Source organism: Macaca mulatta, chromosome 6 (assembly GCF_049350105.2).
Source record: "Macaca mulatta isolate MMU2019108-1 chromosome 6, T2T-MMU8v2.0, whole genome shotgun sequence".
Lineage (NCBI taxonomy): Eukaryota > Metazoa > Chordata > Mammalia > Primates > Cercopithecidae > Macaca > Macaca mulatta.
The window spans coordinates 188,655,766-188,777,661 of record NC_133411.1 but is presented as its reverse complement, the minus strand read 5'-3'; the positions used below and the strand labels follow the sequence as shown (position 1 = coordinate 188,777,661).

At 47.3% G+C, this 121,896-nt stretch overlaps 3 protein-coding genes, 3 long non-coding RNA genes and 2 pseudogenes across 9 annotated transcripts; 2 read left to right on the top strand and 6 right to left on the bottom strand.

Moving 5' to 3' along the window:
• Positions 1-514: 514 nt before the first annotated feature.
• Positions 515-53,903, bottom strand: MAML1 (mastermind like transcriptional coactivator 1). The gene is made up of 5 exons (XM_001105097.5): positions 53,274-53,903; positions 11,399-12,814; positions 9,029-9,268; positions 6,535-6,631; positions 515-3,890 (listed from the first exon to the last, which is right to left on the bottom strand). The coding sequence occupies exons 1-5, from the start codon at positions 53,610-53,612 to the stop codon at positions 2,908-2,910; spliced, it is 3,075 nt and encodes a 1,024-aa protein (XP_001105097.4). The 5' UTR covers positions 53,613-53,903; the 3' UTR covers positions 515-2,907.
• A 1,884-nt stretch (positions 53,904-55,787) lies between these two features.
• On the bottom strand, positions 55,788-89,579 carry CANX (calnexin). Of its 2 annotated transcripts, XM_015141631.3 has the most exons (16): positions 89,444-89,579; positions 86,265-86,339; positions 82,371-82,544; positions 81,887-81,960; positions 81,026-81,084; positions 79,534-79,675; positions 79,008-79,089; positions 78,018-78,210; positions 71,566-71,755; positions 67,902-68,015; positions 66,474-66,630; positions 63,399-63,614; positions 62,639-62,758; positions 61,664-61,790; positions 60,280-60,359; positions 55,788-58,115 (listed from the first exon to the last, which is right to left on the bottom strand). In XM_015141631.3, exons 3-16 carry the CDS (start codon positions 82,539-82,541, stop codon positions 58,062-58,064), a joined length of 1,779 nt encoding a protein of 592 aa, XP_014997117.1. In that variant the 5' UTR covers positions 82,542-82,544; positions 86,265-86,339; positions 89,444-89,579; the 3' UTR covers positions 55,788-58,061. The 2 variants fall into 2 exon arrangements, with proteins under 2 accessions (XP_014997117.1, XP_001101429.2); XM_001101429.5 differs by lacking the exon at positions 86,265-86,339.
• Positions 89,580-94,116: 4,537 nt separating this feature from the next.
• LOC144329616 (high mobility group protein B3 pseudogene) lies at positions 94,117-96,209 on the bottom strand (annotated as a pseudogene). The gene has a single exon (XR_013395046.1). The product of XR_013395046.1 is annotated as a high mobility group protein B3 pseudogene (transcript).
• Positions 96,210-100,050: 3,841 nt separating this feature from the next.
• Positions 100,051-110,841, bottom strand: LOC106999062 (uncharacterized). Its single transcript, XR_013395044.1, has 2 exons — positions 110,753-110,841; positions 100,051-100,345 (listed from the first exon to the last, which is right to left on the bottom strand). It is a non-coding gene; the product is annotated as an uncharacterized LOC106999062 (long non-coding RNA).
• LOC707369 (small ribosomal subunit protein uS13 pseudogene) lies at positions 100,441-100,997 on the top strand (annotated as a pseudogene). The gene has a single exon (XR_012637.5). The product of XR_012637.5 is annotated as a small ribosomal subunit protein uS13 pseudogene (transcript).
• Positions 101,218-110,455, bottom strand: LOC144329614 (uncharacterized). The gene is made up of 2 exons (XR_013395043.1): positions 108,861-110,455; positions 101,218-102,662 (listed from the first exon to the last, which is right to left on the bottom strand). It is a non-coding gene; the product is annotated as an uncharacterized LOC144329614 (long non-coding RNA).
• Positions 108,416-110,947, top strand: CBY3 (chibby family member 3). The gene is given in 2 exon segments (NM_001194744.3): positions 108,416-108,511; positions 110,265-110,947. Coding segments are annotated over 2 exon segments (729 nt in total). The 5' UTR covers positions 108,416-108,465.
• A 4,069-nt stretch (positions 110,948-115,016) lies between these two features.
• LOC144329615 (uncharacterized) lies at positions 115,017-116,481 on the bottom strand. The gene is made up of 2 exons (XR_013395045.1): positions 115,141-116,481; positions 115,017-115,092 (listed from the first exon to the last, which is right to left on the bottom strand). It is a non-coding gene; the product is annotated as an uncharacterized LOC144329615 (long non-coding RNA).
• Positions 116,482-121,896: the final 5,415 nt, after the last annotated feature.

Sequence of the window (121,896 nt, the reverse complement as noted above, 5' to 3'; positions counted from 1 at the left end):
TTTCAGTCCAGGCTGCATCATCTGGTCCCCTTTCACAGTGTGCCATGCCACAGCGCACCATTCTTACAATTAAAAAAGGCGAAAACCAAGCCCTATGCTGAAGAGAAACCAAATAGGGCATGCAGCAAACAGACTCAGGGGCAAACCTAACGGTTCTACATGAAGCACGAGAAGCACCCAGCAGCTAAGACAGCAGAGCCATCCGGTCCAGCTCCCCTCCGTCAGCTGCATGGACGCCCGTTGAGTCCCAGGGCACAGGCTGCTTTCTCAGGGTGATGCTAGCTCCAATTTAGTATCTATCAGCAGATAACAGAAGCTCCTCTGAGGCTTCAATCAAACCAACTCCCACCCAACAATGTGCAATAAGAAAGCAGCTAAATCTATGACTCAATGGGCAGTTCTTTAAAAATAAAAATAATAAAAAAACAAGAAAAGCAAGCGGCTAAATTACAAAAGAAAACCAATCCCCAAACTTCTGCCAGCAGACCCCAGGTGACGTCAAATACAAAGGTGGTTTCCATACTAGCAAAATACTTTATTTTTATAATGATAAAACAAGGAAAGTAAAGATTTCTTTTTGGTGTATACCAGAGTTAAGGGCAGTAGAACAATATGGGGATTAATAGGACTTTTATGCACTTTTGATGACAATAAAAAGTTAACAATGCCAACCGTTTGCCATGAAACTCATCGTAGCCCCCAACACACACATATAAAGGACCACAGTTTTAAAATCTATAAAAGTAAAAAATATACAGTTGGAAGCTCTAGCGCTTATTCCATCTTTCATATAAAATTGTAAACATTTATTTACACAAAGCAAATGTGTATAACAAAAGTCTGAGCACCCTTTTCTTCTGAGTCGTGGCTCCTGGAAGACGGGGCTGTGCACAGAAGCAAAGTCATCTCCTCCCCTGACTCCCGAAAACCAGATTCATAAATAAAGCCATGGGCAGCTCCCTGGGGGGACCCCAAGAATCACATTTTATTGCTATGACACTGCAGCAAGTGAGGAGCCCACTGTGTCGCCGGCCCCAGGACTAAGGCAGAGTGCAGGGCCAGTAAGCCCTGGGGACAGGGGTGGGAGACGGGGCAGCAGCCAGATGGGGTCAAGAGAGGAACAAGGATCCACAACCAGCCTTCAGCCGATTTTTGGGAGAAAAGCCGCTGAGGTCACCCTCTTCCCCTTCAGATTGGGGAACTCGCTCAGAGGGTGGAATTTTCGCTGGCTTTATGATTTACCCCTTCTTTGAGAGCTAAACTGAGTAAATGGAAAAGGTAGGGAAGGTGTTTTAAGGAGAAATGGCCGACATACCACCTGGGGTGGCAAATGGCTATTAGAAAAAAAGATCTGAGGGTCCAAGTACCCCCAGTGAGAAAGGCACTGCTGGTGCAAAATAACTACCAATGTGTGTACAACCTCTAGTTCCCTCACCGCGACTCAGGCTGGTTGCATGAATATTTTCCTTGGCTCAATTCTTCACATAGTACTCCTGAATGATCCATTTGGAGACTCCAGGGAAATAAAAACGGGGTTGCAGTTTCTCCATAGAACACTCTGTATCTAAGCCACTTCTCAGCATTCTCTTTTCTCTCCACCATTCTGTGTAAAAGGGTCTCACCCTGTGCTTACCACTTTCGTTACGGGGAAGTGCTCTCTCCATCTTCGTTTTCCAAAAACAGCTCACATGTCATATTCTATTTTGTGAACCCTCAGCTTAGTCAAGTCCACTTGAATCTTTAGAAAGGATGTCTTAGTGTTATAAAGCAATCTCTTTAAAAAGTGCAAGTCATCTGACATGGGAGTGGCAGTTGTTGTCAAACAAAGTGGAATTGCTTCCTCTGGGCCGGCCTGCGGCCTCCTTCCCCAAAACCTTTATGCCAGGGTTCCCTTAGGAATTCTAAGACTCTTGCTTTCCCCCCTCCAATGGAGTAAATTATTGTTTTCCATTTGGACTACAGAGAGGAAGGAGAGGCAGACAAAAAGGCAACGGGTAAAGGAAAGACATCTGTGCACAACTGCACAGTGACCACGCTCCCACCATGGGCAACATACACGTTCAGAGAAACTGCAGAAGGTGGGGAGACGTAATACTCCAGGACACAGGACCCCCACATCTCTCCCTTGCATATGTAGCCTGGGTCCTGCTGCCAGGACGTGGGAGGAAGGCATTCCAGGGGGCCTTGGGAGGGAGGAGGAGCTGCTAGGAAGACCCTAGCTGTGTCACCCGACCTGCTATTCCATGCCTCCTGTCCCTTTTTGGCATACGCAGTCAACAGCCTGCACTTAGGGAAATAATCTTCCAGTGGCCTCCTTCTCCCCTGAAAGCTGACAAAGAGCAGAAACAAAAAAGGCTCTTAATCAAAAGGAAACCCTAGGTTTCCAATGCCACTTAATTGATTTAAACCATCACCTATCCTAATCTGTTTAAAAACCTTTTGTAAAAAAATTTAAAAATCTTTTCTATGCTACAAATTGCAAATAATTCTGCTATATAAAGTTTCAACAAAAACTTGTCCCTAACACTGGGGTAAGTGGAGAAATCTTGGATAAAATCACCATGATGGCACAGATTTTTATAAGCCTGATATCGTGGGGTTTCACTGTTGTTACTGTTGGTTTTTTGGTCATTTGGATAGAAAACCACCTTTAGAACCCTATCCTGCTGTCCCAACACCAGGTACTGATGCCAGCAGATGGGCTGGGGCCAGCCCGATGGACCGCAAGTGCTGGCCTGAGGGGTGCAGCCACGGACCCTGCCCAGGGCCAGGCCTCACCTGGAGCTTGGGCTCTACTGCCCAGCTCCCCAGGCCATGGGCTTTTGGTCCAAAGTAGTTGCTCTTTCTTTGAATCTGAGAAGAAAAATATAGGATGAATGAACACTAAAAACACTACAAATCCTTCCATTACTGAGACCCTAACAGGTCGTCCAAATCATTCATCCACTCCTCTGAAGTCCTGTTCTTCAGCAGGGAGTCGATCAGGTCGGTGTGTCCAGCCACACTAGAGAGCCCACTGCCACCTGGCTGCCCGCTGTAGGCAAAAGGCAGCTCCTGGCCCGCGGTCCGCACAGGGTAGGCCTGGGTACAGTGCAGCCCTGCCCGACTGCCCATCTGTGAGGCAGGGCTCTGGCTGAAGGCCCCCAGCTCAGGCCCTGCTGGACTCAGGCCAGGCAAGCCCTGCTGAGGGGCCGTTGGGGGTGGTGCTGGGGCAGGGGCGCTGGTCCTCTGCTGTGCACTCACTGGGGGTAGCAAGGACCCCACTGCAGCTGCTGAGCTCATGGGAGCCATGGGCCTGTTGGGCACTGCCTGGGAGAACTGCGGGCTAGACATTTTCAGGTGGGCCTGCTGCTGCATGTGGAAACTGGAGGCTGCAGTGAAGGGACTCACGTTGCTGTTCCCCGGGGTCTGGCCACTCAGGGTCGGCATTCCCTGATGCTGCCAGGAGGAATTCTGGCCTCCCATGGCTGGTGACACCCTTGGGACCGGCGGCTTTGTTAAGCCAGGGTTCAGGGTCCCCTTATTGTGCTGCTGGGAGAGGCCAGAGCTTCCCAGAGAGTTCTGCCCATAGGCAGCTGAGACGGAGGCGTTCTGGCCCACGCCGGTCTGCCGTGGAATGTGGGCATGTCCATTGGTGGCCTGTGGCGGGGGCTGGGCAACTATCTGGGTTATGCCAGAAGCCATGCCATAGAGGCTGCTCTGAGGCATGTTTTGGGAGCCAGGGAACTGAGCCACACCCCGGTCCTGTTGGCCTGAGTTTGCAGGGAGAGAGGAAACTGAAGCATGTCCAGGGCCCATCTGCATCAGATTCCCAGCCTGAGGGAACACTCGAGGACAGCTGGAGTTGGATGGACCCAAGGTGTTCATGCCGGGCACGGCAGCAGAGGACCCTACGAGACAGAGAAGAGTCTGGCAGTCAGGAGTGGACCACCACGGGGCCCCTCTGAGACCTGAGCCGCAGCACCAGAAGTCTCATGTTCACAGCACACTGGGAAGAGGGCCCTGGGGACCACGGGGCAGAAAGCCTCCCACAGGTGGAATGGAGGACTGGTCTCTGAAACAATGATGGGGTTCAGAAAGGCACAGAGGAAGGGCAAAGCCCCAGGGGAGAGAAAACCAGTAACCTGCTTCATTTAACTTTCAAGCACCCACCAAATTTCTGCTCTGTGGGGACCCTGTGGTGGGCACTGGGGACTCTGAGGTGGGCCCAACGCAAGATCCACCTCTGGGAGGCAAAGTTAGCACATGGCATGATGGGGTGTGATGGGGCACACCTGGCCAGCAGGCTGCAGGGTGCAGGCCAGAAGCCCTGGCATCTGGGAAGCCTTGGGGAAGGCTTCAGAGAGACGGTGATGAATCCACTGGGTTTACAATCACATAAATTTAGCAATTTAACAGTTTGGGGAAAAAGAGCATTCCAGGCAAGTGTGTACAAACGCAGAATCAGAAAAAGGCATCTGGGTGGGAAACTTTCAGAGGCTGGCCGTGGCCAGGGTATGGAGATAGTGGCCAGCTGATTACATATAAAACGGAAGAGCTAGTTCCGGCCAGATAGGGAAGAGCTGTGGATGGCGTATGAATAACGGGGTTGTGGCTGGGCACGGTGGCTCATGCCTGTAATCCCAGTACTTTGGGAGGCCGAGACAGGAGAATCACCAGGTCAGGAGATCAAGACCATACTGCCCCAAACATGGTGAAACCCTGCCTCCACTAAAAATACAAAAATTAGCTGGGTGTGGCGGCGCACGCCCCCAGCTACTCGGGAGGCTGAGGCAGGAGAACTGCTTGAACCTCGGAGGCGGAGGCTGCAATGAGCCGAGATCACGCCTCTGCACTCCAGCCTGGGCGAAAGCAAGACTCTGTCTCCAAACAAACAGACAAAAAAAGAATGGCGCTGTAAAGCCCAAGAGTGGCTGGACTGAGAGTGCGGCTGAGACCATGCTGGGAAGAGGCTGTTCAGTCATGCAGATGACGGGGGGCAGACTATGTGGGAATGGGGGGTGGAGGCGCAGGACTGTGTGACAACATCTCACCAGACAATATACCATCTTATGTCACACGATTTATACTATGAAATGACAAGATGGCCAGGGGAGGGAGAAGTCACAGGAAATTACCAGATCTTCACTGAGTACCCACTCTGTGGCAGGTGCTGTGCTGGAGAGAGAGAGCACAGGATGGAACAGAAAGCACCCCTGTGCTCAGGGAACTGCTGTCTAGGCCTCCTGGCTTAAGCAATAGACACATGGCAACACCATTAACTGAAATAGGTTTTGTGGGTAGGAGAGTCATTGTTCAGAGATTGGCCGTAACTCAGTGCTTTTTTCTTCTTCCTCTCTACTAGCAACTATATAATAAAAATTGGGGCCGGGCACGGCGGCTCACGCCTGTAATCCCAACACTGTGGGAGGCTGAGGCCAGCGGATCACGAGGTCAGGTGTACAAGGCCAGCCTGGCCAACATGGTGAAACCCCGTCTCTACTAAAAACACAAAAATTAGCCGGGTGTGGTGGCAGGCACCTGTAATCCCAGCTACTTGAGAGGCTGAGGCAGGAGAATTGCTTGAACCTAGGAAGTGGAGGTTGCAGTGAGCCAAGATCTTGCCACGCACTACAGCCTGGGTGACAGACCAAGACTCTGTCTCAAAACAACAACAACAAAATTGGATTGAGGAAAAGAGGAGAGCTGAAACAGGCTATTTCATTCCCATCAATAATCCACAAAATGTCAGATGGGTTTGAAGGCAGAAAACACAGGTCAGGCCCATGCTTCTGAGATGCCTGCAGATTTCAACCCCATGTTGACCCCAGGTAGCACAAACATGAAAGCGCACCCGGTCTCCTCCAGGACACACAGCTGTGGTCAGTCTCTCTGGGACCTTTGTAGCAAGATCCCAAATAAGGAAAACCAGAGGTTTCTAGGACATTCCGAGAGGAACTAGGAGGGCGGGCAGACCAGAACTTACTGTATCCATTCCCTGAAATCTCTGGGCATTTCTGGAGGGATGGCCTATGAAGTTCCCTGGCACATCTCAGAGGCGACAGCTAGACTCAAGTGTGCTTCCTGCCCTTTTCTGGCTGACTGTCCACTAGTGATGCTGCCATCTGTGATACTCAGTGAGCAGATAGGAGGAAAGAAAGAAGCCAAAGGCCACGCAAGTGCATTAAGTCCTCATCTGGAAGATAGGAGAGTCAATTTTTTGAACACATAAAAGCAGAAGCAAAGAACTTTCTTAAGAATTACAGAAGCTATTTCCTGTTGATAAGATGTCCTCCAGCTAGAAATGATTTTGCTTCAGGAAACTGTACAGCCAGGGACCTAGCAAAGGTAGTTCTAGTGGTTTGCCTCTATGCCCTCTTCTCCTGATGCCGTGCAGTAACTAGAAAACCAAGCCCCTTAGGCAAACTGAGGTGTATATGATGACAATGCATGCGTTTGATGAAGTCAAGGCATAGAGCTGGCCAGACAGCAGGGATTCAATCAGCACCAAGCAGCGGCCTCCCCGTCCCTGCTCCTCACGCAGACACCCCCTACCTGTGAACTGTCCAACCTGCTGTGGGAAGCTGCCTTGTGTCGGGTCTTGGTACTGGGGTGGTGGGCGGGTCAGATGGCGCTGAAACTGTTGCTTCTCCTAGAAAATGCCAAGAACCACAAAATAAAACCAACATATAACAAAATCCAAAACACATGGAGTGAGGGAGGTCAGAGAAGAGTAACTTACCCAAGTTTGTTACTCACAAATGGGCTCCTGTGGAAATAGTGCTGATTTCATTTTGGGGTTTTTAAATAGTATGAAACAGATCTAGGAAGCAATGACTTTTTTTAAAGGTAGGTATATCTGTTTTTAAAAAATGGACAGCCAATTAGGAAAATGCAAATCACAGCTACCATGAGATCCCACTAGGATGGCCAGAATCAAAGTCAGTTGATAACAAGCGGCTGGTGAGGATGTAGAGAAACCAGCACCCTCATACACTGCTGGTGAGAATGTAAAATGAGACAGCCTGTGGGAAACAGTCTGACAGTTCCTCCAAAGGTTAAACATAAAAATTACCATGTGATCCAGCAATTCCACTCCCAGGTATCTACCCAAGAAAAATGAAAACAGATGTCTATATGAAAACTTGTACATGAATGTTCACAGCAGCAATACTCATTAACAGCCCAAACAAGAAACCCAAATGTTCATCAACAGATGAATGAATAAAATGTAACACATCCGGCTGGGTGCGGTGACTCACACCTGTAATCCCAGCACTTTGGCAGGCCGAAGCAGGCAGAGCATGAGGTCAGGAGATTGAGACCATCCTGGCTAACACAGTAAAACCCCGTCTCTACTAAAAAAATACAAAAAATTAGCCGGGCATGGTGGTGGGTGCCTGTAGTCCCAGCAACTTGGGAGGCTGAGGCTGGAAAATGGTGTGAACCCAGGAGGCGGAGCTTGCAGTGAGCCGAGTTCACATCACTGCACTTCAGCCTGGGCGACAGTGAGACTCCGTCTCAAAAACAAACAAAGGGCAAACTAACAAACAAAAAATCCATACAATGGAATATTTAATTATCAAGAGGAATGAATTGCTGTTACATAGTACATGATTGAAAATGACATAACATAAATATAAAATGTCCAGAACAAATTTTTTTTTTTTTTTCTGAGGTGGAGTCTCGCTCTGTCGCCCAGGCTGGAGTGCAGTGGCGCGATCTCGGCTCACTGCAAGCTCCGCCTCCCGGGTTCACGCCATTCTCCTGCCTCAGCCTCCCGAGTAGCTGGGACTACAGGTACCCGCGGCCACGCCCGGCTAATTTTTTTGTATTTTTAGTAGAGGCGGGGTTTCACCGTGTTAGCCAGGATGGTCTCCATCTCCTGACCTCGTGATCTGCCCGCCTCGGCCTCCCAAAGTGCTGGGATTCCAGGCGTGAGCCCCCGCGCCCGGCCCAGAGCAGACAGTTACAGAGACAGAAAGTGGCTCAGGAGCTGGAGGGGCTGGGTGGCTGGGAGAATGGCTGCTCATGGGTATGGGATTTGTTTTAGGGTAACGAAAATGTTTTCTAAAATGGATTGTGGTAATGGCTGCACAGCTCTGTGATATACTAAAAATGACTAAATTGTTCACTTAAGTGGGTGAAGTATATGTTGTGTGAATTACATTGCAATAAAGCTGCTTTTTTTAAAGGCAGAACTGAGGCAATGATTGTCCTCAATGAACTTCACTATCTGGAGCCAGTTCTTATGTCTTAAAGATGTAATTTAAGGCCGGGCGCGGTGGCTCACGCCTGCAATCTCAGCACTTTGGGAGGCCAAGATGGGTGAATCACTTGAGGTCAGGAGTTTAAGACCAGCCTGGCCAACATGGTGAAACCCCATCTCTACTAAAAACACAAAAATTAGCCAGGCAGGGTGCTTCTCACCTGTAGTCCCAGCTACTTGGGAGGCTGCGGCAGGAGAATTGCATGAACCCCAAGGTGGAGGTTGCAGTGAGCTGAGATCGCGCCACCGCAGTCCAGCCTGGATGACAGAGCAAAACTCTGTCTCAAAAAAAAAAAACAAAAAACAAAAAACTCGCACTCGCAACCCTTAGTGCCTGCACACTACACTTGGTGACCAAGCGAGTGAACTGTGTGCCCTTCAGGGATAACTTCACTTCCCTCTTCTCGTTCTGGATTATGACAGGCTCTGTAAGGGCAGCAAAGCTGACCCCATAGTGGACTGACAGACACGTGAGCTCAGTGGCTTGGAAGCTGCTGACCAGAAACATGGGAAAATGTCCCTTCCACAAACAGTTTGAGCCCCAGAGTCTGCCTTGAGTACTCTCCACTAAGTGACACACAGCAGCTTCTGACATAAGACTACCCCCGTCTGAGAAATGCCACATTCCTGGAAAGGGGTTTTTAAAAGGCAAAGCACTCTAACGACAGGCAAGAAAGTCAGTGCAAATCCACACACACGAGCAGAAGGTGTGACTGCAGCAGTGACTCAGGGTGCAGGCAAAGGTGGGAAGTGGTGGTTTCCTTCCACCTTTCTTTTTACCTGTTCTGCCAGAAGGTGCTGTTGCCTCTGAAGGAACTGCTGTTGCTGTAAATGCTTTTGCTGCTGCTCCCTTTGTTTCTGCTGGTCCAAAAGCAACTGATGCTGCTTCATTACAGCGGCCTGTTGCTGGCTGCTGAGATAGGGGGAGCTGTTGTGGGAGCTGGCCACGGACACGGCAGGCGGCTGGGTCCCAACACTGGCAGCCTGAGCTGGCACCGGGACACTGGAAGGGTTCTGCTCCTGTCAACACAGATAGAGGACTGTGAAGTCTCTAAGCTCTGATCAGACCAAATAAGCTCCATCCAGTGAGAGTCTCATTCAAGGTTCACTCTCTTGAAGCCAAGTCTCTGCTTCCCTTCTGACCTCCAACAACCATCCCATAGGGCTGGAGCACAGACCAAAAGTGATGACATCTGAGCATACAGGAACCCAGCAACCAACAATTACTCCACACGTGTAAATTTTGCTCCCAGTGACTCACCAGTGACAAAGGTATGGTTTTACATTAAGCATATGTAAGCTTTCATATTTGCACACGATAGTTCCAGTAAGCAATCAAGGCTTATAAATGCTCCCTCATCAGGACATCTGAGTGCAGAGGGGGCCAAGAGGGGAAGAATACTTTTTTTTTCCTTTGAGACGGAGTTTCACTCTTATTGCCCAGGCTGGACTGCAATGGCGCGATCTCGGCTCACCGAAACCTCTGCCTCCCCGCAACCTCTACCTCCCAAATTCAAGTGATTCCCCTGCCTCAGCCTCCTGAGTAGCTGGGATTACAGGCGCCCACCACCATGCCCGGCTAATTTCGTATGCTTAGTAGAGATGGGGTTTCTCCATGTTGGTCAGGCTGGCCTCGAACTTCTGACCTCAGGTGATCTGCCCACCTCGGCCTCTCAAAGTGCTATGATTACAGGTGTGAGCCACCACGCCTGGCCTAGGGGAAGAATACTTTGAAGGGGGCTTTGGTCAATGGAGACCACTCTGCCCCATGTGCATAAACCTTAGATTTGGAGCTATTTCTGAACGACCTGAAACTGTCCATCTGTACCAGCATTTTACTGGAAGAGACTGCTTAGCTTTTGTCAAATACCCATCCTCAAAAAATACTGAGTATCAATGAGAACTTCAACAGATATTCTGTCAGTACACAGACCAAAGGTGAGAGTCATGTCAAAGGCTACCACAATACTATCCCATCATTACTGACATTTAGAAGAAAAGGGGAAAACTTAGCAGAAGATAGGCAAAAAGCAATCATTATTTAAACCAGTTCAACTTGTTGTGCTCCTTTCTAGTTATTCATTCTAAGATTCCGTGGTATAATTTCTTCACTCTAGTCACCAGAAACTTAAGAACTACTGAGAGAGCTTCGTAAGGAGCAAAGTGCCGGTACCCAAATGACAAGCACCCTCACTGCGCAGCCGAGTCTTTCTTCAGGCGTTTAATGGCGTGAGACATCTTACTGGCTGAAATAAGTGGAATTATCAGCATTGGGAGATGCTTAAACTGCTTACAGTTTTTGGCTATTGGAAATAACCACACAATGAATATCTTGGATATAACTTTTTCTTTTATTTTGGATTATTTCTTTAGATCAACTTGTAAGGTATATAGTGTCAATGCATATGAACATTTTACAGCATGTGAAAAATATGTAACGTCAAATGACTTCCCAAAAGCAGTGAGCTCATTTACACACTCTCATCAGTACAGGATTGTGTCTATGTCCTCATGATATTACCAGCACTGGGCTTTTTAATTCGCAAAATTTCAGCATGTATTACAAATTCACAAAGGTGTTCACTGCAGGCTTATCTGCAGTAGTAGAAAACAGGAAACAACCCAAAGGGCCATTTTCCATTTGATGCTACCAGGCTTTAGAACCATGATGAAGTAACCACAGAGCTGAGCTGTGCTGGGAAGCAGCACGTGCCTAAAATGTTATAAGCTTACCAAAAATTAGGGAATTTTGTACATGGAGATCTGAAAGGTAGTTTAAAAAAAAAAAAAAAAAAGCCAGGCCTCTAAGAAGCACGTTAAATGTAATCTTTATCTGCAAAGCACAGCCACAAATTACTTAATTTAAATCCTATGGCATGAAACAGACACTGGACTAAATGCAGGTGATTCCTCAAACCTTTGTGTAGTTAAAAATCCAGCTATGCTAGGGAACTTTACCCTATTTTTTATTAAGAACCAACCCTGGTTTATTTTATAAATTTCCACTCCCAAGAGAAGCAAAGGATGACAGCAGCTATTCCCTCCTCCCTCTTCCCACAACTACCTCGGACCCAATTAACATCCAAAGTAGCGAGTAACCTCACTGAAGCACCTGCAGCAGAGGAACAGAAAGCCAAGGCTCACACTTACCTGGCCAGGTGGAACGAGTGATCGGAAAGGCATATTTCCTGGCTTTGGCTTCATCAGAAACAGTGAGTTTTGCTCGTGACTCAGATGGGACAGCTGCTGGGGAAGATAAGCCATCAGGGCTGGCTTGCTCTGGCCAGACCCCGGGCTGCCTTGCCCGCAGTCCGCTTTGTAATGAGAAAGGGGTTTTGTATTGCCGTAGTCCAGCACAGACCCTGGGTTATTCACAGAGTTCTGATTCAAGTTACTCGGTGGCTGGTGACTCAGCAGGTTCACATGGCTGGGCTGGAGGTAGGGGCCTCCGGGCCGAGGGGAACTCTTATTCACACTAGGCATCATGAGCAGTTTGGAGTTAGTGAACTCTTGCTTGTAGCTGGAAGGGCTGGCAGGCTTCTCCATGGGGTAAGGGACATCTAAGGAGCTGTGGGAGGGCCCCGTCTGCTGCCACGTGGACATCTGGCCCGGGGCTGGTGCCGCGGTGGCCTGCTGTGGGTTCTGGAGCATCTGCTCGCGCTTCTGCTTGGCAGCGATCTGCTGGAGCTGGTGGGCAGAGGACAGCTCTGAGGCCCCTCCTGGGCCCTGACCGGGCAATACCACACTTGCAAGGGCTCTTTGTGCGTTCTGGGCCTGGGCTGATGCCGGCATCAGGTTTGGACTGGGATTGTCCGCCCCGGGCTGACCAGAGGTGTGGAATAAGGTTTGGGAGCCCCCTAGGCTAGGGGAATCTGTACTCACAGGGGCAGAGGAAGGCCCCAGAAAGGTCTGCCCTGCAGACCCGGCCCTCACTTGTGGAGAGCCTAACTGTTCTTGCTCAAAGGCTGCTGGAGAGAATTCCGTCTTAATATTAATGTCCTGTGCCAAGGGGGTTTGTGTGGCAGAGCCAGAAGACTCTGGGTCCTTCTTCTCCTCAAAGTCCTCATTAAACAGGTCCTTCATGTCTTCATCGGGCACCGACCTGTTCAGCTCCTCGATGAGCTCCTTCCACTCCTGCTCGTTAAGGTTGAGGTCTGGCATGAGGTTGCTCTGCGATATGGAGCCGACAGTCCCAGTGATCATGCAAGGCAGGTCTTCGACAGGCTCCTGCTTCAGTTCTTTATTCAGGCTCAGAGGAAATGACTCACTGGGGTTACTGCCTCCGTTCAAGTGGAGGCTCGAGTCAGCCAGACACTTTTTGTTGAGAGAGTCTAGCCCCAGAGAGTGCTTCCCACTGGACTGCAGGGCATCTGCTCCAGAAGGCTTGTCAGGCTGACCGAGGGGGGAGGCTGGAGGCAATCCATTGGAAGAGACGGCAACTCCCAGAGGGGCCTCCCGGCGAGTCTTCTTATGCCCAGGAAAGAGGTCCCCATAACCATTCTGTTGATCACCATTCTGAGGGGAAGTGGTGCTGTCAAGATTCCTCTTAACTGTATCATGAAGATGCTGAAAAACATTGAAAAGAATGACTTAGATACATATGAATTTGCTCTGCTGTGACAGTAACAAGCCAAGGGCTGACATCCCTGCAATGCTCGCCAGTGGGTTCTGCTTGCATAGTTTACACTCCCACTTCTGGGGACACACCTCCATTTTCCCTGATGGTCCTGTACCTGGCCAGTCAGAACTGAGGTCTAGCTAAAGTGCTTCTGCAGTCCTCTTTCTACGGGAGACAGGCATGAGGGTGCCCACAGCCATCTCATCTGGAGGTATGCCCAAGAATGGAGCCAACGAAAAAAGGCCAGAGATTACACACACACACACACAGACACACACATATATATATATACTTTTTTTTTTTTTTAGATAGAGCCTTGCTCTGCCGCCACACTGGCTGGAGTGTGGTGGTACAATCTTGGCTCACAGAAACCTCCACCTCCTGGGTTCAATCAATTCTCGTGCCTCAACTTCCAAAGTAGCTGGGATTACAGATGTGTGCCACCATGCCCAGCTAACTTTTGTTATTTTTTGGTAGGGACAGGGTTTCACCATGTTGGCCAGGCTGGTCACGAACTCCTGGCCTCAAGTGATTCACCTGCCTCAGCCTCCCAAAGTGCTGGGATTACAGGTCTGAGCCACCGTGCCCGGCCGGCCCCTCACTACTTCTTAGTGGGACTATTTGCTTGAACACAATCATGTCTAGTCTGACACTGTGACTCTGCTTCCCATTTCCTCCTCGATGGATTCATGCCACTAAAGTTAAGATTCTGCCTTGTGCCAGAGACAAGTGCTGTGGGGAACATAAAGACAAACTAGGCAGCTCCTCCTCTCGTGGGCTTTCAGGACACAGGACATACACAGACATGGCCACAGACTGAGAGCAGCACACAGTAAGTACTCCGGGAGTTCAGAGGCAGCGACTTTACGATGAGAACATGTCAGAAGGGATGGGAAGGGAAAAGAAGATGGAATCGCTCTACTACTTCCTCAGCTGCATGTGCTGCAGTCAGGACTCAACTCCACTGCCCAGAGGAGGAGCCTATGCTCAGCCTCTGAACACACGCTGCTCCTTTCCTGTGTTGACTTTATTACGTTTTTGTCCTTTATCCCCCACCCCCGGTACCATCCCCCCTTCCCATAAACTCTAAGCATCTATAGCACGTTATTAGAAAATGTTCCAAGTAATAGCCCTCATTATTATGTTTAGACAGGATTCAGAGGAGACAGGGAGCCCCTGTGCTAGCTTCTCCGGCTGCAGAGAAGGGCCACGTGACTCTCCACACCAACCCCAGGAGCCCAGGTGAAGTGCCCTGGCCTGGGTGTTCCACCTGGGGCAACTCCACGGGCATCAGTTCTCAACAGCAGACTACCCACTGGACACCAAGGAGGACCATTTTCTCAACCTCTAATCCCCAATTCTAATGTTCGTGTTTCTTCTTTTCCCCACATCAACATTTGCTTTTTTCTTAACTGTTAAAGCTGACTACACAGTGCTCTATAAATCCTAGCCAAGTCAGTATTTTAAAAAATCCATATATGGGTAACTAAATCGGTCTGAAAAAAAAAAAAATCGCAGGAATGCCTGACAAATGGAACTGCAGGGCAGAGGTAAGCAACAATCCTAGAATTCAGGAACACCGCCCCACAGCTGCAGGACGTTTGCTTTACTTTCACGCAGGTTCTTCTGCTTTCTGCTGCCACCTAGGGGTGGAAGGGAACCATGCACATAAAATAGACCCTTTTTAAAAGCCATTATTTGAAAAGTTTTCCTTGTGGAAGGTAAATTCATACCCATTTAAATGGTCAGAGGAAATAAAAATTAGTTGCTAAAATTTCCTTGATTTTCATCTTTTCTACCATTTTCTTTCTTTTTTCTTTTTTTTTTTTTTGAGACAGGGTCTTGCTCTGTCGCCCAGGCTGGAGTGCAGTGGCGCTACCTGGGCTCGCTGCAAATTCCGCCTCTCGGGTTCATGCCATTCTCCTGCCTCAGCCTCCCGAGTAGCTGGGACTACAGATGCCGCCACCACGCCCGGCTAATATTTTGTATTTTTTTTTTTCTTTTTTTTTTTTTTGAGATGGAGTCTCGCTCTGTCGCCCAGGCTGGAGTACAGTGGCGCGATCTCGGCTCACTGCAAGCTCCGCCTCCCGGGTTCACGCCATTCTCCTGCCTCAGTCTCCCGAGTAGCTGGGACCACAGGCGCCCGCCACCACGCCCGGCTAATTTTTTTTTTATATGTTTAGTAGAGACGGGGTTTCACCGTGTTAGCCAGGATGGTCTCGATCTCCTGACCTCGTGATCCATCCGCCTCGGCCTCCCAAAGTGCTGGGATTACAGGCGTGAGCCACCGTGCCCGGCCAATTTTTTGTATTTTTATAGAGACGGGGTTTCACCATGTTAGCCAGGATGGTCTCAATCTCCTGACCTCGTGATCCGCCTCCCTTGGCTTCCCAAAGTGCTGGGATTACAGGCATGAGCCACGCGCCCGGCCTCCTTTTCTACCGTTTTCTTTTGTTCCACAGTGCCAGGTCTGGGCTATCTGTAAATCTGGGAGCTCAGTTTTCCATTTTCCAAGGAGGAAAAAAGAAAGAAATCTAAAGGGTCAAGGCACTTGATGAGTCAGCTGGTTGTCTCAGATTAGAAACAGAATCTTTTTTGCCCTAGCAATTACAAAAGCTACCACTCCCTCATTCAATACCCACATGCAAACAGCTGCAGACAAGTTCCAATGTAACAACTCAATTCTGTAATACCTATTGCTTTTAACCAAAGGAAACAGTAGGCCATTTTCTCAACTACTCACAAAATTCAACTGGAATAATGTAGGCGGGGATAGGAGTGTGTAATGTGGTGGCCCCCGCAGATTTTTAAGCCCTGAGCATTTGCAGGAGTGTCTGATATGCAGGGCAAAGATGAGTAAGCCTTGGAGCCTGAACTCCAAGAATTACAATAGAGATAGGAAAACAGCCTGAACAGATTAAAAGTTATGTAAGAACAAACACAGAAGGTGCTGTAAAGCAATACTAACTGGCTGCCATGTATAAATACAGCAGCCTGCTCAGCGCATCTGATACTTCTGGGTGCTCAGCTCAAAGGTTCCTGTTGTAACTACTGAAGAGTTTCTGTAGTGTACAGGGTTCCAGGAGGACCCAGTCCTGGGAGATAATATGACCAGATGCTGGTGGTCAGCTGGAGAACCACGTGTGCTCAGCCTTCCACCAAGACACCCTGCTAACTCCCACCCTAGCCTGTGCCAGCTCCCTCCCTGGGAGGCCACACTCTCCAGGGGCCACCTGCCATCCTCTGCTCTGGGAGAGGAGCTCCAGGATACCACCACTGCTCTGAATCAAGCTGGAGCTGGCCACACCTTTTGGACTCCTAAGCAGCAACCTGTCAGTCTCTCACCCACCATGCACTGGCCTTATAGGAAGCATAATCCTTCGTCTAGTCTCCACTTCCTCCTTCTTCAACCACCCACCACTACAATCCCAGAATGCTTTGTGGCCAAACTCACCAAAAAACGACAACACCTACATGCTTCCACTCTGAGCTGACAGACACAGCTGCTGAAGACACGCGTGGTTCTCTCATCAGTGGTCCTTACGCACTGGCAGCCAATGCCACTGTCTAGCCCTACTCATCAGGAAACTTGCTTTTCCTCCTGCCTCCTCTTTTACCTCGTCATCCTCCTGTCAGAAAAACTCCACCAGTTCCCACCCCTTAGAGCCAGCACCTTGATCTATGGCAATATGGATTACTTTCCTGGCTAATGTGGAAATCGATGGGATGTGGGGAAAAGGAAGGGAGGAGTTGAGAACTGCTTTCTCCAAGGCCAGCAATGATCTTCCTACTGCTATACACAGGCCATATTTTCAGTCCTTCCTTTCCCTCTCTCCCTGCACTCCCTTCCTCTCCCTCTTATCATCTCTTATTAATTCCATCTTTATTATTATTACTGAGATGGAGTTTCGCTCTTGTCGCCCAGGTTGGAGTGCAATCCCAGCTCACTGCAACCTCTGCCTCCCGGGTTCAAGTGATTCTCCTGCCTCAGCCTCACAAGCAGCTGGGATTACAGGCATGTGCCACCATGTCCAGCTAATTTTGTATTTTTAGTAGAGATGGGGTTTCACCATGTTGACCAGGCTGGTCTCAAACTCCTGACCTCAGGTGATCCGCCCGCCTTGGCCTCTCAAAGTGCTGGGATTACAGGTGTGAGGCACCTCACCTGGCCCTTTATCAATTTTTTTTAAGGGCTCAAGTGATCCTCCTGCCTCAGCATCCTGAGTAGCTGGGACCACAGGCATGAACCACCATGCCCGGCTAATATTTTTGCTTTTGTGGAGACAGGAGTCTCACTATGTTGTCCAGGCTAGTCTCAAATTCCTGGGCTGAAGCAACCCTCCTGCCTCAGCCTCCTAAAGTGCTGGGATTACAGGTGTGAGTCACTGCACCTGGCCTCCTTCCATCTTTTTTTTTTTTTTTTTTGAGACGGAGACCCGCTCTGTCTCCCAGGCTGGAGTGCAGTGGCATGATCTCGGCTCACTGCAAGTTCCTTCTTCCGGGTTTACGCCATTCTCCTGCCTCAGCCTCCCGAGTAGCTGGGACTACAGGTGCCCCCCAACACGCCCGGCTGACTTTTTGTATTTTTAGTAGAGACGAGGTTTCACCGTGTTAGCCAGGATGGTCTCGATCTCCTGACCTCATGATCTGCCCGCCTCGGCCTCCCACAGTGCTGGGATCACAGGCGTGAGCCACCGCGCCCGGCCTGCTTCCATCTTTAAAGTTCCCTTTTTCTTTACCACTTTTCTTGCATTCTCTTCTGCTTCCATGGTTGGTTGTTTCTAGTATCCTTTAAGAAGTCTCCCCTTCTGCCCTTCTATCAAATAGTCCAGTCCTCTCCCCCTTTTACTCTACATACTCTGAGAGACTTCACACATTCCCATGCCTTCAAATTCCCATGACTGAACATCACACTCCAATAAACTCACAGCCCTCCCTGCTGTGCACCATGTGGCTGGCTTTCAGCTTATAGCTTCTCAAACGTGCCTCCTCAGTGTTGATCGGGGCCTCTGCACCTGCTCTTCTCTTTGCCCAGAGCACCTCTTCCCTCTAACCTTTCTGGGGATGACTCAGCTTCTAATTCAGGTGGCTTATCTCCTCCATCAACCACATCACCTACCACCCACACCACAGTACTTTCTTGTTGATCCCCTCACCAGGGTGCACTCATCTAGTGTCAGGGCCTAGCCCGACACTAGAATGCCAAGCAGAGACCCCGGTGCCTTAGACAGTGTCCAGCACTTGAAAGGTGTCTGTGAAAAAATGTGCCATCTCATACCCCACCTCTGCAGAGCTCTTACTCCTGTCTATCCAAAGACCTACTGAGCCCCTCTCTACTTGAGTGATGACTCAGATGACATCTGTCCAAAGCTGAGGCCAGCCTCTCTCCAGCCCTGTTTTCTCCCCTTTCCTCTGTTCCTACATAAGACTTTCACTACCAGCCGCCCTGTCACATAAACCAGAAACCAGACAGCCTCCTTTCCGTTCCTCCTCAGACCCTGCATACAGTCGGTACGCAAGTCCTATGGAGTCTACCTCCTTAACATTTCTTGAACCTACCCACTTCTCTCCATTCGTTAACACCCATTTCTCTCACTTGAATTATTTGAACCATGTGTTGAGACCCCGCCCTCCCAACCTGTGTTCCTCATCAGAGTCAGAGGGACTCCACCAGCATGGTCACTGGGACTCCACCAGAGGGCAGGACTTAAAACATCAGAAGTTTTTAAGGCAATAATTGTTAACTATTGGCAATTCCAACCCAATCCCATGGTCAACATTTTTCTCCCAGCACCCTGTATGTCCACAGGACAGTCAGGAGCCCTGACCCTCTCTTCAGGTAAAGTAGGTCCATTTCATGCAACACTCAAGTTTTCAATGACTTGAGGAAGGGAAATACATGTCAGGTAGCAACTTGTTACTTTGATAAAGCACACATCTGAACCAACTGCTGTAGGAACAAGTCCTGACTTAAGTCATATGCTTGCTAACCTCTCATTTCCAGTTACTTATGATGTATTCCCAGTTAATTATTATTAACCTATTATTCCCAGTTAATTCAGGATCTCACTCCACCTTAAAAACTACCCTAGAGGATGAGCATCATTGTTCCTGTTTTATTGCCAGTGTAACTGAGAAAATTACACAAGATTTCCCAAGGTTTGATGTCTCAAGAAGGATCCCTTCTGAATGTTGGGGGTCTGCTGTCGACAGACCCCATTTGTCAGAAGAGAACTGGTGAATTACACTTCCGAGAGTGATGCCAAAAGAGAGGCTTGCATATCAAACACCAGCAGCAGGACGGAGGGAGTCAGTTTCAAACTGCACAAAGAGGAGCACCTTCCCCTAAGTGAAGCGCAGATACCCAGCAAGGTGTCATTACCAGAAAAATGGACTGTGCTATGATGAAATACCACACACTAGTGCCACAAACCATCTTTGTAATTTTTTTTTTTTTTTTTTTGAGATGGAGTCTTGCTCTGTCACCTGGTTGGAGTGCAGTGGCACGATCTTGGCTCGCTGCAACCTCTGCAGGTTCAAGCTATTCTTCTGCCTCAGCCTCCCAGGTAGCTGGGACTACAGGCATGCGCCACCATGCCTGGCTGATTTTTGTATTTTGAGTAGAGACAGGGTTTCACCATGTTGGCCAGGCTGGTCTTTAATTCCTGACCTCAAGTGATCCGCCCACCTTGGTCTCCCAAAGTGCTGGGATTATAGGTGTGAGCCACCGCGCTGGGCCAGTAAAATATTTTTTAAAAAGAAAAAAAAGAAATGGTCGGGTGTGGTGGCTCACGCCTATAATCCCAACACTTTGGGAGGATAAGGCAGGAGGATCACTTGAACCCAGGAGTTCAAGACCAGCCTGGGCAACATAGTGAGACCCCATCTCTAAAAAGAAAAATAATTAGCCAGGCACAGTGGTGTATATCTGTAGTCCCAGCTATTTGGGAGGCTGAGGTAAGAGGAACACTTGAGCCCAGGAGGGAGGTTGCAGTGAGCCATGATTGTGCCACTGCACTCCAGCTCGGGGGACAGAGGAAGACCCTGTTCATTAAAAAAAAAAAAAAAAAAGGAAGAAAATCAAAGAACTGTCTATAAGTTCTAAAATTCCTGCTAGTAAAATTCCCACTTTTAAAGACATTATTTGTCTTACTAGTTTGGAATAGTCACTGATTTAGAATACAAACAACTCACCATGATGAGAACTAAAAATCTCTATAAGCTCCATTTCTGTCACTGAATCCACTTGTCAAGGACACAGAGAAGGTAAGTTCCAGTTCTGGCATTTTCCAGAAAACTCTATAGTTTGGTGCCTAAACATTTTCACATCATCTTTTTAAATTTAAACATTTTCGAAATAATTATACATTCACAGGAAGTGGCAAAGATAGTACAGCGAGGTCCTGTGCACCCTTCACCCAGTTTCCCCCAATGATTGTATTTTATGTAATTACAGCACAATATCAAACCCAGGAATTTGATATGGTATAATGCACATGTATAGTTCTATGTGCATATAACCATCACCCTTTTTTAATAGAAAGTTTTTAAAGAGTTTTTTAAAAAAGCAAAGCTATGTAAGCATTTAACAATACAATCTCTTTCTGCAGAATAATCAAAGTTAGAATTCACTGAGAAACAAAATTGTTAAATAGATTGATTCTCGTGCTTGGCAGTCAGTCAGTACATTCTCTTCACTACAGAAAAACTAATTTGGGAAACCAATGAGGCTCAGAAGGTTGCTTGGTGGACATGAAAACAATGCAGGCAATTGCCAACTAGATGTGTGATGTTAAGACACAATCCATTTAGAATCTGAAGATGGCTGGGTTAGATGATCTAGAGTTCCACTGGCTTTAAAAGTCCACATTGCTACACTATTTTTTTTTTTTTTTTTTGAGAGGAGTCTTGCTCTGTCACCCAGGCTGGAGTCCAGTGGCACCATTCCGGCTCACTGCAACCTCTGCCTCCAAGGTTCAAGTGATTCTCCTGCCTCAGCCTTCCAAGTAGCTAGGACTACAGGCACACGCCACCACGCCTGGCTAATTTTTGCATTTTTAGTAGAGACGGGGTTTCACCATGTTGGCCAGGCTGGTCTTCAACTCCTGACCTCAAGCAATCTGCCTGTCTCGGCCTCCAAAAGTGCTGGGATTACAGGTGTGAGCCACCACACCTGGCCCACATTGCTATCCTTCTAATACCAATTTTTACTCTGAACAAGGAGATGCTCTCTGGGGCCCATAGAGCACTTACTCACCAAAGTCCTCCTATACAGCAGATACTGCTCAGTGCAGGCTGTGTATAAATTAACAGTAAATAGAGTGCAAGTTATTATTCAAACTTCACAGCCGGGCACAGTGGCTCACGCCTGTAATCCCAGCACTTTAAGAGGCTGTGGGTGGGTGGTTTGCTTGAGCCCAGGAGTTCAAGACCAGCCTGGGCAACATGGCAAAACCCGGTCTCTAGAAACAAATACAAAAATGGCCGGGCGCGGTGGCTCATGCACGTAATCCCAGCACCTTGGGAGGCCAAGGCAGGCGCATCACAAGATCAGGAATTCAAGACCAGCCTGGCCAATATGGTGAAACTCTGTCTCTACTAAAAATACAAAAATTAGCTGAGCGTGGTGGCGTGTGCCTGTAATACCAGCTACTTGGGAGGCTGAGACAGGAGAATTGCTTCAATCTGGGAGGCACAGGTGGCAAGGAGTGGAGATTGCGCCACCGCACTCCAGCCTGGGTGAGAGTGTGAGACTCTGTCTAAAAAAAAAAAAAAAGAAAAAGAAAAAATACAAAAATTAGCCAGGCGTGGTGGCACGCACCGGTAGTCCCAACTACTCAGGAGGCTGAGGTAGGAGAATGGCTTCAGTCCAAGAAGCAGAGGCTGCAGTGAGCCAAGATCATGCCACTGCACTCCGGCCTGGCCCTGTCTCAAACAAAACAAAATGAAACAAAACAAAAAACAAACAAAAAGCCCCCCAAATTCACTAGGCTTTTACTATATTCTAGGCAGGGTAACTAAGCCCAGGGATAAGAAGATGAAGACATGCTGATCTGCCTCCTCCTCTGGGATGTGATGGAGGAGCGACAGAGGTGGAGTCTCAGGGAAGGAAGTAGAAGGGAGGGCAGGACAGTGGAGGGATGGCAGGAAGACTTCCCTGAGTTAGGGTTCTTCTTCAGGGAAACAGAAGAGTCCTCCGGAGGGGAGGAAGGCATTCCGGGCTAAGAGGCAAAGGCAAAGATGCACAAATGAGCACTGTGTGGGAACGGGCGGAGGCGGCAAGCAGAAAAGCAGCAGTAGTTTCCGTTGCTGACATGTAGAGCACAACCAGGAGTGTGCTGCGAGAGAGGCTGGGAATGATCACTATGGCCCCAAAATGTCATTTAAAGGAAGATTTCAAAACATGCAATCTAGAGTGAACAGTATGATGAACCCCCATGCAAACATCATGCAACTGAAACAATATTAGGATTTGGCCAATTTGGTTTCATTCCTACCTCCCTCCACTGGACAACTGGATTATTTAAAAAACAAATACGGCCGGGCGCGGTGGCTCGTGCCTGTAATCCCAGCAGTCTGGGAGGCGGAGGCAGGCGGATCATGAGGTCAGGAGATCGAGACCATCCTGGCTAACACGGTGAAACCCTGTCTCTACTAAAAAAATACAAAAAATTAGCCGGGCATAGTGGTGGGCGCCTGTAGTCCCAGCTACTAGGGAGGCTGAGGCAGGAAAATGGCGTGAACCCGGGAGGCGGAGCTTGCAGTGAGCCAAGATCGTGCCCCTGCACTCCAGGACTCCAGCCTGGGCGACAGAGCAAGACTCCGTCTCAAAAATAAATAAATAAAAAAAATAAAAAACAAATCCCAGAGATGATACCATTTAGAAATACATATTTCTCACTATGTATCTCTAAAAAGAACCCTTAGCTGGGTGTGATGGTTCAAGCCTGTAATCCCAGCACTTTGGGAGGCCGGGGGAGGGGGGGTGGATCACAAGGTCAGGAGTTCAAGACCAGCCTGGCCAAGATGGTGAAACCCTGTCTCTACTAAAAATACAAAGTTAGCCGGGCGTGGTGGCAGGCGCCTGTAATCCCAGCTACTTGGGAGGCTGAAGCAGAGAACTGCTTGAACCCGGGAGGCGGAGGTTGCAGTGAGCTGAGATCAGCCACTCCAGTCTGGGCAACAGAGAGACTCCGTCTGGAAAAAAACCAAAAAACTCGGCTGGGCGCATTGACTCCTGCCTGTAATCCCAGCGCTTTGGGAGGCCAAGGCCGGCAGATCACAAGGTCAAGAGTTCGAGACCAGCCTGGCCAACATGGTGAAACCCCGTCTCCACTAAAAATACAAAAAATTAGCTGGGCGTGGTGATGTATGCCTGTAGTCCCAGCTACCGAGGAGGCTGAGGCAGGAGAATTGCTTGAACCTGGGAGGTGGAGGTTGCAGTGAGCTAAGACCATGCCACTGCACTCCAGCCTTGCCAACAGAGGCTCTGTCTCAAAATAAATAAATAAATAAATAAACAAAAAGAACTGTTTCGTGTTTTTTTTTTTTTGAGGCAGAGTCTCCTTCCATCGCTCAGGCTGCAGTGCAGTGGCGCGATCTCGGCTCACTGCAAGCTCCGCCTCCCGAGTTCACGCCATTCTCCTGCCTCAGCCTCCCGCGTAGCTGGGACCACAGGTGCCCGCCACCTCACCTGGCTAATTTTTTGTATTTTTTATTACAGATGGGGTTTCACCATGGTCTCGATCTCCTGACCTCGTGATCCGCCCGTCTCGGCCTCCCAAAGTGCTGGGATTACAGGCTTGAGCCATTGCGCCCGGCCACATTTAAGAGTTCTTTTTGGCCGGGTGCGGTGGCTCACGCCTGTGATCCCACCACTTTGGGAGGCTGAAGCAGGCGGATCACGAGGTCAGGAGATCGAGACCATCCTGGCTAACACGGTGAAACCCCGTCTCTACTAAAAATACAAAAAATTAGCCGGGGGTGGTGGCGGGCGCCTGTGGTCCCAGCTACTCGGGAGGCTGAGACAGGAGAATGGCGTGAACCCGGGAGGCAGAGCTTGCAGTGAGCCCAGATGGCGCCACTGCTCTCCAGCCTGGGCCACAGAGCGAGACTCCGTCTCCAAAAAAAAAAAAAAAAAAAGTGTATACAACATCATGATACCATTATTATACCTAAAATATTAACAATTCTTTTTCATCACTACCTCACACCCATTAGGATGGCTACAATAAAACAACAACAACAAGAACCTGAAAATAACAAGTACTGGCGAAGATGTGGAGAAACTGAGCTTTGGTGCACAGTTAGTGGGAATGTAAAATGGGGCAGCTGCTGTGGAAAAGCGTGGCTGTTCCTCAAAAACTGAAAAACAGAATTATCATATACTAGCCAGGAATTCTACCTCTGAGTATCCACCCAAAAGAACTGACAGCAAGAATGCAGAGAGGGATCTGTAACCCTTTGTGTGCAGCGGCACTACTCATAACAGCCAAAAAAGAGAAGCAATCCAAGTGCCCATAAATACTTGACTGGATTAAAACATGTGATATAGGCCAGGCGTGGTGTCTCAAGCCTGTAATCCCAGCACCCTGGGAGGCCAAGATGGGTGGATCACTTGAGCTCAGGAGTTCAAGACCAGCATGGCCAATATGGCAAAACTGTCTCTAGAAAACAAACAAACAAACAAACACAAAAAATTAGCCAGGTGAGGTGGAGGTTGCAGTGTGTTGAGATGGAGTCACTGCACTCCAACCTGGGTGACAAGAGTGAGACCCTGTCCCCCCCCCAACAAAAAAAAGTGATATGTACATACAGTGGAATAGTATTTAGCCTTTGAAAGGAAGGACAACATTGTCACACATCTTTACATGGATGAAACTTACGGGCATCACATCAAGTAAGACAAACTGGTTACAAAAAAATAAATACTATATTGATTCCACTTATACGAGGCACCTGGTATAAATAGTCAATTCATAGAAATAGAAAGTAAAAGGCCAGGCGCAGTGGCTCGTGCCTGTAATCCCAGCACTTTGGGAGGCTGAGGCAGGTGGATCACCTGAGATCAAGAGTTTGAGACCAGCCTGGGCAACATGGTGAAACTTGTCTCTACTAAAAATACAAAAATTAGCCCGGCAAGGTGGCATATGACTGTAATCCCAGGTACTTGGGAGGCTGAGGCAGGGTAAACACTTGAACCTGGTTGCAGGTTCGAGAGGTTGCAGTGAGCCAAGATTGCACCACTGCACTCCAGCCTGAGTGACAGAGCAAGACTGTCTCAAAAACAAACGAATAAAAAAACAATGTGAAGTACTCAATGCCACTGTACTGTATACATCTATATACGGTTAAGATGGTAAATTCTGTTATATGTATTTTACTGTAATAAAAAAAATTTTTTTTTTCAGACTGAGTCTCACTCTTGTCACCCAGGCTGGGGTGCAGTGGCGCCATCATGGCTCACTGAAACCTCTGTCTACCAGGTTCAAGTGATTCTCCTGCCTCAGCCTTCCAAGTAGCTGGGATTACAGGCACCCACCACCACACCCGGTTAATTTTTGTATTTTTAGTGGAGACAGGGTTCCACCACGTTGGCCAGGCTGGTCTCAAACTCCTGACCTCAGGTGATCCACTCGCCTCAGCCTCCCAAAGTGCTGGGATTACAGGCGTGAGCCACTGTGCCAGCCAAAACACAGTTTTTAAAAATAATTATTATCTCACATCCCATCAGCACTCAAATTTTCCTATCTCATCAGTATCTTTTTAAGACAAACTAACTCCTTTCTTCTTTATTATGGGAGATTTCAAACACACCAAAAGTAGACAGAAAAGTATAATGAGCCTCCCCACAAACCCACTGCCCAGTTGAAACACATGGCCAATCTTGTCTCATTTATACCCACCCACTCCTTGTGCTAACCTGGGAATCACATTTCTCCTTAAATACTTCAACTTTTTTTTTTTTTTTTTTTTTTTTGGAGACAGTTTCTCACTGTCGCCCAGGCTGGAGTACAGTGGTGCGATCTTGGCTCACTGCACCCTCCAGCTCCCAGGCTCGAGTAATTCTTAAGCCTCAGCCTCCCGAGTAGCTGGGATTACAGCTGTGAGCCACCACACCCAGCTAATTTTTGTATTTTTAGTAGAGATGGAGTTTCACCATGTTGGCTAGGCTGGTCTCAAACTCCTGACATCAAGTGATCTGCCTGTCTCTAGCTCCCACAGTGCTGGAATTGCAGGCGTGAGCCACCATACCCATACTTCAACTTTTATCTCTGAAATACAAAAGCTCTTTGAAAAGTAACCACATCATTATTGGATGTTAAAAAAATCAAACTGGGCCAGGAGCGGTGTGTCATGCCTGTAATCCCAGCACTTTGGGAGGCCAAGGCGGGTAGATTACTTGAGGTCAGGAGTTCGAGATCAGCCTGGCCAACATAGTGAAACCCTGTCTCTACTAAAAATACAAAAATTAGCCAGGTGGAGTGCGCCTGTAATCCCAGCTACTTGGGAGGCTGAGGCACAAGAATCTCTTGAACCCGGGAGGCAGAGGTTGCAGTGAGCGAGATAGTGCCACCACATTCCAGTCTGGGAGACTCCATTTCAAAAAAAAAAAAAAAAAAAAGGGCAAAAGGATCCAGCTTAATGGTAAAAGTTAATTTTAAAAACTTTGATTTTAGCTGGGTGTGGTGGCTCACGCCTGTAATCCCAGAGCGAGACTCTGTCTCAAAACAAACAAACAAACAAAAACTGTTTTAACAGTGGGTTTATTCAAATCAAGATCCAGCATCCAACACAATGCATTTGGGTAACAAACTCTTAAGACTCAACAATTCTCTCTCCCTCTTTTTTTTCCTTTGACAATTATTTGTCTACGAAGCTTCAATGCTTCTGTAGAATTTCCCACTTCCATAGTTAGCTGTTTGTATCCCCATGGTTCCTTTACAAGTTCTTTTATCCCTTGTATTTCCTGTGAACTGGCAGTCAGAAGCTAGATCAGATTCAGATTTGGGGCTGGGCTGGACAGGGCTGGGAGTTCAGGGGGAGGGTGGGAGGGGCATAAATGCTTATTGGTGTGGTAGTGCTGAGTATCATTTTAATAGGCTTAGCAGATGAGGTCACAATTGGGTATTTACAAGTGCTCTATAATGATTATCTGAGGAATCGATCTCAGGAGGAGAGGCTATACAGCCACTGACCAAGCAGGAAACTGCCGAAATAATCCATGAGAAGGAGATGAGGACCTGATTGTGGGTATGAGAAAGAGATGATTTTAGAGTTAGGGTGGAAGAAAATACAGCAGGCTGGCCGGGCGCGGTGGCTCAAGCCTGTAATCCCAGCACTTTGGGAGGCCGAGACGGGTGGATCACGAGGTCAGGAGATCGAGACCATCCTGGCTAACCCGGTGAAACCTCGTCTCTACTTAAAAAAAAATACAAAAAACTAGCCGGGCGAGGTGGCGGGCGCCTGTAGTCCCAGCTGCTCGGGAGGCTGAGGCAGGAGAATGGCGTGAACCCGGGAGGCGGAGCTTGCAGTGAGCTGAGATCCGGCCATTGCACTCCAGCCTGGGCGACAGAGCGAGACTCCGTCTCACAAAAAAAAAAAAAAAAAAAAAAAAGAAAATACAGCAGGTACTGGAGACCAATTTATATTAGGAGGGAGAAAGATGTTTTTAATTTGAGCACATGGGTAAGTAGAAAAAAAAGCAAAGCAGAGTTTTCCTTGGTATAGAAGGCTGAGTTCAGTTTTAGCCATGATTATAAGACATCCAGGTAACAGCCAAAAGGCAATGAATTATACTGACTATGAGTTCTGTGAAAAGACAGTCATCAGCATGGCATGCAGCTGAACATACGAACAGATTCAATCATTCGGGAAGAGTGAGAATCCAGCCAAGGGGCAGATGAAGATCCCATGCCAAAGACAGAGCACAAGGCAGAACTGACAGGCTAAATGTGTCAAAGGTCAACACTCAACATGTCCACTGGGACTGGTAGTTAGAGGGTCACGGATGACACTGCCTGAGCAGTTTCAGAGGAGAAGGGGAGTAAAAACACTTGACTTGAGAAGTAACTGCAAGTTGAGTAGTAGAAACAGTATGGGCTGTTCTTCCCCAAGTTTAGTTTTAAAAGGGAGATAAAGAGATAAAATATATTAGTGGTTGCCTAGGGCTGGAGGGCAGTGGGGGAACTGATGGTGATGGTTTCTTCTGGGGTGATAAAAATGTCCTATAACTGATTGTGCTGATGGTTGCACGACTGTAAATATACTAAAAAACACTGAAGTATGCACCTTAAATGCATAAATTGTGGCCGGACGCAATGGGTCATGCCTGTAATCCCAGCACTTTGAGAGACTGAGGTGGGTGGATCACTTGAGGCCAGGAGTTCAAGACCAGCCTAGGGAACATGACAAACCCTGTCTCTACCAAAAAAAAAAAAAAAAAAAAAAAAAAAAGCATAAATTGTATGGCAAGTAAATTATATCTCAATAAAGATGTTATTTAAGTATAGTATGACTTATAAGTGGGAGCTAGGGCATGAGGATGCAACAGCATAAGAACTACATAATGAACTCTGGGATGGCCGTAGGGGAGTGAGGGATAAAAGAATAAAAGACTACATATAGGGTACAGTGTACACTGCCTGGGTGACAGGTGCACCAAAATCCCAGAAATCACCACTAAAGAATGTATCCATGTAACCAAAAACCACCTACACCCCAAAAACTATTGAAATAAAAAACGAAAGAAAGAAAGAAAGCTGTTATTTAAGAAAAGTAGAGGAGAGAGACTGGTTAGTAACCAGAGAGGATCAGAGGGTTACTCTGGAGTAACAGACTTGAGCTAGCTTAGAGAATAGCAGATGATTATTTGTTGATTAGACTAGACTTCTCTAAAATCCTCTAGAACTCTGTTTTCCTATGAACACAATCAGGCTCTTCTATCTGAAAAGATGTATCATGACAACTCCTGAAAGTGTACATACCACAATCTTCCCACTTATGGGGAAATTCTGATTTGAGTGAGGGGCTCTGTGCATGTGGGAGTGGCGCCCTTCCTGTCCACAGCCACTCTCTCTCTGCCTGGGCTCTCTCTGCCATCCCCTGCCAGGCTTCTCAAGGCCCTCATTCAATCCCCACACTTTTCTGTTTTCCACTCATCTCCCTTGTTCCTGGTTCTTCCCTCCCCTGTGCACCGGCCAGGGTTCACAATACCTCCCATCTTTTTACCCTTGTCCTACTCCATGTACCATTTAGCAGCATCAAGAGCAGCTAGACCAGGTTAGAATCCCCCCTCTGGACTTAGCTGCTGTGTGCTCACAAGTAAATTACTGAACATCTTAAGCAGCTTTGGTTCCTCATCTAAAAAAGCGGGCGGGTGAGGGGTGAGTCACAGCCACTTACTGGGTGGCTGTGAGGCACTTCACTGCCACTTACTGAGCACCTGGTAGCACTCTCGCTGTCCAGCTAGTCCTCTTCCTTCCCTTCAGAGCTTCTTCAAAGAAGAGTGGTCTCCACTTTGTCATACTCACCAAGGCAACCTCCTCATCCTTAAATCCAAGGGCCCTCCTCAGTGTGTACCCCGGCTTGACCTCCCCGAGGCACTGGGCACTGATGAGCACTCCTCCCTTCTCCAGACACCTTCCTCCCTTAAGCCCCACACGACCACTCTGGACCTGCTCCTGCCTCTGAGGCCACTCTACAGGCTGCTACCTAACTGATGATGCCTCCAGGGCCTTCATTCCTTTTCAGTGAAGTCACCTCCCCAGGCAACTCCATCACACTCAGGGTCTCAGCTACAGCCTGACAACCTGGCACAGAGCAGGCACTCAAATATTTATCAAGGGAACATTTCTGGGATCCTTACCTTTCCTGCCCAGCCTTCTCTCCTGAGCTCTAGACCCACATATTCAGCTGTAGACTGGAACTCTCCATGTGAATGGCAGGTAGGATATACCTGCTAGTCTGAGCTGGGTTCTTTGCCTTCCTCCCCAAACCCACACCTTGCTCTCATGCACCCTGTCTCAGTACATGGGTCAATCCTTGTCCTCTCTGATGACCAGGCACTGAGTTCTGATTCTCCCTTCTAAATCTCTCTCCAGTGAGATACCTCCACACCACCCCCATGTTAGTTCAAGTCCTCATTTTTTATCCTAGATGACAAAAATAACTTCATGCTGACTTCTCTTTCTATTCTCTCTCTGATCTAACACACCCTTTATGATGTTATCAGTGTGACCACTATAGAACACATATCTGCACCATTTTAAGTGTCTTATTTCCCCATTACTTACAGATAAAGTTCAAACTCCTTAACCTGGCACATAAAGGCCTGTTTGATCTGATCCCAATTAACTTCTCTGTTGAATCCCCTGGCATTCCCTTGGGGCCCCAACTTAAACTGAATGTCTTTCAGGACTGAGAATATGCCTCCAGCCTGGTGATGGCCTACTAATCTTTTTATTTATTTATTTATTTATTTATTTATTTTTATTTATTTTTGAGACAGAGTCTCGCTCTGTCTGTCGCCCAGGTCAGAGTGCAGTAGCAAGATCTCTGCTCACTGCAAGCTCCGCCTCCCAGGTTCACACCACTCCTCCACCTCAGCCTCCCAAGCAGCTGGGACCACAGGAGCCCGCCACCACACCCAGCCAATTTTATTTTAGTATTTTTAGTAGAGACGGGGTTTCACCGTGTTAGCCAGGATGGTCTCGATCTCCTGACCTCGTGATCTGCCTGTCTCAGCTTCCCAAAGTGCTGGGATTACAGGCATGAGCCACTGCGACCGGCCACCTCCTACTAATTTTTTAAGATTTAGCTCAGGGTGTCCAATCTTTTGGCTTCCCTGGGCCACACTGAGAGAAGAAAAACTGCTGGGCACGGTGGCCACGCCTGTAATCCCAGCACTTTGGGAAGCTAAGGCAGGTGGATCACGAGGTCAGGAGTTCAAGACTAGCCTGGCCAACATGGTGAAACCCTGTCTCTACTAAAAATACAAAAAATTAGCTGGGCGCGGTGGCGGGCACCTGTAATCTCAGCTACTCGGGAGGCTGAAGCAGGAGAACTGCTTCAACCTGGGAGATGGAGGTTGCAGTGAGCCAAGATCGTGCCATTGCATTTGAGCCTGGGTGACAGAATGAGACTCTGTCTAAAAGAAAAAAAAGAAGAAAAACTGTCTTGGGCCACAAATAAAATAAGCTAACAATAATAGTAGCTGATGAGCTAAAAAAAAGGTCCATGCATAAATCTCATAGTGTTTTAAGAAAGTTTATGAATCTGTGTTGGGCTGCATTCAAAGCCATCTCGGCCGCAGGCTGGACAAGCTTCATTTAGCTCAAACATCAACTCTGTAGTGTCTTCTCTCCAACCACTTACCCTACTGCTGGTCAAGTTCTTTATTCTGTCCCTAAAGCTCTAACTGTATTTTGTACCATACTACATTTCATGTTTGTGGTAAAACACTTGTGTCGTACTGTACATGTTCACTTTCTCTGCATCTCTTTCCACCCCTGAAGACCAAAGCCTTGCGCTTTTCATCCCCAGGGCCAAGTCTAATGCTCAGCAAGTTACAGGGATCCAGTGAAGGTTCACAGAATTAACTTTCCCACCTCCCCCACTGCTACCGTCAAGGGCACTCTGTTTCACAGGCTCGCTCTCTCTGCTCACTAACAGGAAGCAGTACTAGCTCAACAACCTACAAGGTAAGTACTGTTCGGTTATCCTGGATTTCAAGATAAAGGCACTAAGGCTTAGAGAAGTTACACAACTCGGAATGTGAGTGTGAGTGCTGAACCAGGATTTGGACACAGATGTATTTGATTTAAAGCTGTGTCTCAAAGTCCAACTTACGTGACTCCCTTAAACATGCCTCTCTTTCACCTCAAAACATTTTAGTGTCTTATCAACTCTTTTCTTTCTCTCTTCTATAAAGGGAAACACTTCTCCTTGCAAAGATTAACTCCCTTCAGCTGCACCTTCTTATCCCTCTGGACCTGCCTCATCTGAGACTTTCTGCCCTTCAAAAATAACTTGAATTTGTTTTGTTCTAGAGCAGTGGTTCTCAAAGTGTGATCCCAGGCCAGTAGCATTAGCATCAGCATCACCTGGGAATCTATTAGAAGTGCAAATTCCCAGGCACTGCCCCATACTCACTGAGGCAGAAACTCTAAGGGTGCGGAACAGAAAGTGGTTTTAGTCAGCCCTTCAGGTGATTTTGACACATGCCAAGTTTGAGAACCACTGTGGTAGTGGCTTCTTTCAAATATATGCTCAATTTCACATTTATTTATTTTTTTCTTTTTGAGACAGGGTCTTGCTCTGTCACTCAGGCTGGAGTGCAGTGGGGTGATCCTAGCTTACTGCAGCCTCCAGCTCCTGAGCTCAATCTTCCCACTTCAGTCTCCCCAGTAGCTAGGACTACAGGCATGCGCCACCATACTCAGCTAATTTTTTATTGTTCAAATAGATGGGGTCTCATTATATTTCCCAAGCTGATCTGGAACTACTGGCCTCAAGCAATCCTCCTGACTCGTCCTACCAAACAGCTAGGATTGCAGGCGTGAACCACCATGGCTGCCTTCAATTTTATATTCATTATTTCTTTTTCTTGAGACAGAGTCTTTCTCTGTCACCTGGGTTGTAGTGCAGTGGCACAATCTCAGCTAACTGCAGTCTCCACCTCCCAGGCTCAAGCGATCCTCCCATCTTAGCCTCTTGAGTATCTGAGACTACAGATGCAGCCACCACACCCAGTTAATTTTCGCAATTTTTTAGAGACGGGGCTGGTCTCAAACCCCTGGGCTCAAGGGATCCACCCACTTTGACCTCCCAAAGTGCTGAGATTACAGGCGTGAGCCACTGTGCCCAGCCCAATTTTACATTCTAAAACAACCCAAACAAGGCCAGGCACGGTGGCTCACACCTGTAATCCCCAGCACTTTGGGAGGCCGAGGCAGGTGGATCACTTGAGGTCTGGAGTTCAAGACCAGCCTGGCCAACATGGTGAAACCCTGTCTCTACTAAAGATACAAAAAAATTAGCCGGATGTGGTGGTGCATGCCTGTAATCCCAGCTACTTGGGAGGCTGACACAGGAGAATTGCTTGAACCCAGGAAATGGAGGTTGCAGTGAGCCGAGGTCGTGCCATCCAGCCTGGGCGGCAGAGTGAGACTCCGTCTCAATTAAAACAAAACAAACAAAAAAGGGCCAGGCACAGTGGCTCACGCCTGTAATCCCAGCACTCTGGGAGGCCGAGGTGGGTGGATTACTTGAGGTCAGGAGTTTGAGACCAGCTTGACCAACATGGTGAAACCCCCATCTCTACTAAAAATAAAAAATTGGCCAGACGCCATGGTGTACACCTGTAGTCCCAGCTAGCTACTTGGGAGGCTGAAGCAGGAGAATCACTTGAACCCGGGAGGCGGAGGTTGCAGTAAGCCAAGATCGTGCACCATTGCACTCTAGCCTAGGCAACAAGGGCGAAACCCTGTCTCAAAAAAAAGAAAAAAAAAAGAAGAAAAAAAAGAGAGAGAGAGAGAGAGATATAAAACAACCCAAACAGAAACACTTCTCCTCCCATGATTCATCTCATCCACTCCTGTCTTCACCTTTTGCCATTTGCTTTCTTCGAGGCATCAATCACTTGGTGCTTAAGTCCAGAACATGCATTACTCAAACTCCTCTGACCAAGCTAGGCACCCTTATTCCCTCTACAAATAAAACAGCTGAAACTCTAAGAGTTTAAACTACTTGTCCAAATGGATCTGGGAGTTAAGTGCAGCAATTTCATCTTAAGGAGAAAATTTTGAAATATTATCAAACGCAGCACGGAGGGTAATAAAAGTAAAAACGCATTAAAGATGTCGAGATAGACTAGTTTAATTGAGTAGTGAAATCAGAAGGCAGATTGCCAGAGGCCAAAGACAATGTGAATTCAGGACTCCTTCACTCCACCACACACACACACAAATAGCATCTAGGATTTGGGTGAGCAAACTGAAATCAATAATTATAAATACAGTCTTTCCTGTTCCAGTGATTATGAAGTGACAGTGAGATAAGAGTTCCACAGATGGGCTGGGCGCAGTGGTTCACGCCTATAATCCTAGCACTTTGGGAGGCCAAGACGGGTGGATCACCTAAGGTCAGGAATTCAAGACCAGCCTGGCCAACATGGTGAAACCCTGTCTCTACTAAAATACAAAAATTAGCTGGGCATGATGGCGGGTGCCTGTAATCCCAGCTACTCGGGAGGCTGAGATGGGAGAATCACTTGAACTGGGGAGATGGTGGTTGCGGTGAGCCGAGATTGCGCCACTGCACTCCAGCCTGGGTGGCTGACTGAGACTCTGTCTCAAAATAAAATAAAATAAACGAGTTCCACAGATGAAAGAGAACATAAAGAGTATCTAATATCGGGAGGCTGAGGCAGGAGAATGGCGTGAACCCGGGAAGCGGAGCTTGCAGTGAGCCGAGATCACGACTGTACTCTAGCCTCGGTAACAGAGCAAGACTCCGTTTCAAAAAAAAAAAAAAAAAAAAGAGTCTCTAATAAAGTGTTAAACTCAACACAGTACAAATGTACTCATTACTCAACAACTTTAATAGAAATATGCCAGCCACAAGCGTGGGCAAAATATGCAACTTTAAATTTGCTAGTAGCACATAAAAAGAAACAGATGGTGCTAATTTTAATATATTTAAGCCAATATATATGACCTTTTTAACATGTATCAGTATTCTTTAAGAAAACAATTTTAATAATATCTTTAATAATATGTTATTAACCCCATATATATTCTCTTTTTTTTTTCTTTTGAGACAGAGTCTAGCTCTGTCACCAGGATAGAGTGCAGTGGTACGATCTTGGCTCACTGCAACCTCTGCCTCCCAGGTTCAAGCGATTCTTCTGCTTCAGCCTCCTGAGTAGCTGGTGCTACAGGCACATGCCACCACACCCAGCTGACTTCTGTATTTTTAGTAGAGACGGGGTTTCACTATGTTGGCCAGGATGGTCTTGATCTCTTGACCTTGTGATCCGCCCCCCCCGGCCTCCCAAAGTGCTGGGATTACAGGTGTGAGCCACCACGCTGGGCCTATATTATCTTTTTAACATGTAATCAGTATGTTTTTTTCTTTGAGACAAGGTCTCACTCTATCGCCCAGGATGGAGTGCACGGTGCAATCACAGTTCTTGGCAAGCCTTGACCTCCCAGGCTCAAGAGACTCTCTCACCTCAGCCTCCCTAGTAGCTGGGACTACAGGTATACACTACCAAGCCTTGCTAATTTTTTGTAGAGGTGGGGTTTTGCCATGCTGCCCAGGCTGGTCTTGAACTCCTGGGCTCAAGTGATCTGCCCAGTTCAATCTCCCAAAGTGCTGGGATTACAGGCATGACCTACTGTGCCTGGCCATAATCAGTATTTTTTCTTTTTTTGAGACATAGTCTCACTCTGTCGCCCAGGTTGGAGTGCAGTGGCACAATCTTGGCTCACTGCACCCTCTGCCTCCTGGGTTCAAGTGATTCTCCTGCCTCAGCCTCCCAAGTAGCTGGGATTACAGGTGTGCACCATGTGCCACCACACCCAGCTAATTTTTGTATTTTTAGTAGAGACAGGCTTTCACCATGCTGGCCAGGGTGGTCTCAAACTCGACCTCATAATCCGCCCGCCTTGGCCCCACAAAGTGTTGGGATTACAGGTGACAGCCACCGAAGTGAGTGTACCAAAAATATTTTTGGTACTAATTTTCGAAATCCAGTGTGTATTTTACACTTTTAGCACAAGTCAATCTGAATAAGGTACATTCCACGTGCTTAAGAACCTGGTCTGGCTGGTGGCTACCTTCATGAACAGTGTAACTATAGAAAGTAGCCAGCCAGGCACAGTGGCTCACACCTGTAATCCCAGCACTCTGGGAAGCTGAGGTGGGTGGATCACCTGAGGTCAGGAGTTTGAGACCAGCCTGACCAATGTGGTGAAACTCCAACTCTACTAAAAATAAAAAATTAGCTAGGCATCATGGTGTGTGCCTATAGTCCCAGCTACTAGGGAAGCTGAGACAGGAGAACTGCTTGAACCCAGGAGGCAGAGGTTGCAGTGAGCCAAAATCATGCCACTGCACTCCAGCCTGGGCAACAGAGCGAGATTCTGACTCAAAAAAAAAAAAAAAAAAGGAAAGTAGCCTTGAAAAACTAAGTTTTCAGGATGGCACTGAAGAAAATGGAAGCCCCGGGACCTGCCGCGTGGGTCTAGCAGCAGGCTCCTTACTGCACACAGGGCTCAATACAGCAGGCACTTTGTGCCTCCATGCCAGCTGCCTCCTTGCTGGAAATCGTCATCCTTGCCCACCTTTCTCTTTCTAGCAAACTCCTCCTCCTCATCTCATTCAACTTATCCAATAAGAATCTATTGAGAGCCGTCAGGCCTGTAATCCCAGCACTCTGGGAGGCCCAGGCAAGTGGATTGCTTTGCACTCAAGAGTTCGAGACCAGCCTGGGCAACATGGCAAGACCCCATCTCTACAAAAAACACAACTAGCCGGACATGGTGGCTCATGCCTGTAATCCCAGCTACTCAGGACACTGAAGCAGGAGAATAGCTTGAGCCTGGGAAGTGGAGGTTGCAGTGAGCCTAGATCGGGCCACTGCACTCCTGCCTGGGAGTCAGAGAGACCCTGCCTTAAAAAAAAAAAAAAAAAATCTATTGAGAGCTGACTGAGCCAGCCATTCTCTGGGCCCTGGGGATACAGCAGAGAAAACAAACAAACAAAACCACAGGCTCTCCTAGAGCCTATATTCTAGCTGAGACGTACTCCCGAGAAAATAAACCACTGAAAGAGAGTTGGTGGGACTTATGATTCCAAATAAGGTGCTCAGGAAAGGGCTCACGGAGTAAGCACGTGAAGTCTGAGCAAGAATCCGCAGGAGATAAGAGCACATGGCCACAAGCACAGAAGATCATTTGGTAATTTTATTTACTATTTCACTATTTCCGCAACTATTATAACTACATATAAATGAATATCAAAGATGATTAGTATTAAAGTGGACAGCAGGCGCACACTGGCAGTGCAAGGAGAGAGCAGCACTGCCCCTGCGGGACGGAGGCTCCAGGAGGCGAGCAGATCAGTTTCCAGGTTGTGATCTGACTTCCGCTTCTCCGGGAGCTGACAAGGCCCCTCTTGAGGAAGTCGTGAGCAAGGTCTTGGAGTTTTGGGAAACACAGGGCTCAGCACAGTCAGGCACCTGCGAGGGCGAAGGTGGGGACCAGGCACTGGACCTACAGTGGAAATACAGTCAGAGGGAGGGGGCTGCCCTGTACTTCCTGCTTCTGAGCTCACCCTGGCCTGCCTTCAGCTCTCAGTGGGTCACACTGCTGCAGCGTGGCTCTGTCACCCTCCACGTCTGGCGCAGAGCTGCCACCCCAGGATCCTTCTCGCCATCCTCATGGGCCTCCCAGGCCATGTCTTCTGTGTTAGGCTCCTGTTTGCTGTATCTGTGTCTTACTCTTTCTTGATTTAGTCTTTCAATTTGGTGGAGCATATCTTCCAGTAGCATCTTGAGGAGTATGTGACGTTTAAATTTTTTAAACCTTTTTCGGCCAGGCACAGTGGCTCACGCCCGTAATCCCAGCACTTTGGGAAGCCGAGGTGGGTCGATCACTTGATGTCAGGAGTTCAAGACCAGCCTGGTCAACACGGTGAAACCCCTTCTCTACTAAAAATACAAATATTGGCCGGGTGTAGTGGCTCACGTCTGTAATCCCAGTACTTTGGGAGGCCGAGGCGGGCGGATCACTTTAGGTCGGGAGTTCAAGACCAGCCTGACCAACACGGAGAAATCCCGTCTCTATTAAAAACACAAAATTAGCCGGGCGTGGTGGCGCATGCCTGTAATCCCAGCTACTCGGGAGGCTGAGGCAGGAGAATCGCTTGAACCCGGAGGCGGAGGGTGCAGTGAACCGAGATCACGCCACTGCACTCCAGCCTGGGCAACAAGAGCGAAAATCCATCTCAAACAACAACAACAACAACAACAACAATCAGCCAGGCGTGGTGGCAGGCACCTGTAATCCCAGCTACTCAGGAGTCATAGGCAGGGGAATTGCTCAAACCCAAGAGGTGGAGGTCGCAGTTAGTCAAGATTATGCCACTGCACTCCAGCCCGGGCGACAGTGAGACTCCATCTCAAAAAAACACCCTTTTCTACACTTATTCTTGTTGTATCATTTGGCTGGGTATAGGAGTCTAGGTTAGTAATCACTTTCCTTCAGAATTTTGAAGACATTGTTCTAATTCTCTTTTTGCTTCCTATGCTGCTGCCATGAAGTCTAAAGACATTCTGATTGATACTATCCAGAAGCCTATAAATCTTTTCTATAAACTCAGTGTTCGGAAATTTCATGCCTGGTGCAGGTCTATTTTCTTCCCTAGCGCTAGGCACAAGTATACAGTTTTAATCTGTTGGCTCATGTGCTTCAGTTATCAACTATTTTACAAGTCACTTCCCACCTTGTTTTCTCTCTTCCTGTAATTCTTATTATTCAGATGTTGGACCACTTATACTGGTCCTTAAATTTTATTGATATGCCTTTATTAAACAACTCTTAGAACATTTTTAGGGCATGTGGTCTATAAAATCAGTTTCTGTCTCATTTTTCAAAAACTGTGGTCAAAGGCACAGAACATAAAATTTACCATCTTAACTTTTTAAACTATACAGTAGTCAGCTGGGTGCAGTGGCTCGTGGCTGTAATCCCAGCACTTTGAGAGGCCGAGGTGGGTGGATCACTTGAGGTCAGGAGTTCGAGACCAGCCTGGCCAACATGGCAAAATCCCGTCTCTACTAAAAATACAAAAGTTAGCCAGGCTTGGTGGCGGGCACCTGTAGTCCCAGCTACTCAGGAGGCTGAGGTAGAAGGATCGCTTGAACCCGAGAGGTGGAGGCTACAGTGAGCTGAGATCTCACCACTGCACTCCAGCCTGGGCGACAGAGTGAGGCTCCACCTCAAAAAAAATAAATAACTAAAGTATATGATAGTGTTAACCAAATGCACATTGTTGCGTAACTAGAACTTACTCATCTAGTTATACCCATGAAAATCTCCCCTCTCTCTTCCCCCAGCCCATGACAACTACCATTCTACTTTGTTTCTATGAGTTTGATTATTTTAGACATCTCAAATAAAGTAGAATCATGCAATATTTATTTTTTGTGACTGTCTTATTTCACTTAGCATAATGTCTTCAAAGATCATGTTTTGGCATATGACAATATTTCCTTCATTCTTAAGGCTGAATAATATTCTGTTGTATGGATATGCCACGTTTTCTTTATCCATTCATCTGTGATGGACATTTAGGTTGCTCCCTCCTAGTGTGATCAATGATGCCCTAAACATGGGTGTGCAAATCAGGGCCTACTGCCTTATCTCTACCAACTCCACTTCCAAACTGGTTCTAGCCCAAAATCATACAGCTTCTGACTCTCACTTCAGAGCTCCTTCTATAATACCGTTCAACAGATGCTTGATGACTGCCAAATACAGCAGGTATAATGCCAAACTCTTGGTCTTGCTCTTAAGTTGCTCATAGTCTAATATAGAACAGCAAAAACACACTAATTAAAAGTGTGAAAGTCAGGTGCATTGGCACACATCTGTAGTCCCAGTTACTAGGGAGCTAAGCCCAGGAGTTGAAGGCTGTAGTGCACCATAATAGCACCTAATAGCCACTGCACTCCAGGAGGGGAGACAGAGCAAGACTTACTCTCTACAAAAAATAAAAAATAAACCCAGCCTGAGACTCTGTTTCAGGGGTCGGGGACTGGGAAATGACAAAGAAGGAAACAAGGTACCTCTAACCGAAAGAACAACATGCATAATCAATAACCAATTTACAAGACTTGCTAAAGCCTTTTTGTTATATTTCTCACTGAGAGTGAAGACTAATGACTAGATAAATCCTTTTGCAAGTCGCATGGTTTCTAATTCTTAGTTTTCAACGAAATTAAAAGACTAACCAAGCTGTCAACTGATAAGTTAATTTTTGATGATATGTAACTGATTTTTTGGCACACAATTCAGGCTTCAAAATATTGCGTAACATTGCTGGCTAGGCGTGCTGGCTCACACCTATAATCCCAGCACTTTGGGAGGCTGAGGTGGACGAATCACCTGAGGTCGGGAGTTTGAGAGCAGCATGACCAATATGGAGAAACCCTGTCTCTACTAAAAACACAAAATTAGCCGGGCGTGGTGGCGTATGCCTGTAATCCCAGCTACTCGGGAGGCCGAGGCAGGAGAATTGCTTGAACCCCGGGAGGCAGAGGTTGCGGTGAGCCAAGATTGCGCCATTGTACTCCAGCCTGGGCAACAAGAGCGAAACTCCGTCTCAAAAAAACAAAACATTCCTTTGACTAACCTTATTCATCCCCCTCCACCCTTTTTTTTTTTTTGAGACTGAGCCTCGCTCTGTCCCTAGGCTGGAGTGCAGTGGCATGATCTCCGCTCACTGCAACCTCTGCCTCCTGGGTTCAAGTGATTCTCCTGCCTCAGCCTCCCAAGTTGCTGGGATTACAGGTGACAGCCACCATGCCCGGCTAATTTTTGCATTTTTAGCAGTGACGGGGTTTTGCCATGTTGGCCAGACTGGTCTCCAACTCCTGACCTCAGGTGATCTGCACCCGCCTCAGCCTCCCAGAGTGCTGGGATTACAGGTGTGAGCCACCGTGCCTAACCGTTTTTTTGTTGAGGCAGAGTTTTGCTCTGTTGCCCAGGCTGGAATGGAATGGCGCTATCTCAGCTCATTGCAACCTCTGCCTCCCCAGTTCAAGTGATTCTCCTGCCTCAGCCTCCTGAGTACTGGGATTAAAGGCACATGCCACCACGCCCGGCTACTTTTTATATTTTTAGTAGAGATGGGGGGTTTTGCCATGTTGGCTAGGCTGGTCTTAAACTACCGACCTCAGGTGATCCGCCCGCCTCAGCCTCCCAAAGTGCTGGGATTACAGGTGCAAGCCACCACGCCCAGCCATTATTACTTTCCTTTATAGTTTATTTATGTGAGCAAGAATTTTTGGGACTTAAATTTACAAAAACAAAAACAAGAACTGAACTGAGAACTCTTACTTTGGCTACAAGTAATATTCCTCCATAATGACATGAATAAATCAAGGCAGGTAAGGGAGCCCTGTCTATCTCATTAAGGAGAGCGTTTCTAATAAACTTGTACTTTTTTGCATAATAATTACTTATAAAAATTTATAATTCATGCATTGTTTTGTACTAAACTACTATAACTCAACTGGTTGAAATAAGAAATAGATGTACCAGAATCTTATAAATGCTACATATATTATTTTGCATGAATCAACTTTAAAAAGAGCAAAAGCAGCTGGGTGCGGTGGTTTACCTGAGGTCAAGAGTTCGAGACCAGCTTAGGCAATATGGTGAAATCCCATCTCGACTAAAAATACAAAAATTAGCTGGGCATGGTAGCTACTTGGGAGGCTGCAGCAGAACTGCTTGAACCCGGGAGGCGGAGGTTGCAGTGAGCCAAGATCGTGCCACCACACTCCAGTCTGGAGACAGAGTGAGACTCCGTCTCCAAAAAAAAAAAAAAAAAAACCTGCAAAGGATCCAGCTTAATGGTGAAAGTAAATTAATTTACAATTTTTATTTTGGCTGGGTGTGGCAGCTCACACCTATGATCTCAGCACTTTAGGAGGCCCAGGCAGGTGGATCGTGAGGTCGAGTCCAAGACCAGCCTGGCCAACATTGTGAAACCCCATCTCTACTAAAAATACAAAAATTAGCCAGGCATGGTGGCAGGTGCCAGTAATCCCATTACTCCGGAGGCTGAGGCAGGAGAACTGCTTAAACCCGGGGGAGTGGAGGTTGCAGTGAGCCAAGATCATGCCACTGCACTCCAGCCTGGGCAACAGAGCAAGACTCCATTGTGAAGAAAAAAAAAATTTTTATTTTAATTTTTTATACCTATTTTTGTTACAAAGAAATGTGCTAGAATGATAAATAAAAGGCTTCCAAACATATATTATGTTAAAATAAAACATATTATGTGGGCTAAGTGTAAAAAGAATGCAAGTTCCAGGAGAAAAAGGAATTTAAAATTTCTGTTAAAGCATTCTTTAAACAGTTGATGAAAGATAGCATATCGCTAAGATATTCAGATTCCACTGGCTACATTTTAAAAACTGATGTAACCATTTTATTTTTAAATGTTAATATTTATAATTCTCTGGAAGTTATATGCCCTGTAACTATAAGCAGCACTTTTTTGACCCTTTCTTCTTTTAAAATAGTTGATTCAAATTAAGTATATGTAGCATTTATAAGGCTGTGTTACCTAAATGTATTATTTCATACATTTCATTTAATAAAACTGAATTATGGTAACTTAGTTTATAATTGATAAACAAAAAAATGCATTATAACTTTTCATAAGCTTAAAAACTTAAGATGAAAAGTGCCAGGTGTCAACTTAAAAATGTGTGAGCGGAGGCCGGGCGTGGTGGCTCACGCCTGTAATCCCAGCACTTTGGGAGGCTGAGGCAGGCAGATCATAAGGTCAGGAGATTGAGGCCATCCTGGCTAACAAGGTGAAACCCCGTCTCTACCAAAAATACAAAAAAAAAAAAAAAATTAGCCAGGCGTGGTGGCAGGCACCTGTAGTCCCAGCTACTCGGGAGGCTGAGGCAGGAGAATGGCGTGAACCGGGGAGGTGGAACTTGCAGTGAGCTGAGATCACACCACTGCCCTCCAGCCTGGGTGACAGAGCAAGACTCTGTCTTAAAAACAACAACAACAACAACAACAACAAAAGTGTGAGGGGGGTTGGGCGTGGTGGCTCATGCCTGTAATCCCAGCACTTTGGGAGGCCAGGCGGGCGGATCACCTGAGGTCGGGAGTTCAAGACCAGGCTGACCAACATGGAAAAACCCCGTCTCTACTAAAAATACAAAATTAGCTGGGCGTGGTGGCTCATGCCTGTAATCCCAGCTACTCGGGAGGCTGAGGCAGGACAATCACTTGAACCCGGGAGGCAGAGGTTGCTGTGAGCCAAGATGGCGCCATTGCACTCCAGCCTGGGCAACAAGAGCGAAACAACGTCTCAAAAAAAAAAAAAAAAAAAAGCGTCAAGGAGTTCACAGTATTTCAAAATTATTTTGTCCAAACACCCCGTCTCAACTATAAGGCTTTTCATGACCTAACTCACCTTTCAGCCTTTAAGTCCCAAATTCAAAGAACTACTCACTATCATAATTTAGTGCTTTTGCTTAGTGCCCTAAAGGAAATCAAAGTCCTACTGAATGCTTCTTGATAAGAGCTCATGTCAGGCCGGGCGCGGTGGCTCAAGCCTGTAATCCCAGCACTTTGGGAGGCCGAGACGGGCGGATCACGAGGTCAGGAGATCGAGACCATCCTGGCTAACACGGTGAAACCCCGTCTCTACTAAAAAATACAAAAAAAAACTAGCCGGGCGCGGTGGCGGCGCCTGTAGTCCCGGCCACTCGGGAGGCTGAGGCAGGAGAATGGCGGGAACCCGGGAGGCGGAGCTTGCAGTGAGCTGAGATCCGGCCACAGCACTCCAGCCTGGGTGACAGAGCGAGACTCCGTCTCAAAAAAAAAAAAAAAAAAAAAGAGCTCATGTCTTCATGCATAGCCACATATTAAAGATTTGAAATGTTCTTTCTTTTACAGATGGAATCTTTCTCTATCACCTGGGCTGGAGTGCAGGGACACGAGTTCAGCTCACTGCAACCTCTGCCTTCTGGGTTCAAGTGATTCTCCTGCCTCAGCCTCCCAAGTAGCTGGGATTAGAGGTGTGTGCCATAACACCCAGCTAATTTTTAATTTTTTTAGTAGCGACAGGGTTTCACCATGTTGGCCAGACCAGTCTCGAACTCTTGATCTCAAATGATCCACCCACCTCAGCCTCCCAAAATGCTGGGATTACAAGGTGTGAGACACTGAATGTGGCAAAAAAAATTTTTTTTTTTGAGATGAAATCTCACTGTCGCCTGGGCTGGACACAGGATCTCGGCTCACTGCAACCTTCGGTGCCTAGGTTCTAGGGATTCCCCTGCCTCAGCCTCCCGAGTAGCTGGGATTACAGGCACGCACCACCACACCCAGCTAATTTTTGTATTTTTAGTAGAGACGAGGTTTCGCCATGTTGGCCAGACTGGTCTTGAACTCCTGACTTCAGGTGATCCACCCGCCTTGGCCTCCCAAAGTGCTAGGATTACAGGCTTGAGCCACCACGCCTGGCCAAAAATGTTCTTAATAAAGCAAATTAAATTTGTTGGCCAGGTGCGGTGGCTCACACCTGTAATCCCGGCACTTTGGGAGGCTGAGGAGGGTGGATCACCTGAGGTCAGGAGTTGGAGACCAATCTGGCAAACATGGTGAAACCCAGTCTCTACTAAAAATACAAAAACTTAGCCAGACGTGGTGGTGCATGCCTGTAGTCCCAGATACTTGGGAGGCAGAGGTGGGAGAATTGCTTGAACCCAGGAGGTGGAGGCTGCAGTGAGCCGAGATCACTCCACTGCACTCCAGTCTGGTGACAGAGGGAGACTCCGTCTCAAAGAATAAATCAATAAAATAAATAAATAAAATAAAATAAATTTGTTTAGCCAACATGTACAAATGCTCAGGGGGAAAAAAGAACTGTTTAGGCCAGTGTTCCTCAAATGTATTCCACTGTAACTTTCAATAGCCCATGAAATTAGTGTTCCATGGAACACCTTTGGGGAAAGCATCTGGCTAAAGCTTAAGATCCATCTTAAAAGTAAGTTCTGTCTCTTTTTCTTTTTTTGAGACACAGTCTCGCTCTGCCACCCAGGCTGTAGTACAATGTCACAATCTCAGCTCACTACAACCTCCACCTCCTGGGTTCAAGTTATTCTCCTAACTCCGCCTCCCAAGTAACTGGGATTACAGGTGTATGCTACCGCGCCGAGCTAATTTTTGTATGTTTTAGTAGAGACGGGTTTCACCATTTTGGCCAGGCTGGTCTTGAACTCCTGACTTCAAGTGATCCGCCCACCTCAGCCTCTCAAAGTGCTGGGAATACCGGCGTGAGCCACCACAACCGGCCCAGAGTCAGTTCTTTAAAGCCTTCCAAACTTCAACAAAAAGGCATCCCCCTTCCTCAATATTCTCACAGGCTTTAGCCCTGAACTTGGCTTTGCAATGATCTATGTATCATCTGCTCCTACTTAGGCTCCGCAGTACAGGTTCAGCATCTACCACGATTCCTGGCTCCAGCAGGACTTCAACGCTGGTTGAAAGAACCACCAACTAAACGCTGGGAATTGTGGAAAAAGAGTGGAAAATTCTCAGGTTTTTACTTTGGATGACTGGGTTAGGGAAAATACTTAGAAGGAGCATATGATTTGGTAGGAAAAAGGGAAAGTCCATTTTGGATATGTGGGCAATATATCCTGGAAAGATGAAAATGTCCAGTAGACAGCTGGAAATGTGGATTTGAAATCTGGAAGACAGATCTGGACTGGGGATTTGGAGAATCTTATTACAGGTGACAAATGAAGCTATGAAAAAATCAATAACATTACTCAGGGAAAAAAGAGTGAAAATGGTCAGGGATATAGTTGCCTAGGGAACACCAATATTTTTAAAGCACAAAGAAAGTTTCTCAAGCCATAAAACTAGGAATTTCTCTTGAATACTCCCCACTCTTGCCCCCAAAACAAAGCCATCTAGTCCAGCAACCCAGTCCTGCCACCTCTGCCCTCAGAAACTGTCCAAAACCCATCTCCTCTTCTCCAGCTCCACTGCTGCCTACCACCCGCCCCAGCCCTGGCATCTAGAGAGCTGCAAAAGCTTTATATGCATCCACTCCTGTCCATACCAATCCCAGGCATCCTTCACCTAGCACCAGAACAATCTTTAAAAACCTAAGTTGGATCGGCCGGGAACAGTGGCTCACGCCTGTAATCCCAGCACTTTGGGAGGCTAAGGTGGGCGGGTCACGAGGTCAGGAGATGGAGACCATCCTGGCTAACACATGAAACCTGTCTCTACTAAAAAAAAAAAAAAATACAAAAAAATTAGCTGGGCGTGGTGGCGGGCACCTGTAGTCCCAGCTACTTGGGAGGCTGAGGCAGGAGAATGGCGTGAACCCGGGAGGCAGAGCTTGCAGTGAGCTGAGATGGCGCCACTGCACTCCAGCCTGGGCAGCAGAGCGAGACTCTGCCTCAAAAAAGGAAAAAAAAAACCCTAAGTTGGATCACATCATGTTTCTGCTCCCCATCCTGCTACTGCTTCCCACCACACTTGATCTGGCCCTCCGTGCCACGCTACTCCAGACACACTGGCCTGCTTTCTGTTCTTCACGCCAGCGCAGAAGGGTCCGGCCCCAGACACTTTGTACTGGTGGTTCTCTCTAACTGGAATGTTCTAAGACTTTCAGCTGACTGACAGCCTCTCAATTATCAAGCTCAAATCAAGACATCTTAAGCTACTACTGTCATTTAGTATCACATTACTCTGCTTTTAATTTTTGCTTAGCACTTATTATAACAAAATTAACTTAAAATTATTGATCTCCTCTTTCCCCATGAGAGAAGAATTTTAATTTGTTCTATTCACTACTGTATACAGTAGTTCCCTTGGTATCCATGGGGAATTGGTTCTAAGACCCTTGCCCAGCTCCACCAGGATACCAAAATCCAAGGATGCTCAAGTCCCTTATATAAAATGGCCTAGTATTTGCAAATAATATATACACATTCTCCTGTATACTTTAAATCACCTCTAGATTACTTATAATACTTCGTATGACAGAAATGCTATGTAAATGTTGTCATATTTTTATTTTTTAATTTATTTTTGAGGCAGGGTCTTGATGTCACCCAGGGGCTAAAGTGCAGTGGTACAATCATAGCTCGCTGCAGCCTTTACCTCCCAGTCCCACACGATCCTACTATCTCGGTCTCCCAAGGAGCTGAGAACATAGGTGCATGCTACTGCACCTTTATAGAGATGACATCTCACTAGGCTGCTCAGGCTGGTCTCGAATTCCTGGGCTCAAGAAATCCACCAGCTTTGGCCTCCCCAAGTGCTGGAATTACAGGTGTGAGCCACCATACCCAGCTATATTTTTATTTTTATCCATTCTCTTCTCTTTTCTTCTCTTCTCTTCTCTTCTAGAGATGAAGTCTTGTTATATTGCTCAGGCTGGCCTAAAACTCCTAAGTTCAAGCTACCCTTCCACTGCAGCCTCCCAAAAGTTCTGAGATTACAGGCATAAGCCAACATGCCCAGCTGCATTTTAAAATTTGTGTTAATTGTTGTATTGTTATTTTTTAACTGTTTTTTCCTAAAAAATATTTTCTATCTACAATTGGTTGAATCCGCAGATGCAGAATGCACAGATATGGAGGGCTGATTGCACTCTGGCCTACAGCAGGCACTCACATATTTGCTGTATGAATTAATAAGCGAAAATAGGAAGGAGACAAAGAAAAAAAGTCAGAAAGCTGAAAAGGAAATCAGAAGAGAGAAGCTAAGAAAAGGAAGAAGTCATGAAGAATGATGACTAAGATACCAATGAGGCTGGGTGTGGTGGCTCATGCCTGTAGCTACTCAGGAGGCTGTGGTGGGAGGATCACTTGAGCCTGGGAGGTTGAGTCTGTAATAAGCCATAATGGTGCCACTGCACTCCAGCCTAGGCAACAGAGTGAGACCCTGTCTCAAAAAAAAAAAAAAAGATGCCAATGAATTTGGCAAATCCATCCTTGGTGTCCTTCATGGAGGCAACTTCAGAGGAATAGAAGAGGTGGAAGGCATATTACCATGGGCCAATGAGTAAATGAGAAGTTCAAGTGGGAAGGGCAAAGGGAAGGAAGAATATGGAACTATTTCGACAGTGAGAAAACACAGGACTTGTCAGTGTGGAGAATATTTGTTCATAATTTCAAGCTGAAGGGAAAGACTCAGTTGGGAAGGGAGATACGGAAGACAAAAAAGGAAAGAGCGTTCTAGACAAGGTCTCAGGCATTACAGGAAGAAATGAGATCCTAAAGCCACACTGATGAACTTTTTAACAAAAACTACCCGGGCCGGGCACGGTGGCTCACGCCTGTCATCCCAGCACTTTGGGAGGCCGAGGCGGGCGGATCACGAGGTCAGGAGATTGAGACCATCCTGGTTAACCCGGTGAAACCCCATCTCTACTAAAAATGCAAAAAATTAGCCGGGCGCGGCGGCGGGCGCCTGTAGTCCCAGCTACTTGGGAGGCTGAGGCAGGAGAATGGCGTGAACCCTGGAGGCGGAGGTTGCAGTGAGCCGAGATCACGCCACTGCACTCCAGCCTGGGCGACAGCACGAGACTCCGTCTCAAAAAAAAAAACCTACCCCATATGATTACAGTACAGTATCTGTTTTATATTCAGAAATATCTACTTCCTGGAAATAATTTGTTATTTTGTAATTCTTGCATGCTTTTGGTCTACAAAATTAACAGCTTTCTTAACTCTTAAAAGGTACACATGGGGTGTTTGGGAGCAGAGAGCTATGAGGTGTGCAGCACACTCTCAGATGGTTCAGAGAATGAAAGTTTGAGAGAGAGAGAAAGAGGCAGAGAGTGGGAGAGAGAGAACGTGCAAATGATAAGGCAAATGGGGCACAACAGTGACAACAGGTAAATCTAGGTAGTGCGTATCCAGATGTTCTTTGTACCAAGCTTAGAGCTTTTCTCTAAGTTTGACATTATTTACAAATAAAAGGTTAAAAAAGAGACAAACTTCACACACCTAAAACTAAGTAAGAAAAGCAACTTCCGGCCAGGCAAGGTGGCTCACACCCATCTCTACACAAAACTTTAAAACCTAGCCGGGCGTGGTGGTGCACACCTGTAGTCCCAGCTACTCAGGAGGCTGAGGTGGGAGGACCCCTGGAGCCCAGGAGTTCAAGGCTGCAGTGCCCCACTATGGCGCCACTGGGTGACAGAGCCAGACCCTGTTTCAAGAAAAAGGGAAAAAAAATGAAAACCTAATAGACTCATTCCTTGAAAATTAGAAGCCAGGCATGGTGGCTCACGCCTGTAATCCCAGCACTTTGGGAGGCCGAGGCGGGCAGATCACCAGGTCAGGAGATGGAGACCATCCTGGCTAACATGGTGAAACCCCGTCTTTACTAAAAACATACAAAAAATTAGCCGGGTGTGGTGGCAAGCACCTGTAGTCCCAGCTACTCAGGAGGCTGAGGAAGGAGAATGGCGTGAACCCGGAAGGCGGAGCTTGCAGTGAGCTGAGATCACGCCACTGCACTCCAGCCTGGGTGACAGAGCGAGACTCCATCTCAAAAAAAAAGAAAAAGAAAAAGAAAAAAAGAAAATTAGAATAGAGAAAAAGCCTGAAACAGTGTTTCTGATTCATCTCTAACAGACTAAGCTGATAGTAGCTAAGAATTTGCTGTGGTGGGATATCCTGAGAAAACAATAACCTGAAGTGAAGTAAACTCTAGCAGTAAATCTGATCTCTTCTCAGTTGTACAAATGGGCTGCTGGTGAAGTAACTTTGAAATGACTGCCAAAAAGTATACAGTTCACTTGGAAAAAAATTAAGAACTTATAATATTCCTTATGTAAGAAATATTAATGAGACCAAATACATGGAGTTGTCAAAAATAACAATGACTAAGAGGTGCCTTCTTTCCATCTGTGCGCAAAGCTGCTTTCTCCAAGCCAAAGTCCTACACGCTCAAGGGCTCTCTTCCCCCTGAACTGAAGGAGCCACTGTTTTCTTAATGACACTCATCTTCTACTCCCACGACCCCATTCCAAGACCAAAGAGATCAGCTAGAGTAACTCGGAGTCCAAGTGGAAAGGGTCCCTCTTCCTAGCAGAGACACAGAAAAGCACATCCAACTGTAGAGTTTAAACTCAAGAAATCCATAGATCAAGGTTTAATGTGATAAAAAGACATCACCTTAACATGGCACATCTGATTAAGCTCTGACATTAAAAGGAATGACTGACAAATTAGATTCAAATTCTAACACACTCAGAATTAATTTCTCTTCAAACAGCATGCCCAGTTTCCTCCACTGACTCAGGACTGAAAAAAAAATCAAACAGGGTCTAAATTCTTAGAATCACTTTAAACCAAAATTGAATCATTACTAATATACGTTTTTTTTTTAATTTTAATTTTAATTTTTTATTTTTATTTGAGACAGAGTCTTCCTCTGTTGCCCAGGCTGGAGTGCAGTGGCACGATCTCGGCTCACTGTAACCTCCATCTCCCAGGTTCAAGTGATTCTCCTCCCTCAGCCTCCTGTGTAGCTGGGACCACAGGCGCACATCACATGCCCAGCTGATTTTTGTATTTTTAGTAGAGACGGGGTTTCACCATGTTGGCCAGGCTGGTCTTGAACTCCTGACCTCAGGTGATCCGCCCGCCTCTGCCTCCCAAAGTGCTGGGATTTACAGGAGTGAACCACTGCGCCCAGCCCCCACTAATATACTTTCTAAGGAGGGTTCAAGGCAACTATTTGTGTATAAAACTATGATTTTTATGAGCTTTCATTATTTCCTTCAATTGCAATGACCACAAACTACTCTTAAAAGTCCTTCCTAACACAGGCCGAGCGTGGTGGCTCATGTCTGTAATCCCAGCTACTTGGGGGGCTGAGGCAGGGGAACTGCTTGAACCTGGGAGGTGGAGGCTGCAGTGAGCTGAGATGGCGCCACTGCACTCCAGTCTAGTGACAAAGCAACTCCTTTAAAAAAAAAAAAAGGCCTTACAAGAGCTGTTACTCTTGAGCCATGAAAGGAGGCTCATGAAGTTACATCATCTTGCTTGAGGTCAGTGTATAGGAGGAGAGATTACTGAGTAAAGCACTACCAAGTTTATATCAATAACTCAACAAACAGGCACTTAAGATACACCTAAGATGTGCACTACCCAACTGTAAGCCCAAGCCCTCCCTGCCTCCAAGAGCTGACAGTCTAGTTGGAAAGATTCGACCTAAACTAATAAGTGACCATGTGCTAAAAATAAATAGCACAGGCTGGGCACAGTGGCTCACACCTGTAATCCCAGCACTTTCGGAGGCCAAGGTGGGTGGATCACAAGGTCAGGGGTTCGAGACCAGCCTGGCCAACACAGAGAAACCCCGTCTCTACTAAAAATACAAAAATTAGCCGAGTGTGGTGGTGTGTGCCTGTAATCCCAGCTACTCAGGAAGCTGAGGCAGGAGAATTGCTGAGGCAGAGGTTGCAGTGAGCAGAGATCACCACTGCACTCCAGCCTGGGCGACAAGGCAAGACTCCGTCTCAAAAAACATAAATAGGTCAGGCGCGGTGGCTCACGCCTGTAATCCCAGCACTTTGGGAGGCTGAGGCGGGTGGATTATCTGAGGTCAGGGGTTTGAGACCAGCCTGGCCAACATGGTGAAACCCCATCTCTACTAAAAATATAAAAATTATTAGCTGGGCGTGGTGGCCAGCACCTGTAGTCCCAGCTAGTAGGGAGGCTGAGGCAGGAGAATCGCTTGAACCCGGGAGGCGGAGGTTGCAGTGAGCCAAGATCGCGCCATTGCACTCCAGCCTGGGCGACAGGGCAAGACGCCGTCTCAAAATAAATAAACACATAAATAAAATAAATAGCATAGACAATATGTTTCCTAAATGTTTTGACAAAGGAGATTCTTACTGCTGTGAGTTAGGGTGCTCAGGAACTAGCTTTAAGGCAGAAGAAAGAGATAAGCTGGGACTGGCAGGGTGGCAGGATTCTGAAAGGCATGAAGGAGGGTCCCACAGGCAGTCTTTAAATGTATGAAATACTGTATTTTCAAGTCCACACTCCTTTCTTTTTATTTTTAAAAGAACCCTGGGGGTGGCAGGGTGAGGTGGCTCATGCCTATAACCTCAGTACTTTGAGAGGCCAAGCTGGAAGAAAGGATCACTTGAGCCCAGGAGTTCAAGACCAGCCCAGGCAATATAATGAGACCCCCATATCTAACAGAAAAAAAACTTTTTTTATTTAGCCAGGCGTGGTGGTGTGCAACTGTGGTCCCAGTTACTCAGGAGGCTGAGGCGGAAGGATTGAGGAGTCCTGAGCCAGGGAGGTTGAGGCTGCAGTGAGACATGACTGTGCCTCTGCACTCCAGCCTGGGCAACAGAGTGAGAGGAGGGCGGGGAAAGAACACTGGGAGATAATAAGCCCAACATGCCCCTAGTTTACAGATGACAAAAGCGAAGATGAGAAGCCTTGACCAGTTGATACAATAAGCAAGGAAATCTGAGTGGTTTTTTCCCTTCTAGCCCAGCAATCAAGGCTAGTGGGGAAGAGAATGAGAAATATAATTCAACCAGAGCAGAGGACCTGTGAGAGACATTAAAAGATAGGTTAGGACTGGTCCCAATTGCCAAACCAAAGACTCTGAACTTCATCCCTTCAAGCAATAGAAGGATTTCTAGCATTTCGAGAGGAAGAGAGAAAGAAACTAGATGCCTAAAGACTCGTTAGTTAGCTAGGCACGGGCACTGCAATAGCCCAGGTGAGAGATAATAAAGGTATGAATTTAAAAATACACAGAACAAATTAGATTTTAACATTTGTTTTAAACTAAAATCCCCAAGACAACCGTTGAAAAATCTTGTCTCTTTTGTGAATCTGTTTCAGGGAGAAAAACCTCTAACCAACAAATTTCAGGAACATTTACTGAGAGCCCAAAGGGAGTAATAATTGACCAACAATCTAACATCATTAGAGATTTTAAACAGGCCTGATAAATTAAAACTAGAATTGTCAATAATATTGCAGGAATCTCAAGTTCACAAAGTTCAGGCTACCTAAACAAGGAATACTTATATGCAACTCACTGAACGTTTTACTAAGTTTTCCACAGATTTCTTGATTTTCCATTCAGAGAAGTTTGAGTTGGTCAACCGAAGGCCGACTTATTTCCATAAGAAAGCCCTGACCCTGCTTACAGCACAGGATCTTGTAAAGGGCAAGGACCCAATAAACATTTGCAGAATAAATGAGGCCAGGCCTACGGTGCAGGAACTCCCTCCATCACAGGCAACTCGAATGCTAGTCTATTTCGAATAAAGATCTCAACATCCTGAAATCAAGTCTGGAAGAAACACCCTCCGGTTAGCGTTCGCCAGCCTTCCCAGGTCGGGCCTCCTGCAAGGCCCTCACGATGCTGTTTTCCCAAAGTAACGCCACCGTGCTACTTCCCGAAGATGACAACCTCTCAGCTCCCTGCCATGTTCCCCTCCCTCCAGCCAGATCCAGGAGTCGCGGATGCCTGGGGAAGTCTCCCAGCGGCCCGATCCTCGTCAGAGGAAGCGTTTTCGGGAGAGGGGGCTGCCGCCCCGACAAGCGCCTTCCCGCGCCCTACTCACCGTGGCCGGGCGGCCGTGCTCGGGGCCGTCAGCGGCGTCCAGGCGCGGGGCGGCGGCGGCGGCGGGCGCCGGGGCCGGGGCGGCGGGCGGCGGGGCCGGGGCGGCGGGCGGCTGCCTGTGCTTGCCGGCGCGCTTGGCCTTGGCCTGGATGCAGCGCTGATGCAGGGCGAAGGTGTGCTGGCGCTCCAGCTCCAGGCGCTCGGGCGACACGGCCTCGTAGCGGGCCTCGCAGGTGCTGTGGTGGCGCCGGCACAGCTCGATGCGCCGGCGAAGGCGCTCCATGACCGCGCTGTGCCGCGGCAGCGCGAACTCCGCCATGGGGCAGGTGGGCAGCACCATGGGCCGCGGGCTGCACGGGCCGGGCCCGGGGCCGGGCCTCTCGGGGCCGGCTGGCACTGCGGGCTTCGCTCCCCGCGGCTACCTCTGTACGCCTCACGGCCGCGCCATGCCCCCGAGGGTAGCGGAGCGGGCTCGCGCGCGGCGGCGGGTTTTCCTCCTGCCCCGCTCGGCCCGACCCCCAGCCGGCGCTTGCTGCCCACCTCAAGCCTCGGCCTGTCCCCACCGCCCCGGCCCCATTGTTTTCCGCGCTACCTCCGCGGCCGCCATCTTAAAATTGTTTTCGGGCCTCTCGGAAGAAGGCGGGGCCTCGGTAAGAGACCTAGTGCGTCACGGCTGATGAGCAGGGGCCCCGGCCAATCAGAGAAGGAAGGACCGGCCGCCCGAGGGCGTGGGGACGAGCACGCAAGACGCGCGCTCGGGCTCCAGAGCTGTATTTAAAAGGAACTCTCAAGCGAAGGGCGGAGGGAAGCCCCTGGGCGGGCCTTAGTCCTGGGGGCGGAGCTAAGCGTGACTGACAGGAGTCCGTCCAAGAGGCGGCTATTGGTTTCCTGCACGTCGCCCGCTGAAGGCAGGTCCTTCCGGCTCCCCCGAGGAAACGGGAATCCGGCAGGCGGGTGCGGCGCAGCTGGCCGGTCCCCGTCGCCCACCTGGCGGTACAGAGAGCTTTCTTTTTATCTTTCAAATTTCGACTTTGATGAACTCTAAGTAACCATGCTATTTTAACTTCAGCCGTTTTACTTTGACCTTATTCCTTGTATCCAGCCCCATAATTGGTCAGAATCGTCTAGTGAGCTGGTAGTTTCCTCTTGCACCATCCCGAATCACTGGTAGTCAGTTTCCACCTATTTATAAAAGCCCGAGCAAGTTTCAAAAGTGCAGTATTACTCACTACTTTTTAAAAAAGTCCAGAAGATGTGAGCAAAAGCATGCAGGAGTCCAGCTCCATTAGAGGGAACTGGAAATGCAAAGGATGACGTTTCACTGCAACCTCCGCCTTCCGGTTCAAGCGATTCTCCTGCCTCAGCCTCCCGAGTAGCTGGGATTACAGGCATGAGCCACCACGCCCGGCAATTTTTGTATTTTCAGTAGAGACGGGGTTTCTCCATGTTGGTCAGGCTGGTCTCCAACTCCCAACCTCAGGTGATCTGCCTACCTCGCCCTCCCAAAGTCCTGCGATTACAGGTATGAGCCACCGCGCCCGGCCAAATACGGTCCTTTAGATAAAACTGAGTTACTCAACAAAACCAAACCAAGACAAATTATGCCCCATAATTAAAACTAATAGGCAAAGGGGAATAGAGGGACTGGAGCAATGAAACAGTGTTAGTACTAAAACTAGGTAGTGTGATGCCAAAGGATATCAGGAACTCTAGATATTGGCACTCTAATTGCTAAAAGGTTAAGCAGGAGGTGGCAGGAGGCTGCACACTGAGATACACCATCAGTAGCTCAAACATTTGTTACTCTAGCTTTTTAGCCCATGAGGTTTTATTTTAAAATCAAGAGAACAGTCAAGTATGTCTTCATACAAACGCAGCAGAAAAATACAAATACTAATGTTTCAAATGGAGAAGGTGGGCCACCAAGGCAAAAGTGCCATAATGCAGTCCAGCTTTTTTTTTTTTTTAGCATTCAAACATAGAACTTTTACACCAGAACTAAACTATTTCATTAATAGAAAAAATAGTAACTAGGAGCACTACATTCTGTGTACATACTTTTCTTCAGTATGTAACCTAAAAATTTAATAGCACATAAAAAAACTGGGCTTTCAACAATATCCCTGAAGTATTTAAGTATACGTAAAATATGGAGTCTGATTCTGAACAAAGAATTTTCTAATAAACATTTCAAAGTTCAATGGTTCCCCCAAGTCTTAAAGAATATTATCTACAAATTACCAGTAGCATTCACTCCTTTTCTGAGCTGCTGTCCACACTATTATGCAACAGAAACTACTGCACTGCAATCATGTGGGCAGGAAGAGGAAAGGGCGAAACATAAAAGACTGCATCAAACTCATGTGGTGAGACAAAATCATTATTTCACTGTCCATAATAGTTTCTGCATATTAGTGAACTTTCACATAGTGGCCAATTAAAGGAAGATCAACCCACTTGAACATAGTAACACACACACATTGAAGGTTACTATCAAGAAATTCAGTCAAAAGCAGACACTTAACACAGGGCTTTAATGTAACACCATTTAGTAACGTGACAAATTGAAAAGTGAGGAGTACTTTGTGGACAAGAAAATAGAGGAACACATCTGATGGAGAGTGGGCATTTGACAACAATGGAACAGGTAACCAGCATGTAAAATCATAATATAAGTGTCTTTTTAAGAGCTGAAAGCTGCTGCTGGTCATTCATTAATATGTCAGACATTTAATCAGGAAGCTGGACCTTCAAAATAAAACTGAAAAAAGAACCCAGAAAAGGCATTTTTGTTTTGAACAAACTTTACTAAATAACCCTGGAAAGGCAATGAACGATCTGACAATTTAAGCTCTAATGATTTAAAGCTCAGCTAGAAGAAAGTGAGGCATGACATATACTGTCAACGGAGGGTGAAGGAGGCAGATTTCTGGAAATGCAATGATCCCACACATTTGCTTCAAGGAGAAACCTGCAGACATATTTTCAGGTCTTGCTAAGTAACAACTGTTTATTTGTAATCAATACATCTGGGAAAGTCTGCTATGTAGCTAAGGTCATAGTGTGACCACAGAACAACAAATGAAAAGGAAAAAGCACTGAACATTCAGCAAGAAAAATACATCCCATCCTCTAAAGAATTTAAGTGAACCAGTTTAAAAAGAAAAAAAAAATACATACAGCCTTCATCTTTTACAAATATATTTCCTTCCCAATATCTTCCCAATATCAACACTGTGGAGTGTTTATATAATCAGTGCAAGAAACAGTATCATCGGTACATTTGAAAGCCTCTAAAGAACAACTAAAGCTAAAATAACATCTAACTCTGAATACGTTTCAGTGTAGAGTAATAATAACATTATTACACTATAGTGGTGTGGGAGAGGCTCTGATAGCACCCATCTGCATTCCGCATGAAAAAACCTAAGATCACTTTTTTAAAAATTCTACAAGCCACATTTAAAAAAAAATTTGAACAGGACTGCTTTATTGTGTAATTTATGACACAACTGTTACATGAATTGCAAATGAAGGCTTAAAATATTTAGCAGCTACAAAAAAAAATCAGATAACTCATGCTTCATGTCACTCCTCCCACAAATACTTCTAGTCTGTTCAACTGCAGTCAATTCTGTATTGGCTCGCCTGTGAATTAGACTTCTAAAGTCTTTACACAGAGTAAAAGAAATGGATAAAAATCAAAGATTGTATTCTATTCTGTACTTTGACCCTGGAAAGGTATGGGTCTGCTTAAAAGAAAGAAGAAACATACACGTAATCACAATAAAGCTTAACATTATGCAGGGCTTATAATCATTTTCAGCAACGGACTGCAAGCTGCACTGTGAAGAAAATGCATAGCAGAGGAGAAAGCTGGGGATTTGAGGAAATAGGTAAGGAAAACAGTGTCAACACAGTGGAAGAAGTGATGAAGACATCTACTCCGGAGCTCACGTGCCATGCCCTGCTAGCGTTCCTTACCAAGCCACCTGCTCCAGAAGGCCACAGCCTGACCCTCCCAAGTGGAGTATGAATGCCCAAGTGCCACATGAAGCCACCTCCTCCACTACCTGCAAAGCTGTCTGGGAACTGAGCTACAGAACACACGCGCTTTCTGGTCTAACCAACATCAAGTGAAAGATTTTTTTTCTTACGTATCTATTTTTAATACAACTTAAACGCAACTTTTATATAAATTTGGGCTTCTATTCAGTTCCTCTCCTCAATTTCTTTAGGAGGAACTGAGTAATGGAAGCAAACAAAACAAGATTATAACCACAAATGACTGCACTTTAAACGTGATTATCAATTTTGAGGGACAGAGATGTGAATGTTTTACAATACCAAACTTTAAAAAAAATCTATTATAAAAACTGCAACTCATCTCCCTAACATTTTTAAATGGTGGTATTATGTTTGCACAAACAGATTAATACATTAAATTAAGCCAAGATCTTAAAGACTGGCAAAGTTCTATCATTCTATTTTAAAAAACAAAGATGTTAAAAAAAAAAAAAAAAAAGAAGTTAGTTTGCCTCATGTTATATTTCACAACCATTATGTTAAATGTTTTCTTTTCTACAGAAACAGGGTCCTTTATATCACAACTGCAAGTATTTACTGCTAGATGTTTAAAGTTACACAGACTAGTGTTCAACTGGAGCCTGCTGATGGTGATGTCTTGAAGTTTTCTGAATTTCAATCTAAGGTGTGCCAGGTCCTCTCCTAGGACCACTCTTGCAGGGGGTAGGGAGAGGAAATCACAGATCAAGCTCTTAAGATTGTTTCACTCTCTTCGTGGCTTTCTGTTTCTTGGTGATCTGTTCAAAATTTCATCCTCCTATTGATTGAAAAGAAAAGAAATTCACTATAATTAGCACATTTAAAACATAATAAAAGTTCACCATATTTTCAAGATCAGCCAGGCTGAGGGTAACTTATTTGAGGAAAAAATGAGAAAAATGATTAGAAGAAAATGCACCAAGAAGAATGGTTGTCTCAGAGGTGGTGGAATTATTCCTACTTCAGTTTAGTCTTCATTGTTTTCTATAAGCATACACTTTTCTCAATCTAACCCATAAACATATTCTTAAAAAGGGATCAGACACTGTGGTTTCTTTATCTTGCTTAAGTGATTTCTTAATCTTGCTTAATCCCAAACAATCTACTGGCCTATGGCACACTCGCCCCAGTCTGAGGGTAAGAAACCAAGGATTCATGAAGATGGAAGACTATCCAAGTAGACTGACTCCAAGGCTGCTGCTCTTTGTACTCTATCACAAGTTGCTAAGATTGTAAATTACCCTATGAAAATATTCCTTTTTTTTTTAAAATGCGCCAGCAACTTTTTAACATGTGAGGGAGTTTGGGGGAAACATGGTCTCTACTTTTAAGAACTGCATTCTAGGGCTGGGCGCGGTGGCTCAAGCCTGTAATCCCAGCACTTTGGGAGGCCGAGACGGGCGGATCACGAGGTCGGGAGATCGAGACCATCCTGGTTAACACGGTGAAACCCCGTCTCTACTAAAAAATACAAAAAACTAGCCGGGCGAGGTGGTGGGCGCCTGTAGTCCCAGCTACTGGGGAGGCTGAGGCAGGAGAATGGCGTAAACCCGGGAAGCGGAGCTTGCAGTGAGCTGAGATCCGGCCACTGCACTCCAACCTGGGTGACAGAGCGAGACTCCGTCTCAAAAAAAAAAAAAAAAGAACTGCATTCTAGTTAAGACAGAACATATCCATTGAAAATATACAAAAGATACAGATAGCAATGACCTTTATTAATAGGAAGGCAGAGTTGTAGCTGGAAGTAAAACCTGAGAAGAGCTTTCCAGGAGAGACCAGACTGAGACACAGAGGTGCTGGGGGAAGGACTTTAGTGGGCAATGGTACAATGACTGTTCCCTTTCTCTCATACTCTATATATCTATCCAATCCACCACAAAACCAAGATCCAGAACCCCAACTAGTTCTCATACCCTCTGTTCCTCTCCTGTCACCCTTTTTGGGGCCACCATATCTTTCCTAGATGATTACAGGAACCTCCTAACTGGTCTCCCTGATTCTCACTGGTATATAGGAAACACAGCAGATAGTCATCATCCTGTGACAACTGTGTCCAGTAGCCTGTGATGGTTGCCTGCTTCACTAGGAGGGAAAGCCAAGTCCACACAACAGCCTGTCTAACCCGGAGCCTTCTCCACCCTTCTCTTCTCCACTCTGTCTGTCCACTCACCATACTGGCTTTGTAGACCACTTTAGGCTCTCAATACTGGCTGTTCTCTCTGCCTGGAATGCTCTTCCCACTTACATCCCCATGGAAAAGTTCTCTATCTCTTTCAAGTCTTTGGTCCAGTGTCATCTTTCGAGTAAGGTTTTTAACATGGTGACCCGCCCTACCTCTAGCACTTTTAATACTTTTTCCTGTTTTAATTTTTCATAGTTTCTCACTTCCTAATATGCTGTGTTGTTTACTTCCTTACAATGTTTACTGCTCACTGCCTGTTTCCCCCAAGTAGAATATCAGCTCCCTAAAGGCAGGGTATCTTTGTCTGTCTTATTCACTGACAATGCCTGCAACAAAATGGGCACTCAACACACATCAGGTAAATGAATGAATGGAACCAATCTATGGATAACGGGGACAAAAAGTTTAGAACACAGTGATTTGTATAAGAAATACTTTTCAGGGCACTGTGAGGAGAGGCAAATAGACTGTTAATGACCCGAAGTTTCCTTCTTAGCAAGCATTTTATTATCCCCCTACAACCTTCTGCTTATTCCAGAAAATCATTTTCAGCTAAAAAAATACTTTGGAGAGGCAGATGTAGCTTCAGATTATCAAACAAAACACTGACCGGTATCACAAAGAATTCCACTTCAACAAAATTGGTTTTAACAGAATTTTTACTGCCATAAGCCACTGTAAACTACCCTATTAAAATATTCCCTTTAAATAAATGTACCTTAAACTTGGAAAAACAGAATGTGTGACCCCTTTCCTTTACCTCTGCTTTAGGTTTTCTGTCTTCCTCCTCTTGACTGACAGTGCCACCATCTTCTTCAGCATCACTTTTCTGTTTCTCTTCTGAGACAAAAGTTAAACAACTGAGCAAAACCTGACTATTTTTGGTGATTACACATTAGCATTAGAACAAATCTCTAGATCTACAACACTTTTTTTTTTCTTGAGACGGAGTTTCGCTCTGTCAACCCAGGCTGGAGTGCAGTGGCGCGATCTCAGCTCACTGCAACCTCTGCCTCCAGGTTCAAGCGGTTCTCCTGCCTCAGCCTCCCAAGGAGCTGGGGCTACAGGCACCCGCCACCACGCCCGGCTAAATTTTTGTATTTTTAGAAGAGACGGGGTTTTACCGTGTTAGCCAGGATGGTTTCGATCTCCTGACCTCATGATCCACTCGCCTCAGCCTCCCAAAGTGCTGGAATTACAGGTGTGAACCACCGTGCCTGGTCAATAATTTTTTTTTTAAGAGACAGGATCTCGCTGGGTGTGGTGGCTCACGCCTGTAATCCCAACACTTTGGGAGGCCCAGGTGGGAGAATCGCTTGAATCCGGGAGGCAAAGGCTGCAGTGAACCAAGATCACACCACTGCACTCCAGCCTAGGCAACAGGGCCAGATCACATCAAATAAATAAATAAATAATAAATCAGCTGGGCATGTGGTCCCAGCTACTTGGGGACGGGGGAGGCTGAGGTAGGAGGATCACTTGAGCCTATAAGTTCGAGGCTGTGGTGAACTGTGATTGTGCCATTGCATTCCAACCTGAGTGACAGAGTGGGACCATGTCTTAAAAAATAAAAACAGAGGCTGGGCGCAGTGGCTCACGTCTGTAATCCTGGCACTTTGGGAGGCCGAGGTGGGTGGATCATGAGGTCAGGAGATCGAGACCATCCTGGATAATGCGGCGAAACCCTGTCTTTACTAAAAATACAAAAAAGTTAGCCAGGCATAGTGGCGGGCGCCTATAGTCCCAGCTACTCGGGAGGCTGAGGCAGGAGAATGGTGTCAACCCAGGAGGCGGAGCGTGCAGTGAGCCGAGATCGCACCACTGCACTCCAGCCTGGGCAACAGAGCGAGACTTCATCTGAAAATAAATAAATACATACATACATACATACAAAATAAACATAAAAAAGAGAGAGAGAGGACCTCACTCTGTTGCTCAGCTGGAGTACAGTGGCACTATCCTGGCTGACTACAGCCTTAAACTCCTGGGCTCAAGCGATTTTCCTGCTGCAACCTCCCAAAGTGCTAGGATTACAGGCTTGAGCCACCATGCCTGGCTAAAAACAATCTTTAACTTGACTGTAAAGGTTTAACGACATCGTAGGGTCTTGGCTTAAAGCAGATTTTCTGGACTCTATTTCTTACCAAGTTTCTCTTCTCCTTCCTCCTCCTCATCTCCCTTGTCCTTTTCCTCTTCCTTCTCTTCTTCCTCTTCCTTCACATCCGGCTGAGGTGCATCAGTTTTCTTATACTCCATAGCACTGGTCTGTTTCTGAAATGTTCCCCAAAGTGCAATTTTGTTTACATGTTCAGGTATTATGTTATATAATTCCTGAATGCCTACAGGCAAAGTTCTGTTCCAGGCTGTATACAGGGATAGATATATAAAAACGAATAAGATGTAATTCCTACCCTGAAGAGCATGTGTGCACATGCGTGTTTCAAGGTAGAATAAAAACAAAAGGGCCAGACAGGAAAATACGGGTCAAAAAAGGTGACTGCGGCACAGATACAAAGAATAGTGTCAGAGGATAAGGCTGGAAAAGGAACTTGGGATCCAGTTACAAAGTGCTATGAATGCCAGATGAAGCATAATCCTCATTTAGTAGAAGTAGAGGGCCAAAATAAGACTTCCTTTTTTTATGATAGCACATGCAAAAAAGGCTAGACAAGAAAAACTAACAATAAGGCTGTGGTACCCCAACATACTGTTTTCAGAGTGGGGAAGGTGAAGGCAAAATGGATAATGAGGAATCAAAGACTGAATTTCAAATAATAGAAATAGGTATGCCAGCAGGAAAAGCTGATTATTGGCCAAGTAACTAGTTTTATATCGAACTTTATTGTTTTTTTTTAGAAAGCTGCTGCCGAACATTATGGAGAGTAATAGATTAGGATAAATAATAAAAGCAACCAAGGGGCTATAAATCCTGTTCCCATCTGGGCAGAATAAATGGCCACTGAGGAACAGTAAGTAAGGTTTCTGAAGTCATCACCAAACACGGCTCAGTCATTACTGAGCCACTACAAAGAAAACCTTAGGCAACATTTCTTAGTTATTTTTAATAATCACCAGAGTGATGTCTCTAAAAGTGATTCTAAAAAAACCAAACTTCCTACCTTTCCAGAACAGCAGAAGAGGATAACCAGGAACACGGGCAGGGCTACAGTTAGAATATAGACCACCCAGAGCCACGGGCGCTCTTCAGCTGCCTCGATCATCTGCCCCACAACGCCTGGCTGGAAAACAAGACAGGACTGGCTGAAAGTTCCGGCTTTTGACACCAAACATAGACCGCGTTGTTTTTCCACAGCTTAGTTATGGCACGGCACTACACAGGACCTTCTTTTTCAGAGAAAATGTTCATTAAATGTAAAAAAGAAATTAGAGAAAGCCTCCATCCTCTTGCTCTCCTTATAATCAAGGTGATTTCACTCTCACAGGTGCAAAAGCTGGCTTCTACATCACCTGCAAAAGGCTCCCCAACCTCAGGGTCCAGTTTATTTCTTATCTCAGTATCCCTGGCTCTCCAATTCTTAGGTTGGCCACATGACCAGTTGTTTGAAAATTCTGTATGTAGTGTAAACCGAGATTCAACATATAAGAGTGCATTAAAATATAGCCTAAATGACAAATTTTGATATACCCAGATTAAAAAAAAAAAACCCTGAACAAAACACAAATAGACTCTAAAGCCACTACATTAGACTAATGAAATCATGCCCCAAACCCAATGTTGTGTCTTCTACCGGCATATATATGGTTGTACTTTTTATGCCAATATTGCCAAATGAAGAAAAAGATAAACCTTAACACAGACTTTCACAAAATAACAGCTCCTTACAATAACATACAAATGCACCAGCAGCAAACACGAACCTCAGCAGCCCCATCAGCAGCTTTCTTCAGGCCCCATCCATCATTGGCCCAATCATCGACTACTCTTCGATCAGCACAAATGATAAAGTTGTCAAAAAAAATGTCAGAGGTCATGGACCACAGCTCCAAACCAACAGCACTAAAGGGAGTCATTCTGAAAGGCTCCAGGTCTTCAAAGAAATCTGGATTTGGTATTTTCCTGGGTTTCCAGATTCCCTAGAAAAAAATGTTTTAGAAAATGATTTCAGATAATGATCAACAAAAGTTTGTGGTGAATCTACTGTAAGAGAAATTTTGCATGAACAATGGAGAGAAATGCCAACTTCATGAAACTTGAAATAAGCAACAGGAAAATAAATAATAAATGCTACAGATTATTTTACACACTCTGCCTCTAAGATTGCAGGACTCCAACTACTTCCAATTTCTACTATCACCCATGACCTTGGTCCAAACCAGCCCCTCAAGTTCCTGGCCCATTCAACAGCCTCCACTCTTATCAGCTGCTAATGAGAATGGGAGTGTAAGTCAGTACATACTTCTTCAGTGGTGATTTAAAATAAAACAGGCCGGGCGCGGTGGCTCAAGCCTGTAATCCCAGCACTTTGGGAGGCCGAGACGGGCGGATCACGAGGTCAGGAGATCGAGACCATCCTGGCTAACACAATGAAACCCCGTCTCCACTAAAAAATACAAAAAAATTAGCCGGGCGTGGTGGCGGCGCCTATAGTCCCAGCTACTCGGGAGGCTGAGGCAGGAGAATGGCGGGAACCCGGGAGGCGGAGCTTGCAGGGAGCCGAGATCGCGCCACTGCACTCCAGCCTGGGCGACAGAGCGAGACTCCGCCTCAAAAAAAAAATAAAAAATAAAAAAAAATAAAAATAAAATAAAATAAAATAAAACATACATGATCATCAACCAGCTATTCACTTCTAGATAACTACCTAGAGAAATACTTACAACATACACCCACATATGTACAAGGATTATTACAGCAGCAGTGACTCTGAAAGCAAAAGTGACAATCCACCTAAATGGCCACCAACAGAACAACTAAAGGGCAACTTCTTTTTCACTGCAACCTCTGCCTCCTGTGTTCAAGTGATCCTTGTGCCTCAGCCTCGTGACTGAGCAGCTGGGACTACAGGTGTGCGCCACCATACCCAGCCAATGTTTGTGCTTTTAGTAGAGATGGTGTTGGCCAGGCTGGTGTCGAACTCCTGACCTCAGGTGATCCACCCACCTCGGACTCTCAAGTGCTGGGATTACTGGCGTTGAGCCACTACGCCCGGCCTAAAGGGCAACTTTTTTAAAGTAAAATTTTTATTTTATCTTATTGCTTGACTACACAATTAAAAATACATTCACATAACATCTTTAAAGACTATGAGGAAAAAAAAATTTACAAACAGAAAAACATGTATTACTATATGTATATGTACATAACTATGCAAAGATCCTGCTGCAACGTTTTCACAGTATCAGAGCAGCTTCCCCGTTTCTGTATATCTATGTATGTATATTAGCATATGTATATAGACAAAGTAGAAATTAATGATTATAAATAATTTTAATTGCCACTCTTTGTAGAGATTATAAATAATTTTACTTGGCTAGAAAGATAAAAGGAACAAAGGTCTGAGGGTGTACATTTCTGCATGAGGCCCAAAGCTTCACAACCTTACTACTTGTATCCTTACCATCTCCCCTTTGGGCCTCAATCTCTTTATAGTTGCAAGCATTGAGGCCAAGCAGTGAGCTGACTTGTAGTCAAGATGCCGACTCATACCACAGTCCTCTACCCACCACGTCACAGACCGTCCAGACTCAGCTGTGGATCTTATGGCTGAAGCAACCCTGGCACCCAAGAGCAGGGTACCCAAATCAACTGTTTTCCATTTTTCTTTTCCTTCTGTTTTTAAATATAGTTACAGAGGAATTATGAAAGTTATACTTGGCTGGGCACGGTGGCTCCCGCCTGTAATCCCAGGACTTTGAAGGGCCGAGGCAGGTGGATCACCTGAGGTCGGGAGTTCAACACCAGCCTGGCCAGCATGGCGAAACCCTGTCTCGACTGAAAATACAAAAAATTAGCCAGGTGAGGTGGTGCACGCCTGTGCTCCCAGCTACTCAGGAGGCTGAGGCAGGAGAATCGCTTGAACCCAAGGTGGAGGTGGCAGTGTGCCGAGATTGCACCACTGCACTCTAGCCTGGGCGCTAGAGTGAGACTCAGTCTCAAAGAAAAGGAAGTTGACCGGGTACGGTGGCTCATGCCTGTAATCTCAGCATTTTAGGAGGCTGAGGTGGGGGATCGCGAGGTCAGGAGTTTGAGACCAGCCTGGCCAACATGGTGAAACCCCGTCTCTACTAAAAATACAAAAATTAGCTAGGCGTGGTGGCAGGCGCCTGGAATCTCAGCTACTAGGGAGTCTGAGGCAAGAGAACTGCTTGAAACTGGAAAGCAGAGGTTACAGTGAGCCGAGATCACGCCACTGCCCTCCAGCCTGGGTAGAAGAGCGAAATTCCGTCTCAAAAAAAAAGAAAAGGGCCGGGCGCGGTGGCTCACGCCTGTAATCCCAGCACTTTGGGAGGCCGAGGCGGGCGGATCACAAGGTCAGGAGATCGAGACCACGGTGAAACCCCGTCTCTACTAAAAATACAAAAAATTAGCCGGGCGCGGTTGTGGGCGCCTATAGTCCCAGCTACTCGGGAGGCTGAGGCAGGAGAATGGCGTGAACCCGGGAGGCGGAGCTTGCAGTGAGCCGAGATCACGCCACTGCACTCTAGCCTGGGCGACAGAGCGAGACTCCGTCTCAAAAAAAAAAAAGAAAAAAAAAAGAAAAAAAAAAAGTTACATAAAGTTATTCACTCCAGTTTCTAGGTTTATCTTTGCAACACCTCACCCAATAAGCTCTCTTTCAACTTAGGATGTCTACCTTCTGCTTTTAATTCAATAGCTTGCTTGAATATAATGAACAACCATAATGACCAACCTGGCAGCCTGACTCTAGATAAAACTTCTATCTGAATACAAACAGATCAATGAAAGCAACTCAAACATCAAGAGGCACAAACCTGGTAACTGGGATTGTCGATCATAGGAGGCTTCCATTTGCCTTTATAATTGGGGTTGTCAATCATAGGTCGCTGCCAGACACCACATCCAGGGGCTGACTCGCATTTAGGGTTGGCAATCTGAGGAGCCTCCCATTCTCCATCCATGTCTTCATCCCTATGGAGGTACAAACAACAAATTATAAACAGGTTCTATGATGCAGGACTATGAACAGCTGGCTGGCCCAGGGCTGCCAAGATCCTGCTGAAATGTTTTCACAGTATCAGACCAGCTTCTCCTGTTTCTGTTTTTCCAGTAATAACAGTTTTTCAGGAAAAATATATTTTTTAAAAAAGAAGAAAATATAATTAAAATTGTCAAATTCTACCCTGAAATTGGGGAACTTGGCTATATTTAAGTATTAAGTTTGACTTCCATAAAAACAGGTAACTTATGCTGGGTGTGGTGGCTCACACCTGTAATCCCAGCACTTTGGGAGGCCAAGGCAGGCAGATCACTTGAGGTCAGGACTTTTTAAGATCAGCATGGCCAGCCGGGCGCAGTGGCTCAAGCCTGTAATCCCAGCACTTTGGGAGGCCGAGGCGGGCGGATCACAAGGTCAGGAGATCGAGACCACAGTGAAACCCCGTCTCTACTAAAAATACAAAAAATTAGCCGGGCGCGGTGGCGGGCGCCTGTAGTCCTAGCTACTCAGAAGGCTGAGGCAGGAGAATGGCGTGAACCCAGGAGGCGGAGCTTGCAGTGAGCCGAGATCGCACCACTGCACTCCAGCCTGGGCAACAGCGTGAGACTCCGTCTCAAAAAAAAAAAAAAAAAAAAAAAAAAAAAAAAAAAAAAAAAGATCAGCATGGCCAACATGGTTAAAGCCCGCCTCTACTAAAAATACAAAAAATACAAAAATTTCCCAGGTGTGGTGACACACACCTGTAATCCCAGCTACTCGCAAGGCTGATACAGGAGAATCGCTTGAACCCAGGAGATGAAGGTTGCAATGAGCTGAAACTGCCACTGAACTCCAGCCTGGGAGATAGAGTGAGACTCCATCTCAAAAAAACAAACAGGCCGGGCGCGGTGGCTCAAGCCTGTAATCCCAGCACTTTGGGAGGCCGAGACGGGCGGATCACGAGGTCAGGAGATCGAGACCATCCTGGCTAACACCGTGAAACCCCGTCTCTACTAAAAATACAAAAAAAAAAAAACTAGCCGGGCGAGGTGGCGGGCACCTGTAGTCCCAGCTACTCCGGAGGCTGAGGCAGGAGAATGGCCTAAACCCGGGAGGCGGAGCTTGCAGTGAGCTGAGATCCGGCCACTGCACTCCAGCCCGGGCTACAGAGCAAGACTCCGTCTCAAAAAAAAAAAAAACAAAAACAAACAAACAAACAAACAAAACAACCTACATAATTAAAAAAGTTAAGTGAAGTTCTTACCAATCCTCAGGTTTCTCTGCGTCTGGATCAGGTACATACTCGGGCTCATCATCTAACCAGCCTTCAGGTTTTGTGGCCTCTTCATCTGGAATCTTAGCAGGGGCATCTTCATCCCTTAAACATAAAAGAAAAATTATGCCAATGCTGGTCACAGTACAGTACCACTTTGTGGATCAGAACAGAGTATTCTAAAAATATTTTGGTTTTAATCGCAAAATTTTAAATAATTCTTCTTAGAAAATTCTTGTAAATCATGTCTGCTAAGGGTCTAGTAAAATAACTCTTTACAACTCAATAATATGAAGACAACCCAATTTAAAAATGGGCAAATGATTTTAATAGACATTTCTCCAAAGAAGACATACGAATGTATAAATATACAATACAAACATATAATAAGCATATGAAAAGATGCTTAACATCATTAGCCATCAGGGAAATGCAAATCAAAACCACGATACCACTTAGTACCAAGATGGCTATAATAAAAAAGACTCATGAAAACAAATGTTGGAGAGAATGTAGAGAAACTGAAACCCTCATACACTGCTGGTGGGAAAGTAAAATGGTACCGCTGACTTTGAAAACAGTTTGGCAGTTTCTCAAAAAGTTAAATAGTTACCACATGACCCAGCAATTCCACTTTTAGGTACATCTACCCAAGAGAAATGAAAATATATATCTATAGCAAGGCAGAGTAGCTCATGCCTGTAATCTCAGCACTTTGGGAGGCCAAGGCAGGAGCATCACTTAAGGCCACACCAACCTGGGCAACAAGGTGAAACACAGTCTCTAGTAAAAAAATACACAAGGCCAGGTGTGGTGGCTCACACCTGTAATCCCAGCACTTTGGGAGGCCAAGGCGGGCGGATCACCTGAGGACAGGAGTTCGAGACCAGCCTGAACAATATGATGAAACCCTGTCTCTACTAAAAAACACAAAAATTAGGTCAGGTGCAGTGGCTCATGCCTGTAATCCCAGCACTTTGGGAGGCCAAGGTGGGCAGATCACCTGAGGTCCAGAGTTTGAGACCAGCCTGACCAACATGGAGAAACCCCATCTCTACTAAAAATACAAAACTAGCCAGGTGTGGTGGCACATGCCTGTAATCCCAGCTACTCAGGAGGCTGAGGCAGGAGAATCACTGGAAACTGGGAGGCAGAGGTTGCAGTGAGCTGAGATCGCACCATTGCACTCCAGCCTGGGCAACAAGAGCGAAACTCCGTCTCAAAACAAAAAAGAAAAAACATACATAGCCAGGCACGGTGGCACATGCCTGTAATCCCAGCCCTCTGGGAGGCCGAGGCTGGTAGATCACTTGAAATCAGAATTTTGAGACCAGTCTGGCCAACATGGTGAAATCCCATCTTTACTAAAAATACAAGTATTTTTTGTAGTGGTGCCCGCTTGTCGTCCCAGTTACTTGGAAGCTGAGGCATGAGCACAGTGGTGCACGCTTTTAGTCCCAGCTACTTGGGAGGCTGAGGCACGAGAATCGTTTGAACCCGGGAGGCAGAGGTTGCAGTGAGCCGAGATCGTGCCACTCCACTACAGCCTGTCTGGGCGACAAAACGAGACTCTGTCTCAACAAACAAACAAAAAACCCACAAAAATTAGCCAGGTGTGCATACCGACAGTCCCAGCTACTTGGGAAGCTAAGGCGGGAGATGATCGCTTGACCCGATGAGGTGGAGGTTGCAGTGAGCTGTGACCTTACCACTGCACTCCCACCTGGGCAACACAAAGAGACCATGTCTAAAGAAAAGAGGTCAGGCGTGGTGGCTCACGCCTGTAACCCAGCACTTTGGGAGGCTGAGGCGGGAGGATCACCTGAGGTCTGGAGTTCGAGACCAGCCTGGCCAACATGGTAAAACCCCGTCTCTACTAAAAATACAAAAATTAGCTGGGCGTGGTGGCACGCACTTGTGATCCCAGCCATTTGGGAAGCTGAGGCGGGAGAATCACTTGAACTTGGGAGACAGAGGTTGCAGTGAGCCATGATCACGCCACTGTACTCCAGCCTGGGCAACAGAGCCAGACTCCATCTCAAAAAAAAAAAAAAAAAAAAAGGGCCAGGCGCGGTGGCTCAAGCCTGTAATCCCAGCACTTTGGGAGGCCGAGACGGGCAGATCACGAGGTCAGGAGATCGAGACCATCCTGGCTAACATGGTGAAACCCCATCTCTACTAAAAAAAATACAAAAAAGTAGTCGGGCGAGGTGGCGGGCGCCTGTAGTCCCAGCTACTTGGGAGGCTGAGGCAGGAGAATGGCGTAAACCCGGGAGGCGGAGCTTGCAGTGAGCTGAGATCCGGCCACTGCACTCCAGCCTGGGCGACAGAGCGAGACTCCATCTCAAAAAAAAAAAAAGCAAGAAAAGAAAAAACATATTTATATAAAAACCAGTACATGGGGCTGGGCGCGGTGGCTCAAGCCTGTAATCCCAGCACTTTGGGAGGCCGAGATGGGTGGATCACAAGGTCAGGAGATCGAGACCATCCTGGCTAACCCGGTGAAACCCCGTCTCTACTAAAAAATACAAAAAACTAGCCGGGCGAGGTGGCGGGCGCCTGTAGTCCCAGCTACTCGGGAGGCTGAGGCAGGAGAATGGCGTGAACCCGGGAGGCGGAGCTTGCAGTGAGCTGAGATCTGGCCACTGCACTCCAGCCTGGGTGACAGAGCGAGACCCCGTCTCAAAAAAAAAAAAAAAAAAAACCAGTACATGAACATTCATAGCAGCATCATTCATAATCACAGACAAAAAGGAGCAAACAATCTAAATGTCCACCAAGGCAGGATAAATAAAATGTAGCATTATCAAACCAGTAGAATTTATTCAGTCATAAAAAGGAATGCAGTACTGATACATGCTTCAACACAGATACACCTGGAAAACACTGTGCTAAATGAAAGCAACTGGACAGAGAAAGCCACATACTGTATGATTCCATTTATATGAAATGTACAAAGTGGACAACTGCAAAGAGGCAGAAAGTAGGTTAGTGGTTGCCGGGAGCTGCGGGGAGGAAACAGGGAGTGACTGCTTAATGGGTACAGGGGTCTTCTTAGGTGATAAAGCTAGTTAAGGTATATAATACTGAACAAGGCTAAGTCCAAATCTCATATGCACCAAATATACAAATAAACTTGGCATTTATACTAGTGCATTATAAAAGTTCAGTTATATGTATCTTACCTTTCAAGGAGGAAAAAGATCATCTAGAATTTAATTGCTGGGCATAGGAAGATACTTTTACAAAGGGTAAGAATTTCTTCAGTTTCTGACATTTCTGGAGTCACTGTATGAAGCTGGAAGCTCAAAGATAGCCATATACAAGAATCCAGCCCCAGCTATCTTAATTTCTCCTCACTCTTCAATGTGCACCCTACATAAAAGGCCAAGTAATTTCTCCCTTGCATGTCAAGCTTATTGCTGCTCCTCTACCTCTGCATATGACATTCTTCAATCAGAAACACCCCTTCCCGTATTCACCAACTCCTTGACTCTCACCCCTCTCCAGCTACTCTAATAGTTTCCCTACAGATTGGACTGCATCATGGATTACTGAAATTATCAGAGCTCACTCAACCAACATTTGGCTGTTCCAGCCACACAGAATATGTGAAATGCTTCCTTACACTTGAAGACAGGTCCCCAAGACTCACCAGTCATCTGGCTTGACAGCTTCTGGATCTGGGATTTTTGGTCTTTCATCCCAATCCTCGGGCTTCCGGTCTTCTGGGTCCTCAATTTCACGTGAAGGATTTACAGGAGGAGTCATGTCATTGAGCAGATTTCCACTATTCACCACAGATTGGTCAACTAGTATTTCAAAACTATTGTCTGGATTCAAGACTGAAAAAAACATTAAATGGAATTAAAAGTACTTAATTTCCCAAGCTCCCTTTACCATAATACAAATGATCATGACTTCTAACATGAAGCAGCAGACCTGAGGCTTTGGGGTAAGAACAATGCCTGGTTCTTGGGGTCTTGGGCAAGTTAGTGCCCATTTCCTTATGCAGAAAACATGAATGCTTAGTTCCTCAGGTTTCTAAGAATTACAGCAAATGATAGTTAAAATCTTTAACACTAAAGATTTTACTTATAGACACTAAAAAAAAAATAAATCAAGAAACCTTAATAAACTAACACGATTATTGGGCTTACACATATATAACAGTGAGCAGACAAATTAGTGGACTTATAACTACTTCCCAGTACAAAAGGTCCATTTCTTTATTTCTAATAGAGCTGGTATTATTACCACGTCACTGAAATTACACAAACCTCTAATTTATTAAAACGCATGTCCACTCATGGTTCTCCTTTTTAACTCCCATGGAGAATGAAAAAACAAGTTTAAATCCATAAAAGCTTTTTTTATAATTTAATTTTATTTTTTGAGACAAAGAGTCTCGCTCTGTCTCCCGGGCTGGAGTGCAGTGGTGTGATCTTGGCTCACTGCAACTCCTGCCTCCCAGGTTCAAGTGATTCTCCTGCCTCAGCCTCCGGAGTAGCTGGAACTACAGATGGCCCCATGCCACCATGCCCAGCTAATTTTTTGTATTTTAAGTAGAGATGGAGTTTTGCCATGTTGCCCAGGCTGGTCAATCCACCTAACCTCAGCCTCCCAAACTGTTAAGATTATAGGGGTGAGCCACCATGCCCAGCCACATGGGCCCCAGAAAAGCATCTTAAGTGTGACGTATATTAAAGGCCAGATTCCACACCTAGATATCTAACACGTGGGTGATTGAGTTATAGCACATCTTGACAAGAAATCCTTGGCCGGGCGCGGTGGCTCAAGCCTGTAATCCCAGCACTTTGGGAGGCCGAGACGGGCGGATCACGAGGTCAGGAGATCGAAACCATCCTGGCTAACACGGTGAAACCCCGTCTCTATTAAGAAATACAAAAAACTAGCCGGGCGAGGTGGCGGGCGCCTGTAGTCCCAGCTACTCGGGAGGCTGAGGCCGGAGAATGGCGTGAACCCGGGAGGCGGAGCTTGCAGTGAGCTGAGATCCGGCCACTGCACTCTAGCCTGGGCGACAGAGCGAGACTCCGTCTCAAAAAAAAAAAAAAAAAAAAAAAAGAAATCCTATGCTGCTGCATCAGTGATAATGAAAACGAATATTTTTGTGAGGAAGAACTTCACACTCTTTTGTTGTTAAGAAAGTCAGGGCTGGGTGTGGTGGCTCATGCCTGTAATCCCAGCACTTTGGGAGGCTAAGGCAGGTGGATCACTTGAGGCCATGAGTTCGAGACCAGCCTGGCCAACATAGTGAAACCCTGTCTCCACTGAAAATACAAAAACTAGGTGGGCACGTTGGTGCACACCTGTAAACCCAACTACTTGGGAGGCTAAGGCACGAGTATCGCTTGAACCTGGAAGGTGGAGATTGCAGTGTTTCTGTCTCAAAAAAAAAAAAAATTAGGGTCAGGCGTGGTGGTTCATGCCTGTTATCTCAGCACTTTGGGAGGCTGAGGCGGACAGATCATGAGGTCAGGAGATCAAGACCATCCTGGCTAACATGGTGAAACCCCGTCTCCACTAAAAATACAAAAAATTAGCTGGGCGCGGTGGCGGGCGCCAGTAATCCCAGCTACTCGGGAGGCTGAGGCAGGAGAATGGCGTGAACCCGGGAGGCGGAGCTTGCAGTGAGCGAAGATCATACCACTGCACTCCAGCCTGGGCGACAGAGTGAGACTCTGTCTCAAAAAAAAAAAAGTTAGATACAGCACGTAAAGTTGTATATATGTACATACACATATGGACAAATATATATCACAATGTTGATGTTTAAGATAATTTTAAGTGACCTCTTCGTGTATGTTTTTTGTTTTTTTGAGATGAAGTCTCGCTCTGTCGCCCAGGCTGGAGTGCAGTGGTGCGATCTCGGCTCACTGCAAGCTTCGCCTCCCGAGTTCACGCCATTCTTCTGCCTCAGCCTCCCGAGTAGCTGGGACTACAGGCACCCGCCAATGCACCCAGCTAATTTTTTGTATTTTTAGGAGAGATGGGGTTTCACGGTGGTCTCAATCTCCTGACCTCATGATCTGCCCGCCTCGGCCTCCCAAAGTGCTGGCATTACAGGCATGTGCCACTGCACCCAGCCCATTGTGTTATGTTTTTACTGACATATCATACTTGTACATATTTTTGGGGTACGTGTGATATTTTGGCAGGTGCATATAACGTGTAATGACCAAATCACAGTAATTGGACGGGCCTGGTGGCTCATGCCTATAATCCCAGCACTCTGGGAGGCTGAGGCAGATGGATCATTTGAGGTTGGGAGTCTGAGACCAGGCTTACCAAAACGGTGAAACCTCAACTCTACTAAACATACAAAAAAATTAGCCGGGCATGGTGGCGCACGCCTGTAGTCCCAACTACTCGGGAGGCAGAGGCAGGAGAATCGCTTGAACCCAGGAGGCGGAAGTTGCAGTGAGCTGAGATCAGGCCACTGCACTCCAGCCTGGGCAACAGAGCAAGACTCCCATCTCAAAAAACAAACAAACAAACAAAAAACCAAATCACAGTAATTGAAATATCTGTAACCTTAAACATTTACCTTTTCTTTCTTTTTATTTTATAGAGACAGAGTCTCACTCTGTCACTGAGGCTGGAGTGCAGTGGCCCAATCACAGCTCACTGCAATCTCGAAATCCTGAACTCAAGGGATCCTTCCACACCACAGCCTCCCAAACATCTGGGACTACAGGTACATGCCACCAAGCCTGAATAATTGTTTTTTTGTAGGAACAGGGTCTTACTATGCTGCCCAGGCTAGTCTAGAACGCCTGGCCTCAAGTGATCCTCCCGCCTCAGCCTCCCAAAAGCGCAGGGATTATAGGCTTGAACCACTGCACCTGACTCCATTTACTTTTTCTTTGTATTGGGAACATTACAATTCTCTTCCAGCTATTCTGAAATATACCATAAATTGTTCTAACTATAATTTCCCTAATGTACTATCAAATATTAGAATTTATTCCTTCTACCTCATTGTATTTCTGTACCAATTAACCAACTTGTCTTCAACCCTCTCCCTCGCTTGAAGTGTTTTCTTCTTGCTTATTTATGGCTTCTGAATTTCTATACCTTAAATATGTATTACTTTTGGAAATAACAAAAAAAGGTTAGGCCGGGCACAGTGGCTCACACCTGTAATCCTAGCACTTTGGGAGGTCGAGGTGGGCGGATCAACTGAGATCAAGAGTTCAAGACCAGCCTGGCCAACAACGTGAAACCCTGAAACCCTGTCTACTAAAAATACAAAAATGAGTTGGGCATGATGGTGTGTGCCTGTAATCGCAGCTACCAGGGAGGCTGAGATGAGAGAATCGCTGGAACCCAGGAGGCAGAGGCTGCAGTGAGCCAAGATGGCGTCACTGCACTACAGCCTGGGCAACAAAGCAAGACTCTGTCACAAAAAAAAAAAAAGAAAAAAGGTTATTATATTCTAGGCTGGGTACAGTCACTCACACCTGTAATCCCAGCACTTTCGGGGGCTGAGGCGGGCAGATCACTTGAGGTCAGGAGTCCAAGACCAGCCTGGCCAACATGGTGAAACCCGGTCTCTACTAAAAATAGAAAAATTAGCTGGGCATGGTGGCACAAGCTTGTAATCCCAGCTACTCAGGAGGCTGAGGCATGAGAATCACTGGAACCCGGGAGGCAGAGGTTGCAGTAGGCCAAGATCACGCCACCGCGCTCCAGCCTGGGTGACAGAGCAACACTCCGCCTCAAAAAAATTAAAAAGGTAGTCTGGGTGCAGTGGCTCATGCCTGTAACCCAGCACTTTGGGAGGCTGAGGCGGGCGATCACCTGAGGTCAGGAGTTTGAGACCAGCCTGACTAACATGGAGAAAACCCATCTCTACTAAAAAAAAATAAATAATTAGCCAGGCGTGGTGGCACATGCCTGTAATCCCAGCCACTTGGGAGACTGAGTCAAGAGAATTGCTTGAACGCAAGAGGCAGAGGTTGTGGTGAGCCGAGATCACGCAATTGCACTCCAGCCTGGGCAACAAGAGTGAAACTCTATCTCAAAAAAAAAAAAAAAAAAAAGAAAGGAAAAAAGGTTATTATATTCTTCAGAAAGAGGCATGCCTATTTATGATCTCAAACTAGCAGGAAAAGCTTCAATAACCAAACCAAAATAAACCTGTATCAAAATGATTCAACTCAATTGTCAATTGTCCAGGTATTAGAGCATCCAAAGAAGTTCAACTATAAGTTACTTCTGAAAACCTGTTTTCATTGGATTTATGTATAATTATATGTATAACTTATTCTATTATTCAACATCTCTCAACACCACCACCAACAAAAAAGGAAGAAATTAGGTAGATCAGAAAAGCTCTTTATAGGATACAAAAAAAAAAAACCTTGTTTTTGGGGGGTGGGTGGGGGACGGAGTCTCACTGTGTCGCCCAGGCTGGAGTGCAACGGCATGACCTTGGCTCACCACCACCTCTGCCTCCCGGGTTCAAGTGATTCTCCTGCCTCAGCCTCCCGAGTAGCTGGGATTATAGGCACCCTCCACTCCACCTGGCTAGTTTTTGTATTTTCAGTAGAAACAAGGTTTCACCATATTGGCCAGGCTGGTCTTGAATACCTGACCTCAAGTGATCTGCTCGCTTCCGTCTCCCAACGTGCTGGGATTACAGGCGTGAGCCACCATGTCCAGCAAAAAACACCAATTTTTTTTTTTTTGAGACAGAGTCTTACTGTCGCCCAGGCTGGAGTGCGCTGTCGCAATCTCGGCTCACTGAAACCTCCACTTCCAGGGTTCAAGCCATTCTCCTTCCTCAGCCACCTGAGTAGCTGGATTATAGGCACCCTCCACCACGCCCGGCTAATTTTTGTATTTTTCATAGAGAAAGGGCTTCACCATGTCGGCCAGGCTGGTCTCAAACTCCTGACCTCAGGTGATCTGCCTACCTTGGATGCCCACAGTGCTGGGATTATAGCCATGAGCCACCGTGCCCGGCCAAAAATACCTATTCTTAAAATTATCTCGAACCTCAATTCTTGCGGAAAAGAAGTTTTTTTGTGTGTGTTTTTTTGTTTGAGACAGCATCTCTCACCCAGGCTACGGTGCTGTGGCAAGATTATGGCTCACTACGGTCTTGACTTCCTGGACTCAAGCAATCCTCCTACCTCAGCCTCCTGAGTAGCTGAAACTACAGGCACATGCTACTGTACTCATTTAATTTCTTAATATTTTGTAGAGACAAGGTCTCTCTATGTTGCCAGGCTGGTTTGGAACTCCTGGACTCAAGCAATCCACCCGACTCAGCCCCCGAAGTGTTAGGATTACAGGTGTGGGCCACCATACCTGGCCAAGAAGCTTCTTTTAATGCTGACAAATTAAGGTCATTTCCCAACTAAGATATTAAAGAGATTATTTTCTTTAGTGAAGGGTGACAGAATCTTCCTCTGCCTCCCAGGCTGGAGGGCAGTGATACGATCTCGACTCACTGCAACCTCTGCCTCCTGGGTTAATGTAATTCTGCTGCCTCAGCCTCCTGAGTAGCTAGGATTACAACAGCTACTTGACACCATGCCCAGCTAATTTTGGTAGTTTTAGTAGAAACGGGGTTTTACCATGTTGGCTACGCTGGTCTCGAATGCCTGACCTCAAGTGATCCGCCCGCCTCAGCCTCCCAAAGTGCTAGTATTACAGGCATGAGCAACCATACCAGGCTGAGATTGTTCTTATTTGGAGGCTGGGGTAAGATTTACAATCTTTTTTTTTTTTGAGATGGTGTCTCACTGTTGCCTAGGCTGGAGTGCTGTGGCACAATGATCTTGGCTCCCTCCCAGGTTCAAGCAATTCTCTTGCCTCAGCCTCCCAAGTAGCTGGAGTTACAGGCGTGTGCCACCACGCCTGGCTAATATTTGTATTTTTAGCAGAGATGGAGTTTCAACAGTTTGGCCAGACTGTTCTCAAATTCCTGATCTCAGGTGATCTGCCTGTCTCAGCCTGCCGAAGTGCTGGGATTACAGGTGTGAGCCACAGTGCCCAGCCAGATATACAATCTTTAAAGTAAATGGATGATAAATATGTAATACCATAAGCCCCCAAACTAATGGTTTTTCTTACTTAGTGTGTAAAGATGTGTTTTCTTATCAGTAAAATAAGTCTTCAGATCTGCATCTGGCCTCTTAGCATGTTTTTCTTCATAAATACCCGTTTTGGGGTTTTTGTGTCGGAAGATGAAGTGCAGTTTATAGTCCTCTCCACATTTATCTGGACCAAACATAATCGTATACGGGGTCTTGTCGTGGAACTGATCCTTCAGAAACAAAAAAGGAGTATTTGAAGTCACTGTAGTCAAAGTGTTCAAAAGCAACATTTCAAAAGTGTATGGTAATTCCTCTTATAAAATTCCAAATACATTAATGACAGTTACAGGAAAAGCTAACTACAAGTTTGTTTAGTGAAAAGGAATAACAAGCAATCATCAGTAAATTTAAAATAACATTTAAGTGCCTAAGAAAAGTAATGCACGCATCTAGACAGTTACTGCTTCCTCGTAAAACAAAGAAATAAGCTTGCTAAAACTAAAACTTACACAGAAGCAAAACCAGAAATTCAGATAAAAACAGTTGGTAACAACTTTGTAATTTACACTTCGAATAAAAAGCACATTAGTGTCAAAGTCAATATTCCCAACTTATCAAAAGAGTTAAACAGCAGGAGGAAGCCTTTATTTTCACAAGTATTACAAAATTCTTTTTTTTTGAGATGGAGTCTCACTCTGTTGCCCAGGCTAGAGTGCAGTGGTGCAATCTAGGCTCACTGCAAGCTCCACCTCTTGGGTTCACGGCATTCTCCTGCCTCAGCCTCCCGAGTGGCTGGGACTACAGGTGCCGCCACGACGCCTGGCTAATTTTTTGTATTTTTAGTAGAGACGGGGTTTCACTATGTTAGCCAGGATGGTCTCAATCTCCTGACCTCGTGACCCGCCTGCCTTGGCTTCCCAAAGTGCTGGGATTACAGGTGTGAGCCACTGCACCTGGCGCAAATTACAAAATTCTTACAAGGTAATAGTGGGTGTCCAGCTACATTCCAGAAATGGGAATTACATACCAGGTTGAGCTCTGGTGTTTTAGAAAGCAGTTTCACATAAGCACCACCACATTCTATTCCATTTTGGAAATTAACCTCGTACCTAATATCAGAGAGAAAGGCAGAAAACCGTATGGCATTTTGAAAGATCAAAACTCTCTTAATGTATTTCCTCTCTCCCTCATCTTGGTCATGTTTTATCACAGGTCAAATGTTTCCCCTTACAAAGGATTCCATCTTCTATTGTTTTTGAATAGCTATCAAATCCCACAAAAATAAATAAAATTAAATTGAACATTAATGCAGATTTCCAGTAAGTTTGTTCTGCAAAATCTACAAGTTATTTACAGTCAGGAAAATGAGTAACCAGTTTTTTCAAAGTAATTTATGAGGCAAGAAAAACCATTACAAGGTGTTTAAATTCACCCAAAAATCCCTACCACAAGTTATATAATCTCATAATTTTTTAACATAAAATAAAAGTTGTATAATGTCTTCTAAGATTACCCTTTGTAGAAAGCTTTTATCCAACAAGCATTTCACTTACTGAACAATGAGAGGCTTGGTGTCAAATAGGAAGGGCTTGTTCAGTTTAGCGGAGATGGCATGATGCTTGGCCCGAGACATCAATACAAGTCCTTTATCACCTGGAAGCTTTGATTCCTTCATTTCATCTACCTCCCACTTTCCTACAAGACAAAACAAAAAAGTTCTATTCCTTAACTCTACCTCTGAAGGTCCTACAAACACCAAAAAAAAAAAAAAACAAAACAAAACTCCTAGTTGCATAAATATATTATACTGGGGCAGCCATGGTGGCTCACACCTGTAATCCCAGCACTTAGGGAGGCTGAGGGCAGGCGGATCACTCGAGGTCAGAACTTCAAGACCAGCCTGGCCAACATGGTGAAACCCCATTGCTAATAAAAACACAAAAATTAGCCGGGCTTGGTGATGGGCACCTGTAATCCCAGCTACTCAGTAGGCTGAGGCAGGAGAATCGCTTGAATCCAAGAAACAGAGGTTGCAGTGAGCCAAGATCGCGCCACTCTATTCCAGCAGCCTGGGCAGCAAGAGTGAGACTCCGTCTCAAGAAAGTAAATAAATAAACAAACATACTTTATTTGGCAAATATTATTAGGATATGGTTTTATAAAACTGTAGTATATTATACTGTCTTGAAATAACTTATTTCCAACATTCAGCAGCACGGGTGATTAAACAGATCTAATCCTATTAAATATAAGGCTACACATGCACCCCGAACCTTAAATAAAAGAAAAGAAACATTAGGCAACGCACAAAGGTGGCAAAACTTTCATGGAAAAATCTTTTTTTTTTTTTTTTTTTTGAGACGGAATCTCGCTCTGTTGTCCAGGCTGGAGTGCAATGGCTCGATCTCTGCTCACTGCAAGCTCTGCCTCCTGGGTTCACACCATTCTCCTGCCTCAGCCTCCCAAGTTGGTGGGACTACAGGCGCCCGCCAACACGCCTGGCTAATATTTTTGCATTTTTAGTAAAGACGGGGTTTCACCGTGTTAGCCAGGATGGTCTCGATTTCCTGACCTCGTGATCCGCCCGCCTCGGCCTCCCAAAGTGCTGGGATTACAGGCATGAACCACCATGCCCAGCCTCTTTTTTTTTTTTTTTTGAGATGGAGTCTCTGTCGCCCAGGTTGGAGTGCAGTGGTGTGATCTTGGCTCACTGCAAGCTCTGCCGCCCAGGTTCACACCATTCTCCTGCCTCAGCCTCCCCAGCAGCTAGCACTACAGGCACACGCCACCACACCCGGCTTATTTTTTGTATTTTTAGTAGAGACGGGGTTTCACTGTGTCAGCCAGGATGGTCTCGATCTCCTGATCTCGTGATCCACCTGCCTTGGCTTCCCAAAGTGCTGGGATTACAGACGTGAGCCACTGCGCCCGGCCGGAAAAATCTTAAAGCTTACAATTTCCTTTTAAACTAGTCTAGGAAATGCCATGGAGACAACATGTCAAACCTCTATCTGCTATTATATCTAAACCAAATGGAATTCTCACCATCATATTTGGCAATTTCATCATCGGTATCATCTTTCTTGGCTTTGGATAAAATCCACCTGTAAGTAACACAAATCCCAAAATCAGTCTTAAAAATGACAGTTGTCTTGCGAGGGAAAATTATGTAAATACTCATAAAAATAAGACTTATTCTGCTCTTAGCCTATTTAACCACTCTACTTCCAACCTTTAAATCTGTCACACAACTAATGATAATATATTACCTTCAACTCACAAACCTATATGAAAAAGTACCAAACCTAAGAGATAATTCCACTGATGTTTCAAGATCAAGAGAAGATTTTTTTTTCCTCAATCAAAGAACAAAATATAGGGTAGAGTGGGGGAGGGAAAGGAGTGGAAGTAAAAACCACAAATTCCAAAGGACTATTTTCCTACATGGATGTTAACACTGAAGATATTAAAGTTAGAAATTTCAAGCCAGGTGCGGTGGCTCCCGCCTGTAATCCCAACAATTTGGGAGGCTGAGGCAGGTGGATCACCTGCGATCAGGAGTTCAAGACCAGCCTGGCCAACATGTTAAAACCCCATCTCTACTAAAAAAAAAAAAAAACACACAAAAATTAGCTAGCATGGTGGCACATGCCTATACTCCCAGCTACCTCGGAGGCTGAGGCAGGAGAATCACTTGAACCCAGGAGGTGGAGGTTGTGGTGAGCTGAGATCACGCCATTGCACCCCAGCCCGGGCAAAAGAGCGAAATTCCGTCTCAAAAAATAAATAAAATAAAATAAAGTTAGACATTTCACTATATAAGATGCTATCCAAAAAGGAATCCACTATCCCATCTTATTTACATAATGTTTGCCTCTAAGATATATTTCTCTGGAAAACACTTACCCTGACAGAGTTCCTCTGTCAAAAGAATCAGCAAAATATACTTCCCCTGTTGGAACTGGAGCTTTGTAGGTGACCTGTGTTAAATATATAAATGAACTAAAAATTTAAATTTTCAGCAACATGCCTTTTTACCTAGAATCATTTATCCTGGTCTGCTTTCAACTGTCACAAAAATTTCATAGCTAGCCTTCAAATTCAACCCATATAATTGGCCTCTAGCAAGATATAACAAAGGCTGCCAGAGAGATCAGTAAGTATTTTAGCAAATTTTGCTTTGCCTTTGAAAATGTTCCAAATTTATCTTCACGATGTTTTTCTTTTATATTTTATTAGATATGGTATCTCCCTGTGTTGCTCTGGCTGGACTCACACTCCTGTCCTAGGCCTCCTGAGTAGTTGAGACTACATGTCTCTGCACCTGGCTATCTTCAAAATTTTATCATCTCAAGAGGTAAAAGGAATAGATTCAAAGACCATTTCAAACCTTGGGAGATGAAGGAGGAGCAGTGGTATCTGGTTTTGAGTCTTCTACCTCTTCAATGACATCGTCAAGGTCATCTTCAATATCAATCACATCATCATCATGTCCATCATGAGCCTCAACAATAACAGTTCCAAGTACCAGTAACATACACAGCAACCACTTCCCTTCCATGATCTACACATAAAAAGAGCAAAATCAGTTAAATGTATTGCCACTTATCAAACTTCATAAAGACCACTACCTCTCTCTCATTTAAAATTAAAGCTTTCGGCCGGGCGCGGTGGCTCAAGCCTGTAATCCCAGCACTTTGGGAGGCCGAGATGGGCGGATCACGAGGTCAGGAGATCGAGACCATCCTGGCTAACATGGTGAAACCCCGTCTCTACTAAGAAATACAAAAAATAGCCGGGCGAGGTGGCAGCGCCTGTAGTCCCAGCTACTTGGGAGGCTGAGGCCGGAGAATGGCGTGAACCCGGGAGGCGGAGCTTGCAGTGAGCTGAGATCCGGCCACTGCACTCCAGCCTGGGCTACAGAGCGAGACTCCGTCTCAAAAAAAAAATAATAATAAAAAAAAATAATAAAATAAAATTAAAGCTTTCAAATCACAGAGCTAAAAAGAACTTATTATTTCCTTATCTATAGATAAGGAAAGACAGCCTAGAGAGGATAAAGGGTTTCCCTAAAATCAGTTAGAAGATTCCATTTCTAGAAAATTTCAAAATAAAACTGAAACATACACAACCATCCTCATATAGAGAGGATTGGTTACACAGATGTGAGGCATTCAAATACAATTTCCAACAAACTTTTGCATTTGTAAAGTGTTTTACAACAGACAAAAGCCCTTTCCTACACTAATTTACAATGGGTACCTGTTAAAACATTACAATGAAATAACAGAGATGGCTGGGCGCCGTGGCCCACACCTGTAATCCCAGCACTTTGGGAGGCCAAGGTAGGTGGATCACTAGGTCAGGAGTTCAAGACCAGCCTGGCCAACATGGCGAAACTCTGTCTCTACTAAAAATACAAAAATTAGCTGGGCGCGATGGTGGGTGCCTGTAGTCTCAGCTACTTGGGAGGTTAAGGCAGGAGAATTGCTTGAACCCAGGAGGCAGAGCCTGCAGTGAGCCAAGATCGCGCCACTACACTCTAGCCTGGGTGACAGAACAAGACTCCGTCTCAAAAAAAATAAATAAATAACACAGAAAATAATTCCTGTCACATTAAAGGTTTAATATGGATACTGTTGCTCAAATACCATCAATAGACATGTTTTCAAATTAGTGTTTTAGAACTCAACAAGAATATTAAACTAAGAACAAGCTACTTTTAAAATTCATATATTTACTTTATTTATTTATTTTGTGATGGATTCTCCCTCCGTCGCCCAGGCTGGAGTGCAGTGGCACCATCTCAGCTCACTGCAACCTCCGCCTCCCAGGTTCAAGCAATTCTCCCACCTCAGCCTCCTGAGTAGCTGGGATTACAGGCACCCGCCACCACGCCTGGCTAATTTTTGTCCTTTTAGTAGAGACGGGGTTTCGCCATGTTGGCCAGGCTGGTCTCAAACTCCTGACCTCAGGTGATCTGCCTGCCTCAGCCTCCCAAAGGGCTAGGATTACAGGCGTGAGCCACTGCACCTAGACAAAACAAGCTACTTTTTTTTTTTTTTTTGAGATGGAGTCTTACTCTATCACCAGGCTAGAGTACATTGGCGCTATCTCGGCTCACTGCAACCTCCATCTCCTGGGTTCAAGTGATTCTCCTACCTCAGCCTCCCAAGTAGCTGGGATTACAGGTGTACAGGTGTGTGCCACCACACTCAGCTAATTTTTGTATTTTTAGTATAGACGAGTTTTCACCATGTTGGCCAGGATGGTCTCAATCTCTTGACCTCGTGATCTGCCCGCTTCGGCCTCCCAAAGTGCTAGGATTACAGGAGTGAGCCACTGTGCCTGGCCAACAAGCTACTTTTATCTCTTATTTTCTAACCACGTAAGTGCCCTGTGTATTATATTAGACGTGTCTTGGGTGGTAGTGGGCTCTCTTTCCAAGGACCACAGATCTAAAGAAATAAAAACTGAGCTACACAGATGCACAAGATGATGTGGTTGGTAACAGGGAAATTTTCATTTTTGGCCCTGAGAAAGCACAGCTAAAAGGTGGGGGAGAAAACAAGTAGAAGATATACAACTAGAAATGTGCACACACACACACACAAGATGTCCTTTTCTCCTCACATCCTCTGCCCACACAGTCACCCGATCAATCCTAGTCTTTCATTCTTCTCCATTACTGACATCAGGATACTTAAATGTTACCTTATATTACTATGGCCTCTAGTTTCTTCCTCCTCTTTCAAGCTATCCTACAATAAGACAGACTCATCACCCAAAAACTATCATGAGTCCATGTCTGCAAAAATGTCTAAGTCTTTAGCTAGCAATCAGCACCCTCTCCCTCCACTGCTGCTCTACGTGCTATTCCCCCAAGAATCTTCAACTCCCTCGATTAAGACCTTATTTCCCAGCCTGGCCAACATAAACACAGCCTGACCCCGTCTCTACCAAAACAAAACAAAACAAAACAAAAACCACGATCCTGTCTCTACAAAAAATAAAAAAAAGAAAACTTCACCCAGACATGGTAGCACACACACCTGTTGTCCCAGCTACTCAGGAGGCTAAAGTAGGAGAAGCTTGAGCCTGAGAGGTTGAAGCTAAAGTGAGCCGTTGGGCAGGGTGGGGTGGCTCATGCTTGTAATCCTAGCACTTTGGGAGGCTGGTAGACTGCCTGAGCTCAGGAGTTTGAGACCAGCTAGGGAAACATGGTGAAAGTCCCTTTCTACTAAAATACAAAAAATTAGCCAAGCGTGGTGGTGCACATCTGTAGCCGCAGCTGCTCAGGAGGCTGAGAGAGGAGAATCGCTTGAACCTGGGAGGCGGAGGTTGCAGTGACCCGAGATGGCGCCACTGCACTCCAGCCTGGGCCACAGAGAGAGACTCCACCTCCTCAAAAAATAAAAATAAAAATAAGAAATACGCCAGGCGCAGTGGCTCACGCCAATAATCCCAGCACTTTGGGAGACGAAGGCAGGCTGATCACCTGAGGTCAGGAATTCAAGACCAGCCTGGCCAACATGGCAAAACCCTATCTCTACTAAAATACAAAAATTAGCTGGGCAGGCTGGGCGTGGTGGCTCACACCTGTAATCACAGCACTTTGGGAGGCCGAGGCAGGTGGATCACCTGAGGTCGGGAGTTCAAGACCAGCCTGACCAACATGGAGAAACCCTGACTCTACTAAAAATACAAAATTAGGCGGACGTGGTGGCCAGCTACTCAGGAGGCTGAGGCAGGAGAATTGCTTTAACCCACGAAGTGGAGTTTGCAGTGTGAGTTGAGATCATGCCACTGCACTGGGCCTGGGCGACAGAGTGAGACTGTCTCAAAAAAATAAAAAAGTCAGCTGTGATGGCACCACTGCATTCAAGCCTGGGCAACAGAGTAAGACTGTCTCAAACAAACAAATAAACAGAAAAAGAAAGCGGAGTTTCAGAGATATTTGCAGACCCGTGTTTATAGCAGTACTACTCACAACAGCCAAGAGTCAGAAGCAACCCAAATGTCCATCAATGGATGAATGAGTAAACCAAATGTGGTACAGGTATACAACGGAATACTATTCAACCTCAAAAAGGAAGGAAATCCCATCACCGGCTATAACATGGATGAACCCTTGAAGACAATATGCTAAGTAAAATAAGCAATTCACAAACAGATACCACAAAGTTTTAAAAAAGAAGGAAGAAAGAAAGGGAGGGAGGGAGAGAAGAAGGGAGAGAAAGCTGAGCTTAATTTCTGGTCTCCTGGTTGGCATGGGGGCTCGCACCTGTAATCCCAGAACTCTGGGAGTCGGAGGAAGCAGGATGATAGCTTGACCAGCCTGGGCAACAAAGTGAAGTATCTATGAAAAATTAAAAAAAAAAAAAATTAGCTAAGAGTAGTGTCATCCGCCTGTAGTTCCAGCTACTCAGGAGGCTGAGGCAGGAAGATCACTTGAATCAATAAGCGCAGGAGTTTAAGACTGCAGTGAGCAATAATCACACCACTGCACTCCAGCCTGATGACAGAGCAAGACCCTGTCTCTAAAAAAAAAAGTAGGGCCGGGCGCAGTGGCTCACACCTGTAATCCCAGCACTTTGGGGGGCCGACGCAGGCGGACTGCCTGAGCTCAGGAGTTCGCAACCGGCCTGGACAACCCAGTGAAACCCCATCTCTAATAAAATACAAAAAAATGGGCCGGGCGTGGCGGCATGTGCCTGTAGTACCAGCTACTTGGGAGGTTGAAGCAGGAGAATTGCTTGAACCCGGGAAGCGGCGGTTGCAGTGAGCCAAGATCACACCACTGCACTCCAGCATGGGTGACAGAGGGAGACTCAGTCTCAAAAAAAAAAAAAAAAAAAAAAAAGTACATCTGTTGCAGTAACAAAGAATTCAACCAGGACTTTCCTGACAAGTTTCACCATAAGCTATATAGGCTATAACTGTGTTTAGGTACTTTCATTATTTCCTAGGCGTTATTATGAACTATGTATTCTATTTCCACAGTTCATTACACTTTTTTTTTTTTTTTCTGAGATGGAGTCTCACTCTGTCACCCAGGCTGGAGTGCAATGGCACCATCTCCACTCACTGCAACCTCCGCCTTTCAGGTTCAGTGATTCTCCTGCCTCAGCCTCCAGAGTAGCTAGAGGTTAATTTTTTTCTGTATTTTTAGTAGAGACAGGGTTTCACCATGTTGGCGAGGCTGGTCACCAACTCCTGGCCTCAAGTAATCTGCCCACCTTAGCCTCCCAAAGTGCTCGAACTACAGGCGTGAGAGCCACCGTGCCCAGCCAATTCATTACACTTTTTAAACTAGTTCCATGTTCATCGTTTTATCTGCCCCTCCCAATTGCCCCCTAAAGGTGAAGAACCCAGCAGACTTCGTATTCCTAAAGTTACGGAAACAAAAGTAGGACAAAAGCTACCGGTGGTGGCTCACGCCTGTAATCCCAGCACTCTGGGAGGCTGAGGCGGGTGGTTCACGAGGTCAGGAGATCGTGACCATCATGGCTAACACGGTGAAACTCCGTCTCTACTGAAAAATACAAAAATTAGCCGGGTGTGGTGGTGGGTGCCTGTAGTCTCAGCTACTCGGTAGGGTGAGGCAGGAGAATGGCGTGAACCCAGGAGGCAGAGCTTGCGGTGAGCCAAGATCGTGCCACTGCACTCCAGCCTGGGTGACAGAGCGAGACTCCGCCTCAAAAAGAAAAAAAAAGCTACCATACTGGGCCCACAATTCAAGTTTCATGAGCCTGCAATTCATGCTCACCAACTGCCACTTCATCCCCTTAAGCTGTCTTCCAGGGCAAAGAGAACTCTAACTACAAGGATGCAATAGTGTGATTGCCAAAACGGCAGCAACGACTTTTGTCAAAACATTTACCCCTTGTGGCCCTGAGAAGATAATGCGCTAAATGAACTGTGGAGTCAAGATAGTAAGGTGTGGGGGAATGCTGACACCCACCTGCAGCCAAGTCAGAAAATTTCTGTTGTGCAACACTGACCCCACACACAGTTCACTCGGGCATTCTCATGACCCAGTTACCTGGCTTGTTTGTGCACCCTGGTTGATGCAAAGAACTCCCACATAGTCCTTTACCTCTGCTCTAAGTATAATTACACCAAATGTACAACAGTTGATTAACATGGCAGTTGATTCTATTCATGACCCTCAAACAATATTGGGAAAAGACTGAGATACAGAATGATTTTAAAGATCAATAAAATTCTTCCCCCTTAAAAAAATCTAATTAAAAAATTAAGCAAAATATTCCATTTCCTAAATCAGAGGTAAAAAGACTTAACTATAGTTCATCTTGTCCTCTCAATCTTTTAATATTAAGCTCAGTTTAACTTCCCTCAACCAGCAATCACTTGTGTCATACCTAACAGTTAATACACAATGCCCAGTTTCTTCCATCACCATAACTGTGACTTCAGGTCCTGGGAAACAGGACTGAACCAGTTCACTAGGATGGCAGTGTATTGGTCCAGAGGCATTCAGATTATAATAATGTATTGCAGTAATTATAGGGCAGTTACTAAATGTCAGACTTCCCTTATTGTATACATATCTGAATGTAATCCTCACAGATCCATCAGGTATTATTATATCCATCACTTGACAAGAACGGGGGCACAAAGGGTAAGAAAACTGCCGAAGTTCACAGAGCAACAAATGACCAATGAAAGACTTGAGCCAGGGCCTTAACGTTAACCACTGCACTGCCTATCCCTGAACTATAATCCCAGCACCATCATTAAACTAATCGCATGACCTTGGGCCAGTCATTTCATACCTCTAGGCCTCCCCTGTAAAAACAGATGCATTAGATGAGTTTTCGGGTGCTTTCCTGCTTTTAACGCCCTGTCCATCTCCAACTGGATGACTCTCCTCCAGAATAGGTGCTGTAACTGTCAAGTTTCTCAACCACTGCGTGTTCTCCTTCTAGTACATTCCCCTTTCTCTTCAGGGAGCTAGGGTCCAGTCTACTCTTTGGATTTTCAAATACTAAACTGTAACGCTAATCCTAAACATTCCCCCTCGGTCTAACACCATCCTTCCCTACTGCTAGGGGTACCCAGCAGGCCCGATTCCACTCCACACTTTTACCCAGTTACTCCAGCCCACCTCGCGGCTGCCAGGCAGCAGGCAAAGAGGCCTAAGAAAGCCCTAGAAGCAAAGCCATAGGAATAAGTCAGCTTTCCCAGAGGTCAAGGAAGGCTGTAGGGCCACCTGCCACGCCTCCCGACCCCGGCCGCGCGGCCTGGGCCCGCTCCCCAACCAAAGAGGCCCGAATTCGGGCCTCCCCGCTCACGGCGGGCGCGTCGGACAGGGCCTGGGCCCTCAAGAGCCAGCCCGACCCCTCAGTCCCCGGCCACGCCCGACCCCTCAGCCGCAGAGGCGCTCCCAGCCCCCGGGGTCCTCAAGGCCCGAGGACGCACTCAGGTCTCCCGTCTCACCTCTAGCCTCCCGGGGACCGCGGGGCTGCCCGTGCCCCTTCCCGCCCGCACACCTGGCCCCGCGCCGCAGTAAAGACAGAGGCGGAGGCGGCCCGACCGTCACGTGCCGCAGAACCAACAGGCCTCGGACACCGCTGCCGCGCGAGCGAGCCCCACCGCACTAAGCCCGGCCCTGCGCCGCCCCTGGCCCCTCAGTAGCCACAGCCGGCGCCAAGTCCCGCCCACCCGCGCAAGCCCCGACATCCGGTTGGCCGGCGTGGGCATCGCTCTACGCACCGTCCCATACGCCCCCTACGGCTATTCTTCGTGGAGTGTGACGATTGGTCGGGAGTGAGGCAGGAAGTGGCTGTTGGTTGGGCGGGAGGTGAGGGGCGGGCCACGCTGGATCGAGAGCGCCGGGCGCGCGCGTCCCGGGGCGGGGCTGGCTTAACAGGCGTTCCCGCGCTCGGTTGCCGTGGTGCCTTCGGGGGCGTTCCAACCCAACCCCCAGCGGCCCTCACCCGTCTGGTTGCTGGAGCCGAGACTTGGGACGCATCGCGCGCCCTTAGCTGACGGGGCAAACGGCAGCAGGCGGGAGGGGTGGGAGTGCGACGATCAGCCATCAAGGAGGGCCGGTTGCAGCGAACGCGGGCCCTTATGGGCGTGAGCAGAACGCAGCGCGGGCGCCTGGCCGGCCAGCCGTGCCCCGCTCCGCGCCGTGTGAGCCGGCGCCGCAGTTCCTGCAGAGTCATGGCTCGGCGCAGGAGCCTGCGCAGCCTCGTCGCCCAGCATAACACACAGTCCAGAGTAACACAATCCGAGGTTATCTGAACTTTCAATTTATGTTTCCTGAAGTGAGATTAGGGGTCAGGGCAGAGGATGAGCCCTGAGATACAGGGATGACAGGATGAGAGAAGGCATGGTGCCCTGGAAAGATTTCAGATACGCCACCATTTTAGTAACCCACTCTTAGCACGTCTTCAGTTTTCAGTATGCTGAGAACCTCACAAAATGGAAGTGGCCCCGGGTTTTTCTAGACCTTTAGAGATCTTGATCTCTTGTCCTCTGTTTGGACACCCAAAGGCTTGAAAACTTGGGTGGAAAACACTAGAATCAGCGGATGTATCACTGATCTCAAAGCCCTCTTGCCACCTGGAAGGGGAAGAAAGGCAGGGTTTGGTGTTTGCATGAGTTAGTATCATCCAACCCTCAGCTCCCCAATTTTTTATTTTTATTTTTATTTTTTTGAGACGAAGTCTTGCTCTGTCGCTCAGGCTGGAGTGCAGTGGTGCGATCTTAGCTCACTACAACCTCCGCCTCCCGGGTTCAAGCGATTCTCCCTCAGCCTTCCGAGTCGCTTGGATTACACACGCCTGCCACCACGCCCGGCTAATTTTTGTATTTTTAGTAGAGATGGGTTTCACCATGTTGGCCAGGCTGGCCTCAGGTGATCAACCTGTTTCGCCCCTCCCAAAGTGCTGGGATTACAGGCATGAGCCAGGCGCCCTGCCCTCAGCCCCAAAATTTGTGTAGGAGAATTTTGGTTTCCTGTCTACCTGGGGAAGCAGCTATTCAAAGCAGAATAAAATTCTGGATGGTACACGATCCAAATAATGAGCTTAAAATGTAGTTACAGGGGCCGGGCACGGTGGCTCAAGCCTGTAATCCCAGCACTTTGGGAGGCTGAGACGGGAGGATCACGAGGTCAGGAGATCGAGACCATCCTGGCGAACATGGTGAAACCCCGTCTCTACTAAAAAATACAAAAAACTAGCCGGGCGAGTGGCGGGCGCCTGTAGTCCCAGCTACTCGGGAGGCTGAGGCAGGAGAATGGCGGGAACCCGGGAGGCGGAGCTTGCAGCGAGCTGAGATCTGGCCACTGCACTCCAGCCTGGGCGACAGAGCGAGACTCCGTCTCAAAAAAAAAAAAAAAAAAAAAAAAAAAAAAAAAAAAAAATGTAGTTACAGGAACCACATTTGTGAGCCAAAGAGCTACTCCTGCAAAGGTAAGTGCCAAAAGACTGTGGTACTATGGAGAATTCAGTGGGATTCCGAGGGGGAGGAACTGCTTCCATCCAGAATGGACCAGCAAAGAGGTTAGAACTGGCTGGGTGCGGTGGCTCTCCCTGTAATCTGAGCACTTTGGGAAGCTGATGCAGGAGGATCATTTGAGCCCAGGAGTTCAAGACTAGCCTGGGCAACATAGTGAGACCCCTGTCTCTACAAAAATAAAAATAAAAAAATTAGCCTGGCATGGCCAGGCGCCGTGGCTCACGCCTGTAATCCCAGCACTTTAGGAGGCCGAGGCGGGGGCAGATCACGAGGTCAGGAGATCGAGACCATCCTGGCCAACATGGTGAAACCCCATCTCTACTAAAAATACAAAAAATTAGCCGGGTGTGGTGGCAGGCGCCGGTAGTCCCAGCTACTCGGGAGGCTGAGGCAGGAGAATGGCGTGAACCCGGGAGGCAGAGGTTGCAGTGAGCCGAGATCACGCCACTGCACTCCAGCCTGGGCGACAGAGCGAGACTCCATCTAAAAAAAAAAAAATTAGCCTGGCATGGTGCACACCTGTAGACCCAGATACTAGGAAGACTGAAGCAGGAGTATCCTTGACTCCTTCTTGGTTGAGGAGGCTGCAGTGAGCCAAGATCGGGCCACTGCACTCCATCCAGCCTGGGCAACAGACTGAGAACCCGTCTCTAAATAAATAAATAATAAAAACAAATAGATGTTTTACATGGGCACCATTTGTGTGGTCCAAAGCAATTATAATAGTAACATCAACCTGGATTACCATAACAGATATAATAATAATGAAAACATATTGTACGAATTCCCAAAATGTGACACAGAGACCAGAAGTGAGCACGTGCTGTTGGAAAAATGGTGCTTATAGACTTGCTTGATGCAGGGTTGCCACATTCAATTTGTAAAAAAACACAGTATCTGTGAAAAGCAATAAAGGGAGTGCAGTAACAAGAGGTTTACAGCCTGTTTACATTCTGACATGGAGCAACAGTCAAGATTTAGTGTTATGTGAAAAAGCACAGAGAAAGGTGTGTTTCCTTTCACAGTGGAAAGGGAGACGTATTCTCACACATGTACGCTTGGCCAAACAAGCTTACTAGAAGGATATACAAGAAACTGCTAGGAGAGGTTAATGCTGGAGAGGGGACCTGTAACTCTAGAAGCAGAAATACTTTCTTGGCCAGGCACAGTGGCTTACGCCTGTAATGCCAGCACTTTGGGAGGCGGGCGGATCACCTGAGGTCAGGAGTTCAAGACCAGTATGGCCAACATGGTGAAACCCTGTCTCTACTAATACAAAAATTAGCCGGGCATACTGGTGCACACCTATAGTCCCAGCTACTTGGGAGGCTGAGGCAGGAGAATCGCTTGAACCCGGGAGGCGAAGGTTGCAGTGAGCCAAGATTGTGCCACTGCACTCCAGCTTGGGTGACAGAGCCAGACTGTCTCAAAAAAAAAAAAAAAAAAAAAAGACACTTTCTTTAAACATGCATATGATTTTTTCAACAAAGAATCAGGCCAGGTGAGGTAGATCATGCCTGTGATTAGCACTTTTGGGAGGCCAAGGTGGGTGGATCACTTGAACCCAGGATTCAAGACCAGCCTGGGAAACATGACAAGACCCCATCTCTACAAAATATACAAAAATTAGCTGGGCATAGTGGCTTGAGCCTGTAGTCCCAGCTACTCAGGAGGCTGAGGTGAGAGGATTGTCTAAGGCCAAGAGGTCGAGGCTGCAGTGAGCCAAGATCAGGCCACTGTACCAGAGTAACACCCTGTCTAAAAAAATAAAAATAGGTCGGGTGTGGTGGCTCACGCTTGTAGTCCCAGCACTTTGGGAGGCCAAGGCAGGTGGATCACCTGAGGTCGGGAGTTGGAGACCAGACTGACCAACACGGAGAAGCCCCGTCTCTACTAAAAATACAAAATTAGCCAGGCATGGTGGTACATGCCTGTAATCCCAGCTACTTGGGAGGCTGAGGCAGGAGAATCGCTTGAACCTGGGAAGCGGAGGTTGCAGTGAGCCGAGATTGCGCCATTGCACTCCAGAATGGGCAACAAGAGTGAAACTCCGTCTCAAAAAATAAATAAATAAATAAATAAAAATTAGGACTGGCGCAGTGGCTCACGCCTGTAATCTCAGCACTTTGGGAGGCCGAGGTGGGTGGATCATGAGGTCAAGAGATCGAGACCATCCTGGCTAACACAGTGAAACCCCATCTCTACTAAAAAAAAAAAAATACAAAAAAAAAAAAATTAGCCAGGCATGGTGGCGGGCGCCTGGAGTCCCAGCTGCTGGGGAGGATGAGGCAGGAGCATGGCGTGAACCTGGGAGGTGGAGCTTGCAGTGAGCTGAGATCGCGCCACCGCACTCCAGCCTGGGAGACAGAGGGAGATTCTGTCTCAAAAAAAATGAATAAACTAAATAAAAATTTAAAAAAAAGAAAAAGAAATTTTAGCTTTAGCTTTTGTGCTTTTTTCAAAATAGGCAGTATATTTCAAACAGTAAGCAAAATTGTTGATCCATTTGTCCTTTGTATCCAGCTTCTTCTCATAGCTTAACTTGTCTCTCCACCCTTCCCGCAAAGCCACCCTCATCCTTGCTCATGCCCAGCTTTTGCTTGAAGGAGAAAGTGGGCACACAGAGAGAGGGCGCACTCACATTTTTATCCATTACTTTCTTTTTTTGACAGATAAACAGTTTGTTTATTCATCCTCCTCTGCTCCTCCTCATCTCCCTGTTCCTCTTCCTCTTCCACCTTTTTCCGGGCAACTGTAGCAGGACCCTTTGCGCCATCAAACTTTCCTTTCGACTTACAGTCAGCAACATCCTTCTCATACTTCTCCTTCAGCTTTGCCGCCTTAGTGATGTAAGGCTGCTTTTCACTGTCATTTAAGTTCTTCCACATCTCACCTAGCTTTTTGACCATGTCTCCAATAGAGATGCCGGGGTTTGTGGATTTCATCTTGGGGCAGAATTCCGAAGAAAACAGGAAGAATCCAGACGGTGGCCTTTTGGGGGCATTAGAATCCTTCTTCTTCTTGCCTCCCTTAGCTGGTCCATAACCCTTCATTTCCTGATCACAGCGTACTTTATCCGCCTTTGCCATTTCATCAGACTTCGACTTCTCTTTCCCAGACATTGTCTTCCATCTCTCAGAGCACTTCTTGGAAAATTCTGCAAAATTGATGGTTTCTTTTTACGTTCTTCTCTGCACGTCTGCACAAAGAAGACATAAGCAGACATCTTGCCCTTTGGTTTCTCGGGGTCACCTTTAGCCATCCTGACTATATTGTTCACTCTCATTACTTTTTTTTTTGAGACGGAGTTTCTCTCTTGTTGCCCAGGCTGGAGTGCAATGGCACGAGCTCGGCTCACGGCAACCTTGGCCTCCGGAGTTCAAGCGAATCTCCTGCCTCAGCCTCCTGAGTAGCTGGGATTACAGGCGTGAGCCACCACGCCCAGTCCATTACTTTCTTAATAGTTAGGCTGGTAATGGTCATTTCTCTATAGTTTCTCTATACTCATGCTAATCTGGCATTGTCAGAATGATGGACAAAGAAAGAGATATGTAACTACGTTAATTGAAGTTTATTTTATTACAGTGAAATTAAACCTTTTTTTTTTTTTTAAGACAAGTTCCCGGCCAGGCTAGAGTACAGTGGCACAATCATGGCTCACTGCAGCCTCAAACTTCTGGGCTCAAGGAATCTTCTTGCCTTAGCCTCCCAAGTCACTAGGACTACAGGCATGCACCACCATGCGTGGCTAATTTTTATTTTTATTTTATTTTTTTGAGACAGATTCTCACTCTGTTGCCCAGGCTAGAGTACAGTGCACAATCTTGGCTCACTGCAACCTCTATCTCCTGAGTTTAAGCGATTCTCATGCCTCAGCCTCCAGAGTAGCTGGGACTACAGGCATGTGCCATTTCACCTGGCTAATTTCTGTATTTTTAGTAGAGATGGGGTTTCGCCATGTTGGCCAGGCTGGTCTCAAACTTCTGACCTCAGGTGATCCACTTGCCTCGGCCTCCCAAAGTGCTGGGATTACAGGCATGAACCACAGCACCTGGCCAACATTTTTCATGTTCATTAACCATACGTATATTTCTTCCTTTGTGAATTCTCTATTCATGTCGTTTGTCCATTTTTCCACTATAGGGTTTGTCTTTTTCATACTGGTTTGTAAGGAATCATTAGGTACTATGTGCACGTACAGTGGCTCTTGCCTGTAATGTCAGCAATTTGGGAGGCCGAGGCAGGCAGACCACTTGAGCCCAGGAGTTTGAGACCAGCCTGGGCAACATGGCAAAACCCTATCTGTACAGAAAATAAAAAATCAGTGGCATGTGCCTGAGTGCCAGCTACTCAGGAGACTGAGGTAGGTGGACAGATCCAGCCCAGGAGGTTGAGGCTGCAGTGAGCTATGATCATGCCACTGCACTCCACTAGCCTGGGCAACAGAGCAAGACCCTGTCTCTAGAAAATCAAATAAGTAGAGACAGGGGCTCTTTGTTGCCTAGGGGCTGCTTCAAGTGACCCTCCTACATTGGCCTCTTAAAGTGCTGGGATTACAGATGTGAGCCACTGCGCCCAGACCTTTAAGAGCTTTTAAACTGGGGGCTCTTTTTGGTTATAAGGAACAGAGATGGCTGGACAGAGTGGCTCATGCCTGTAATCCCAGCACTTTGGGAGACCGAGACGGGCAGATCACTTGAGGTCAGGAGTTCTAGACCAGCCTGGCCAACATGGTGAAACCCTGTCTCCACTAAAAATACAAAAATTAGCCAGGCATGGTGGTGTGTACCTGTAGTCCCAGCTACTTGGGAGGCTAAGGCAGGAGAATGGCATGAACCCGGGAGGCAGAGCTTGCAGTGAGCCGAGTTCGTGCCACTGCACTCCAGCCTGGGCGACAGAGCGAGGCTCTGCCTCGAAAAAAATAAAATAAATAAATAAATAAATAAATAATAATAAAGAAGAGAGATATACTGAAACTACCTCAAGGAAAGTACATAGGGATGTCAAAGAACCCAAGGAGAGGAAGAGAGTACTGCCTTGCCTCATGCTATCCCGAGCTGGGATTGCAGTGTAGTGGCTCTTGCTGTCTTCCAGAGCCAACTGACATCTGCTTCAACCTCCCTTTCTTGATCAGGCACTTTCACTCATTTTTTTTTTCTTTGTTTTCTTTGCAGAGATGGGATCTCCCTGTGTTGCCCAAGCTGGTCTCAAACTCCTGGGCTTAAAGGGATCCTCCCGCCCTGACCTCACAAAATGCTGGGATTATAGGCATGAGCCAGTGTGCCCAGCCCACTCACCTTTTTACACAGCTTAGTCGGCCTGAAAAAACAACCATACACTGGCTAACATTTCAAAATATTAACCCACCACACAGTCTTGTTTAAATGTATATAGGCCAGGCGCGATGGCTCACGCCTGTAATCCCAGCACTTTGGGAGGCTGAGGCGGGTGGATAACTTGAGGCCAGGAGTTCGAGACCAGCCTGGCCAACAAGGCGAAACCCCATCTCTACTAAAAATACAAAAATTAGCCAGGCACGGTGGTGGGTCCTGTAATCCCAGCTACTCGGGAGGCTGAGGCAAGAGAATCGCTTGAACCTGGGAGGCAGAAGTTGCCATGAGCCAAAATCGTGCTGCTGTACTCCAGCCTGGGCAACAGAGTGAGACATGGTCTCAAAAAACTAAAGTAAAAAAATAATAAATCAATGTCTATAAACATAAACCCTCTATAAATTAATTTACAGCTCTATGTCAATATAAAACCGTAAGTTTATAATTTTACCTATAATACAAATCAAAAAGTCAAATTAACATTTATGTTACTTTTTTTTTTCTTTTTTGAGAGAGTCTCACTCTGTCGTCCAGGCTGGAGTGCAGTGGCATGATCACAGCTCACCACAACCTCTGCCTCCTGGGTTCAAGTGACTATCATGTCTCAGCCTCCCATGTAGCTGGGATTACAGGCTGGTGCCACCACGCCCAGCTAATTTTTGTATTTTTTGTAGAGACAGGGTTTCGCCATGTTGTCCTGGCAGGTCTCAAACTCCTGGCCTCAAGTGATCTGCCTGCCACAAGCTCTCAAAGTGACTTTCTTAAGTGCTTTTTTTTTTTTTTTGAGATGGAGTCTTGCTCTGTCACCCAGGCTGGAGTGCAGTGGTGCAATCTCAGTTCGCTGCAACCTCCGCCTCCCAGGTTCAAGTGATTCTCCTGCCTCAGCCTCCTGAGTATGTGGGATTACAGGCCCGTGCCACCACACTTGGCTAATTTTTGTATTTTTAGTAGAGACAGCTTCCACCATGTTGGTCAGGCTAGTCTCGAACTCCTGACCTTGTGATCAACCTGCCTCAGCCTCCCAAAGTTTTGGCGTTACAGGCATGAGCCACTACACCCAGCCTCTTTTCAGATTTTTTTTTTTTGGAGACGAAGTCTCACTCTTGTCCCCCAGGCTGGAGTGCCATGGGTCGATCTCAGCTCAATGCAACCTCCGCCTCCCAGGTTCAAGTGATTCTCCTGCCTCAGCCTCCCGAGTAGCTGGGATTACAGGAGCGTACCACCACGCCTAGCTAATTTTTGCATTTTAAGTACAGATGGGGTTTCACCATGTTGGCCAGGCTGGTCTCGAACTCCTGACCTCAGGTGATCTTCCCGCCTCAGCCTCCTAAAGTGCTGGGATTACAGGCATGAGCCACCATGCCTGGCCAACTTCTTTTTTAAAACTATATTAGCACAGAGAACACCATGTTGTTTCAGGGAAGGGCAAATGTCACTAACAGAGTATCGCAGAAGCCAGACTGAAATTTCCATGGGGAAAAACAAGATTTAGCTTCCTTGGTTTGGGGAATATTAACATTCCTCTTGGTTGCCAGAAGGGACCCACTGACGTTCACACCCAGTGTGATTCACAGCCAGTGTGGTACAAATGCTTGTGATGTGGAAAAATCTGAAAAATTTTCAGATGCTCTTCTCCTTTCCTTTCTGCCATCAGAATAAACCTTATGTCCTTCAATTCAGACCTGCTGGGACCCGGTGGCACACCCTTCCCTTCCTCACAGGCTTCAAACCTTGTCTCTTCAGTGACATGGAGATGGGGATCCTCAAAGGAACCAGGAGCCACTTTTAAAATTGTGAATCTTTAAATTCTGAAGGCTCATTAAATGTCCTCAAAATCAAGGTCTTCTTGTGAAAGGAGTTAGCATCCATGTTAACTGGGAATTATCCATCATCTCTCCTAACTTTTCCTGTTCAAATAATCAAATAAGGACTTCCAGGAGTAGGCAAGAACTTTAAAAAGAAAAAGAAAAAAAGAGGCCGGGTGGGGTGGCTCACGCCTGTAATCCCAACACTTTGGGAGGCTGAGGCAGGTGGATCAGCTGAAGTCAGAAGTTCGAGACCAGCCTAGCCAACATGGTGAAACCCCGTCTCTACTAAAAATACCAAAAAATTAGACAAGCATCGTGGCGGGCACCTATAATCCCAGCTACTCAGGCAACTGAGGCAGGGGAATTGCTTGAACTCGGAAGGCAGAGGTTGCAGTGAGCCGAGATCGCGCCATTGCACTCCCACCTGGACAACGAGAGCAAAACTCTGTCTTAAAAAAAAAAAAAATGAAAGACTTCCTTGGGTTTTGTAGTATTCTCTTTTTGGTAGGCCATGAAATAAGGGAAGCTGTATGCCATTCCTGGTGGCCATCTATGATCTGTCTGAAGTATGTTTTTGTTGTTTTTTGTTGTTGTTCTTGTTGTTTTTGAGACAGAGTCTCGCTCTGTTGCCCACACTGGAGTGCTGTGGCATGATCTCTGCTCACTGCAACCTCCGCCTCCTGGGTATAAACGATTCTCCTGCCTCAGCTTCCCAATTAGCTGGGATTACAGGCGCACGCCACCATGCCCAGCTAATATTTTATTTTTAGTTTTAGTAGGGATGGGGTTTCACCATGTTGGCTGGGCTGGTCTCAAACTCCTGACCTCAAGTGATCCACCCACCTCGGCCTCCCAAAGTGCTGAGATTACAGGCATGAGCCACCATGCCTGGCCAAATATCATGATTGCTAATGAAAAGTGACCTTAGGCGGCCGGGTGCCGCCTAATAGATAATAGATAGATAAAGACAGTATTCTTTTTTTTTTTTTTCTTCTCAGGATGGAATCTTGCTCTGTTGCCAGGCTGGAGTGTAGTGGCACGATCTCGGCTCACTGCAACCTCCACCTCCTGGGTTCAAGCAGTTCTCCTCCCTCAGCCTCCCAAGTAGCTGGGACCACAGGTGTGTGCCACCACACCCAGCTAATTTTTTCTATTTTTAGTAGAGACAGGGTTTCACCATGTTGGCCAGGCTCATCTCGAACTCCTGGCCTCAAGTGATCTGCCTGCCTCAGCCTCCCAAATTGCTGGGATTACAGGCATGAGCCACTGCACATGGCCGAAAATTGACTTTAATAACATAGATACAATGTGGAGAGATAAAGAATATGAATCACTGGCTTGGCTAAAATATTCCTGGGCTCTGATTCCGTGTCTTATCGGACAACCTTCGGGGGGTTGATTTGAGCTCTTGAGTGTCCTCATGACAAGAAGAGAAAGCTTTAAACAGTGAGCATGAGGGTTTATTTGTGAACACTGACAATCAAATTCTAAAACTTATATGGAAATACAAAGGATCTAGAAAGCCAAGGCAATCTTAAAGAATAGTATCGGAAGGTTTACACTACCAGGTATCAACAGTATTGGTGCCACGAGAAACAGACCAAGCAAATGAACACAGAGCACAGAACCAAAGCCACGTCCTCAGTCACATGATGAACACCACGGACGTCACTGCAGTTACTGTGGGAAAGGCCAGTCTTCTCTGTGAATGGTGCTGAGTCAATTTGGCATTTCTGTCAAAAAAAAAAAAAAAATCATAAACAAAAATTAACTTAAAATGGAGCAGAGACCTAAATGTAAAGCTAAAACTATGAAACTTCTAGAATAGCTCTTCCACAGGAGGCCTACACGCCGCCGCTTGTGCTGCCGCCATGTCTCTAGTGATCCCTGAAAAGTTCCAGCATATTTTGCGAGTACTCAACACCAACATCGATGGGCGGCGGAAAACAGCCTTTGCCATCACTGCCATTAAGGGTGTGGGTCGAAGATATGCCCATGTGGTGTTGAGGAAAGCAGATGTTGACCTCACCAAGAGGGCGGGAGAACTCACTGAGGATGAGGTGGAACGTGTGATCACCATTATGCAGAATCCACGCCAGTACAAGATCCCAGACTGGTTCTTGAACAGACAGAAGGATGTAAAGGATGGAAAATACAGCCAGGTCCTAGCCAATGGTCTGGACAAGCAGCTCCGTGAAGACCTGGAGCGACTGAAGAAGATTCGGGCCCACAGAGGGCTGCGCCACTTCTGGGGCCTTCGTGTCCGAGGCCAGCACACCAAGACCACTGGCCGCCGTGGCCGCACCGTGGGTGTGTCCAAGAAGAAATAAGTCTGTAGGCCTTGTCTGTTAATAGTTTATATATTAAAAAAAAAAAAAAAAGAAACTTCTAGAATAAAAAGGAGAAAATCTTAGTAACTTTATATTTGGCAGAGTTCATAAATATGACACAAAAAAACGTGAAAAAGAAAAACTTGACAAATTGGACATCGTCAAAACTAAAAACTTTTGCCCTAAGAGGCAAGCCACAGACTGGGAAGAAATATTTGCAAAACATATCCAACAAAGGATTTTATCTAGAATGTAAAAATTGCAGGCTGGGGTTGGGCGTGGTGGCTCATGCCTGTAATCCCAGCAATTTGCGAGGCTGAGACAGGATCACCTAAGGTCGGGAGTTCAAGACCAGCCTGACCAACATGGAGAAACGCTGTCTCTACTAAAAATAAAAAAATTAGCCGGCCTGTAATCCCAGCAACTTAGGAGGCTGAGGCAGGAGAATCCCTTGAACCCAGGGGGCAGAGGTTGTGGTGAGCCGAGATTGTACCATTGCACTCCAGCCTGGGCAACAAGAGCAAAATTCCATCTCCATAAAAAGGCACGGTGGCTCACACCTGTAATCCCAGCACTTTGGGAGGCCAAGGCGAGCAGATCACGAGGTCAGGAGATGGAGACCATCCTGGCTAACACGGTGAAACCCAGTCTCTACTAAAAATACAAAAAATTAGCCAGGCGTGGTGGTGGGCGACTGTAGTCCCAGCTACTCGGGAGGCTGAGGCAGGAGAATGGCATGAACCTGGGAGGTGGGGCTTACAGTGAGCCGAGATAGCACCACTCCACTGCACTCCAGCCTGGGCTACAGAGGGAGACTCCATCTCAAAAACAAAAACAAAAACACAAACTGCAGGCTGGGTGCGGTGGCTCGTGCCTGTATAGCCAGACCTTTGGGAGGCCAAGGCAGATGGATTACCTGATGTCAGGAGTTCAAGACCAGCCTGAAGAATATGGCAAAACCCTGTCTCTACTAAAGATACAAAATTAGCTGGGCATGGTGGCGCATGCCTGTAATCCCAGCTACTCAGGAGGCTGAGGCAGGAGAACTGCTTGAATCCCAGAGCCGGAAGTTGCAGTGAGCCACGCATCGCACTCCAACCTGGGCAACAAGAGCGAAACTGTCTCAAACAGAAAAACAAACAAACAAAAACTGCAATTTGAGCAGGCATGGTGGCTCATGCCTATAATCCCAGCACTTTGGGAGGCTGAGGCAGGCACATCGCTTGAGCCCAGGAGTTCCAGCCCAGGAGTTGTGCAACATGGCAAAAGCCCACCTCCACTAAAAAATACAAAAGTTAGCAGGCTGTGGTGGTGCCTGCCTGCAGTCCCAGCTACTTGGGAGGCACGGTGGGAGGATCACCAGAGCCTGGGCAGGTCAGGGCTGTGGTAAGCCATGATCACACCACTGGACTCCAGCCAAGTGACAGTGAGACCCTGTCTCAAAACAACAACAACAAGAAAAACTGCAATCATGCCTGTATACCCAGACCTTTGGGAGGCCAAGGCGGACGGATTACCTGAGGTCAGGAGTTCAAGACCAGCCTGACCAATGTGGCAAAACACTGTCCCTACTAAAAATACAAAATTAGCTGGGCATGGTGGCAGGCGCCTGTAGTCCCAGCTATTCAGGAGGCTGAGGCAAGAGAATTGCTTGAATCCCAGAGCCGGAAGTTGCAGTAAGCTGCTGGAAGTTGCAGTGAGCCGCGTATTGCACTCCAACCTGGGCAACAGGAGCATTAAGACAAGAGTGTTAAGACAAACAATCCAATTTTTAAAATAGGCAGAAAGACTTGAACCACTGAAAAAAAAAAAAAAAAAAACAGATGGCTGGGCTTGGTGACTCACACCTGTAATCCCAGCACATTGGGAGGCCATGGCAGGCAGATCACATGAGGTCAGGAGTTCAAGACCAGCCTGGCCAACATGGTGAAACCTCATCTCTACTAAAAATACAGAAATTAGCTGGGTGTGGTGGCATGTGCCTGTAATCCCAGCTACTTGGGAGGCTGAGGCAGGAGAATCACTTGAACCCAGGAGGCGGAGGTTGCAGTGAGCCAAGATCGTGCCACTGTACTCCAGCCTGGTGACAGAGCGAGACTCCGTCTCAAAAAAAAAAAAAAAAAAAAAAGACTTGAACAACCACTTCATTAAAATAGATAACAAATACCCACATGGAAAGATGCTTAATAGCATTAGCTGTTAGAGAAATGCAAATTAAAACCTCAATTTATTAAGGATGAGACCGGGCGCAATGACTCACATCTGTAATCCCAGCATTCTGGGAGGTCAAGGCAGACAGATCACCTGAGGTCAGGAGTTTGAGACCAGCCTGGCAAACATGGTGAAAACCCATCTCTACTAAAAGTACAAAAATTGGGCCGGGCACAGTGGCTCACGCCTATAATCCCAACACTTTGAGAGGCCAGGGCAGGTGGATCACCTGAGGTCTGGAGTTTGAGACCAGCCTTGCCAACATGGTGAAACCCCATCTCTACTAAAATTATAAAAATTAGCCAGGCGTGGTGGCAGGTGCCTGTAATTCCAGCTACTTGGGAGGCTGAGGCAGGAGAATCTCTTGAACCCAGCAGGCAGAGGTTTCAGTGAGCCAAGATCATGCCATTGCACTCCAGCCTGGGCAACGAGAGCGAAACTCCATCTCAAAAAAAAAAAAAAAAAAAGGCTGGGCACAGTGGCTCACGCCTGTAATCCCAGCACGAGGTGGGTGATCACCTGAGGTCAGGAGTTCAAGACCAGCCTGACCAATGTGGAGAAACCCCATCTCTACTAAAAATACAAAATTAGCCAGGCATGGTGGCACATGCCTGTAATCCCACCTACACGGGAGGCTGAGGTGGAGGTTGTGGTGAGCCAAGATTGCACCATTGCACTTCAGCCTGGGCAACAAGAGTGAAACTCCATCTCAAAAAAAAAAAAAAAAAAAAAAAAAATTAGCCAGGCATGGTGGCATGTGCCTGTAATCCCACATACTCAGGAGGCTGAGGCAGAAGAATCGCTTGAACCTGGGAAGCAGAGGTTGCGGTGACCCAAGGCTGCGCCACTGCACTCCAGCCTGAGTGACAGGACGAGACTCTGCCTCCAAAAATTAAATAAGTAAACAAACAGATTTATTAAGGCTGGGTGCAGTGGCTCAAGCCTATAATCCCAGCACTTAAGGAGGCAGAGGTGGATGGATCACTTGAGGTCAGCAGTTCAAGACTGGCCTGACCAACATGGTGAAACCCCGTCTCTAGTTAAAAAAAAAAAAAAAAATTAACCAGGTGTGGTGGCACACGCCTGTAATCCCACTTACTTGGGAGGCTGAGGCAAGAGAATCGCTTGAACCCAGGAGGTGCAGGCTGCAGTGAGTTGAGATCACACCACTGCACTCCAGCCTCGGCAACAAAAGCGAAACTCCATCTCAAAAAATAAATAGATAGACAAATAAATAAAATTAATTAATTAAGGATGAGCTTGTTAAAAATTTAAAACAACAACAAAACAGCAAAAACCCCACAATTTAGATACGCTATCACTATGGCTAAAATTAAAAAGGCTTGGCCGGGCAGGGTGGCTCAAGCCTGTAATCCCAGCACTTTGGGAGGCCGAGGCAGGTGGATCACGAGGTCAGGAGATCGAGCCCATCCTGGCTAACATGGTGAAACCCCGTCTCTACTAAAAATACAAAAAAAATTAGCCAGGTGTGGTGGCAGGCACCTGTAGTCCCACCTACTTAGGAGGCTGAGGCAGGAGAATGGTGTGAACCCAGGAGGTGGAGCTTGCAGTAAGCAGAGATCGCGCCACTGCACTGCAGCCTGGGCGACAGAGCGAGACTCCATCTCAAAAAAAAGGGCTTACTAGCTGGGTCCCGTGGCTCCTGCCTGTAATCCTAGCACTTTGGGAGGCCCAGAGGCACAGGTGGAAGGATCCCTTGAGCCCAGGAGTTTGAGACCAGCCTAGGCACCATGGTGAGACCCTGTCTCACAAAACACCATTACCACCTTTAATTAAGCAAATTTTTTAAAAATGAAGGTTTACCAAACTAAGTGTCGGCCAGGCTACACAGAAACAGAAACTTTCACTCACTGTTAGTGGCTTAATAAAAAGGTAGCCGGGCGCGGTGGCTCAAGCCTGTAATCCCAGCACTTTGGGAGGCCGAGACGGGCGGATCATGAGGTCAGGAGATCGAGACCATCCTGGCTAATACGGTGAAACCCCGTCTCTACTAAAAAATACAAAAAACTAGCTGGGCGAAGTGGCGGGTGCCTGTAGTCCCAGCTACTCGGGAGGCTGAGGCAGGAGAATGGTGTGAACCCGAGAGGAGGAGCTTGCAGTGAGCTGAGATCCGGCCACTGCACTCCAGCCTGGGTGACAGAGCGAGACTCCGTCTCAAAAAAAAATAATAAAAATAAAAATAAAAATAAAAAGGTAAACATGCACCTGCCATATGACCCAGCCATTCCATTCCTGGGGATTTACTTAAGAGAAATGAAAGCATATATCCACATAAAGATGAACAAAAATGTTCAGTTTTATTTGCAGTAGCCCCCAAACTGGAAACAACCCAAATGTGCATCAACAGCTGAATGGAAAAACAAATTGTGTGGTGTTTCCATACAATGAAATACTACTCAGCAATAAAAAGTAATGCATTGTTAATAAATGCAACAACATGGATAAATCTTAAAATAATTATGTGGTGAGAAGCCAATGCCAAAAAAATCTATACTGAGGCCAGGCACGGTGACTCATGCCTGTAATTCCAGCAGTTTGGGCAGCCGAGGCGGGCGGATCACTGAAGGCCAGGAGTTTGAGACCAGCCTGGTGAACATGGTGAAACCCCATCTCTACTAAAAATATAAAAGTTAGCTGGGTGTGGTGGTGTGCGCCTGTAATCCCAGCTACTTGGAAGGCTGAGACAGGAGAATCACTTGAACCTGGGTGGCAGAGGTTGCAGTGAGCTGAGATCGCACTACTGCACTCCAGCCTGGGCAACAAAGTGAGACTCCTCTCAAAAAAAAGAAAAAAAGGTAATGGATACCACCAGATGGATACATTCATTATCTTTTTTTGGGAATGATTTCACGTAACAAATTATTGAAATACTTCACATTATACGTTATAAATATATGTAGTTGGCCCGGTGTGGTGGCTCACGCCTATAATCCTGGCCCTTTGGGAGGCTGAGGTGGGCGGATCACAAGGTCAGGAGATTGAGACCATCCTGGCCAATACCATGAAACCATGTCTCTACTAAAAAAAAAAAAAAAATACAAAAAATTAGCCGGGCATAGTGGCAGGCGCCTGTAGTCCCAGCTACTTGGGAGGCTGAAGCAGGAGAATGGCGAACCCGGGAGGCGGAGCTTGCAGTGAGCTGAGATCGCACCACTGCACTCCAGCCTGGGCGACAGAGCAAGACTCCACCTCAAAAAATAAAAATAAAAATAAAAAAATGTAGTTGATTATGTCAGTTATACCTCAATAAAATGATTACAGAAGTTTCCTAGGAGGTGGCACTACCAGCGGGCTCTGCCCCAGCTTGTGAGCTCCTGAGATTCTGGGTCTGTCCCTTGTAGTCAGGTGGGTGGGCTTAGCAGTTAGGACTGACTTCATTTCCTTCCACTGTCCGCACACATGGCACTTGTCCTTCAAACATGCCCAGCCACTTCCTTCCTCTACCCCCAGGTCTTCAAGGGATTAGAGTCTCCTTATTGTTCAGGTTTTAGCACGAATGTCAAGGGCCTGCACTGAGCACCACATCTAAATTAGTTCCTACTCCTCACCCTGTCCCAAAATCACTTTCTGTATTTCCCTGGTTTGTTTTCTTCACTGTACGTATCAGAATTAGACATTCTTTTTATTTATTCTTTGATTTTTTTTGAGACGGAGTCTCGCTCTGTTGCCCAGGCTGGAGTGCAGTGGTGTGATCTCGGCCAACTGCAACCACTGCCTCCTGGGTTCAAGTGATTCTCCTGCCTCAGCCTCCCAAGCAGTGGGGGTTACAGGCATGCACCACCACGCCTGGCTAGTTTTGTATTTTGAGAAGAGATGGGGTTTCTCCTTGTTGGTCAGGCTGGTCTCGAACTCCTGACCTCAGGTGATCCACCTGCCTCGGCCTCCCAAGGTGCTGGGATTACAGGTGTGAGCCACCGCACCTGGCCTGAATATTCTTATTGATTTAGTCATTCCTTTTTTTTTTTTTTTTTTTGAGATGGAGTTTCGCTCTTGTTGCCCAGGTTGGAGTGCAGTGGCACAATCTTCGCTCACTGTAACCTCTGCCTCCTGAGTTCAAGCAATTATCCTGCCTCAGCCTCCTGAGTAGCTGGGATTACAGGCACCTGCCACCACGCCTGGCTAATTTTTTTCTATTTTTAGTAAACATGGAGTTTCACCATGTTGGTCAGGCTGTTCTCGAGCTTCTGACTTCAGGTGATCCACCCACCTTCCCCTCCCAAAGTGCTGGGATTTACAGGCGTGAAACACCATGCCTGGCCCTCTTTTTTTTTTTTTTTTAACACAAGGTCTCTATCGCCCATGCTGGAGTGCAGTGGCACAATCACTGCTCACTGCAGCTTTCACCTCCTGGGCTCAGGTGATCCTCCCACCTCAGCCTCTTGAGTAGCTGGGACTACAGTCGCATGCCACCACACCCAGCTACTTTGTTTTTGTAGAGATGGGGTCTTGCCATGTTGGCTAGTCTACCCTTTCATTTTTATCATCTATTCTATTATCTTCCTCCCTCCTCAGTTGGCACCCTACTGAGAAGCCAGATCCCTGGGTGCATCCAAAGGTGCTGGTTGATGACTCTCAGCTGCCCCGGCCAATAACTGACTGACATGTAAAAGGAGGGTACAAAAGGCTGGCTCTCTTGCCTTAAGGAGGCCTAACTGTGGTGCCATTTGTGCTCCGAGTTCCCCATGAGAACAAGCAGAAGCTAGGCTCCATGTGAGACCACACTCTGGCTCAGCCTTAGCCTGTTTTCTCTGCCCTGTCTTGCTTCCCTCACCCCCTTCTCCTGAGAGCACTTCCCCAATAATTCACTTGAACAAGAATGCGCATCTTAGGCTCTGCCGGGGAACCTGACTCATGACACCCTCTGTTAGCTTCCTGAGAGACTATCTTGTTAGTTCCCCTAGAACAAATTCCTGTCTTGGACTCTGCTTATGACCACTCCCCTCATTCCCCTGCCAAGAATGACAGCTTAATGAGGGAATATCTTCTTCACTTCCCTAGAACTGTTCCTAGAACACAGTAGGTGCTCAATGATGCACTGAATGCATGCAGGGGAGAGCCCAGAGTCTATTTGACGGCTCAGTAGTCAGCACCCCTTCTTGTCCGGGGGTGGCATGGCCTGGAGGCATTGTGAGTCACAGCAGGTGGACAGGAGCTGAGTGGGTCAGAGATAGGACTAGCCCTGGGACAGCAGCTCCGCAACTCCACCACATCTTCCAGGTGAGGCACAACATACAGTGAGGATTAACGGGGAAGGATCCTCTGAGAAGATACAATCTCAAGGGTGGGCCTGGATGTGGGCTTCCAGAGACCATCTCCCTGAACCAGATCTTGGGGATGGTATGTACCATCCAGCCTCTGTCCACCTATATGTGAGGGATAAGTGTCTTATGAATTAACGAAGACATAACAGAGGGGGAACCCTGCTCCAGTTCTTTCTCTTCTCACTGTCCATGGGCAGAAGAGGAATTAGAAACAACACATAACTCCCTTTTTCACATAACAGAATCAGTACTTACTGGGCTGGGGGGTGGGTGGGTGCAGGGAGAAGTGAGCAAAATGGGACTTGTCTGTTTTCTGGACTTTGGACTCCCTGAGGGCATAGTTTGTTTGGAACAAATGTCATGTTTAGTGTGCACAATCCCTGTTACTTTGAGCCCTATGCATAGGTCTAGCCTATGGCACATACCCCAGGATGTCAGTGAACACACTGGACTGTGGTCTGTATACACATCTGTCTTCCAAGCTGGATTAGGAGCATCTTGAGGGCAGGTAGAGGCTGTTCCGGGTCCCCTTCCCAAGACAAGAGCCTGGCACAGAGCGGATGCTACTTCAAGTCCATCAAATGACTGAATGATGAGGGCAATAATGCTGTTGGCTATGCTAGACATCCTCCCAGATTGTTTTCAGAATCCAGATCTAACCCTGGCTTTGTAATCCTTCCGCAGTTCCCTCTTACCCACAAAAGGAAGTCTAAGCTTCTGAGCCTGCCTGTACAGCACCTTCACGTAGTGCACTGGTCCACCTTCCCAGGTTCCTCTTCTGCTCTTCCCAGCACCAATCCTATCCAAGCTCGTGTTCACATCTGAAATACGAAAGTCCTGCCCTGCCGGATACAGTGGCTCATGCCTGTAATCCCAGCACTTTGGGAGGCTGAGGCAGGCAGATCACCTGAGGTCAGGAGTTCGAGACCAGCCTGGCCAACATGGTGAAACCCCGTCTTCACTAAAAATACAAAAATTAGCTGGGGGTGATGGCAGGCGCCTGTAATCTCAGCTACTCAAGAGGCTGAGACAGGAGAATTGCTGAAACCCTGGAGGCGGAGGTTGCAGTGAGCCAAGATTGTGCCACTGCACTCCAGCTCGGGCAACAACAGCGAGACTCCGTCTCAAAAAAAAGAAAAAGGCCGGGCGCGGTGGCTCACGCCTGTAATCCCAGCACTTTGGGAGGCCGAGGCGGGCGGATCACAAGGTCAGGAGATCAAGACCACGGTGAAACCCCGTTTCTACTAAAAATACAAAAAATTAGCCGGGCGCGGTGGCAGGCGCCTGTAGTCCCAGCTACTCAGGAGGCTGAGGCAGGAGAATGGCGTGAACCCGGGAGGCGGAGCTTGCAGTGAGCCGAGATTGCGCCACTGCACTCCAGCCTGGGCGACAGAGCGAGACTCTGTCTCAAAAAAAAAAAAAAAAAAGAAAAGAAAAAGCCCTGCTCAGCTCTTCCCTCTGCCTAGCTCTCCATTTTCCATCCTCAACCCACCTGGCACAGTCCTACTCCTCCTTTAAATATCTACTTACTTGTCTTGCTATCATTCCCTACTCCTCACCCTTCCAGCTGCAACTCAGAGAACAGGGCCCTCCTCCCGTCCTCCATCTGCATATCTATCCCAGGGCCTGAACCCTCAGTGGTCTTTGGGGAAGGTGGTTTAGGTGAGACTGTTGCCTGTGCAGCGTGGAAGGAGGGGCTCCTCGGTGGCCAGCAGCCGGTTAGCCACAGCCGCAGCACTAGGTGCAGGGCTAAGACATGTCCACCGGCCTCGCGGTTTGAGAGGCGGCCTGTACCAAGCACGCTGCTCACCCGGACTCTTGTCTCCTAGCAGCGCCCCCTGGCTCGCCTTCATCATTCTGGACATCCGGGCTCCCGCGACAAGCGCGCAGCAAGAGTCGCCAGCGCTCCCGAGGCTCCCCTCCGAGCTCCTGCGTGCCCTACAAGGTCCACGCCCTGGCAACCTTCGAGTGCCTGGCTACAAGCCATGCCAGCCGCCTGTGGGAGCAGCTGCAGCAGTTCTGGGCCGATCACATCTCGCGGCCCTTCTCGCCACGGCGGCCGCCGCTGCGCCGCATGTCTTCCCTGTCCACCTTCTACCTGCTGGACCACAACACGCGCCAGGCAGAGCTGGGCCTCGCATACGGCGCGCCGCGCATGCGCCTCAGCAACCAGGCCTTCGTGTTCCGCGGCGGGCGGTGGACCACTGAGGGCCCGCTGGCGCGGCCGCGGTCGCCGCTGCTCTCGCGGACCGCCTCGAGCTGGAAGGCGCAGGTGCAGCAGACCAAGAGCCAGGTGTTGCTGGAGGAGAACAACTACCTGAAGCTGCAGCAGGAACTGCTCATGGACATGATGACTGAGGCCATGGCGCGCATGCACTTGCTGGAGAAGAAGCTCAACCCCGAGGTGACCCCGACGGCTGCGGCGCGCGCCTGGCAGAGGAAGATGCGCAAGCGCGCAGGCGCCAGCGGGGGCGTGCTCATGATCCAGCCGTGCGTTCTGGACTCGCAGTGACGAAATAAAGGCCGCGCTACGCATGCGCGCCTCGCGCCTCGCGTCTGCCACTGCCTCCGCGCTAGACTGGCCCCCGCGGATCCCTGGGCCGGGCTCTGCGCGTGGGTGGGGGAGGTCTGCGTGGCCTCCGGGACTGCCCCTCGGTGCTGGCTGTCGGCGGGGGACGCAAGCGTAAGCTGCCTGTTTTGGGAGGGTGCGATGGGGCCGTGGAGGAGGGTCTGCGCGTGGCTCTCCGGGAGTGCAGAGTGGAAGCAAGGCTTGCCGCCTACATAACCCAGCTAGGGCGGAGTGGCGAGTAATGGCCTTGTAGGCCATCCAGGTAATGGAGGGCGAAGTCCCGGAGACGGAGGAACCGCGGTGCTCGGGGAATGAAGGGTGCGGTGCGGAGCGAGCGGGGGGTCGGGGACTTTGCACTTAGTCCGTCCTCGGGGCCTCTAGGCTCAGGAGGTCTAGAAACTAGGAGTCCCAGGGTAAGTGTTACTTTACATTCCCAAGAGAAGCTTTCTGGAAACCATGGGCTGTGCAGCCCCCACTTGCCTGTGCGGCATTTTGGGGAGTGGCGTCTGTGTTACAGGCCCCCCGTTTTTTTTTAAACACGGGGTCTCGGTCTATCACCCAGGCTGGAGCGCAGTGGCACGATCATGGCTCACTGCAACCTCCAGCTTCCGGGCTCAAGCAGTCCTCCCAGCTTAGCCTCCTAAACGTGGGATTACAGGCGTGAGCCTCTGCGCCGGGCTCAAGCCTCCTTTCTTTTTCTTTTCTTTCTTTTACCTTTTCTTTGAGACGGACTTTGGCTCTTGTTGCCCAGGCTGGAGTGCAATGGCGCGATCTCGGCTCACCTCAACCTCCGCCTCCTGGGTTCAAGCGATTCTCTTACCTCAGCCTCCCAAGTAGCTGGATTACAGGCATGCGCCACCACGCCCGGCTAATTTTTTTGTTTGTTTTTGAGAGAGTCTCACTCTGCCACCCAGGCTGGAGTGCAGTGCTGCGATCTCGGCTCACTGCAAGCTCGCCTCGCGGGTACAAACGATTCTCCTGCCTCAGCCTCCTGAGTAGCTGGGACTACAGGCGCGCGCCACCACGCCCGGCTGATTTTTATATTTTCAGTAGAGATGGGGTTTCACGATATTGGCCAGGCTGGTCTCGAACTCCTAATCTCGTGATCTGCTCGCCTCTGCCTCCCAAAGTGCTGGGATTACAGGCGTGAGCCACCGCGCCCGTCCTCAGGCCTCCTTTTCTACCTCCATAGAATGCAGTCTGCCTGGCTCACAATCTTTTAAAAATTGCATTAGTTGCCAGTTTCAGAATTTGGAGATACCACACTAAAAATCCAGATTTCCTGGGGCCAGGCATGGTGGCTCATGCTTGTAATCCCAGCACTTTGAGAGGTCGAGGCGGGCTGATCACTTGAGGTCAGGAGTTCAAGGCCAGCCTGACCAACAAGGTGAAACCACGTCTGTTCTAAAAATACCAAAAATCGGCCGGGCGCGGTGTCGGGTGCCTGTAAGCCTAGCACTTTGGGAGGCTGAGGTGGGCTGATTGCCTGAGCTCAGGAGTTTGAGACCAACCTGGACAACATGGTGAAACCCCATCTCTACCAAAATACAAAAAAATTAGCCGGGTGTGGTGGCGCATGCCTGTAGTCTCAGCTACCCTGGAGGCTAAGGCGGGAGAATCACTTGAACCTGGGAGGTGGAGGTTACAGTGAGCCGAGATCATGCCACTGCACTCCAATCTGGGAGACAGAGTGAGACTCTTGTCTCAAAACAAAACAAAATTAGCTGGGCTTGGTGGCATGCGCCTACAGTCCCAGTTATTGCTGAGGCTGAGACAGGAGAATCGCATGAATCGGGGAGGCAGAGGATGCAGTGAGCCACCATCATGCCACTGCACTCGAAATCCAGACTCTGTCTCAAAAAAATAAAATTTAAAAATCCAGCCGGGCACGGTGGCTCACACCTGTAATCCCAGCACTTTGGGACGCCAAGGTGGGTGGGTCACCTGAGGTCAGGAGTTCGACACCAACCTGGCCAACATGGTGAAACACTATTTCTACTAAAAATACAAAAATTAGCCAGGCGTGATGGCAGACACCTGTAATCCCAGCTACTTGGGAGGCTGAAGCAGGAAACTCACTTGAACCGGAGAGGTGGAGGTTGCAGTGAGCCACTGCACTCCAGCCTGGATGACAAAGTGAGACTCTGTCTCAAAAAAAAACCAGGCAGATTAGGTTACCAAGGGATAGGAGGACAGAGTGTGTGTGTGTGTGTGTGTGTGTGTGTGAACACAAGGGGGCTTCCTTTTGGGGTGGTGAGAAATTAGCACTATAGTGGTGATAGTTTTGCAACATTGTAATAAAAGTCACTGAATGGTACACTTCAAAACGGTGAATTTTATCACAATAAAAGAAGTAAAAGGAGGAAGATGCTTTACATAAAAACATGAAGCAAAACTTATATGTAGCATGCCAAAAATAGCAAAACTCATAAAGGGATCCAAGAATGCCTAAAGTTTAGGGAATATTGCTTTGGCCAGAGTACTTGAAAACAAATACAGTCCTAGGGTGGAGAAAGGTATCTGCCCCACCAAACCTGCAGCAGGCAGGGAGCCTTACAGCCCAGTGCACGCCCTGTTTAGAAAGGGGCATCCACAGGCCAGGTGCGGCGGCTCATGCTTGTAATCCCAGCACTTTGGGAGGCTGAGGCGGGCGGATCACGAGGTCAGGAGATCGAGACCATCCTGGCTAACACGGTGAAACCCCGTCTCTACTAAAAAATACAAAAAATTAGCCTGGCATGGTGATGGGCGCCTGTAGTCCCAGCTACTCGGGAGGCTGAGGCAGGAGAATGACCTGAACCCGGGAGGCGGAGGTTGCAGTGAGCCGAGATTGCACTACTGCATTCCAGCCTGGGCAACAGAGCCAGACTCTGTCTCAAAAAAAAAAAAAAAAAAAAAGATGAAGGCTCAGGGAAGTGGGAATGTCAGAATGGATTTATTACATGAGACCAGAAAGTGTTGCATGGAGCTGCCCTTCACTAAAGCAATGCAGAATGTGGACGTGAGGGGGCACCGGTGTCAGAAAGCTGGTGTTGGCTGTGCTTTGTGGCTAGGAGATGCTGCCATGGAACTTGGCTCCTCAGTGTCTTGGGGATGACACAATTCTGGAATGGCATTTAACCGTTCTGGATGGCAACATTTAACCCTCAGAAGCCAAGAGGGCATTCTTATCATACTGTGCAGCAAGATTGGAATGGCAACTGTGGGAAGGGACGTGCTGCTCAGGGCTCTATGGCAGTGACAATAACAGGTCATTGATGGGCAGCCAACCAAAGAAAGGGAGGCAGACGGTGACTGACAGGAAAGTTTGGGAACAAGGACGAGGGTCATGCTGCAGAGATCTGACCGTCTTCCTCTGACGGTGCCACAGCCCTTTGGGAAAGACAGGAAAACCTCTCAATTAACTGAAATTCAGTTTGTACCACTACAGTGGAGTGGCAGGTTTGACCTACAGATTGAATTATACAAAGATATTTTAGGCCAGGTGCAGTGGGTCATGCCTGTAATCCCAACCCTTTGGGAGGTTAAGGCAGGAAGATTGCTTGAAGCAAGAAGTTCAAGACCAGCTTGGGCAGTATAATGAGACCCCCATCTCTAAAAGAAAATCAGATAAAAAGAAATTTGTTTTGTTTTGTTTTTGAGAGAGTCTCGCTCTGTCGCCCAGGCTGGAGTGCAGTGGTGCGATCTCAGCTCACTGCAACCTCTGCCTCCCAGATTCAAGTGATTCTCCTGCCTCAGCCTCCCAAGTAGCTGGGATTACAGGTGCCCGCCACCACGCCCGGCTAATTTTTTGTGTTTTTAGTAGCATTTCACTGTGTTGGCCAGGATGATCTCGATCTCCTGATCTCATGATCCACCCACCTCAGCCTCCCAAAGTGCTGCGATTACAGGCGTGAGCCACCGCATCCAGCCAAAAGAAATACATTTTAAAACCATTTGAGAATGTGGAGTGAGAGCTGTGCCAGCCACATGGACTAAGGAGGAGGCCAGGCAGTAGGAGATGCTAAGGAATGGCCTGCGGGGAAGTAAATGTGATGTGTGCGTCGGAAGCAGGCTCAGCGAGCCCAGGATGAGACCAGGACCTCAACCTGCAGCTAAGCACTCTGAAGCCCCTAATGCAGGTGGCAGGTGGCAACCTGCAGCTAAGCACTCTGAAGCCCCTAATACAATCTGGGACTGTAACAAGTGGCAGTAAAAACTGTCAGTGGCGGCTGGGGTGGCAGCTCAAGTCTGTAATCCCAGCACTTTGGGAGACGGAGGCGGACGGATCACTTGAGGTCAGGAGTTCAAGACCAGCCTGGGCAACTTGGTGAAGCCCCATCTCTACTAAAAATACAAAAACTAGCCGGGCGTGGTGGCACACACCTGTAGTCCCAGCAACTCTTTTAGGCTGAGGTAGGAGAATTGCTTGAACCCGGGAAGCGGAGGTTGCAGTAAGACGAGATTGGCCGGGCGTGGTGGCTCAAGCCTGTAATCCCAGCACTTTGGGAGGCCGAGACGGGCGGATCACGAGGTCAGGAGATCGAGACCATCCTGGCTAATATGGTGAAACCCCGTCTCTACTAAAAATACAAAAAACTAGCCGGGCAAGGTGGTGGGCGCCTGTAGTCCCAGCTACTCGGGAGGCTGAGGCAGGAGAATGGCGTAAACCCGGGAGGCGGAGCTTGCAGTGAGCTGAGATCCGGCCACTGCACTCCAGCCTGGGCGACAAAGCGAGACTCCGTCTCAAAAAAAAAAAAAAAAAAAAGACGAGATCACACCACTGCACCCCAGCCTGGGCAACAGAATGAGACTCGGTCTCAAAAAAAAAAAAAAAAAAAAAAAAATTGTCAGTGGCGATTGTGCAGGGATGGTTGTCCAGAATGGAATATTAGCCAGAAAAGCACAAGAAGCACACCTCTTAAGAGGAAAAACTGACATTGCAAAGCCCAGGACAGAAGTCCTTGAGGCTGGGTGCAGTGGCTCACGCCTGTAATCCCAGCACTTTGGGAGGCTGAGGCGGGCAGATCACCTGAGGTCAGGAGTTCAAGACCAGCGTGGCCAACATGATGAAACCCTGTCTCTACTAAAAATACAAATGTTAGCCAGGTGTTGTGGCGTCCACCTGTAGTCCCAGCTACTTGGGAGGCTGAGGCAGGAGAATCGCTTGAACCTGGGAGGTGGAGGTTTCAGTAAGCCAAGATTGCGCCACTGCACTCCAGCCTGGGCGACAGTGTGAGACTCCACCTCAAAAAACAACAACAACAACAAAGAAAAACAGCCTGAACAACATGGCCAGACTCCATCTTTACAAAAAAATTTTTTTTTAATTAGCCAGATATAGTGGCATGCACCTGTGGTCCCAGCTACTCTGGAGGCTGAGGCAGGAAAATCGCTTGAACCTGGGAGATTGAGGCTGCAGTGAGCTATGATCACACTACTGCACTCCAGCCTGGGCAAAAGAGCAGGACCCTGTCTCAAAAAAATAAAAAGTAAATATAAAAGGTGCTTGAGAGAGCGTGGGGAGGGTAAAAAGGATGAAAAACATATGCGACTGTGCCACAGCCATAGGTCCCATGGAGGACCCACGCATTGGCCTTGTGTTGGCCAGGATGGGGCTGTGCCCTCCTTTCCGTAGGGGTCCCAGGTTGTCTGATTACAGCTGGCAGGTGTTCTCCGGAAAACCACCTGCCTGGCCGGGCGCGGTGGCTCACGCCTGTAATCCCAGCACTTTGGGAGGCCGAGGCGGGCGGATCACAAGGTCAGGAGATCGAGACCACGGTGAAACCCCGTCTCTACTAAAAATTACAAAAAAATTAGCCGGGCGCGGTTGTGGGCGCCTGTAGTCCCAGCTACTCGGGAGGCTGAGGCAGGAGAATGGCGTGAACCCGGGAGGCGGAGCTTGCAGTGAGCCGAGATCGCGCCACTGCACTCCAGCCTGGGCTGGGCGACAGAGCAAGACTCCGTCTCAAAAAAAAAAAAAAAAACAAAAAACAAAAAAAAAACACCTGCCTGCCCCATGTCTGGCCAGGAGCACAGTGTTCACAACCACAGTCCCCACTTCTTTTTTTTTTTTTTTGAGATGGAGTCTCGCTCTGTCGCCCAGGCTGGAGTGCAGTGGCGCAATCTCGGCTCACTGCAAGCTCCGCCTCCCGGGTTCGTGCCATTCTCCTGCCTCAGCTTCCCGAGTACCTGGGACCACAGGCGCCTGCCACCACGCCCGGCTAATTTTTTATATTTTTAGTAGAAACGGGGTTTCACCGTGTTAGCTAGGATGGTCTCGATCTCCTGACCTCGTGATCCGCCCGCCTCGGCCTCCCAAAGTGCTGGGACTACAGGCGTGAGCCACCACGCCCCTCCCACAGTCCCCACTTCTCTATTTTTCCTGCCTGCATCTTGCTCAGCTCCGAATGGCTTCCCACTGTGCACTTTAATCTTGCTCCTGCCGGACGTGGTGGCACATAGCTGTGGTCCCAGCTACTTGGGAGCCTCAGGTGGGAGGATGGTTTGAGCCCAGGAGTTCGAGGCTGCAGTGAGTCATGATTGTGCCCCTGCACTCCAGCCTGGGCAACTGAGTGAGACCCCATCTCTAATTAAAAAAAAAAAAAAGACCTAGCAGTGTCCACACATCTAGCCAGTTCATCTTGTGACTTGTGACTGCACGGGTATTTCCCAGCAGGGGAGTGCCATGCTTTTCCTCTCTGCCTGGTGGATGGGGACAGTCAGGCTGGTCCCACTTTGGGGCCCTTCCATCACCCAGGTTCTGGTTCAAGGCATAGCGTAGCCCTATCTCCTGGAGTTCCAGCTGGAGCAGCCACTGCTTCGCTGGGCAGGAGGATGAGGGACATGAGAGGGTGGCCCCACATCAGGGCTGATGATGGAGGTTGCTCTGGCAGGTCTCTGCTCTGGCCTGGGGGACTTGTTTCTGCTCCTCAGCCCAGGTGGTGGCTAGATGGGCAGCATTACCACAGGTCTGGGGCCTGGATCTCAGCCCGTCAGAAGTATGAAAGTCACACAAGGAACTCCTTGACCCTGCCATGGCTGTTGCCACAGTAATGCTTCCCTGGTCCCATCTGCAGCTATGCAGAGAGATGGGGACATCAGTACCCTGCAGACAGAGGGGAAATGGCCTATGCAAACCCAGTACAAAGCATAAAACCTATGGTAATAATTAACCCTAGCCCAGCGCAGTGGGGCCCACCTGTAGTCCTCGTAGTCTTAGTCACTCCGAAGGCTGAGTTGGGAGGACCACTTGAGCCCAGCAGTTCGAGGCTGCAGTAAGCTATGCTATGAGCTACAAGCAAGACCCCATCTTAAAAACCCCCAAAAAACCTTGCTCCTGCCTCAGCCGTCAATTGCGACACTTGCGTGTTGGTCTCAACTCTCCTATGACACTCCTGACACATTCCCATCCTTAATGATGCCCCTGGCCTGGTCAGTCTGGAAGCACCCCTTCTCTGCACAGGACCTTGCTTGCTGCCTATGCTCACACATGTCAAAAAGAGAGTCCAGGCCAGGCACGGTGGCTCACACCTGTAACCCGAACACTTTGGGAGGCTGAGGTGGGCGGATCACTTGAGGTCAGGAGTTCAAGACCAGCCTGGCCAACGTGGTGAAAGCCCGTCTCTATTAAAAATACAAAAATTAGGCTGGGCACGGTGGCTCATGCCTGTAATCCCAGCTACTCGGGAGGCTGAGGCAGGAGAATGGCGTGAACCTGGGAGGCGGAGGTTGCAGTGAGCCGAGATTGCACCACTGCACTCCAGCCTGGGTGACAGTGAGACTCCATCTCAAAAAAAAAAAAAAAAAAAAAAATTAGCTGGGCATGTTGGTGTGCACTTGTAATCCCAGCTTCTTGGAAGGCTGAGGCAGAGAATCACTTAAACCCAGGAGGCAGAGGTTGCAGTGAGCCGAGACCACACCACCTGCACTCCAGCCTGTGCGACAGAGTGAGACTGTGTCTTCAAAAAAAAAGAAAAGAAGGTCTAGATAACTTAGAAGCCCGGTGAGTTCTTTCCCATGTGCATATGGGAAATAATGGCCACAGAAGCCTGGTGGCCACCGGAGTGGACTGTGCAGGGACCAAAGGCCCATGACAGCCTGCTGGGTCTCCAGGAACAGTGGAAAGAAGGAAGCCTATGGTTGCAGTGAGCCAAGATAGCACCACTGCACTCTCGTGACAGAGCGAGACTCCATCTCAAAAAAAACTAAAAAAGGAACTGGGTGATGAGTACATGAGGGTTTATAATACTGTTCTCACTAATTTTGTTTATGGTTGGATATTTTCCATAATAAAATTTTTTTCAGGCCGGGGGCAGTGGCTCACGCCTGTAATCCCAAAACCCTGGGAGGCCGAGGCAGGCAGATCACCTGAAGTCGGGAGTTTGAGACCAGCCTGACCAACATAGAGAAACCCTGTCTCTACTAAAACTACAAAATTAGTCAGGCATGGTGGCGCATACCTGTAATCCCAGCTACTTGGGAGGCTGAGGTAGAAGAATCACTTAAACCTGGGAGGTGGAGGTTGTGGTGAGCCGAGAACGTGCCATTGCACTCCAGCCTGGGCAACAAGAGCGAAACTCCATCTCAAAAAAAAAAAATTTTTTTTCATTGGCTGGGCGTGGTTGCTCATGCCTATAATCCAAGCACTTTGGGAGGCTGAGGCAGGCAGATCACCTGAGGTCAGAAGTTCAAGACTAGCCTGACCAACATGGTGAAACCCCATCTCTACTAAAAATACAAAAATTAACTGGGCATGGTGGTCTGTGCCTGTAGTCCCAGCTGCTCAGGAGGCTGAGGCAGGAGAATCACTTGAACCCGGGAGGCAGAGGTTGCAGTGAGCTGAGATTGTGCCATTGCACTCCAGTCTGGGTGACAGAGCAAGACTCTGTCTCAAAAAAGAAAGAAAGAAAGAAAGAAAATTACCCTCAGTTCCCTTAGAAAGATAGAAGCAATTTAATTCGAAGTCGGCAACCAGAAAGCCAAATGCAGAAAACTCTACAAATCATTAGCAAACCAAATTCAACAATGTATTGAAGTGGCAATTTGTCATAAGCAAGCTGAGTTTATCCTAGGAATACAATGGTGACTAAAGTTAGGAAAAAAATCTATAAATATAAATATATACATAAACAGATTAAAAGAGAAAAAGCAGGCAGGGCACAGAGGCTCACACCTGTAATCCCAGCATTTTGAGAGGCTGAGGTGGGCAGATCACTTGGGTCCAGGAGTTTGAGACCAGCCTGGGCAACATGGCAAAATCCCATCTCTACAAAAAAATACAAAAAATTAGCCTGGCATGGTGGCATGTGCCTGTAGTCCCATCTACCTGTAGCCCCATCTACCCGGGAGGTTGATGTGGAAGAATCAGTTGGGCACAGGAGGTCGAGGCTGCAGTGAGCTATGATTGAACCACTGCACTTCAGCCTGGGAAACAAATCAAGACCCTGTCTCAAAACAAACAAACGAAACAAAACAAAAAAAAAAAAGGAGGCCGGGCGCGGTGGCTCAAGCCTGTAATCCCAGCACTTTGGGAGGCCGAGGCGGGTGGATCACGAGGTCAGGAGATTGAGACCATCCTGGCTAACATGGTGAAACCCTGTCTCTACTAAAAATACAAAAAACTAGCTGGGCGCGGTGGCGGGCGCCTGTAGTCCCAGCTATGCGGAGGCTGAGGCGGGAGAATGGCGTGAACCCGGGAGGCGGAGCTTGCAGTGAGCCGAGATCGCGCCACTGCACTCCAGCCTGGGTGACAGAGTAAGACTCCGTCTCAAAAAAAAAAAAAAAAAAAGGAAAGAAAAGAAAAACAAGAGAAAAGTCATACGATCTCAACAGATACAGAAAAATCATTTGAGGCCAGGTGCGGTGGCTCATGCCTGTAATCCCAGCACTGTGGGAGGCCAAGGCGGGTGAATCACTTGAAGTCAGGAGTTTGAGACCAGCCTGGGCAACATGATGAGACCCTGATTCTACTAACAACAAAAAATCAGCCAGGCAGGGTGGCACACGACTGTACTCCCAGCTACTCGGGAGGCTGAGGTGGGAGGATCCCTTGGGTCCAGAAGGTCGAGGCTGCAATGAGCTGTGATCCTGCCAGTACACTCCAACCTGGGTGAGAGAGTGAGATCCTATCTCAAAAAACAAACAACAATAACAACAAAAGGCTGGGCGTAATGGCTCACGCCTGTAATCCCAGCATTTTGGGAGGCCAAGGCCGGTGGATCATGTGAGGCCAGGAGTTCGAGACCAGCCTGGGCAACTTGGTGAAAACCCACCTCTAGTAAAAACACAAAAGTAAGGTGTGATGGCATGCGCTACTTGGGAGGCTGGGGCACGAGTTGCTTGAACCCAGGAGGCGGAGGTTGCAGTGAGCCGAGATCGTGCCACTGCACTCCAGCTTGAGCGACAGAGGAAGCCTCTGTCTCAAATAAATAAATACTACAATTTGTTTATCCATTCACCTATTGATGGAAATTATTTATGTTGTTCCCAGGTTTGGCTATTATAAATAAAGCTGTCTCATGCCTATAATTGCAGCACTTTGAGAGCCTGAAGCAGCAGAATCATTTGAGCCCAGGAGTTTGAGACCAGCCTGGGTAACTAATTGAGACCCTGTCTCTCTAAAAAAAAAAAAAAAAAAATAGCCAGACGCATGGGCGCGGTGGTTCACACCTGTAATCTTAGCACTTTGGGAGGCTGATGCGGGCAGATTACTGAGGTTGGGAGTTCAAGACCAGCCTGGCCAACATTGTGAAACCCCGTCTCCACTAAAAATGTGAAAAACCAGCCATGTGCAGTGTTGTGCACCTGTAATCCCAGCTACTCAGGAGGCTGAGGCAGAAGAATCACTTGAACCCGGGAAAGCGGAGGCTGCAGTGAGCCGAGATTGCACCACTGCACTCCAGCCTGGGCTA

Bases quoted from the DNA above. Each gene is read 5' to 3' on its own strand.
- CANX (XM_015141631.3), bottom strand. From the start codon at position 82,541: ATGGAAGGGAAGTGGTTGCTGTGTATGTTACTGGTACTTGGAACTGTT. The intron at 78,211-79,007 runs GTATGTAATTCC...TTGTTTCTGAAG, and splicing joins AAACACCAGAGCTCAACCTG to GATCAGTTCCACGACAAGAC. The intron at 63,615-66,473 runs GTTTGTGCCTCT...ATTTTTTTCTAG, and splicing joins TCGACAATCCCAGTTACCAG to GGAATCTGGAAACCCAGGAA.
- MAML1 (XM_001105097.5), bottom strand. From the start codon at position 53,612: ATGGTGCTGCCCACCTGCCCCATGGCGGAGTTCGCGCTGCCGCGGCAC. The intron at 12,815-53,273 runs GTGAGTAGGGCG...AATGTTTTTCAG, and splicing joins AGCACGGCCGCCCGGCCACG to CATCTTCATGATACAGTTAA. The intron at 3,891-6,534 runs GTAGGGGGTGTC...TCTGTCTCGTAG, and splicing joins GCAGGTTGGACAGTTCACAG to GGTCCTCTGCTGCCGTGCCC.